Consider the following 141,117-nt stretch of genomic DNA (forward strand, 5'->3'; position numbering starts at 1 on the left):
TGATGGATCTGCATCCGAATTGTTAAATCAGGAACTACCACTGCAGCATGGGCTTTAAAAAAATTACATCAATCTTTGATTTTACAGAAAAAATGCATTTATTTTGCCAAATTTTTAATCTAAAGCCACTTTACATCAGGGAGATAGGAACTGTGCTATAAATCACTCAGCATTGGCGTGGAGAAACAAAGAGATACTGGACATGCTTTTCTGTTTTTCATATTGCTCTGTGCAAGATAAGGTCTTACTTTATTTGGAATATCTCTACCTTGATCTCCCCAATGAAATAAAAAGGCTTGGTGTAGTCAGGAGGAAAAATGTATTTGTAGGGTGAGTGCAGATGGAAATTGAAACAAGAACACAAAGAATTGGGAGTGTCAGCACGAAACCTGGGCTGGTGTTTGCTGCCTTCTGGTTCCCAGCAGAAATAGGGAAGGGAAGGAAAGAAAAATGTTGAAGGACTTGGATTCGTTTCAGATTTGCAAATATCTGTGATTTTGCAGGACCCCACAAGTCAGGATTTTTTTTAATAACGTCACAGGATCCCAGACTGCGTTGGGCTGGAAGGACCTCAAAGCCCCTCAGTGCCACCCTGGCATGGCAGGGACACCTCCCACTGTCCCAGGCTGCTCCAGCCCTGCCCAGCCTGGCCTGGGGCACTGCCAGGGACCCAGGGACAAGGGGGGATCTCACCCACAGTGGGGTCACACAGGAAAAACCCACACAAACCTGGGAATCCTGTCCTGAGGTGAGGATTCTCTCCCATTTTGCCTACAAGAGGGCTCTCTATGGAGCTTTGAATTTTGTGGCCCAAACTAAACTGTGAACACATTAAAAAAGGACCTTTTATAAATTAATAATCATTAAATACAATGCTTTGAACTGTTAAACACAATTACACAACATGAACTCTAATTATTTAAGTGACAGAGGCCAAACTCTCATCTCGATACCAGCACCAGCTCAAAGCAAATCCATTATTTAGTGGGGAATTACTTTGTGTGACATGAGCACAGCTGAGATGGAAACCTGGGCCCTGCTTTCCCTGCTCTAATCAAGTTCAATTGTGCAGAGCACTTGAAAGCTTTTTTCTCCAGTCTGTAGTGTGTACCACCAGGAACACTGGTCATTTAAAAGATAAAAAAGCTAAACACCAAACCTGAACATATGTAGATGTCCAGGCCACCGGGAATAAAATTCTCCAATTAAAATACTAATAAATGCAGAATATCCCCTCCCTTAATTAATTGGTTAAATAAACAGTGAGACTAGGTGAAATACTGCCATGATTATTTAACACAGAGAAAAATCAAGAAGGTTGACTGAATAACAATTCCTCAATTAACACACAATGAAGAACATTTGAGTTTTAATTAATCCTTATTGGCACTGCAGTAACTTCCACAGAGAATCTATTCTGACTCATTTCATAGGCAGGCCCTTCAAGTTTAGGCAATTTTAACATTTGGTGTCCAATATAAATCTCCTTATTAGACCTGATACAAATACAGGGATTAAGCTCAGAGCCCAGGGGCATTGGGGAGTTATTTCCTCACACAGAGCGTCGCTGCTGTTGACAGAACACGGCTCCATTTCCTGCCCTGCTGATGAGAAATGCTTTGCAGCACCATCATCATTATTATTATTACTGTTATTATTACTGTTATTATTACTATTATTTGAAATCCTTTCTTGAGAGTGGTCAGGAATAGATAAACTGAACTTGGCAGAGCAGCTGTGGGTGCCCCTGCATCCCTGGCAGTGCCCAAGGCCAGGCTGGACAGGGCTTGGAGCAGCCTGGGACAGGGGGAGGTGTCCCTGCCACGGCTGGGGTGGCACTGGGTGGGCTTTGAGGTCCCTTCCAGCCCAAACCAGTCTGGGATTCTGTGCAGTGAATAATTTTAATTGACATGGATAATCTAATGGGAAAAAAATCTTTAATCACAATAATAACACCTACAGCTCGGGCTGGGTAACAAATGCTGTGAAAGCCCTTTCAGATAAGATCCAAGAGCTCTGTAGCTCTGCTGCCCTGGGCCGTGCAGGGCCCTGGGCTGTGCCAGCCCTGCCGTGTCCCTGTGCCCCTGCAGAGCCCGGCTGGGTGTGTGACTGCAGCGGTGCCACCGCGCTGGTTTCAGTTCACTTGTTCCATGCAAAGCCTCCTGTTTGCACAGCTGCAGCTCTCTGCTAAATACCAGCACTTTCTGAGGGGCTCAGCATTTTCACCTCACCCTTTTTCTTTTTTTTTTTTTCAGGAAACCTAATGCCTAAATGGGCGAGATGAAATTGTATCCGTGGTGGGGAGTGGAAATGCATTAATGGAATGGCTCCTTCCAAAAAAGGGGCTTTTGTACAAGAAATGCCACGGCAGAGTTATGTTATTCGGGCATGTTTACATTAGAGATGAAAAAGCCTGTCTCATAATCAAATAGGAACCAGAGCAGGGCTCTCTCCAAGGCTTGTCTAGACAGCCCAGCAGCGGCCAAACCACAGCGGGGCCGCGGAGCTGCGGGGCTGTCCCGGCACTCCCGGCTGTGCCCCTGCCCAGCCCTGGGGCTCGGGGCTCACGGGGGCTGCAGGGACCCCCAGGATCCCCCAGGGCAGCCCCTGCCCTGCACAGACCCCCAACAACCCCACCCTGGGCACCCCTGGCAGCCTCGGGGCCGTGCCCATTCCCTGGGGAGCCTGGGCAGTGCCAGCACCTCTGGGGGAGGAACCTTTCCCAAAATCCACCCTAAATCTGCCCTGGCCCAGCTCCAGCCCTGCAGCAGGGGCTGAGGGGAGCAGAGCTGTGGGGTGGCTGCTCTGAGATGTGACCCCAGCCTGGCTGAGCTCACACGCTGCCAACGCTGCGCTGGCAGCAGCACCTCAAAACCTTCTCCAGGAGCTTGAACTTCGCTGTTACACTTCACTAAGGGCCCTGCAGAGCTAAAAGGAGAGGTGTGTGGAAGGGTTTGCAGGCAGCAGAGCACTTGAGGTCCATCCCTGACTGAATCTGGTGAGGATCAGGCAGGAGGAAGCCGCTGGCTGCTCTGGGAGCAGAGATGTTCTAGGAGGGAGGGCTGGAGAAGCTGCCCCGTGCCCAGAGCACGCAGCAAAGCCCCTGCTGGGGTCTCTGTTCCCGCCCTGCCTGCGAGGGGGGCTGGATCAGCCCCAGGCAGGAGCTGGCCCTGGCACTGGGAGGAGCAGGGGGATGGATAAGCAGGTGCTGCTTCCCCAGGCCCTCCCAGCCCTGCTGCTCTCAGTCCTGCCTTTTTTTTTTTTTTTTTTGGTTATCCATATGCAGCACACAGAGTGATTCATTCCACACCTTTCCCTGCATCCTCATCCTACCAAGCTCTGGGCAGGATTTTTACCAAGCACCAGCAGCAGCCTGTGTTGAATTACTGAGTCTGAAAGAGCCTGTTCAACCCAATTTAGTCAAATCAGCCCCCAAAGTGCACATGCTGTTGGAGTGGGAGCCTTTTTCACTCTGCTTTTGCCTTAATTCTGCCTGGATACCTTAATTTGAAAGTTTGTTTTACTTATCTTTAACTTCCAGCTCTAACAGCAGAACGTTCCCCTTCCTCAGTCTCCCCCTGGAGCTCAATGATTTCTTCATTATCTGGTGTCAGGAGCAGAACTGAGGGCTGAGCCCGTGCAGAGCTGCTTCCACAGTTTAACACAGTTTGGAGCACATCAGGTGACAGATTTGTGAATGTCTCCTCTCGTTCTGCCCCTGGTAAAACGCCTCTGTGCACCCTTTAAAGGCTCAGTAACTGGAATAAGAGGTTAGGCACATCCAGTTTGGGGGCCCTGAAAAGGGAAATAAAATCCAAAAACCACCTCTAAAAAAATCCTCTTAAGGTAGTTCTGAGGAAATGAGGAGCTCCCAGGGGCTGTGCTCTGTGTCCTGCCCAGGCTCAGACTGCAGAGGAAATGGTTTTGTTCCCCACAAGCCCAGCACTAAAGCCACCAGTGAGGAGTCAGGGGGGCACACTGGGGCTGCAGCACCCAAAACCCTGCCCAGGTGTTGTTCCCAGCAAACCCCATCGCCTCCCTCTGGCTGGGACTGCAGGAGCTGAGGTGATGGGGGCTTCTCGGGCTGAGGGGGCTTCTCGGGCTCACCAAGAACCCAGAGCTGCCTAAACCAGCCTGGCACAGGCCCTGTGCAGCCCATCCCTGAGCCGTGGCCCTTTCTGGGTGAGGAGCCCCTGCAGGCTGGGGGGCTGCAGTGTGCAGTGACCCTGTCCCACACCCCCAGCCCTCCCAAGCAGCAGCCCCAGCCCGGGGCACAGCTGGGAGCTGCTGCTGCAGTCACAGCTCCAGGGCTTCGCCAGCCTCAGGTCTGGGGGAAGCTTTGGGGTGACTTTGGGGACAGTTTGGGTGTGCAGAGCACCCTGCCTTTTGCAGGGAGGCTGCAGGAGCAGCCCATGGAGAGAAGATGAAGGTCGGGCCCTGGAGATGGAGCTGTGAGGAGATTAAATTCCCCCTGTACTTAGTCATGTGCAGGAGGAGGGAGGGATGCTCCCAAGTCCCAGAAATGTTAAAAGAACCAGCAGGGACCTGTCACTGCTTGCCAGCAGGGTCACGGAGGGCAGAGAGGATTTCTCTCCATCTCCCAGCCCTCATGCTAACATGAAACAGCTTGTGGGGAGGATTCTGGTTTCTTTAAGGGTGTCCTGCAGCTGCTCGGCATTCCTGCCAATCCTGCCTGTAAATGCTGCTGCTCCTTGCGTGACCAGAAACTGTAAAGAAACCCATGTAAGGGCAGGCAGGCAGCACTGAATGCACAGAAGCAGCAGCAGATTTCATACCCTGGTTTAAGGCAGGAAAGAACCTGGAAGAGTCTGTGTGCTGATGCGGAGCTCTGCCTGCAGCAGAGGACCCCGGGCTGGAGCTGGGCACAGCCCCGGGCACCTCCTGGGGGCACCTGCCCATCGTGGTGCCCCCCTGGTGCTGCTGGGAGGGTGCAGCTCTGTCCCTGCCGTGTTTGCAGTGACCAGGGCCCTGTCCCCACCGAGCCCATGGCACTGCAGGGGACACGGGGGGTCCCTGGGGTGCCACCCTGCTCACAGCCCTGCCAGCTCTGGCTGGCTCAGGCACGGCTGGCACTGCCACAGCAGCTCTGGTGTCAGATGACAAACCCCTCCCTGCCCGAGGAGGCACCTGCAGGGACCTGGTGTTCATCAAAAAGCTCCAGCTGGAGAATATCTGTGGCTTCCCCCAAAGGTCTCAGTGTGACTTCTGCACGTTTCCTCGGGCAGGAGTGTTTATGACAGCTGCATAAATCAGAAATAACTGGAGATATTTATTACAATGCTGAAGCTGGGGAATGAGGTATTTGACCTGGGTTTGAATGCCAACCATCACATTTAATATCTGCAGGGAGCCCATTTCTTCCGTGGGCTCTCCCAGCACCCATGGCAGCGTGACCCATCCTGTGTGGAAACAAGGGGATGTTTGTGTAGACTCTCAAGCTGTGAGCCTGCAGATTAAATTATCAACCTCTGGTTCTGGCAGTGCCCCAGAAACGTGAATCTTTGTTCCCTGTGCTGTCCCTGCCTCCCCGCGGGCCGGGCACGGCACGCACACAGCTGGCTGCATCTGCAGGGCAGCCTCCCTGCTGGAGCACCAGGACACCCAGCACAGGAAGATGAGCGGGGCTGCCACATCCTTGAGCTGTGTTTAAAGTTTCTGCAGAGTCAAGAAATCAGGGGGAAAGAAGTTGTGACTCAGATCTGGCAACCACCGGCCCTGTACAAGATATCAGCGCATCTCCAGCCTCCTCCTCAGCCCCGCTCCTGCTGCTCTGCACACACTTCAGTGCCAGCAGCGTGTGGGACTGCTCTCTGTGGTTTGCAAACCCGGAATCCATCGGTTTTCTCAGGCTCCCTTACCAGCATCCTGCCCCAAACAGCAAGAGCAGCATCCCCTCACCGCCGGTAACGGCTGAGACATCCCCACGGCCCAGGAGCACAGCCCAGGGCTGCATGAGTCACTCCTGTTACAGCCTTCATTTAAAAGGAAAATAAATTAAACACCTCCTCAGAAATTAGGAGGTTTGAGGCCCTAGCAACAACGAAGGGCACATGTGTGTTTTGATGTTAAACAATGTTGGGCTCCTTGTCCTTTCCTGGTTTTCCTGCTCCCAACCTCTGCAGGTTTTGTGGGCACCTCTGAGCTGGAATTTCTGTGGAAGGGTCTGGTGTAGCCCTGAGACAGAATCCCAGAATTGGGAAGGCTGGAAAAGACCTTGAAGATCATCAGGTGCAATTGTCAGCTCAGCCCCCCACATCCCCCTGGAGGTCCTGCAGTGAAGGAGTCAGCCCAAAGCCCAGCTCTGCTGAGCCCAGCTCTGCTGAGCCCAGCTCTGCTGAGCCCAGCTCTGCTGAGCCCAGCCCGTGCCTCTGCCCCTGCAGCAGCAATAAAACATCAACCCTGCAGATTTACACCTCCTCCCAATGTCATCCTGTTAATTGGACCTTACGTCACCACAGCTAAAATAGTTCTGTGGCCAGGCACGTGCACTGCTTCAAAAACAATTATAGAAATTACACAGACCCCCAATGACGTTCCTTACACCCCTGGTGATTTTAACTCCCTGACAAAACACACCTCAGAAACTCTACTGTGCTGCTTTGGCAATACCTGGAGTCAGAGGTCAATCAATCAATCAATCAATCAATCAATCAATCAATCAATCAATCTATCAATCTATCTCTTTCCTCAGGTGCCTGTTGGTTTTACTGGACCATTCATGGCCCCTCTCAGTGCCACCACCCTGCCTGTCACTGTCCCCCACCGCCAGGACCAGCCCTGTTCCCTCTGATCCTCCTGACAACACGCCATCAGTGGCAGCAAGGTTGTTTGGGGTTTTTATTATTGGATTATACAACCCCAAATTAATTTACATACATTATAGCAGCCAAAAAGGAAAAATGAAGCAGGATGTCCTCTAGCCTGTTAACAAAGGTGATTAATTAAGGAGCAATTGAAGAGTAGGGAAACATCTTTTTGCTAAATATTTTATTCCAGCTGAGATTTTAATCAGGATTCTAAAGAACATCTCTCCTCAGGCTTCACAAATTGCTGAAAAGATTTGCATAGGTAAAACCCAATGAAAACAGTTACTTTTAACTGTCACTAATATCAATATTTTCATTCTTAGCCTTTTCTTTTCTGTAAGTTTGTGATGTTTGTAAAACTGTTGTGCTGTGCTTTGAAAGCCAAGAATATAAATCCCCCTCTAAAAACAGCAGAATAAAAAAAAAGAGAAAAACCTGGGCTGATAAAAGCCCAAACACAAACCAGCACAAACAATTCTGGAATCATCCTCAAGCACCAAGAAATCCCCAGGTTAGAAGTGCTCCCATCCCACCTCTGAGCCACAGGAAAAGCAGCTCTGCCTGAGCCAGGGCACGCTCTGTCCTTCAGAGAGCTCACACAGCCTCCCTGGTTATTTTTGGGGCTGTTTTTGCAGAAAAGTTTGAATTCCCCACAGGTTTTAGCCACGAACGTGCAGAATCCTTCCCCAGGGTTGACTCATGAGCTTTTATAGATCCAGTGGCAACACTTTAAAATAATGGCCAGGCCATTATTCATGGCCATGACGTTTATTTTAATAACATTAATCATAATGAACTCATTTGGTATTAATGCGGGTGTCACAAGGTCTTTTATAGAACTCCTGAGGCATCCATTAGGCCTGGCCATTATTTTTATTATTTTTCTAAAAGTTAATTTAAGTGTGCCTGAAAGGTGCTGGGCTGCAGAGCCTGGTTGGGTTCTCTGTTTACCCAGGATAAAACCAGAAATCCCTTCCCAAAGCACAGGGGCTTTGGCCGGGTTCTGCTGGGCCATGGGGCCAAGAACCTCTCTCCTGCCAGGACCCAGGTCCTGCTGCTGCAGCCCAGCCCTGCCCTGAGCCATCCACAGCAGCCTCTCCCTGTCAGTGACCTCTTCTCCCAGGCAGGGCCACATTGCCAAGGAGCTGGAAATGGTGTCAAAGGCTGCATCTCTGCAGGAAGCTGTAAAATCACCAAACCTGGCACTGCTGAGGCTGGGAAAGCCCTCCCAGCCTGGGCTGGCCCTGATCCCCAGCCTGTCCCCAGCCCAGGGCACTCAGTGCCACCTCCAGGGATGGGCACTCCAACCCTCCCTGGGCAGCCCCTGCAGTGCCTGGTATTCCCTGCCATGAAGAAATTCCTCCTGAAAAACGAGCCTCTCTTCTGGGCTGCTCTTGAAGGAATCAAAGCTGGGATGGTGTCTGGAGCACACCCAGGGCTCCTCCGAGTCTTCCTCTGAACCAGATAAGCAAAGCAGCTGATGCAGACTCTTCATTCCCTAATCCAAACACTGCCTCGTCCATAAATATTTGTGTTTTAAAGCTCCTCACTTTGCCAGGAGCTCGCAGGGGGAAGGAAAACACTCCAGACATTAAAACTACAGCCTGGAAATCCTGAGAGAGAAACCTGCTCCTCAGGGAAGTCCTTCTTAAAGGAAAAATGTCCCATTTGGAGCTGGATCCCTGAAGAGGAGGGTGCAGGCAGCTAATGATGGAAAACTCAGGAACACAACAGGGGTAGAAGAGATAAATCAGTGTAAAAGCCACAAAAAAGAAGCCCCCAGTACTGCTGAAAGCTCTTCAGCTAAATTTTAATTCAACAGCCACATACCCCTTGGATGACAGCTCCTGTAGGGTGGAACAAGGAAATAATGTGAATTCTGGCTTCCTTTGCTGCTTTATGGCACATTTCAAGGGAGAGTTTATAACCACCCACATCCCTGAAATTCTCGGATTGTCATAATCTTGGAGGAAGTCCCCAAACTCCCAGCAGCAGCACTTTCAAGGACTGATTTTCAACTGGAAAAGAATTCACTGTGGGAGAAGGCAGCCTCCCTTCTCCCCTGCCATGGAGTCTCAGTTTTGGCAGGACCAGAGCTCTGACATGGGAGCAGGAGGGAGCTCAGCACTCGCTGCTGCCGCTGCAGTTGTGCAATTGCTGCTGCACCACGGGCGCTGCTGTTCCTGCAGGCTCTGCGCGGTCTGAGGCACTTCACAATCAGAGCGTTTTCAGTTTTATATTCCAAGCCTCTGCAGAAAGAACTTTCCAGTAATAGCACGGCGAATCAAATGCCTACATGATCGTGGAATGAGTCACCCCGAGAGCAGCCGATGGTAACACAGAGCCCCGAGAGCGCCGCGGTTCAGCCGCAGCCCGCCCGCCCCGGGAGGAGGAGGAGGAGGAAGAGGAAGAGGAGGATTGATGGTGGTGATGATGCTCGGCAGCCAGACATCGCTGGCGGCTAGCAGGGAACGGGACAGCCCCGGCTCAGGGGATTTCCTGCCCGAGGAGAGCAGTCGTGCCCTGTGGCAGTGGCACGGCAGTGGCACAGCAGTGGCACGGCAGTGGCACAGTCCCTGGGACTCCCAGCAGGAACAGCCCCCCTGCCCAGCCCACCCACCTGTGTCCAGCAGGGCTGGGACAGGCTTGGACCGCTCCAGTATTTAATGGAATTCCAGAAATTCCAACTCCCCTGTGCCCATGCACAGCCCTCAGAAAACATCCCTCGGGAGCGACCTGTGGCACTGTGGAGCTGCGCTAATTCAGATTATTCAAGCAGAGGGCACACCCAGAGGTCATGCCTGGGTCTGTGCCCCTCTGTGCTGTGGGAATAGAGGCAGCAGTGCTGGAACTGCAGCGAGCTGGCAGAGGGAGCTGAGCCCACCCATCAGGGCCTGTCATCTCCGAGGCTCGGCGGGAGAGCCAGGGGTGCATTAGGTCCATTTGTGTCTGACATTACAGGAGGCTCAGGATTCTCCAGGTACAAGGCTCCCAATACTTTTCAAAACCCTGTCCTTGAGAAGGTAATGGCTGTGTCAGACAATGAAGTTAAAATAAGAAATGTGAAAGTAATAAAACACTCTCCATGTGGCACGGCGGGTCCCAGCCCTTTCACCCGCTGGCACGCCGGGATGTCTCTTTCCCCCAGAAGATAAACTGAGAGAGATGACCATTCTGAAAATTACATTTTAGCTCCAATGAATCACATTTTCCAGTTTGAAGTCACTCACAGTGAAAGCACTATGTGCCCAAGGACTCCTGATTTCCAGAAATAATGCTTGGAGTGTCTGGGAAAAACCCCAGATTGCAGCAGCCCTAGGGATGCAGGGATGATGTTTGGATGTGCCTCAAAACGTCCAACAAAGACCACGATCACCCCTCTGTTTTTAATCCTCCAGGGTCTTTAGCAAAGGACATTTGTGCTCATTATTTTACCCCAGCACCGGGAGGGAGCGGCAGAGCCGGGCAGGGGGACACAGACACGTTGTCTTTTCGTGGTGCTCTCACTTCATTTACCTTCCCACTTTCTCTCCATACTTTGTTTTCTCCTTCTGCTGCCTTCTCCGTGTTCTGCTGGTAATTACAGTTTTAAATGCAAGATGAAAGGGATGAGCTGGTTGCAGAAAATTATAGCGCTTTATGTACTCACCAAATTGAATGTTTTCCTTTTCTTGGATGTTCACATGAGCTATTAATTTTGTTTTCTTTTAGGTATGGAAGTCGGAGCTTCAAAATAATCACTTGGCTTGTTTATTTGCAGAAGATCTTCTGATTTAATTATTTAAAAGAATTATGAATTAAGAATGCTGAATAAACATGCATGACAATTAATGGATTCTTTGTTGAATTCTCCTATGGAAACAGATGGTCTGACTGATGCATGTAAACAGATCATTTATTTCATTTGGAATTCCGAATATTGAATAAGAAATTAGATATTTGCAGCTGAAGACCTTACCAAATGTTTAAGCTAATTCAGAACAGAATCGGGGAATGGGTTGTACATGGAAATAAATCCAGGGCCTCCCCAGAATGACCACAGTTTAACATGAGCTCATCACAACTGCTCAGTGTGCACAGAAGGCAAATATTTGCCTATCTGCACATTCTACCCACCTCATTTTCCATCACAAGGATTTGTTTTGTCTCTCCAGCCATGGGCTGCTGAGCTAATACACAAACTTTGGTGGTGGTGACTCCCCTGCTCCCTGGCAGTGCCCAAGGCCGGGCTGGACCGGGCTTGGAGCAGTCTGGGGCAGGGGAAGGTGTCCCTGCCCCGGCGACAGGCTGGGCTGCGTGTGAGGCTCTGAGGGGCACGGGGAGAGCCCTGAGCTGCTCCAAGGTGCGTTTGCCCCTTGCCAGCAGCGCTGCTGCGCTTTGCAGGGCAGATCTGTGCGGGAGGAAAGCGGCCCGGCCGTGACAGCCCGAGGATGCTGCCGGGACAGCCGCAGACAGCATCGCTGCGGGACAACGGCAGCCCTGGGAGAGGGACGGGAACCCGGGGATCAGCTCCCTGCACGGCTGGGAATGAGCGGGATCAGCCCGGGGATCCGCTCCCTGCACTGCTGGGAATGAGCGGGATCAGCCCGGGGATCCGCTCCCTGCACTGCTGGGAATGAGCGGGATCAGCCCGGGGATCCGCTCCCTGCACTGCTGGGAATGAGCGGGATCAGCCCGGGGATCCGCTCCCTGCACTGCTGGGAATGAGCGGGATCATCCCGGGGATCCGCTCCCTGCATGGCTGGGAATGAGCGGGGATGAACCCGGGGATCCGCTCCCTGCACGGCTGGGAATGAGCGGGATCAGCCCGGGGATCCGCTCCCTGCAGCACCGATCAGTGATGATCAGGGATGATCTTTGCTCCCTGTACCACTGATCAATGATCAGGGATGATCAGGGATGATCAGGGATGATCAGGGATGATCAGGGATGATCTTTCCTGCTCCCTGTACCATTGATCAGTGATCAGGGATGATCAGGGATGATCTTTCCTGCTCCCTGTACCATTGATCAGTGATCAGGGATGATCAGGGATGATCTTTGCTCCCTGTACTATTGATCAGTGATCAGGGGTGATCTCTGCTGGCTGCCCTCCCTCCAGGCAGGGAGAGGTGACGGTGCCGTGACCCCCCAGCTGCGCGGGGCAGCGCCAGCCTCTCATTAACTCTCCATTAATTGATTATTCAGCACCCGTTCCCACGGAGTCCCCGGCAGGCCATGGGTCCTGCTAAAGCTGCTGCGCACCCAGGGGCAGAGGGGCTGAGCCCGGGTGGCACCAGAGCCTCCCCAGCCCGGGGGACGGACAGACGGACAGACAGACAGGCAGGCACTGCCCCTCCAGGCTGCTCCCGAGGGGAGCCAGCGCTGGGAGCAGGGACAGCCCAGCAGAGACATTCCCTTTCCCAGGGAGAAGCTGCAAGGGCACAAGAAGGGTTAAGTCCCAATCCAGGCCTGTCCCCTGCTGCCAACCGCGGATCCTGAAATGTTCCAGCCACGCTCTGCTCCTCACCACAGCGAGCTCCTCTGCTCTGCAGCCCCACCTGCGCTCCTGCGATAGGCAGGAACCTTTACCTGCCTCAGAGACGATTATCATGTTTAATTAAGGACTGCTGAGCCTTGAGATGCTCGATGGCAAAGTTTATTCTTTATTATCAGAATAATCAGCCCTTAATGAGGAAAAATGCAAATTGCTGCCAATAAATTCATACATGCAAGTCCATCAAGTTTTCTTTGACATGGTTATTTTGCAGCAGTGCTGGGTGAAGCCCCCTCCAGCCCTGGAGCTCAGCCCAGCTGTCACTGCCCGGGGTGCCCACGGTCCCCACACCTGCAGGAGCCCTCCCAGCGCTGCCAGAGGCACTGCCTGCTCCGTGTTTGACATCCCTGGCACCCCTGAGAGGCTCCAGAGTGCCTCAGGCACAGCAGCTCCAGCCCAGGCTCAGGCCTGGAGCTGACTGCAGCACCCTGGATTGGGATCAGAGGGGTTTGGGGTTTTTTCCTCCCCCAGCAGCAGCAGCAATCTGTGCAGAGGTGTGGGGGCTCTGCTCCCACCACGAGCTCAGCCAGGCGGGGCTGGCAGGGACTGGTGGGGCAGGACCCGGCCCCGGCAGGGTCTGGTGGGGCAGGACCCAGCCCTGGCAGGGACTGGTGGGGCAGGACCCAGCCCTGGCAGGGTCTGGTGGGGCAGGACCCGGCCCTGGCAGGGTCTGATGGGGCAGGACCCGGCCCTGGCAGGGTCTGGTGGGGCAGGACCCAGCCCTGGCAGGGTGCCCAGGGCAGTCATGCTGAGGAGCCCGGGCACAGACACTCTGTCCCCACTCTGCACTGCTCTGGAGCACTTTGGTATCGACTGCAGGGCGATTTTCCTCAGCAATTACTGCAATGGAGCTATTGGAAAAGCAAGGACTTCAAAAAAATCTCCCCAGCTATAACAAAGTAAAAAATCAAATAGTTACAGTATCATTAGTGATAGAAATCACAAAGATTTTCACAGCTTTTAACTACAGATGAAAAAAAGGAAGAATGAAAATTTTATCTCTCATTTTGAGGTTTGGGAGGGCCTGAGGACCAGCTGGGATGATTTGAGTCAGCAGGACCAGCGGAAACCAGCCCCTGTTCTAGCACTTAATAGAGGTTTAAAACACCAGCATTGTTGTTTATTTGACAGCTCACCAGCCTTGGTTTTGAAATTCTAGGAAAGTCGGGGCACACACCTGGAAGTGCCTGTTCCTGAGCCAAGGAAATCTGCCTTTGTAGGGCAGCCTGGGCAGGAGGAGCCCCGTGCCTGGGACACAAGTGGTGCATGCAGGGGGACGTTCTGGGCACTGAGGGATGCTCCCCTTGCAGCCTCCCCACCCAGCACCTCCCGTTCATCCCAATCTGCCACTGCAAGAGAAGGGCCCAGCCCATCTCCTGTGGATTTCCCATGGGCTGGAGGATCTTTAGCTGTGCAGTGATATCCAGCAGTGAGGCAGGGCAGGGGTTCCCTTCAGAGCTGTGCCCCGGGCACAGGGCAGGATCCCAGGGCTGCTGAGGCTGGAAACAGCTCCAGCACCACCACAGCCCACCTGTGCCCATCCCCACCTTGTCCCCAGCCCAGAGCACTGAGTGCCCATCCAGGAATCCTTGGGCACTCCCTCTCTGTCCCTGCTGGCCTGAGAAAAGAGGCAAGACCCACCTGACTGCAGCCTCCTCCTCTTCCTCCTCAAGTTCCTTAATCCAGCAAATGGAGAAGCTCAGCTGGGGGGTGGAGAGGGAATTTTATCTTTATTTTTCATTTCTGAGTTTCCTTCTTGCTTTTTGAAGGACTTCAGTTCCCTTTCAAGCACCTCCCAAGCAGCCCTGGGGCCGGTGTCTGCCACTGCAGAGCCCCACGCTGGCTCCTGGCTGCCCGGTCCCAGATCCTGCTGCCAGAGCTGAGCTGGCAGCCACAGAAACCTCAGAACTTCCCCAGGATTAGCTGAGGTGACACTGGGATTCAGCACCTTCTGTTCCCTGAGAAACCCTCCTGGGGGGAGCCCAGTGCCAGCTCTGCCCTTGGGCTTCACTGCAAGCCCCCAATGCTGGGGGTCCTGACCCGACCCCCAGGGACCTGCAAATGGGACCTGGGGCTCCACTGGGGAAGGGAGACCTCGGCCAGGCTGCTGGGCCCGGGTCAGGTGTGCTCCTGTTGCTGTTTTGGGGTTTTTGGAAGCCAAAGGGTACCCAGTGAACAATGCTGGGGGCTGGAACAAAGCAGTGCCATTGCCAGAACTTAAATGATTACTGAGCTCAGGAGATGCAGCCACCTCTAAGTGACTATGAATATTCAGGTAAATATGTTTAGCGGAAATATTGAGTCAACAGCAGACACTACATGCACAAAATGTACTCCTGCCTATTTGTCCCTAATTTCAGCCCCAGCACTGCTGGCAGCTGCAGAGCTGCACTGGCAGCAGGTTGGCTTTCCCTGGCACTCACAGCACACTGAAGGTACCAGCTCCACACAGCACCTGAACCTGCAACTCCAGAGAGATCTACAAAGTGGGGCTTGGAGCCCAAGGAGGGGAAGAAGGAGTTGGATGGCCTGGTTTTCCTCACAGGGGAGAGAGTAGTTGTTATTATTATAAATATTCCTCCCAGATCTCTCATTTCTGTTGCATGGAATCTGTGCCTTTGCTCAGCTGTTGCTGTGTGACCCTGGCTGAGCATGGCCCTGGGGCATTCCCTGCTCTGATCCCTCAGGAAATCCTCACCCTCTGAGCAGAGCCTGCCCTGCCCCGGAGAACACCTCAGCACCCAGCTCTGCCCTGGAGAACACCTCAGCACCCAGACCCAGCCCTGCCCTGCCCCAGAGAACACCTCAGCACCCAGCTCTGCCCCGGAGAACACCTCAGCACCCAGCTCTGCCCTGGTCTGGAGAACCCCTCAGCACCCAGACCCAGCTCTGCCCTGCTCTGGAGAACCCCTCAGCACCCAGACCCAGCTCTGCCCTCTCCCCCGAGGGCAGGTCACAGGGCCCTCCCTGCCTTTCCCCAGGGCCCCCTCGGAGAGGTGACACTGCTCCCTCACTGCTGTCACACCTGAGCTGGCTCAGGTGCAGCTGGTGCTCCCTGGTTTGGGGAAGGGAGGGTGATGCGTTCTGGATTAGGATTGCTGAAAAGCTCCCATTTATTTCCTTACCAGTTCCTAGCACAGAAACCAGGAGCAGGAGTACCAGCCTGGAGAAGTGTAACAATCCAGAAAAATGGTTAAAAAACAAACTTGCAACAGAAAACTGCAAACCCAACACCTGAGCACATGCAAACTTGCATTAATGTAAAAGCCAGGATTTCATCCAACAGTTAGGAGGGATTCAGCCAACAAAACAGCCAAGGAAAACACGGAGTGGGTAGGAAGGGCTGCACTTTCCAGGCACTGGTCTCAGTGTGGTGCATGGATAATGTTGGGCTGCCTGGAATCTGCTCCCCCTTGGCAGGAGAACCGATCCCTTTTCCTCCCACAGCTGTCAATAGACACGTCCTGTCCTTTCTCACATGTCTAACATCTAATTTAATGCCTATAAAGTGTTCTCAATCAGGCATCATCTCTCACTGCACAGGGGCAGAGCCATTCCAAACACAGCACCAAGCCCCAGAGAGGATCACAGAGCTCCTGTGGGGCTCTGCCTCTGGTAAGGGGGCACTCAAAATGCTCCACAGGCAACATTTGACATGTAAAACTCCACTTTCATGCTTTTCCTTCTAATTTAGCACCACGAGCCAGGATAATCCCCTGGTGCTCACCCTGGTGAACGGGACTGGCACCGACAGAGCAGGACAGGGCTCCCTCGGGACAGGACATGCCCGGGGACCCTCAGAGATGGGGCACAGCCCAGCCCAGGGGCACAGCCCAGCCCAGGAGCACTGCCCACCCCAGGAGCACAGCCCACCCCAGGGGCACTGCCCACCCCAGGGGCACAGCCCAGCTCAGGGGCACCCCAGGGCACTGCCCACCCCAGGGGCACAGCCCAGCTCAGGGGCACCCCAGGGCACTGCCCACCCCAGGGGCACTGCCCACCCCAGGAGCACTGCCCACCCCAGGGGCACAGCCCAGCTCAGGGGCACTCCATGGGCACTGCCCACCCCAGGCCATCCCTTCCCGTTCCCCAGGGCCCTGCCGGGAGCAGCCTCTCTGCCCCGGATTTGCCATCCTTGGTGCTGCTGCGCTCGGAGCAGCCCCGGCTCTGGGTCAGTGTCACTCTCTGACAGCCCCTGCACACAGAGGTTGCATGCAGTTTGCTCTGCCTGTTTTGGTTAGAAGGTCACAGGAGTGCGCAAATATTTGGAAGAGGCACAAAATTTATAACACCTAAGGAATTACAGTGCACGGTAAATACACATACACCTATTTATGTGTCTCTACATACAGGAGGAAGGGCTCAGGCTGGGCAGGGAGTTTGTTCCTGCTGGCATCAGGAGCCAGGCAGGGAACTCCTGCTCCTTGGCAGCTCCATCCATCCGCGGCGCACAGCGAGGCGATGCAGATTTCTGTTTACATTATCTTTATTTAATTAAATGCTGCCTTTCACACACACAGCCCGTGCAGCTGACGCTCACAGCTCTGCCTCTGTACGAGGAAAGTTTCCTCTCCGCGGCCCCTTCTCCAGATGTTTGTCTTTCGGGGGATGCCAGCCTGCCCCAGCTGTGGAGGGGTGAGAGGGGTGCCCGGGACGGTGCCAGCTTGCCCAGCCCTGCCGGGAGCGCGTTCCTGCCCCGGGGCTGGGCAGGCAGGGGCACTGAGCCCCTGGTGAGGATGGCAGCCCGTCCTGGCAGTGCCAGAGCCGGCCAGGAGCCCACCCAGCCCCGGGCAGCTCCAGGGGAGCTGGGTCATGATTCCGGAAAGGATTGAAGCCACAGCCCCTTGGGTCCTGGCAGGAACCCCTCCTCTCCCCGGGGCTCCCCAGAGCGGCTGAAGGTGACTGTACCTGCAGCCCCAGTGTCACACACAGCCCCAGTGTCACTCACAGCCCCAGTGTCACTCACAGCCCCAGTGTCACTCACAGGTCCAGTGTCACTCACAGCCCCACTCACAGCCCCACATACAGCCCCAGTGTCACTCACAGCCCCAGTGTCACTCACAGCCCCTGGGGAAGGACGTGCTCAGACCAGCACAGGGCTGGGGGAAGCACGTTCCGTGTTTGAGCAGCTGAAGGGCTTTAATGAAAACCAGGGGAAAGAGTTTTAAGTATAGAAAACACTATTTTTTTCCAAAATTATTTGCTCTGCTTGAAAGCTAATGCTCTGTTTAAAGTCTGGTTTTATATGTCTCTTGGACTTGAGAGACAGCACATTAATTATGGCCAGAGGCAATGAAGAAGTGTTATTTCTTTACAAAGGAGATGGAGAAATTCAGTTAAAAATAGATTATAAGGCAGTGCTGTCAGGCACAGGCATTTCCCCGCTCCGCTGGATTTCTGCTTTCCATCGACCAAGGAGGAATTTGCTTGCAGAATATAGGGAATTTTTCATATTACTCAGCATAATTAAGTGTAGCTGGTTAAAAGACTGTGGAGGTCACTAGAACTGCCAGTAACTTTTCCCTGCTAAGGGAAGTGGCAGCTGGCCAGAACCCATTATCCTCTCCACCCCTTTCTGGATTTTTTACATGGTTGCACAGGATTTGGAGCTGCTGTTGGGAGGACGGGAGGAGCCGGGTGCACGCACGGCTCGTGCCCAGGGCTGCCCCGGGGTGGCACAGAGCCGGCTGCAGGCTCGGGAGAGGGGGCGAGTGACCTGCGGGCTCCCGGAGCCACCGCCGGGCTGGCACAGAGCCCGGGAACAGAACTGCCCACCGCTCCTCCATCTTCCCTAAAAGTGCCATCCCTGCATCGGGGGAAGCTTTGGATAATTCACGGATCAAAGGCAGGGATCTGTCCTTGCGCTCTGACATCCTGAATGTCTCAAACGCGTCCCAGCGAGTATCCAAAAGTGTTTGCTGGGCTGTGCCCCAGCCCTGCTGAGCGGGGGCTCTGCCTCGGAGCCCTGTGTCCTCCTGTCCCCTCCTGTCCCCTCCTGTCCCCTCCTGTCCCCTCCTGTCCCCTCCTGCGGCTCCCCGGTCCTGCTGCGAGTCTGACAGCACGGATCGGGTTCCCCTGGGACGAACGCAGCGAGGGCAAAGCGGAGCCGGGCTCTGCAGGAGCAGCTCCTGCCCATCCCCTGCCCACCCCCTGCCCATCCCCTGTCTATCCCCTGCCCACCCCCTGCCCACCCCCTGTCTATCCCCTGCCCACCCCCTGCCCATCCCCTGTCTATCCCCTGCCCACCCCCTGCCCATCCCCTGCCCGGCTCTGCCCGGCTCCGAGCCCCGCTGCGGCGCTGGCACCGCGGGCAGTGCCCGGGACGAGGCAGCGGATGCCACCTGCAGCATCCCCAGCGCTCCCGGAGCGCCCCGGCTGGGATCCACCCATCGCAAGGCGCCGATTGCCATCTAGTGGCACCCAGACGCTGTCCCCAGCTTTGGTGGCTCTGGCTGGGTCTGTGCCCCTGCAGGGCTGCTCTGAGCTGGTCCCCCGGAGCGGTGACCCCGCCGCCAAAGGGGATGGGCAGGGATGGACAGGGATGGGCAGGGATGGACAGGGATGGACAGGGATGGGCAGGGATGGACAGGGATGGGCAGGGATGGACAGGGATGGACAGGGGATGGGCAGGGATGGGCAGGGATGGGCAGGGATGGGCAGGGATGGGCAGGGATGGACAGGGATGGGTAGGGATGGACAGGGGATGGGCAGGGATGGGCAGGGATGGGCAGGGATGGGCAGGGATGGACAGGGATGGACAGGGATGGGCAGGGATGGGCAGGGATGGACAGGGATGGGCAGGGATGGACAGGGATGGACAGGGGATGGACAGGGATGGGCAGGGATGGACAGGGGATGGACAGGGATGGGCAGGGATGGGCAGGGATGGACAGGGATGGGCAGGGATGGGCAGGGATGGACAGGGATGGACAGGGGATGGACAGGGATGGGCAGGGATGGGCTGGGGCTGGCTCAGGATCTGTCAGCGTTCCTGCACCCCCCGCAGCCCGCCCGTGCCCGGCTCATTCCCTCGGGACAGGCTGAGCCCTCCCGGCTCCCGCGGGGCTCCATCGGACGGGTCTGGAGAGGGAACGCAGCCATGGCAACCAGGCCAACAGAGCCGGGTGGGATCCAAACACGAGCCCGGCTACGGCAGAGCAGGGAGTTGTTTGGGGGATCACACTGCAGGTTTCCATGGAAAAGCTCCCTTAGAACAGCCTTCCAGACAAATTACTGGGTAAACTGCAGAGGTTTCAGAGCCCCAGCCTGATGGTTTTAATGGGTGTTATCTCGCTGCTGCCAGCACTTTACAGGTCCAAAATTCAGCTTTGCTGTCTTTCCTCCAGGGTCCAGAATTGTGCCTGTGTTTGCTTTGAAAATAATGAAGGCCCAAGAAAGGGCCTCTGTGGTTATTCCATCACCTGCTCAGCAATCCAGGGAGCAAACAGGGAACGTGCAGAGGCAGAAGCAGGGGGAGAGCTGAAGGCAAACCCTGCTGTTTCCCAGCAGGAGGCTGGCTCTGTGTTCTGGGTGACCCCCACAGCTCCCTGATCATGCTGGGGGCTCCCCCAGACCCCTGTGCCAGCCCTGGGGCTTTATTTCCTCCTGGAACCCTCGAGACAAAACCCTGTGTCTTGCCATGGGTCTGGGGAGCAGGGGGATGCCATGCCATGCCGTGCCGTGCCGTGCCGTGCCGTGCCATGCCATGCCATGCCATGCCATGCCATGCCATGCCATGCCATGCCATGCCATCCCATCCCATCCCATCCCATCCCATCCCATCCCTTGCTCCATCCTGGCACAGCCACCCCACACCTTCCCCCTGCCTGGAATGGGGCCCCTTAGTGCAAGTACTGACTGTGGGGGGAAACTAATCCCAGCTCAGATGTAGGCAGGAGGATCATTTTCAATTTCAAGCTCTACATTCAGGTCTGAAACAACACCAAGAATAGATTCGAGGCAGAATCAGGCCTTTTAAGCTCAATTAAAGCTCAGGCAGAACATGAAGATCATCAGCACAAGAGTGAAGATCTCTTGATTGCTGCAAATTTATTCTGAATTAACAGTGGTGGGAAGGAGGGGAGAATTAATCCAATGATGTGGGCTTGCACTGATCAATCACTTGTAATTATTATCTTCTCTTTTGTCAATATGCACACTGGAAATTTAATTCTGATGGTGTATCCAGCAATGACAGGGAAATCACCAGGGATGCATAAGTGAAATGAGGAGAGGCCCATGCAACAAAACCCCCACACAGACCTTGATATTTAAAGCAGATAATTAAATAAATGAACAGAAATAAACTATCCCATGGTGTCAGAATTGTCATCTTGACTGTGCAGACACATGGATACATCAATGCATTCTGAGTGAAGATGCTGAATCCCCTCAGAACTACTCCCTGTTACCCAAGGAGTGAGGCACAGCAAAGGCTCCCCGTTCCAGGAGGGATCCCGGGCACTGCAGCACCCCCATCCTGCCTGGAATGGATCCCCTCCCCTGCCAGGGACACACACCCAGCTGGGCAGCGCTGTGACCACAGGGAATGTCACTGCTGTGGCTGTGGGACAGCAGCAGGGAGGGCAGGAGGAGGGAAAGGCCCCCAAGTCCTGCTCCAAGCCAGCGGCAGCTGTGAGAGCAGCAGTGAGATTGGGGTGCTCAGGGTGCTCCAGACCCCCGGGGTGAGCACAGGAACTGCAGCACACCAAAAACAGGGGCTGGCACAGGACCTGGAACCTGCTGGTACAGGAGGAGAATCCAACAGAACGAAAGAGAACAAAACAGAACCCAACGTAACCCAACAGAACCCAACAGAACCCAATGGAACCCAACAGAGCCGCGGGCAGCAGCTGCCTCACAGCACAAGGGACCTGGAACACAGAGCCACTGTCACCCATCAGCAGCCTGGGGTGACCACGGACAAACCAGGAAAGGCAACTCACAACTCCTGCAGGGCAGGACACGACTTCGAGATTGGGGGAATAGCAAAAGTGGGTTTGGAAAAGCAACTCCAGCATTTGTTTGAGTGCTTTAAGGTGAGCAGCACAAAAAGAGCCGAGGCAGGATGAAGTGGTGCTGGCACTCCATCTGGAACCCAGGGACAGGGGTGGGGCAGACTGGGGGCAGTTCAGACGTGGAAAGAAAAGTCCCACTAATTGTGAAAGGCAGATGTGGGAGCACAGAACTGCAGCCTCCAATCCTGACATTCTACAGCATGGGGAGATTGAATCATCTGAAATGTAACTAAAATTGAAGCCAGAACTAGGACAAAACTTCATTACAGAGAATCGATGGGATTGATTTTGGAAAGGCAATGAGGAGTCAATGCAATCACATTAATTACTGTACCTAAAGTTTGGGATATTTAAGACAACCACTCTAGACATAACACTGGTTTTTATCAAGTCCTCCATGAAGTCAAGTGTTTGACCTCCTGCTCTCATCTGCTTCTCTCTGCTCCCCAGAGACCACTTACAAATTCAATTACAAACTGCTAAATTCTGCTTTGAGGAACACAAAATGCTCCTGGAAACTCCCGGGTCAACCCTCACTGCTGGAGTAGAACGTGCAGTGTCCTCCACTGCTGACTCTGTGAGCATTTAAATCTAAATAAATCCCTTTTCCTATGGTTTCTCCAAACTCAGGAGCTCTGTTGCCAGGGCAACACTGAGTTGTTTTTCCTGTGCACTGAAGTTTGCTCATGCTGTGGTGAAAGAAAACATTATTTATAATATTTTAATCTCCAGGCAATCACCCCGGAAGGTACCTATGGAATCACTGCAGAGCTGTAAGAACTTCTCCTCTGGAATAAGTGCAGGATAATCTGAATTAGCTTTCCCAAAGTACAATATTAGAGTGTTAGAACCTGACTTGCTCAAGCAGCTGAGGGAGCTCGATGTCCTAGAACTGTGTTTAATTAGGCTCACTGGCAATCAATGCCATTGATCTGCACAGACACAGGACAGGGGCTCCCTCCTGCTCTTCACTCACCAATGCAAACACCAAATCCACCCAATGAATTCAATTTTAAACGTGATTTTGTTTCAACATGAAAGTTTCTATTTTAGTAAATGAACATCAAAAATAAAGATTAGGAAAATCTAACACCTTTTTCAAAATTTAAGGAAAATTTAATCAATATGCCTTAAATTATTTTACAATAACTACAATACTGACAAGCATAACGTTTTCCAAATGGTGTTTTCCTTGGAAGTACTGCGAGAGAGATTCCTCTTCATCCAGCAGAATGTGCACCATGAGGGAAGGAACCTCTGCCACGTCCTTCAGAACCCCAAAAACATAAAGCTACAGACACCCAGTGTGGTCATGTTTCAAGTGTGACAGAATTACAGATCCCTTTCACTTTTAAGCATCTGTTTTCTACTTCATAGTTTAAGTATCTTAAATCCTGAAATACTCTCACAGCAAATGAACAAATAACTGAGACTGGAGAGCTTAGGAGGATATTGGTTAAAATACAGGAAATACTCTAATTACTTTTGTTCATTTGTGCATTTTTGGTGAGAGGGGTCAGGAAGCAGGTTCTTCTTTCCTGCAGATTTATCCAAAGTCCCCCAAATCCACAGCAGCTCCTTTAACTGTTTTGGATAAAAATCTACCAATTTATAACTGCAACCCTTCGCCCTCCCCTACAAAACAAAACAAAACGAACAAAAATCACAACTCTCAAATAAACAACTGAAAGTTGCTTTCTCTAAAGATCTAGGAATGGGAAAGAAATCACAGGAACTTGATAAGCATGAACACGTATTAAAGCTCTGGACTCCCCAGGTCATTGAAAACAGTATCCAAAGTCCTAAAAAAGTGAACACGAGACATTTTCCATTGTTCCAGGTGATTCACACAGGTCTAGGTTTCATGATAGCAACACGAGACAGTTGTTTGCAGCTGTTTCTGGTCCAAGTCCATGTTCCAAGCTGGGCTTTTCCTTTTGGCCCCCCGGGGCCCCAGAGTCTGCTCAGAAGACGGAGATGAGGGCGAAGACTCCGTAGAGCAGCGCGCAGGGGTAGGCCACCAGCAGCTGCTGGCCCTCCATGGCTAAGGCAGAGATAAAGATCTTGGAAGCGGAAAAGCTGCACCAGCCGATAATTCCAGCCGTGAGAATAATCCCCAGCATCCCCCTGGAAAGGCAGAAAGGAGAATCCCTGTGAGCCCTGTGTGTATCCACCTGCACAAGTCACACCTGGACTCATCCAACAGCTTGTGCACGTTGGGATGAATTGCAGCATTTGGCATTAAATGAAATATTTCCACTAAAAGCACTGGCACAGGGTGCCCAGAGCAGCTGTGGCTGCCCCTGGATCCCTGGCAGTGCCCAAGGCCAGGCTGGACAGGGCTTGGAGCAGCCTGGGACAGGGGAAGGTCCCTGCCATGGCAGGGAGTGGGGCTGGGGCTTTTCCAATCCAAACCATTCTGGGATTCCACAATTTTAGAACACTATCACCCATTTATGATGGCAGAAAGACCCCTCAAAATGAACTCTGTGCACATGAAATTTCAAAGCAGTGAGTAAAAGAACTGTGGCAAGCTGTTTCTTTTCAGTCCCTAAAGTCACAGAGCCAAGAGGAATCATCCTCACTTTCTTGTATTTGTAAAATCCTAATTTGCATATTCAGTAATAATTGCTTTTAGACTTTAGTGGTGCGGAGACCTGTCAGATTCAGAGCTGGCTGAAAACAAACCTGAGACTGCTCTTGGAGTTTATGTATTCAAAAGCTGTTAATCGACTCAGAGGTAAAGCCAGGATTCACCCTCCTTTCCCCCAGCGAACACCCGAAGCCATTGATAATTAATTCTTCCCTTACTAAAGACTCCTGTCACACTCAAATGACACCCAGCTCCCAGCCTGGATGTGGGAATCCCTGCCGAGGGCTCCGTGCCCGCCTGGGGAGGTGCAGGGCAGCACTCACTGCAGCGAGCAGACGACGGCCAGGGAGGAGAGCAGGATCATGGGCAGCAGGCAGTAGCCCAGCACGCTGGCCACGCAGCCGAAGGACACGCCGGTCATGCTCATCAGGTTCAGCAGGCAGAACATGCCCAGGCAGCCGATGGCGCTGATGCCGTACACGTACCCGAACTGGATCTTGCCAGCCTGCGGGGCACAGGGGTCAGGGTGGGGGTCAGGGTGGGACTGGGAGCAGATCCACCCACCCTGCAACACAGCAGGGGTGGGCACAGGCACTGTCCCCCAGCCCCCTCACTCCCACCCCACAGGGAATGCTTCCCCCCAGAGCCCCAGGACACCTCACGCTCCAGGAGCCTGGAATTCCTCCTGACTGTGGATCTTAATGAAGAGGTTCTGATCTGATTGCTGTTCTCTGACCTCAGCCCAGGAACTGTTCAGGGTTTAATCAAGGACTTCTCATGCTAACTGATTACTTGCAATAATGATCTTTACAGAACTGGTGTGTAAAGACAACAAAACTATTATTCAGGAACTTCTTCAAACTCAGAGCTGAAGTGCTTTAATTTGTGGTAGAATGCATGAAGTTATGGCACAAGGAAAATTATAAAAAAATCCCAGGAGCAGCTGAGGCTGAGCTGGCAAGCACTGGGTGTGAATTTGGGATTAGCTGAGGGAGCCTTCAAAAGGCCAAACACAAACTTTGCCTGTTCACAGGCACAGAGAAGTACGTGTGGGTTATGTCCATGTGTTCAGGTCATCTCCTGGTTTTCCCAGGCTGAGACTGATGCTTCCCTTCCAGCACCTGCCCAAGGCATCCCTGCAGGGCTCGGGGCTGTCCGTGGTGTCCCCCTCCAACAAGGTCCAAACTGGATGTGCTCAGAGCCAGCTCTCCCCCTTTCCAAGCAGCACAGGAAACAATCCCACCTGCTGTGCCCTCTGTGCCAGGCTCAGCCCACTTCCTCTCACCACATTCCATGGAGTTTTTTAAAATGTACACAGGAGAAATAAATTTTTAGGAAAAGAAAATTCAAACGTATCCATTATAAACATGTTCATTAATTTGACTGGCCTACTTTCCAGAAATGGAAGTTATTTATTAAAGTAGGCTTGAAGTCCCCTTGGTACCAAAGTGTGTTTTAACTGTCACAGCAACGTGAAATTTCAGGCAGAAATGAAAAGCAGTGCCTGAAGCATTCAAAGCTAAAAGAGATGAAAACCCCTGAAGCTTTCACTGCCAGGGAACACTGTTTGCTGCCATCTCATCACTGACACTCACAAGTCATTAAAGCAGTCTTGTTCGAATTAAGCTCAGTTAGAAAAAGTGACCAGGCTCCAGCAGTGCCAGGCCCATTGAGCAATACAGAGTGTGAGAGCAGCCTTGCTCTGGAGTGACCTGACCCTCAAGTCCCACCCGATGTGCCAGAGCTCATCCATCCCACCAGTGGGAGAGGCCCAGTCCCTGCACACACAGGTTTTGTCCTGTGCAGGCTGAGGGACTCTGACCATCCCTGGGGGTCCCGTCCCACTTAGGACCCTGCCTGAAAAGGATGAGCTCTGCTGGCTCCCTGCCCAGAGCTCCAGTAACCCTGCAGGTCCTGCCAGCACCCCGTGCCCAGCAGCCCCCTGGCAGGGCCTCACCAGCAGCAGGGTGGCCCCAAAGGCCAGGCAGAAGACCATGGGCCCGGCCAGGTCCGTCTCGTTCATGATGTTGCCATCGGCCACCTTCAGGGGGTGCAGCACCGTTAGTGTTTTCTGCCAGATGTGGTCGAAATTGATCCCCAATTCTGCAAGTGAACACAACATGGATTTCATTTCTTCCCTTCCTGGCTGCCCCACTTGCTCCACCCTTTGTCTTCCCTACTTCTCCACTTCCCATCTCCCCCAGATCCAGATGGGCACCCGGATTTGAGCCCTCCCCTCTTTCCCCCACACATTCTGGGTCTCAGGTGCTGGGAAGTGCCCAGGTGGTTTCTGAAGGACCAGGGAAGTGCCCAAGCACAGAGTTCTGGGTTCACAGAGGGCCCTTCAGCCCAGTTCCCTGCTCCTGCTTTATTCATGTAAGTAAAGTATTATTTTTAATAAAAAAGTCCAGGAGGTGGAAGGTATCATGCGTGGTGACAGGCGTGACAGATGCCTGTCTCTCCATCCAGTAACAGTGAGGGTTTATTCACTTTGGAACTGAAAAATATCAGAAATAAGCTGGAAACTGATCCCAGCAAGGCAGACTTAGCTGAATATCCAGCCTGGCACCCTGCACAGGCTCTACTCCACACAGGCACTTCCTGTGTTTAGCATTCCTTGCTAGCTATGAAACATTTCCGTTCTAACCGAGAATCAACTCAAAGGACCTGCAAACACTTACTTTACAGAAGTGGGCATTTATTATTTGCAACAAGAGGAATATTAAGTGTTTTGTCACCAAGTCAGGTCTCCCAGTTAACTGATTTAATCTGCCACACAGCAGCTGGTGTGAAGCAAGAAAGCAAATTTCCAACTGCAGGAGTTCGCACAAGAGAAAGGATTTCACATGCCAAAACACAGGTTAAAAAAAGATCCATGAGAGTTTCAAACACACTGAGCACTCCCAGCAGCAGGGAATCCACACACTGCTCCCAGCCTAGCCCCAAACTAGGAGGAGTTCTGGATTCAGGCCACAGCCACGTTATACCTTGTAATAGCGGAGGCTCATCCTCGAAGCTGCTCCCGTAGAAGGACTGTGCCGAGGCTGGAGTGTAGCCCTGCGTGGGCTGGAAGATCTGCCCCGTGTAGGGCTGCTGCTGCATCATGTCAGGGGGCACAAAGGCTCCCTGCTGGGGGTACTCGTAGCCTCCATAGGGCCTGCAAAGCACAACCCCACGTTAGAGACAGCCAGAGCTGCTGCTGAAACACCTCCTGCAAGGCAAAGCCTGTTCCAGTCAGTGCATCACAGCAAACCCCTCCTTCTGTCCTAAAATGTCCCATGACGTGGTCCCAGGGGTCCTCCACAAAAAGCCCCAATCAAAGCCACCTCTGCCCTAAACAAACCCTTCAGGTATTCTTGCCACTAATCTATCCCAAGTCTAACCACAGAGATTTCCATAAACATTTCCAAAATCATTAACTATGGGAACAGAGAGAGGGAAAATGCAGAACTCCTCGTGTCAGCAGTGCCCCGTGATCCTGTTCGGGTCACAAATGGCACTGACCTGCTCCATCCATCTCAGGGATCACACGGAGGGACCACAGCCCTCAGCCTGAGGCTGGATGTTCACACAGGGCTGCCAGGATCCCCCCTGGCCCAGGAACACCCACCACACCTCCCTGCTGCAGCCTGGGACTCACCAGGACATTGCAGGCTCACTTAGGTGACACTAATTTCTAGTTCTCAAGTGAGTGACTGGAGATGGAGCTGCAGAGGAACAGTATTTCTTCTCCCAAGGACATGCAGATCACTCATATAATTAAAATCATTCATATAACTTGTCCTTCAATCTTCTAACACTTGCTCTGAAATCTACCAGGCATAGAATTCAACACAAGATTCCTTTGGATCTCATTTACAGACAGTGAGTTCAGCTCTCCATCAAACAGAGCAAGCGGGACTCATTTCCTGAAACCAGCAGTTGGCTGAAACACCAAACCTTTCCTGGAGACACAGGCTGTCCCAGAAGTATCCTAAGGGAGCCTAGAGGAGAGCTGCAAGGGACTTTGGAACATGGGCCTGGAGTGCCAGGACAAGGAGAATGGCTTTCCCCTGCCAGAGGGCAGGGCTGGATGGGAGATTGGGCAGGAATTGTTCCCTGGGAGGGTGGGCAGGCCCTGGCACAGGTGCCCAGAGCAGCTGGGGCTGCCCCTGCATCCCTGGCAGTGTCCCAGGCCAGGCTGGGCACTGGGGCTGGAGCAGCCTGGGACAGTGGGAGGTGTCCCTGCCATGGCAGGGGGGGACGGGCTAAGATTTGGGGTCCCCCCACCCCGAGCCCCGGGATGCCGCGACCCCGGGCAGGCCCCACGAGTTACTTGCTGTACGGCTGCCCGCTGTAGTCGTAGGGCTGCGCCTGGTCCTCGATGCTGTAACTGGTCTGGAAGAACTCGGTGTTGAAGCCGTCGAACCCGGACATCGCCCCCTCTGCAAGAGAACAGCGAGCGGGTCCCGACTGCTCCCGAGGCGGCCCGCGGCTCCCGAGGCGGGTCCCGACCGCTCCCGAGGCCGCCCGCTGCCTCTGCTGCCGCTCGGCCCCGCCGCGGCCCCGGGATCTCTCGCTGTGCCGGGGGCCCGGCCGCCGCTCCGCCCCTTCCCCGTTCCCCGGGCGGTCCCTGCCCCTGCTCCCGGCCGCTCCCTCCGCGGGGTCCCGGCCTTACCTCCGGCCCCGGCCCGGCCCCGCTCCCGCCGCCGCGGCCCCTGCGACGTGTCACGGCCGCGCCTCCACTTCCGGGCCAGCGCGCGCCGCTTCGCGCATGCGCGGGACGGCACAGACCCGTCCTGGCCCCTCCCTGGCCACACCCCGGCCCCGGCCACGCCCCTGCCACGCCCCTGCCACGCCCTGGTCCTGGCCACGCCCCGGCCCCGGCTCTCCCTCAGCCCCTCCTCATTCCTGTCCCTCCCTCAGTCCTGCCCTCCCTCAGCCCTCTCCCTCCCTCAGTCCTGCCCTCCCTCAGCCCTGCCCTTCCTCAGCCCTGTCCCTCCCTCAGTCCTGCCCTGCCTCAGCCCTGTCCCTCCCTCAGTCCGGCCCTCCACAGCCGCTCCCTCAGCCCCGCCCTCCTTCGAGGCCAGGCTTAGCCACAGGGGGTCGGTATGGCCCCGGTGAAGCCCCTTCGCTCCCTTTCATAAGTCCACAAAAAATATTTTCCTGTGGCCACAGGAAAGCTTTGCTAGAGCTGTGAATCTTCTTGTCTTTATTACCCCCCGGCTGTTTGCCCACCCCGCCCAAGTACGCTGCAGGGCCTGGGAATACGGGGGGATTGAGGAAAACATGACTGGCACTGTGAAGACTCTCATGAGAAGAAGCTGTTTTTAGTGTCACTCACTGTTTATCCCCAGGGCTGGGGAAAAGGATTTTAGCAGCCTTTAGAAGCCTGTTAATTAGAACTTGTTTATATTAACTCTCTCATGTCCCGGAGCTGAGCACAAGGAGGAGCCACCACGCTTGGCTGGCTTTGAGGTGACAGTCAGGCTGAGGAAGTGTAGCTGAGACTTCCGAACGAGCTGAGTCGGGACCGCTGCTTTGTCCTTGTCTGAACCTCGCTGAAGCACCCTTCAGTGGTGAGGAGGTTCAGAACTGCAGCAGAACCAGTTTGTATCCCCTGTGTGATGTACTCTGAGCTCTGGCAGCCTCCCAGAGCCGAGCACCAGCTGTGGGGGCACACGAGATTCCACAGGCCACATTCCTGGTTTAAGTTTGTGTATGTTTTTCCTTTTTTCAAAATTCATTTTGGCTCAGGACACAGTTACAGTCATTTTGTTACAAACTTGTATATGTAATATTCTGCTGGTGAAATGGCTGTGTTTAAATTGCAGCCCTGTTCCAAGCCTGACCTGCAAAGCAGATGTGATGGTGCAGAGTCCGTGGTACTGCCGAGAACAGGCGCCTGGGAAATGTGGCACTTTGTGGAGCTGAATGGAGCAACAGTGGAGAACTACAGCCATGGATAACAGAGATCACTAACTGTGCCGTAAGCTGCTTCACGCAAATTTACACTACAGGAAAATTAGTGTTTGAAGGCTGAGGAGATGCCAGCTTTCATGCAAGACCTGCACAGTGTGCGGGCTGCATCTGAAGGCTTAGTGCCCCTTGGCTGAGCTGTGTGACTCGCTGCAGCTCACTGGGCAGGGAAATGAGATCCAAATCCCAGGCACTGGGCTGTGTAATTGGGATCTGCTGGGGAAAGGCTCTTTGCTGAGAAATCTGTTTGGGTTTGCTTAGATTATTAGAATTTCCTGGTGGCTTAGGTCGAGCTCTCATTAATGAGCTCTCCCTGCACCAGGCATCTCAGCACTGCTGTAGGGAATCACATGTAGGATGATTCCCAGCCCTCGGGGCAGGGGGTGCTCTGCCACAGCCCTGGGCTCAAGGGGAGGGCAGGCTCTGCAGCTGCACAGCTCCTTCCTGATGGGTTGGGAAGGGCAGCCCGTGGACTGCCAGGACCTGCAGCCTGGGGAGGCACCAAACACCGTCCCTGTGCACCAGCTCCAGCTGCACTGCAGGCTATCACACAGTGCCAGAATCCCACACTGCTTTGGGGTGGAAAGGACCTTAAAACTCACCCCATTCACACCACCTGGACAGGGAATTCGGGGTTGCAAGAGACCCTGAAATGGCTCCAACCTGGGAAGAGTAAAAGTACTCATAACAGTACTCACTTAATACCTGGGTTACACAGTGCTGGTGTCATGATAATGTTACCAAAGCTTTGTTTTAGCTGGGGTATTAAAAAACACACTATCATTACATCAGTGTTGATAACAGGATAATTTAAATCAGACTGAGAATAAAAGTATTATTCAAAGAACTTTGGAGGAATGGGAGGATGGGGAAAGGGAGAGGAGAAAGATGTCTGCTGAAATAGGCCTTGCTATGGCAGAACCTGAAAGGGAGGGAGGAAGGAAGTGCCTTGCAGATTGAAAACATGATTTTTGTTTGATTTTAATCTCGGTTGCTGGTGTGCCCATGAAGTCTCTGCCTGCCCACACAAGCTCCCTTGCAGGGTCAGGGCTGCTTGTGTAGCAGATTGCTTTGTTGAACAGCGGCCATGGAATTGCAAAGGAGTTGTCAGCACACATATATCAATTATCCTCCAGAATGTTCTCTGATGTGCAGTGATTGATGTGGAGATCACTGGAACATGATTCCCTCGTACTGTCAGCTTTTGGAAGGCTCAGACCTTGTGCTGTGCGTGTGCTGTGGGTTTGGTGTTCTCCAGAAGGAGCAAAGGGTCTCCTGTGCAGGAGCTGTGACCCTCTCTGTGTGATACACAAATGTCGTGTCTCCATTTGAGCCTTGCTCCCAGCCTGTGCTCACATCCTGAGCAGCTGGGAAAGCTGCTCTTCCCCTTTGCTTGTTTGGGATGAAAATACATTATGCACTTGAGTTATGAATAAAAGATCAAGGGCAAATCTGTGTAATGCTTGACTCTGTGAATAAACCCGCCTTCATGGCACTCACACTCTTTGCTGAAAGATCCTTTCTCAGGGACACTCAGCCATTTACTGTTGCTTGATGCTTTTTCTTCAAAGTGAAAGATTTGTTAGGGCTTCCCATTCGCACGTACTGCTGGATTTGAGCAGATGAAAATTTCACTGTGTGTAATTCACACTGCAGGATCAGGGGATAATCTCTGATTTAGCTCGGCATCGCTTCTTCCTGCCTGGCTTCCCTTGCAGGGAGCTGAGTCTCTGAAGCTGAGCGATGAGAGGGATACAGCCCTGCTGGGGAGGTGGCTGGGTGAGAGGGCTGGAACTCGCAGGACTCTGGGACTGGTTCCTCCCAGGCCCTGTTCCCTGGGTTGAGGCTGGATTGGCAGTCTGGTCTGGGAGCACCAGTGCAGGACACGGTTTCTGCCTCTCAGGGAAACCACTGGCCCTCATGATGGGCATTGCCAGACATTTCCTTATTCCTCTGCCATGCCACCATTCTCAGAAACTGCCCTCCTCTTGCTGGCTTGATGGAGTTCTGCCCTGGGAAACATTGCCTGGGCTCAGCCTTGGACAGGAGCCTGCTGAGAGGCACAGAACGTTACGGGCAACAGGGCTGAAGGATCCTTAGGTGGTACCTTGTAGTTGTTCCTGAATCAAAGTGCAAGCCTGGAACTGGAAGTGCTGTTCTTCTTTCTTCCTTCTTATTTTAAGTATTGAGTGTAAAGATCACACAGGGCGATGAAAGTTCTCCTGTGGCTTTTTAGGTGGAGTCTTCTGTCCAAAATCCAACTTGGATATATTTTTTCCTCAGAATTACTACTTCAGTTTCTGCTACATTCAATTGCTCCTTCTCCAGGCACCTCAGAGCTCTTGTGTTGTTGCTGATAAACAGCTTCCATGTTTCTCACTATGTGTGGGTGGCTTGATTCGAATTTCCAGCCTGTGTTTCCTCTGGAGATGGGAGGTGATACACACACACACACACACTGCTACTCCAGCCCAGGTAACCCTGCCCTTCCTTTCTAGCACTCATTGCTGCTGCTTTTTGGACACCTGTTTCTAACACCCACCAAATTTGATGAAGTCAAATGTTCCATGATTTCCTGAAATGCCAGTTTAGCACTTTGTCATAAGGAATGACCTCAAACCTGCGAATGGTGTCACAGCATTCATGGGTTGGCTTACAGCACAGCTATGCTGGGACTTCTGGAACATTAAACACTTTAGGCTAAATTTTCCCCTGGCTATGCTGAACGTTATGAAGGCATCTGTCAGAAGTGAGAAGTGCTTCATCCTCCTCCCTTTGATGGATGCTGCTTTTCTCTTCCATCAGAACTGTAGTTGCTCCTTGGTGTGGTCCTGACACATATTTCACATTTAGGTCACCATGTATTTGGCCCAGATTTTAAAGTTTCACTCTCTCAGGCTGCATTCTGATGGATTTGGCCCAGGGCTTGTATTTAGCTGGGGAGCATTACATGATGCTTTTACTACTGAAGTCATTTCATCAAAGGAAATTGTCTTATGGTGAAATGATTGGAATGTCCCATGTAAAGAAAAAAAAGCAGGTGCTGAATTGCTTTCATTATTATTTGAAAAGTGCAGATGCATTTCTAAAGCTGTTGTGATTAAAATTCTAAGGTTTTTGTTCTTTTCAAAGGGCAATTCTGATGATAATGTTTCAAAAATACTTCGAGCTTAGAGCTGTCTGTCCCTGCTAATCACACGGAATCCGTGCCCGGTGCTCGGCAGAGCTTGTCAGGAGTCCCAGGTGTGGATAACTGCTGTCCCCCGTTCACTGAGCACTGCACATGCTGCACATGCTGCACATCCTGCACATGCTGCACATCCTGCACATGCTGCGCCTCCTGCACATGCTGCACATCCTGCACATGCTGGGCGTGCTGCACATCCTGCACATGCTGGGCATGCTGCACATCCTGCACCTCCTGCACATCCTCCACATGCTGCACATCCTGCACATGCTGGGCATGCTGCACATCCTGCACCTCCTGCACATCCTCCACATGCTGCACATCCTGCACATGCTGCACATGCTGCCCCTCCTGCACCTCCTGCACATGCTGCACCTCCTGCACATCCTGCACATGCTGCACATCCTGCACATGCTGCACATGCTGCCCCTCCTGCACCTCCTGCACATGCTGCCCCTCCTGCACCTCCTGCACATGCTGCACCTCCTGCACATCCTGCACATGCTGCACACCCCACCCGCTGTGCTGTCCTGGCCCGGGCCTCGGGCTGTTCTCACCAGGACATCACAAACACTCCCATTCTGGTTTGAACACCATTGGTTCTTACTGGGGAGAGGGAATGCTTCTTCCAGCCCTGCCAACATGGTACCCCTGCCTTTACAAAAATGGGTTTTAATTAGATCGCAGCATATGAACTGGCATGGGCAACTGGAGTATTAGCAAAGGCTGATGCAATTCTCCCTGCCTTGAGCAGGGACAGCACTGTCACTCCCAGAGGCAGCTGCCATTCCCTCTGGCTGGTCGTGCAGATGTTAAATCCTGTCTGCACAGACTGCACCAGGCTCTTAAAAAAGTAATGAAGACATTTCAGTGAACATGATCTCACATCCCACCTTTACATCCTCTGTGCAGGGGTTACGGAACACTTGACCTGCACTGCTTCAGCTGCTCTGCAGAGCCACAAGGGCAGGACACAGGACTTGGCCTTTTCTCTGAGGCACAACCAGCACGCCCTGTAGCAGCACCAGATTCTGCCAGTTTGAAAATGAGGATCCTGAAGTGAGAGACAGACTCTGTTAAGGAGTGCAGCAGTTGCTTCAGGATTATCGAATTAAGGTAAAAATCAAGGGTTTGATTAACTGTTCAGGTCTCAGATTTAATTTGAAACCCTGTAGGTACACAAATAATGATTTTATGTCTTAGCCTTGAAAATTATTCTTTTTGGCTATTTTGTATTAAATTATGGCCATGTTTTCAGAGGGATCTCACTGAAATATGTGCAGCCTCAGCTGGTCAGAGCATGGTGCTCACACACCAGGGCTGTGGATTCAGTCCTCATGTGGGCCATTTACTGAAGAACTGGACTCCGTGATCCTTGACCTTTCCAACTCAGAATATTCTGTGAATCTGTGAATTTAAGTGCAGTCAGCAAAATCTATCCCTGCGTAGTGGCTCCATCACACACAGGCTTCACTCCAAAGCTTTTGGTCAACGTTTGAGTAGAAGGCTTTCTTTTCTCATGCGTTTATCGTTCCGAGTAGAGTCTTTTTGCCCAGAAGTGGTCTGGGCGGGCACAGGGCTGTGCTGCCGCGTTCCCGCGGGTGACCGGCGGTGTGGGCTGTGGGGGAAGCCGCTCCCTCAGCTCCTCTGCTGGGCTTTGGCTGCCGGCGGGGTGCCGGCTCCGCTCTCCGTGCCCGCAGCGCCCGGGCCGAGCAGTGGGGACGGACACGAGGTGGCGGTGCCGGAGCGCCCGAGGCTCCCCCCGTTAAGAGAGCCACAAGTAAAGCGAGTCCTCCGCACAGCCGGAGCCGCCCCCGGTCCCTCCTCCTCCCTCCCGCGCCCCGCGGCGGGTCCCCTCCCTGCCGGCTCCGGGGAGATGAGGAGCGGCGGCAGCGGGAGCGAATCCCGGTCCCGCCCGGCTGCCCCGCGTCCCGGGAGCGCCGCGCTGCGCGCCCGCATCGCCGGCGGGGACCCCGCGGAGCCGGGACAGGCACGTTGCGGGCGGGCAGGGGACGGGCGCTGCCGGCCGAGGGGACGGAGCGGGAGGGACTGCAGCGCAACTCGAGCGGTGACCGGCGAGCGGCAGCGCCGCCCGGCCCCGCCGGCCGCGGACCCGGCGCGGCGGTGACCGGCGCTGTCCGCGGTGCTGCCGCTGCCCGCGGTGCTGCCGCTGTGCCCGGCTGTGGCCGTGTCCGGCTGTGCCTAGCTGTGGCCGTGTCCGGCGGTGCCCGGCTGTGCCCGCCCGCGGCGCTCTCGGTGCCGGTGCGGGCGCGGGACGCGGGCGCCCATCCCGGCCCGACTCCTTTAAGATGATGCAATCGGCATCGCCCTCCTCGCTGCCGACCCCGCGCCGCTGAGCGGGGCCCGGAGCGCGCAGCGGGGCGGAGCGGAGGCAGCGCGGGGCGGCCCCGGCGGTGCCGGCGGTCCCGGCGGGCCATGGGGGAGCCGCCGGCCGCGCTGCCGCCGCGGGAGCCGCCGGAGCCCGGCAGTGCCTAGCGCAGGCTGCGGGCTTTCTGCAAGTCATCGGGGCTGGCGGACGCGCCCCTGCTGCCCTCCCGCTCCCCTAGCCCAGCGCATCCACTCGGGATCGATTTATTTATTTATTTATTTATTTATTTATTTATTCGTTTTCCTCCGCCGTGCTGTATGTACTGGTTTCCTCGTCACCCGCCACGGTTAACTTCCCTGTGACTCGGTTTAACACTTGAGACCTCCGTGGATGCTACTAAGAGCACTTCTCTTGCCTTTGCTGTCCCTTGCTGGGATCGGATTCACACTACCCGGACCCTGTGTGCCTGTATGTGTGTTCTGAGTGTCTTGACATTTTGGTTTTCTTTACAAGAGCTATGCATTGATTGTCATCAAGGTAAGACTCCCCGTTCTTGTTCCCTCGTGTGCATGTCTAATTTAGATGTTTCTTTAAAGATGAAGTATACAGTTTCTTTTAAACAGTGGAGTCATATGTAGCCCTTTCATTGATGAATACTTGTGAAATAGAAGTGTAGAAGTTGCCAAAAAAAGAGACCTATTTAGCAGATTTAGCTTGGCTCTACAAACTGCTCTGCTTTTCTCTGTTGCAGCAGCTGTGATGCTTAGAAGAGTAATTTGTGCCTTGTTTTGTTTTCCCTTTTCACAGACCTGTGAATGACCATAGGTTTGGCTTGACCTTGATTTTGACGGCTTTGTTGGAAGATCTGATGATGTGATTGCATGTCATGAGGTGATAGCTCTCCAGCCTCCGTGGCTCAGTGTATAAACCACTTCTGCCACACTGTCACCCATGGACAATTCAGATTTTTCTTTTAAACAATCCTTTTGGCTATTTTTTTTCCTCGCTTCTCCTTTCCCCCTTATTTCTCCTTACTATTGGGGGCCTTGTTCTACCCTCTGATGTGATTGATAGTCCTGTTTCTCCGTGCTGCTGATTTCCAGTCTAAGCTGCAATGGCTCTAAGTGGCAACTGCAGGACTTACCTTCCTGCTCGGGAGCAGGGCACGGGGCTGCACTCCTTCCCCGAGGTGGTGGAGCTCAACGTGGGCGGCCAGGTTTACTTCACTCGCCACTCCACCTTGGTTGGCACCCCCCACTCCCTGCTCTGGAAAATGTTCACCCCAAAGAGAGACACAGCCAACGATCTGGCCAAGGACTCCAAGGGAAGATTCTTCATCGACAGAGATGGTTTCCTTTTCCGCTATATTCTGGACTTTCTCAGGGACAAGCAGGTGGTTCTGCCTGACCACTTCCCAGAGAAGGGAAGGCTCAAGAGGGAGGCTGAGTACTTCCAGCTCCCGGACTTGGTGAAGCTCCTGACTCCCGACGACAACAAGCAAAGCCCTGACGATTATTGCCACAGTGACTATGAAGAGGTGTCCCAGGGCAGTGACACCAGGATCTGCCCCCCCTCGTCGCTCCTGCCACCGGACCGCAAGTGGGGATTCATCACCATCGGCTACCGGGGCTCGTGCACTATTGGCAGGGAGAGCCAAGCAGATGCCAAATTCAGGAGAGTCCCAAGGATTTTGGTTTGTGGAAGGATTTCTTTGGTCAAAGAGGTTTTTGGAGAAAGTTTGAATGAAAGCAGAGACCCGGACAGGGCTCCAGAAAGGTACACCTCCAGGTTTTATCTCAAGTTCAAGCACCTGGAGAGGGCTTTTGACATGTTGTCCGAGTGTGGATTCCACATGGTGGCCTGTAACTCCTCGGTGACGGCTTCCTTCGTCAACCAGTACACAGACGACAAGGTCTGGTCCAGCTACACCGAATATGTCTTCTACCGTAAGTACCGGCGGCGCGGGGGCAGGGAGCGCCGGGCTGCGGCTGCTGCCTGCCCTGACCGAGCGGGCTGGGGCCGTGCCCAGTTCCGGGGGCACATTCCCTGTGAGCCGTGCAGGGCAAGCGGGGCTGAGCTCGGCGGGCCGGGCCTGGCTAGGTGGCAGCACAGACTGCCGAACGCGCCGCGCCTGTGCCCGCAGGACGCGGTGCCTCTGGCACTGTCAGTCGGCACCCGAGTGCCTTGCACGCTTCCCGGGACACAAACCGAGCGTGCAAACACCGCGAAATTCATCACAGAAAACCTTCGACTGGGGTTCACTTTGCAAAGGTAATAGCGGCTTGATAATCGTCAGGCGCAGGCAGCCGAGCCATCTGTCAGCAGCCCTGACACGCTTCCTCGCAGGGAGGGGAAAACTCAGTTCCAGCCCTCTGTCCGCGTTTCAGCGGGGCCCTCTCGGAGGCAGCTGCTGTGCTCTGGAATGAGGGCTCAGCGCAGAGCGGGGCAGGGGCCGGGCCTTGTTACACAACGCAGCCGTGGAAAAGCGAGTGTCCTCCCCGGGAGAAGAGCGTCCCTGCCTCCCGCAGTCACATCGGGGCCGCCGCTCCGCTGGGCTGAGCCGCGGGCGCTCCGGGGCTCATGAACGCGGAGCTGATACCCAGGTACAGGCTGGTTACCCATGGTAACACCGGGGCAATCCGGGCCCGAGGAGTCTGTACCAGAAAATCATCCACAACTGCTACGCTGAAACATTTGAGAGGCTGTTTGCCTCCATTTCCATCTGAGGAGGATAAGGGATGGAACAATTGCCCGGTCCGTCAGTGTAGCCAGGGGCCGCTTGGCCGGTGGCCTTGGGAGAGAGGGATAAAGGGACAGAGGGACAGAGGATAACTCAGAGCTGCTGCCCTGGGTGTGGTACTCACAGTGAGCAGGCTCCCGGCGTGGGGAGCTGACAAAAGTTTTCGATGGAAGATGCATCAGGAAGTGAACAGTTTGTGTGTAATTCCATGGATTCAGCACCATCCACTCTTGTGTGGGGCTCAACAGGCAGCCCTAATCTGCTTATGCAATGAAGCTTAGGTTAGCATCCTGAAAAGCCATCTGGGTTTTTGACATCTGTAGATTTACTTAAAATTAGTTTTCTAGCTGGATTTCTTAGCAAAATAAGTTCTAAGGTCATGGATCCGCTTATATTCCAACAGGGATAGATGATTTGTGTTATTAAGAAGCTTCTGCTTGAAATTACAGTGTCTTGTACAAGTTCTAGGAGGAGAATTAATGTAGGTAAAGGAATGGATTAGAACAAATTGTGCTGGCATTTATATTTAAAATAAGGAAAAAATATAAGTCCTTTATAGGCAGAGTGGTCTCTGCTAGTTGAAGAGAGGATGAACGTAGGTTTTCCCTGAATTAGCAAACACAGAGTCCTGATTTTCATATTTCTCAAACTTTTACCTTCAGGGATTGCTCACTTCTCCCACATCACTACAGCCAGGGTAGGGACCAAGAGGAGAGGTACCATAGAAATTTTGGAGAATGAAAGTCCATAGCAGGTATCACAAAATCTTCTCTCATCAGTTAAATCCAGCTGGAGTTCCTGGGAAAATTTCTATCCAGTTCAGCAGGCTTTGGATTTGGATCTGATCAGTTTTGTGGGGTTCTGACACTGATACAGTTTCAGAGGTGGATTTTTCAGAGGGTCCTTCCCCAGGTAAAACCAAAGCCATGGCTGTGGTGCCAGATGACCCTTTCTTGTCCCAGCCTGAGTGGTTCAGTTCTGCCTGGTGCTGCTGCTGCCATGGAGCTCCCGCTGCAGATCTTCCCTGGCCCTCCTCTCAGGGCTGGCTGCAGCTGATGCACCTGACAGCAGCTCCAGAATTCACCTGGAGCAAAGCAATTCCCTCTCCAAATCTCCTGAAATAATTTCATTCCAATTGTCCCAAAGCCTTTTCATCTGAAACTTTGAGGACCAATAAAATTGATATCTGGCTTTGCAGTGGAACATGGCATCTCTGCAGCTGCTTAGCCATAACTATTTATTCAGGTGCTGCCAACTGTGGCTGTGTGAGCATTAATCCATCAAGCTGCTGTGAGCAGGTTAATGGGCCTGGACCTGGGAGGTGTCTAACACAGCTGGGGAGGAGAGGCAGAGGCGGTCTGTGCAGGGCTGCTCAGGAGCGCCTGTGAAAGGCCTGTTGGAGGAAATATTCCTAGCTGGAAAAGGAGGATTAGTTGCAAAGAAGGAAGAATACAGGAAAGAGTGGTGTTTCAATACACCAAATACATTGTATGCTCCAGATACCACTGGGAAGGTAAACGCCTGTGGTTGGCATGAAGATAAAGAACATTTTTTGTGTGCAAATCCATCTGACAGTGGCTGAGATGGACTGGAGGGGGTGTGAGCTGGGCAGCTCTCACACGGGCACAGCGTGTGCTGCTGAAGCACTGCACCATCAATATTGCACGGCCTTTCCTCCCCCCGGGCCCATTTCGGTGCTGTTAGGGCTGTGTGGAGATCAGGGAGTGTTCCCCAAGGGGAGCCTTTCCCGGAACGAGCCTGCAGGATGAGCCTGGCACAGCCACAGGAGCTGTTTGCTGAAGAGAGCCCGGCCAGGCGTGGGGACAGCAGGGGCACAGCCGGGCTCCAGGCAGCCCCAGACGGGCCGGGGCATGGCAGGGCTTGGGGACAGGCTGGGATGGGCCCGGGGAGCCACTCTGAGCAGTTCTGTGACACAGCTGCTGGGGTGGGCACGGGGGTGGGCACGGGGCACTGCTCGCAGGAGGTGAGGTGGGGTGAGAGCTGAGGGGCTGCTCATGCATTTCCTTTCCTGCCAGTTTCTGCTATAGCAAAGAGATTTCCTTAAATTTTCTACTGGCTGTGGCTGTATTTCTGACCAGAACCATTTTGTGGGTTCTCCCCCACTATTGCTTCAATGATCTTAAAGTAAAACCTCATCACCAAACTCTCATTTTTGAGGAAGGTGAACAGCTTCTGCTTGGGTCTTCATTTTCACCTGTTTTCAGCCTTTATAATGTGATGAACTGAAAGCATGCACTTGAACATCTGGTGACGGTGCTGGGGGCAGGGGCGGTGACAGCAGCCGGGCTGGCTCTGCCCTCCATAGCCTGGCCCCATTCCTGGGCCGTGCTCCTCCCCACCCTAACCCACAGCAGCACCCTGCCTCCTTCCAGCCCCACAGCTCTGCCAGCACCGGGGCACACGCTGCACGTGGCTGCTGGGACTGTCAGGGGCAGAACAGCAGGGCGGGAAGGGAGAAGGGCCGAGCTGCTGCCAGCAGCACCGTGACACAGCGGGATGTGTGTGCCTGTGCCTGTGGGGCAGCTGGCACCTCAGGGGCACAGCCAGGCATGGCATGGCATAGCATGGCATGGCATGGCATGGCATGACATGGCATGGCATGGCATGGCATGGCATGGCATGGCATGGCATGGCATGGCATGGCATGGCATGGCATGGCATGGCATGGCATGGCATGGCATGGCATGGCATGGCATGGCATGGCAAGAACTGCCTGTCAGCCCATCTCACACAGCTGTTGCCCCAACACCCTGGAGCCGTGTCCCTTCTCTCAGAAGGGCTGGCAGTCAGGGTGGCTGTTCTGATTTGGTGGAGCCTTTCCTTGCACAGCTGCACACAGGGAGCAGCCCAGGCAGATGTGCAAAGGAAGCTGTGAGACGTTCCTGGTGCTGTAGCTCTGGAAGCCAAAGGTGGATGAATGATGCTGCTGCTCCTGTGCTGGCTCCGCTCACTCCGGAACCCTCTGGAGGCTGGGCCCTCGCCTTGCTCTGTGCAGGAGCTGGCCAGGTGTGCCTTGCAGCTGCAGGCAGGATGCTGATGTGCAGGGATGATTGTGAAGTAGGCTTCAGAGTGTCCTGGGATAAACAGATGACTCCTCTTGCGAGGGGAGTGCAGGAGGAAGGAAAAATGCCAGGCGATATTCCCCGATGCCTGTCCATGGGATACAATTCCCTGGGATAATCCTGGTGTCTGCTTCACAAGAGGATCCATTTGGGACTGCTGCAGCCAGCTGGGGCCTGTCACTGTGCATGTGTGACTGAGCTAAAGGATCCCATCGTGATGTGCCTACCACTGACTCATAAATTCATTGTGTGGCAGCAATTTGACTCACAAAATGGAGCAGTCTCTGCACGGTGACACCCACAGCTGTGCTGTCAAACGGGCAAGATGTGGGAGAGCAACATCACCCAGTTCTCTTTAAACCAATGTCACATGATCCAGGAGCTGCTTCTGTCTGGTTTTAAATCAGTGAAGATCAAAATGACCCCAAAGCAAGCAAAATGAAGTCTAATCCGATTAATAATGCAGCTTCTTCCCCGCTGACAGGAGATGTTTCTGTTTCCAGGTAATTATTGTCATCATCGATGCCTCTGGTCCCTCTTGCCAAAGCAAACCCTCTCACCAGGATGATCATCTGCAGGTGGTGGGGCTGCAGCCAGCCAGGTCTGTCAGTCTCCTCATGGCTGGAGGACCTTGCTCTGAGCTTTTTTGTTCTCCCAGTTTGTCAGGGGAGACTGAAAAACCTGTAGAGTTGTTGATTAGAGTTGCTCCATAGATGAGAAATGCTGTTATTTATTGGAAGCCAGTTGTGTCAAATCGGATTGTCAGATTAGGCCAAGAATCTGCTGCTCAGTGAGTAAGCAAAGCGTAACTTGACAAAAGAGTTGGTTGGATTTAGGGCTCAGAGTTCGTTCTAACAATCTACAGAAAGCTGGGGAAGCAGCAAGGATGGCTTTGGGTGCTGCCTGGCTCTGCCCAGCTCTCACTGGCAGTGGCTACCCCGGCCCCGTGGGTGTGACCTTTATGGGCTGCAGTGTTTCTGTCCAGATCTGTCCCCTGCTCCAAGCACCCCCTCTGTCCCAGCAGGGCACAGCAGCCAGGCAGAGCCTTGTCCCTCTGTCCCTCTGTCCCTCTGTCCCTCTGTCCCTCTGTCCCGCTGTCCCTGACTCTAGGGGAAGGAAGGGGCTTTGTGGGTGAGGAGATAAATCAGCACTGCCTGCAGACGTGTGGGGCGGGCTGTGGCCTGCAGTTTGTGTTTTCCCTCTCTCCCCAGGCTGCCAGGAGGACGGTGTGCCAGGGGCACTGGAACTGCTCCCGTGGGGCCGGGTGGGGCCAGGGCTGGCCGTGGGCACCGCTGTGGGCACATCCTCTCTGTCCCCAGCCACCACTGCTGCCACAGGGCCAGCACGGCCTGCCCGTGGCACTTGCAGTGCTGCTGCTGCTCTGTGATCCAGAAAAAGACCATAATGACTAAAGGATTAACCAAGGAGGGCTGGCATTTAGGGGGAAAAAATCAATGTATTTGAAAGTGCAGCCTCGAGCTGGCTGTTTGCCAGGAGCAGCACACGAGGTCCCACAGCCCCGGTTTGGGAGCTGAGCAGGGTTTGCTGAGCTGAAAGCAGATGTGTGCCAGGGAGGGGGTGTGGGCATCAGGAATGCCTGCCCTGCTGCCGGGGGTGGCACCGTCCTGGCTGGGGCTGGCCCCGTCACCCTGGGCTGGGGAACCCCAGCCCCTTTCTGCAGCTCCTTCAGCCCAGTGAGGTCTGGCCTTTTCCAGAGTTTGCTGAAATGGAGCTGTGGGTCTCAGGAAAACAGAATCAGAGTGAAGGAGTGTAAATAAGAAAGCACAACCCGAGATTTGCCGTTCAAGAAATACCAGCAACATATTGTGCACACAGACAAACATTTCTTTGCAGCAGGTTGGGTTTTTTCTGTCCAGCCATCCTGGATTTGTTTAATCTTGTAACCACAATATTTTCTCAGTTTCTCCTCTTTTTTTTTTTCGGCTTTTCAAGTTCAAGGCTAACATACAATAAATATGGACACGAAGCAAAATCTAAATTACATCTGTGCACACAGAAATAAGAATCCTTTTTTCTTTGAGCTTTCTTGCTCAAATTTGTATTTTTTGTGAAGGAAGAAGATAGACTAAAGTGCTTTAGGCTTGGTGGAATCACTTCAATAGTCACTGAGGTGTAATGCAGCCTAAGCTGGCCAGACCCAGGAATCCTGTGGCAGAGATTCCCCTGCCACTTTCAGACGTACTCTAGTTAATTCTGGAATACACTCAAACATTGCTGCCCATATCAGGCCTCCGAATGCAGCTCCCAGTTCTTAAGGGGCAGTGGAGCCCAAGCTGCAGACCTGCTGGGGTAAGGGAGGGCGGTGTTCAGATGGTTTGGGAAGTGCTGAACCCCTGGGATTCCTCCTGGGTTCATCCAGGAGGACTCAGGTGTGACACAAAAGCTCAGGGCCTGAGGTGATGTTCCTGGCTCAGAGCAGGAGCCTGGCGTTTTCCCAGGCTCAGGGACGTGAGTGGGGCCTTCCCAGCTGGTCTGGACCCACTGAGAGGGATTCTTTACCAGGGTGTGGAGTGACAGGGCTTCCAACCCAAACCATTCCCTGATTCTACAATTCTATGGCTTCTGGAACAAATGTTCCTTGGAACCAACATTCCTTGGAGTGATTGTCCCTTGGCTTTATCTCTGCTAGCACGGGCTGAGTAAATGAGATCGAGAATGCCCAGCAGAGTCCTGGGTGGGCTGTTTTCCTTAGTTTGCCCAAAGTAGCTTGCTAAGTCAGCTGTCTGATGGTGTTTGAAGGAGAGCCAATAGTCTGGAGCTGTTAGAATCGTTTTGCATTTCAGTAGCTGGTCCAAGCCTTGTTGAAATGCCTGTAAATGTAAATTAGTCAATTGGAGGGTGACCCTGGTGACCCCTCTCTATCGACTCTCACTCAGGCCCTTCCCATCCAGGAGCTGCTCATCCATCACTTGTGGTACAGATTTCCCGCACTGCCTCTGAATCTCCTAACGACATGATTAACGATTTCCAGGAGCTCATTGATTAGCTGTTAGGGCAGCTAAAAAATTCCTCCACCACAAGCAAAGTGAGGAGAACTGTGGCCATGCTGGTTTGCAATCCATCCTGGAAATTCTGCTGCTGTGATGTTGAAGAGGGAATACAACATCCCCAAACACTAAATTCCAAGGAGGAGATGATCCTGAGCTTTGGGAAGTGCTCCTAGAACCGTCTGGAGGGAGCAGCAGTCTGAGGGATGCTCCCACCCTGGATCTGAGCAGGGGCTGCAGCTGGGAACAGACCCAGCACTGCCCTCCTGGCTTCAGCCTTTGGCCGGGGCCTCTAAGTCAAGTTTAGAGGAAAAAAACCCTCTCTGCATATTTTGGAGGAGACTCATTTCAGGACTTCAGATTGAATTTCCATCAAACTGAATCAGAGTGTATTTTTACAGCAGAATTAAATCAGGCTGAAATAGAACCCAGTGGAACATGCTGATTTTGACTGAATTTTGCACTTTAAATATTTTCAAAGCCAAAAACTCCAAGCAAAGCTTGAGTGAGGAAAGACCACACCACCAGAGAGCTTGGGAAAGTGTTTGTGCTCCTGCAAAGGGAATGTCACTGGATTTCTCTCAGCTCAGAGCTTTCACGGGTGTGAGCAAGCACACACTGGTCCCGTGAAGGATCTCAGGGGCTGATCACAAGGCAGGGAGGTGAACATGGCTTATGGCAAATCTGCTTTTTGATGTTCCTATCAAAATGGGATTTTTGACCACCACTTACACTAAATCTACCACCAAGACTCTTGATGGGGCTTTCATATACAACTGGAAGGGAATTTTCTCTCACGTGGCATTGCCTCAGTGTTTTGTCATGTGGCAGGTGAGTGGAGGGGAAACACTGAGGTGCCTCATGAAGATATCAAACCCCCTTGTTCTAACGTGCCAAAATCAATAACAAGGAATTTGAGGAGTTACTGCTTGTTCTAAAAGTGTGCTGGCTTTGGTTTTCTTTGGTTTTCTCTCCTGACCATCAGTCAGTGCAGGGAACTGGGCCTCCAGAGGCTCTCTGGTGCTTTTTCCTTTGGTTTGATGTTGCAGCATAATTGTGGGGAAAATAAATGACCATTGTCCTCCTGTGGAATTGCAGAGGGAATTCTGTTTCTGAATTAATGGTCCAGTGGTGGTCAGTGGTAACATAATTTTTATGCATAAATAATGCCATTTATTATATTATTGATGCCCTTCCCTGTTGATGTTATATTTATAGGCAAAGAGCAGCTCTGAGGAGCTCGGGTTAATGGCAGAGCAGTGCTGAGGCCAGCAGAGCTGCACCAGCTCCCCCAGTGCAGAGCTGGCCCAGCCTTTGTGCTGCTCTGCCCTGGCTCTGGGTGCTCCCCTGGGGCTGGCTAATTGGGAAGGCTGCCGTGGCAGGTCTCTCATTGTGACACAGGAAATGTATTTCATCTGCTTTGGTTCAGTGCAGTGGGGCTTCCTTGAGAGGTCACTGTCGGAAAAATGCTGCTGAAAACGTCTTGGAGATTGGGCTCCTCCTGTCTCAGGAGTTTGACCGTGGCACGCTGGCACAGAGTCCCGGAATCCCGGGATCACTGAGGCTGGAAATCCCTCCCAGCCCACCCAGTCCCAGTGTGCCCATCCCCACCCTGTCCCTGCCCAGAGCACCCAGTGCCACCTCCAGCCCTTCCTGGGACACTCCAGGGATGGGCACTCCAAACCTCCCTGGGCAGTGCCAAGGCCTGAGCTCCCTTTCCATGGGGAAATTCCTGCTGCTGTCCCCCCTGAGCCTCCCCTGGCCCAGCCTGAGGCCGTTCCCTCTCCTCCTGTCCCTGTTCCTGGAGCAGATCCCAAATCCCCCCCGGCTGTCCCCTCCTGTCAGGAGTTTTGTAGAGCCACAAGGTCCCCTTGAGCCTCCTTTTCTTCAGGCTGAGCCCCTTTCCAGCTCCCCCAGGAATTCTCCAGCCCCTTCCCAGCTGCATTCCCTGCCCTGGGCACGCTGCAGCCGGGAGGGCCAGAGCTGTCCCCAGCCCTGGAGGTGCCTCAGCAGGGCCAGCACAGGGGATGGGCACTGCCCTGCCCCTGCCTTCAGAGCTCTCCCTGACCCCTCCTGCCAGCACTGCACACCATGACTTTGTGTCAGTCCTGCCAGCGCCTCTTGAGCCGCAGCCTCGTACTTAGAGAGGTTTTGTACCCTGGCCTGAGGAAGTTCCCTTGGGCACTGCTTAAGCCAGCCCCACGTGCAGCCCACGGGTGGCTTCACTCTCCCTGGCAGAGCCACAATCACCAGGATGCAAAACCTCTCCTCTCTAGCTGGGACAAGAGCAGTTTCCAGGTATTCTTGATTTCATTAATTTGTGAGCATTCAGGAGAACAAACCCTCTATTCTCTCAAGTCAATGCACTTGTATTGCGTGAGGATTAAATCATTCCCTTCCCTGAGTGCAGACTCTGCAGACAGAAACCTTCTATGCCTTCCCTTGTGTAGACAAAGAATATTTAAATAAGGATGCTGATAAAAATGCTTTCACTGGTAAAGACTTGATTAAAGAATCTGCTGCTGTAGAGTCCTGTAGGTGAAGGCAGAAGTCAAGAGGTGCCATTTCGTGCAGAGGGATTGAAAAGATCATTTAATTTTGGTCTGTGGGAAGAGTTTTCACAACTCAGTGACATCTCCAGTGCTGGGGAAAGCCCAGGTCCCAGATCTAGTGGAGGTCACTGGTGGGGAGGATCAAACCCTGCTCTATCTTACTTCCATTTCTAAATCGTCAAAATCCTTGACTGGTTCCTAGGAATCATCAGTGTTCACTTTACACAAGTTTTCAGGGTTTAAGAGGACTAAATAATCTCTGCTGTGCTGAAACTCAAGGGCCTGGAGCTGATCCATTCGAAGCTGTCAATGATTGCATCCCCTCCCTGCAGCAGCCCACGTGTCCCCGCAGGCTGGAGCGAGGCAGGTGGCACGTTGGCAGCCAGGCCCTGCTCGTGTGGGAGGATGACAGATTTGCCCACCTCTCCCTGAGCATCTCCACAGCCTCTTTGGTTCAGCAGATAAACCAGGGGATTCAGGGCTGCCTGAGACTGCTCTGTTCCTGTCATGGGACTGTTCCTGTCCCTGGGAATGCCTGTGCCATGCTGTGCCAGGTCCAGACAAATGCACGGCAGGAGCACAAGGCCTGGAGTCTGTGGATCCAGCAACAGACTTGGGATCAAACCAAGCCTGGCTGTGAGCAGGCAGGAGCCCTGGCTCCCACAGCATCCCCGGCTGGCAGCAGAGCAGCCTGGGCTTCCTCCTGCTTTTGCTCATGGCTTTGGTACAATCACCATCAGAACTCCAGCCTGGAGGAGAAAAGCTCCAGGGCCACCCAGCTGTGCCCTTCCAGCACCTGCCCATGGCAGGGGAGGCACTGGGTGGGCTTTAAGGTCCCTTCCAGCCCAAACCATCCGTGGTTCTGTGACTCATGATACTGAAGTGTCTAAAAACACTGAGAGATTTTCTTTGCAAGAGGACAATCAACCCACAGCCAGTGAGGGAAGAGCAAGCCCTCCCCCAAACCCTTTGGAAGCCGCCTGTGCTGATGGAAATGCAGCGGAAATGCAGCATTCTCCCGAGGAAAGCTAAAAGCTACATGGCAGATAGTAAATAAATAATTGCAGGGAAACATTGCACATAGATTTCTTGGAGAACAGAACTTAATTAAATTTTGTGAACATGCCTACATAGTTCCATTGATCAGGAAAAAATGGATATGGGTTATGTCTGTAAGATTTACTTGCTTGGCTGTGTTTTGCCTTTCTTCCCTCCCTCAGCTTCACTCACTTCATATTCTGCTGTGGTGAGGGAGCACATTTCTGGTTTTCCTCCATGAAGAAATTGATTCTGAGCAGCTCAGGACATGATGTATGGTTTGTAACTCTACAATATTGCTAAGCAAAAAAAAAATTACTGAAGAAGGCCATGCAGATATTATATTAATTTCCGTTTAAAAATTGATTTCTTCCCACTAGGACCAATCAAAAATATGCAAAGACTTTCAACAGCCTCTCTAGTAATGATTAATTAAAAGATGGGATAAATCTTGCTAGGCTAATTTAGCAAAGTAAGTTTTTTTAGACACTTCACAGGACAATTTTTGCCATTGGATCCAAACTTATACCTGATTTCACAATACCAGCCACTCTATCTGTGGCTGGGATCTCAATATCTCTTTGTCATCCCCAGCAGAGTTTGGGAGGTGAATGTGGCTGGTGCCTGGCAGAGGAGCAGAGGATCAGGCAGTCACAGCCACCTCTGTGGCCAGCACAGGGCACAGGGTGGTGCCAGGGGACTGGACCCTCCCCTGGTGATGACCCCATTGCAAGGGCTGAGCTCTTCCTGAAGGGCTGAGCTCCCTTTGGAAGGGCTGATCCTCCTTTGGAAGGGCTGATCCCCCTTTGGAAGGGCTGATCCCCCTCTGGAAGGGTTGATCTCTCTCCTGGGAGGGCTGCTCTTTCCTCTGGAAGGGCTAATCCCTCCTCTGGAAGGGCTGATCCCTCCTCTGGAAGGGCTGATCCCTCCTCTGGAAGGGCTGATCCCTCTTCTGGAAGGGCTACACATGCTGCTGACTCTGCAGGATGGCAAATGGATGCTGCTGTGGAGAACAAAATATATTCCATGATAACACAGAGGATTTTTTTCTGTTCATATTTTACTGTTCAGACATCCTGCCCAAATTTCCATCGGGGCTGTGAGGGCTTCTGGGGTTCTTCTGGTGGCCTGGGGCTGCTTCCCCCACCCGGGGAGGAGAAGCCCCAGGTTTGTTCTGCCCTGAGCTGGCTCCAGGTCGTTCCCTCCCAGTAAAACCAGCCCCAGTAGGAGGCTTGGTAAGTGAGGGGGCTGCTGTCCTTGCTGCAGGATTGGGAACTGGCATATTGGTGAGGCATTAAAATTCCAATGAAACAGATGGTGTCAGGATTTGAACTTATGCTTATGAGATGCAGATGGTCCAAGGAGTGAACTTGCTCACCAGTTATTTTTATTTTGAACAGGTTAAGAACAAATTACTCTCTGACTGTTGTTGTTACTGCTCTGCTTGTCATTTCTTCTTTCCCTGAGTGTGTTTGTGTCTGTGTACATGTACAAGCCTCAGAATCTCTTTCCCATGGAACGACAGACTGAAATAGCCCAATTTCTGCCTAAAACTCCTCTCTCTGTATTTTATTTACTGTTCCCATGTGCTCAGGCCAACGTCCTCTGGAAAGCCTGTCCCTGTGCCCCAGCCTGATGGGGAGGCAGCACTGGCTCCCAGCCCTTCCCTGGCTGGGCAGCCCGAGGCAGGGCTGGCACGCCTGGGGGCTGAGGATGGCAGGGCAGGTTCCTGCTCCTGGTTGCTCTGGAATAAACCTGGGTTGACCCCATGTTTATGCCAGTAAGGATGTGATTATCTAACCCTGTCATGAAACATGGGGTTTTCTTTTTGTCATAATTTATAAGCTTGTTTCATTTTTTATAGAAAGAAAATACATGTACTGCTACAAATTATTAATGTCCACCTGAATATTTTACACCCAGCACATAGCGCTGATCTTCATGTGCAGGCCCCAGTGTTTGGCACAAGGCACCTGTGTACATTTCCCAGCCTGGCCCCCTGTCCCGTATCCATGCTCAGGGGGGACCCAGGAGCTCCATTCAGCCACGTCCCCCCTGTGCCAGCCTGGGTTGTGCTTTGGCTCTGTCCCTGCTGGGGCCGCAGTCAGTGGCACCTCCTGGGAGGGCGAGGTGTGACAGGGCACACGGAGCTGCCTCTTGCAGGAGGTTTGCTGTGTGCAGCTGCTCATGGGGGCCTGCTGCCAGCTGGTGTTGGTGTTTAATTTAGAGCCCAATCCAGAGAGCAGGAGAGTCCCAGAGCTTCTTGCAGTAGAAACAAGCTGGAGGTGTTTGAGATCTGTAGATTGGGGAAAACATTTCCCAAGGGTTAAAGCACTGGGGAAGTGTCTGCCCAGCTTACTCCTAACAAGGAACATGTCGCTGAGGTCTGACTGTGATCAAGTGCCTGGGCCAGCAAAAATAAATCTTCATCTGTTCCCTGTCCTTGGTGCATTTCCCGTGTCCGTCCTGGAGCACGGCTGCAGGGAAGGGTCCCACGAAACCCCACAAACACAGGGACAAGGGCAAAGGCAGCAGTGCAGGTGTGGGGTAATCAGGCTCAGTTATTCCTCCCTCGTGCCTGCTGCCATTACTCATCCTCTCTCCCGCATGCAAATGTGCAATCACAGATCTCCCTGCTGAAGCCCACGGTGCTTTGGTGGCTCTGTTCCCACCCTTCAAACGCAGCGCTGGGAATGCAGCGCTGAGGGGAGCCGGGAACCCCGATCCCACCCCTGCTCAGGGCCCTTGCTTGCTCTGCTGCCTGGCAAACTGGTAGAGACATGAAGGGTTTGGGGTGTGCAGGGGCTGCCTGAGAGCTGCAGGGAGGCTCAGGGCTGCTGGACTGCATCTCCAAAGGCTGTGAGACACCTTGTCCCTGCAGGGCTGGCACATCCCCTCTTGCTGGGGCAGCCACACTGATGGGCTGGGCTTTTGGGATCCCCTGGAGCACAACAAATCACCCTCTCATCTATTTCTGATAATTAGCATTTTCCATAATTATCCCGGATAAGATGACATTGACCAAGAAGGCCGTGCCATAGCCAGAGGTGTTTGAGCTACTTTGGCTTCGCTCGGAGTGGCCGGGCAGGGGCTGAGGGAGCTCTGCTGTGCTCGGGGCTGCAGTCCCGATGGGGCCGTGGGGAGTGAGGAGTGTCTCACAGCAAACATTGAGAGGCTGCGAATGAGCACCGCTGCCCGCCGTGCCACCCTGCAGCTGGCACCGGGGCCTCCCCCGTGTGCCCGCAGGACCCACCACCCTCCCTCCCTCCCTCCTCTCCAGCAAAATACACAAGGTTCCTGTTGCTGCTTCCGAACCAGGGGACTGGAGAGCTCTGCAATATTAACTTCTTGCGTTTACACCGTGTTTGAAGCCTTGTCGTCAAACCCTGAGCCCCTCTGGGTTGTGGGATGGAAGGGGTCACCCTCTGCCCCAGCGCTGATCCCGTCTCTCCATCCCCGGGAGAGCCCCAGGCTGGTGGGGCCTCGGTGTGCCCGCTGCCCTGGGGTGCTGCAGGGAGCAGCCCTGCATTGCTCCTTTTCCCTCCTGGGAGCCCTGGGGTGCTGCAGGGAGCAGGGTGCAGCCCTGCACTGCCCCTTGTCCCTGCTGGGAGCCCTGGGGTGCTGCAGGGAGCAGGGTGCAGCCCTGCACTGCTCCTTTTCCCTGCTGGGAGCCCTGGGGTGCTGCAGGGAGCAGGGTGCAGCCCTGCACTGCTCCTTTTCCCTGCTGGGAGCCCCGGGGTGCTGCAGGGAGCAGGGTGCAGCCCTGCACTGCTCCTTTTCCCTCCTGGGAGCCCCGGGGTGCTGCAGGGAGCAGGGTGCAGCCCTGCACTGCTCCTTTTCCCTGCTGGGAGCCCTGGGGTGCTGCAGGGAGCAGGGTGCAGCCCTGCACTGCTCCTTTTCCCTCCTGGGAGCCCCGGGGATCCTCCCTGGACACAGCCCGTGGGCCTGGGCTGCTCCATCCTCCCGACCATTCCCACATTCCCTCTGCACACACTCCGCCCTCCTGCCCATGGGATTCTTGTCCAGCTCAGCTCTTCCCACACATCACTGCATCTTCATCTCCATGGCTTGGAATTGGGCCAGGCCTGAAATCAGTGTCCATCCATGTGCCAAAGGAAACAGAACTGAATTCCAGGTGTCCTCTGGAATTTTGTGCTGTTTGGTGACGTGGCCCAGCACCTCAGGGCCAGGGAGAACTTCCTGTACCCAAATTTCCTGCCCCTGACCCTGCCAGGTTTCTCCACTGCAAGGAATAAACATCAGTATGTTTTGGTGAGTCAAGTAAATGGAATAATAAGTGGAATATCAGAGACACTGAAAGTGTTTGCTCAGCTGGAGTGACAGCCTCAGTCCCACACTATTTTTTGTTTGCCGATGCGGCTTTTACCGACCATGGCTATAGGACAGATTAAATATTGTTTGAAAAAGTGATCAGAGATTTTGTTTGCAACCGTGCTGTAGCTCTTCTCCAAATATTGGAAGGATTTAAAATTGGTTTGTATTGATAATGGCACTGTAATGCCTTTCCTTGCTTGTACAGATCATCGGTGGTTTAATGTGCTTATTCCCAAGGGATGCAGTGACTGAAAAGAAGAGATTAAGATAAACCTTAAAGAATGTTTCCTGGGGGAAAATTGTATTTCCTTTGAACAGGCTTTGTGTAAGGCCTTGGCTTGTGTTTGTTAGTGCTGCTGTGAGCAGTGGGCACAGCCAGTGCCTGGCGATCCCTGTCTGCCAAACTCTGAGCCCCAGTGCAGAAAGGAGATCCAAGTCAGGGATATTCCCAGAGCCTCTCAGAAAAGGAGGCTCCCCGTGTCCTGTCCCTGGGGCTGGGCTGGTGAGGTGCGCCCCACGTTCCTGTGCCCGTCCCTGTGCTCCAGCAGGGCCACGAGGGAGCCGGGCTGGGGCGGCCCTGGGGCTGCAGCTCCAGCCCAAAGCATCTCCTCCCGGCTGGGAATGCAAACGGGGAGGACTGGGCTGTGTGTGCTGCACTGCTGGGTGTGCTGCACTGCTGTGTGTGCTGCACTGCTGTGCTGCACGGCTGTGTGTGCTGCACTGCTGTGCTGCACTGCTGGGTGTGCTGCATTGCTGTGCTGCACTGCTGTGCTGCAGGGCTGTGTGTGCTGCACTGCTGTGCTGCACTGCTGGGTGTGCTGCATTGCTGTGCTGCAGGGCTGTGTGTGCTGCATTGCTGTGCTGCACTGCTGTGCTGCACTGCTGGGTGTGCTGCACTGCTGGGTGTGCTGCACTGCTGTGCTGCAGGGCTGGGTGTGCTGCATTGCTGTGCTGCACTGCTGTGCAAGCTGCACTGCTCTCGGTGGCTGGGCTGGCACAGCTGGCTCTGTCCTGCTCCTTGCCAGCCGGCACTGGGACACTGCCACTCCAGACTCATCCGCATGATAAATCCACAAGGACACCGTTTGCCAAAAGCTGTTTGGATGTACAGGAGTCACATCTCTGCTGAGCTGTTCTGAACACGTCCACCTGGGTACAAGCTCCCACGGAACAGGCGCCTTCTGCAGGACAGGGACACGGCCCGTATGTCCCCAGAGAGCTGAATCCGCGTGACGGGCGCTCACTCACAGCCCTTGGAGCTGATGTGCTCCAACCACCAGGTCCTGAGGAAGAATGGATGAACCTGTCCGTGGCAGCAGGACCAGGGCTGCTGAGCCCATCCGCCAGTGGGGCTAAAATCGTTCCAGTGAGACCTTTACTGGGTGTTTATTTATTCAGAGCTGCAGTTTGGGTTGGTGTGTGCTGCACACTGACAACAACGTGCTAAACACCTGTGTCACTGTGACATCCCAACGCCACCACAAACAGTTCTGCTTTCTACAGCAAGGGAAGGTCTTGGTTTGGAACTTGGTTAAATACAGGGTGACACAAACCTGTCTTTTCACTGTATTTTCTCCTCCATGTCCTCAGCTCTGGGCAGCTGGATGGGGACAAAACTCAGCTCAAGCCAGGCTCAGGAACAGCCCAGGAGCTGGCACTGCCATGTGGATGTGACACTGGCTTTGTTTATTGCAGGAAAAATACAACAAAAACCCCACATAACCAATATTGCAGCTGATCAGAATTGGTTTATTTGTTGTTTTTTATTGATGCTCTGATCTCTGGTGAGAAAATAATTGGCTTAAACGACAGAAGCCTATTCCATCTAAACCCCGTGACAGCTTTGTTCAGTGACAGCAGTAGGTGACCCTGCTCTGAGTAAACAAACAAACACTCTCACTTATGTACCAATTATGTGTTATGGAATGGAAACTCTGAAGTACCCGCTTTGCTTTCTCTAATTATTGTGCTGCCTCCCTGCATATGTCCCTGCTTGATAATTGCAGTTTTTAAACTTTGGATTGCACTGTGGGATATGGGCTGGTCAGAGCTCTGAAGGAGGGCAGCCGTGCCTGGCAGCAGCTGGACATGTGGGTATTTATTTCAGTATATTTATATGTATTTTATACAGCTACATCTAGCCCTGGCATTGGCTCAGCTGGGCAGAGCACGGTGCTAATGATGCCAAGGCTGTGGGCTCATTCCCTGGGTGGGCCATCCCTTAAGGGTTGGATGGGATGATCCTTGTGGGTCACTTCCAACTTGGAATATTCTGTCATTCTGTGATTTATCAAAGGCTGGCCTTGATGATCTTTCCAACGTTACTCTGATTTAACTTACAGCCACCCCGGGGAGCACAGGGCAGGACTGAGCCCTGTTTTACCCAGGCTGGGGCAGGGAGGTTGCAGAGGCCAGCCCTGAGCCCTGCAGTCCCTCCCCAGCTCCTCGGCAGTGCCAGGGCAGGGTGGCAGCGGTGCCTCCCCAGTGCCAGCCCCAGCGGGGACACGGAGTCACAGCCCGAGTCACTGGGTACACTGAAGTTATGTGAACTGAACAGGGAAGGATTCATCTTCTAAAAATAAATGCCTTTGTTCCCCCAAGTCATTTATTTTTGATAGATGGCTCAGCCGTGGTTTGTTTGGCAGCAGGACAGAGCTCCTGCAGCCCCCGGGGCTGTCAGAGCTGAGTTCAGCCCTCCGGGAGCCTCCAGGTACCTCCCGGTGCTCCCTGAGCTGGGCAGGGAGTGCTCAGCATCCCGAGCTGCTCCTCGGCCACCCCAGCCCCTCCCGGCTCTCCCTCTACACCACATCTGCAGTCAGAACATTTTTTTTCCTCGCAAAGTCCAACAAGGCTGGGCTGTCTCACAGAAGCAGTTTTGTTAGACTTGTACTTGCATCTCTCATTCTCCCTCCAGTGTGAACGTTCCTCAGATAACACAGCTCACATGAAAAGACTTCTTCAAATTCTTTAAGTGCACATTAAAATGCAAATCGGCCTTCTTATTAAAGACTTCTGGAAGTTCTCTGACAACACATTTAAATGCAAATCAGTGAAACGTAGACTCAATATTAAAATCCAAACAATTACTTGATCCACATGCTGAAATTAAAGTAGGACCACATTGTGTGTCTCCAAAAGCAGCCGCCTTTTCAGCAGCACACGGGAGGCAGCTCTGGCTGTCCGAGGGCAGGGGGTCCCGGGGTCGCTGAGCTCTCCTGTCCCACCACGGGGATGTCACAGGGCCAGAGCTGTCCTTGTGACAGAGCTCCCGACTGCTGCAGTGCCACCACCCGGCTGGCATTTCTAATAAAGCCTCCCAGAGGGAACCTGGTCCTCTCTTTGTCCCTTTGGATGTCACCAAGGTGCCAATCCCCTGGGAGGAGCCAAGGCAGAGCTCTGGAGCTCTGCCCCTGCAGGTGTGGGCTCATCAATATCCAGGAGATAAAGAGGGAGTGTGTGAGGCAGCGGCACAGACCATTAAAATCCCCTTAATAAGTAAGAAGCCATATCTGGCTTTTGAATTTTTCCTCAAATTATGCAGTCTGAGGTTAAAGCTCTACCCCCAGCCAAAGTGCTGGTAATTATTTGATGGAGATTCAGCGGGCATGGGCTGAGGCCAGTTCTAAAAGCTCGGGGTGTCAGGGGAGGCAGCTGAGCACATCAGATCTGCTTTATTTTAAAGTATGATAATCCATTAGGAACAACAGGCTTTAACTGCCTTTAAATCTGAATGAGGCCCTTTCTGCTTTTGCTCTGCAGTGCTTGTGACGCTTTTCTGTCACTCTTTGTTCCCCTCTCTGAATTTATTGGCTGTTTCCCCTCAGGCTGGGCTTTCAGAGGTCCGTGGGTGAGCACTCAGCGTGTGACAGTGGCAGTCAGTGCTGGCACTGCAGTGGCACTGCAGAGCACTGCCCTGCTGGGGATCACTGCTGTGCTGGGTTTCTCCCGTTTCTCTCAGACCTCCCTTTTGGAATATGACTGTCTCAAAATGTCGTGTCTCATTCTCAGGCAGTGTGGTTTGGAGGACAGTGGGTGTGCTGAGGTACAGCAGGAGCATGGGACTGATGTGTCTGGGGAAAGCACAGCCTGCAGGGTGGGCTTAGAGGAGCAGCCCCTGCTGCCTCTCAGGCTGCTTATTCGCAGGAGTTGGAATTATTTCTGTTATCATCTTGAGCAGACTGAGGGGACAGAGGACACTGCAGGGTCACTCCTCGCACTCGGCCATGTCAGGTTTTATTGCTGGCTGGTGTGTAGTCACATCTGACTCTTCTCCAAGAGAAAAGAGGATTCTTTTCTCTCATGAATTGGAGATCCTACAAACAAGCTTTGCCAACACCAACATTTTATTTATTTGGGGTATTTGAGGGATCTGAAGCTCTGCTTTTGTTGGGATCTTTTATGTCATTTCATGTGCTAATCAGGGCTTTTAAACTTGACTCTGTCACTCAAAAGCTTCTTGATGATGATGAGCAAAATTAAGCTGTTTCACTGCTGAGTATGTATCATCAGTGAATTTTAATTTTAAAGGAAAAAGTGAGAATTTTTCCATCTTAAAAAGTATGACTATTTTTAAAAGGACTCATAGTGGTTTTAATCTTCTAAGTAAAATGGAATCCAAAGTACAAAATGGATCTGGTTGTTCCCTCTCCTCCACATACCATTTATTGCATGAAAATAAATGTCATACCCAAGTAGATGTGAGTGATGCACAGGGACAAGATGTGCTGTAGCTGGGGTCCATCAGTACTTGAAAAATGGAAAGAATGGGAAGTGTTTCAGCCAGTGATGTTCATGGGTTCCTTGTTTCTGGTCCTGGTGGGAGGTTTGGGAATGATGGGGACGGTCCATCCTGTCCTGCCCTGATGGCCCAAGGAGCCCGAGAGCACCGAGCTGCTCCCGTCTCCCTCATCCCCGCAGAGATCCCTATTGCAGGACTGGTACTGTGCAGGGCTTGGCTTTCACAGCCTCAGCAGCGAGGAGGAATCGCCTCTGCCACTGCCTGCGGGCGCTGAAATCCCTGACATGTGCTCTTCATTATGGGCTTAAGAAGCCCGGAAAATCAGTGCCTCGGCAATCCCGCAGCACAATGCACGTTCCTGCAGCCTACGGTGCAAATTAGACTGGAAAACCGCGTTATTCCTGAGCTGTTTGTCCATGGGCTTTGTTGCTAAGTTGGTGCTTTCTCATTCAGGAGACAGAAATGCAAAGTACTCATTTTCCGTGGGAGCTCGGATCCGTGTGGAGAACATCTGCTTCCCACCACGAGCTTGGCTTAGCTGCGTTCTACTCCCTGCTCAGCGCCCCAGTTCCGCACCAACACCGGGAATGGGTTCGGATCCTGGAACGTGCAGCAGTGCTAGGAAGAGCCCAGTTTGGGGGCGCTGGCACTGGCAGGGCCCGGCCATCCCCCCAGCGCCGGGAGCCGCGGGCTGTGCCCCGGGCACGGCTCAGATCCCGGTTCCCCCTCCCGGAGCACTTGTCTCCCGCGCTTCTTTGGGAGCTCCTCACGCTCCTCTCCCGGAGCTGTGCGGGCGCTCAGCCGCGCTCTGCCCGCAGCGATGCCCTGAGCACCTCCCGGTGTTGGCCCGGGGCACTCCCGTCCCGTGCGGGGCCCTAGAGCCCGGCAGCGCTCCTGGCCTCACTGCCTGACTCATTTCCCTTCCTCCCTCTCCCTGTGACCTCTGTCCCAAAGTCACCTCTCCCTGTGCCCGTTCCCCCTCCCCGCTGCCCTGCTCTCGCCTTCCCCTGTGGTGCAGTGACAGATATTTCCATTCTCCTATTGAATTTCCACTCTGTGCTTGACCCAGCTTAGGAAACAGCTGCCCTTGGGCTCTGTTGGAGGTTTCTGCGGGAGGGAAAGCCCAGCGCCGGCCGCTCAGTGCCCGCTCGGTGTGCCCCGGCTCCCCCTGCAGGGAAAGGCGTTTGTCCCGACAGAAACTGCCCAGCCCCCTCGGTGTGCCCTGGAAAACACAACCCAAACACATTTTCCTTAATGATCCCGGAGCAGCAGTCAATATTTAACAGTAGCTCTTTCAAGCTGCTTTCTGGGCTCCGAGGAGAATTCCTAAAGAAACAGTTTGTAGGAAATGTATCGGAAAATTAACTTTGTGTTCATCAACACATCGTTAACGGCTTTCTCACTCTAACAATCAAATGTCCCTGATTGTTCCCATCTTGCAGAAAGGTGAAGGCTGGCACCAGGCAATCTGTTCTGCCATCATTTGCTCGTGGCAGTGCTGGTCCCGAGGGGCTGCAGGTTCCTGATGGGGAGGCAGTGCAGGAAAAGGCATCTGCTGTGTTCCTCAGCCTGTTTACAGCACCGAGTCCAAAATCCCTATGGGTTGGAAGAGATGATTTTTTAAAAAATTGTTTCTACAAGAAACAGGCATCATTCATGATTCCCTTTTGCCGTTCTCAGTTTTCCTTGCTTCTCCTTCCCAGTCTCCTCAGCCAGCCAGTGCAGCTTTTCATCTCCTCCTGTGTTTTCTGGCATCTCTTCATTCCATGTCAGCCTCCTCTGCAGCATCAAGAACATAATTTTTTATTCTATTTGGTTTTGGATGCTGGTCTCCAACTGTATGATTTGCTAAAGGAGCCAAAGTTTAGTTTTTCTTCTACTTGCATGGCATCAATGTGAATTCGAACCACCCCCACCACCCCCACATTTTTTGAGTCATGAGTGAGTTGCCTTGGAGCCTGTGACTTCTCTCCGTTCTCCCTAGAGTGGTGACAGCCAGAACTGTGGGATAACTTGGCTGGTGGTCCCCAGAGCCACACTCCTGAGGGCTGGCAGGGCTGAGGGCCTGGCCCTCCTTCCCCACTGCTTTGGGAGTCAGCATGAGGCTCTTCCCCAGCTGTCCAGGGGAGGCCACGCTTCCCACAAGGGTCTCCAGGGAATCAACCATGGATGCTCCAGCCCTGGAAGTGCCCAAGGCCAGGTTGGAGCAGCCTGGGACAGTGGAAAATGTCCCTGCCCATGGCAGGGCTGGAGTGGGATGAGTGTTAATGTCCCTTCCAGCCCAAATCAGCCTGGGATTCTGTGATAACCCCATTGCAGGAGGGAGGAAGGAGGTGAAGCAGTTATGGTTGTGAGGAGGAGGAGGCAGAGAAAAGGTTTGCAGGGAGACACTGAGGTGACACCTGGGGCTGTGACCTGTCCCAGGCAGTGTGTGAATGGCAGGAAGGGAGAACAGCCAAAGAGAAGAATTCAGTAGTTATGGAGATGGGATGTTGTTTACCAGGAAATAGCAGAGAGGGCATCTTCAACCCTCGGGCCAAAGAACTGGCACAGTGTGGGTGCAGCCAGGCCACCCCAGCTGAGGATGATGGCAGACCATGGGACTGAGTTATTTGTGTGGTCAGGATGTTGACCCAGTGATGGAGACAAATGTGTGGGGGAGCTGGAAAAGAGAGGGGCAGAGTCCCTGGCCCTGCAGGACAGGCCTCTCCAGGGTGCCTGAATTTGGGACTTGAACTGAAGGAGAGGTGTCTGGAGCTGAAAGATGTGAGTCATCAGCACAGAACTGTTAATTAAAGATGTGTTGAGGGATGAAATTACGCAGAAACGAATGAGAAGCAAAGACAAACAAGACAGTTTGAGAACTGCACAGAAAGCTAAGGAAGCTGTGGGAGAGGATTCTCCAAATGATGGATTTCAGGAGAGATTTCGTGTTAGGATGTGGAGTTTGGAGGAGAGGTGTCTGAATCCCTGTGCTGGGGGGTTGCCAGAGATGCCTCCTCTCCCGTGGGCACAGCAGGGCCAGGAGAGGCTCCAGCAGCGTGTGGAGGCCAGGACTGGGACTGAGAGCCTGGGGTGGGAGGGCAAGAAAGGACATCTCACAACTGAGACAGCCTCTGCAGCTTGGAGAAAACGGGCAGAAGCAGAGGAGGTGTGGGGGTGACAGGGACATTGTTCCCTTGCCGGGGGCTTGCTGGTGGCAATGGAGGATTGCAGCTGTGCTGGGAAAAGAGGTGGCAGAGGAATTCAGGTGGAGGGGTTCAGACTGGCCGTGGAGTTGGAATGGGATACCTGTCCCTGGCAGGAGCAGGTGCTGCCAGCCTGGTGCTCATTTCCATTTTAACTGCATTTCCCCTCGAGGGAGAACACACCAGGTAATCTCCTGTTTTGCTTATTCTGACATTAAAAAGAGAATAACAATAGGGAAACAAAACAAAAAAAGATTAATTTTCAAACAGTAATTGCCTTTCTGTTGATAGCACTGACAACTGCCAGGCACCTTCCAATTACAGCATTCGTGTCTTCCCTGTGCCTCAGCTCCCGTGGCTGTGTGCCTGGAACAGGATCTGCAGCATCAGTCACCAGCTCTAACTTCCCACTGCTCCCCTGCTCTGGTGGGACAGGGAGTGTCCAGCTGGGGGATGTGTGGGCTGGAGGGACCTCCAGGTCGTAGCAGGGTTGCCTCTGGCTGGAACAGTGACCACCCCAAGGGGCGATGCTGAGCTGGGGCAGGAGTGCTCTGTCTGGGCTTTAGGGAGCTGTTGGACAGGTTGGACATCAGGAAGAATTTCTTCCTGGAAAGGGTGGCTGGGCATTGGAAGGGGCTGCCCAGGGAGGCTGGGAGTCCCCACCCATGGAGGTGTCCAAGGAAAGCTGGAGGTGTCCAAGGAAAGCTGGAGGTGGCCTTTTCTCTGGAAAGAAATTGAGGGAGTCCATCTGCACATGCATGAGCACCCAGCTCCTGGAGCTGAGCAGCTGAGGAGCTGAGGAGCTGGCAGTGGGGGCTGTGTGGGACTCCTGTCCCTGTTCCTGTCCCTGTCCCTGTCCCTGTCCCTGTCCCTGTCCCTGTCCCTGTCCCTGTCCCTGTCCCTGTCCCTGTCCCTGTCCCTGGCTGAGCTCCCGTGGGCCCCTGGGCTGCTCTGGGAGTGGGCATGCATCCTGCAGAATCCATCCTGCAGGGATCCATCCTGTGGGGGTTCATCCTATAGGGATCCATCCTGCAGGGATCCATCCTGCAGGGATCCATCCTGCAGGGATCCATCCTGCTGGATCCATGCCCCGGCGTTCAGAGTGATTTATGTCCTGTTGCCGAAGTTCCCCGTGTGAGGAGGCTGCAGTGAAGCTCATCCTGAGGCAGCAGCCATCCTTCCAGCCCGGCGCTGCCGCTGCCGGCGGCTCCGCTCCGCTGCTCCCTAATGAGGCGAACAGAACAGAGCGGCTGAGGCACCGGCGGCGCGGGGAGCCCTGCGGGAGGGATGGGAGCGGGGAGCCGTGCGGGACCGGGGGAGCCGTGCGGGACCGGGGGAGCCGTGCGGGAGGGATGGGACACGGGGTTCTGCGGGGGCGATGGGACCGAGGGGAGCCGTGCGGGACCGGGGGGCTGCGGGAGCGATGGGATCCGAGGGACTGCGGGAGCGGTGGGACCGGGGGGCTGCGGGAGCGGTCCCGGTGTCTCCCCCGCTGGAGGCGGCTCTCTGCGGCACCGAGCTCCGCTCTGCCTCTCCCGCCCCGCACGCGGTGCTTTCCGTGCCAATTACACTGGAAATAATTATTTGATTACACAATTCTTTGCTAACTGCTTTGTTCTCCATCTTGTCTTTGATTGCTCAGGAGCGTTTCGGGGTGAAATAATTGCATGTTCAGGGAATTTGCTTCGAAGCTGGTAATTATTAATTTCCTCATCAATTCGTGTTCCACATGCGTTTGGTGCGTGATGGGCTGGGAGAGCAGCGGGGCCTGCCGGGGAGGGGAACACGGGGATGGGGCTGCTCCTTCCCGACGGGGCCATGGCTGTGTTTGCCTGCAGTGCCATCATCCCGGGCAGCCTCCCCGCTCCCTGGCTTTCACCGCTGCCCCCGCATTCTGTGTGCCTCTGCTGCTGGGTTTTCTGTAATCCAGCTGCCTCCATTCATGGGTAAAGATGTGCCAAGGATTCTGTTCTGTGTCTCTTGATAACTGCTTCGGATTATGAGAGTTTAAACCCATTATGGTTGGAAAAGACCCCCAAGATCATCAAGCCCAGCCTTTGACCAATCCTCACCTTGTCAACCAGACCAGAGGCCAGTCTTGGAGAAAGTTCAAGAAATGACTTTAAGTAGTTTAGAGTAGTTTGAAGTTCATGAATAATATGTAGCTCATCTCAGGAGCCATCATTAACCTGTGCTGAAGCCCACTGAAGAATTCAAACTCGGTTTAAAATCTCCTGTTTCCTGAGCAGAGGTGATGTCTAGGTGTGAGGAGTGTGACAAATCCTCATCTCCGCCCCACTCTAGACTCTCCAGCAAGTGTCAAATTATTCTTCCCCACAATCAGGCCCATTCTGAATTTCCTAACTATGAAATTAAAAAATCCACTTTCTTATGTCTCTTAAAATTAGGGTGATGAACCTTTTGTGGATGCAGGAGAGATGTGGCAGGGGAGGCCCGAGGCTCCCTCCTGGCCCTGACACTTTATCCTAAAAGCAGAACTGGAGAAGCCGCTGGTCTATGTGCTTTATATTGAATTTCTGCCTGGGTCTTCTAGTTAGCAACCACTGTGAGTTTCCATAACTACTGGTGTAACATCAAATTTTAGAGAAAATGCCATTGGGATGGAAGCACTTTGGAGGAAGAGAACCAGTTTGGTTACTGATGGGGAAAGTGCAGGGGAAGTTTCTGGGGCAGAAGCTCCGATGGCACCTTGCAGGTGCTTTGGAGGCAGAGGCAAATCTTGTCTCTTCCACAGGTAACTCTGGAGTGGGCTATGGACAGGGAATGGTGACTGTGAGAGACTCTTGCAGGTGCTGAAACACAGAATTTTATCAGCTTCGTTTATACCCCTGAATCCCTTGCTTATCAAGGCTCCCAAACGCAGGGATGGTGAAATGTCCTTGCTGCCACTCCTGGCCCCAGCCATGTCCAGCCCTGCCAGCCCGTGGGAAGGGAGGTTCCCTGGAAAACTGCCTCAGTCTCCCACTGAACTCTAATTTTGTACTTCCGTGCCTTTTCCTTTTGACTTTTGCTCTTTTTCCATCACGCTGAGATCAGTGTCTCAGCTTCTGAGAGAGACATGAGGGTGATACTTCAACTCTCTCCTGTGCTTTGCAGGAGCTTGGGAAGCCTCAGCGCTGACAGGAGGCAAGGCTGTGTAACTGCAGTGGTGGGGGACAGGCTTTGTGATGCTTTCTGTGACAAACAGGAAACAAATAATGATTTGGAAAAGATTTAATTAACCTGAATGAATTTAGTTAAGCAGCATTTAAAGTTTTGCCCAGAGTATTTGCTGTCTTATTTTTTCATTTCTATGTAAAAAGGTCCCTTGCTGGGTTTGTGCACGTTACCTTGAGGTTTTGATTAACTTCAGTGTTTTCATTAGCCACCTGTAATTAAATATTTATGGTACAGTACATCCACGTTCCTGCACACCCCTGACAGCAGAGAGGAAACGGGGCTAGAGCTGAGAGGGGCTGGGCTGGTGCAGCGCTGGCTTTGTGCTGTGCTGGCGTTTGTCACCTCTGGTTCTGCTCTGTCCTCTGCTCAGCCTGGGAGCAGCTGGGGGGAAGGAGCAGCAGGAGTTTCTCTCCACTGCTGCCTCCTCTCAGGCCGTGCACAGCCCATCGGGCCAGGGAGGATTCACCACGTCCTCCTAAATCCCCTGGGCTGTGTTTGGAATTTGGGCTCATAAAACTGGCAGGAGTTTTTTGTGGGAGACCTCAGGAGCCATAAAAGTTGGGAGCTTTAGTTAGATTTCATTAGTAACAAAAAGTAGTTTTGTCAGACTCTTTCCTCGCAGAACCCTGGCTGGAAACCCCCACCATGGGCCTTGGGAAGAGGCTCCAGGAGCTCAGCTCCTGACTCAGACTCCACAGCTTGTTTAAAAAAGGAGCATCTTGACAAAGGAAGGGGAAATGTCCTCGGGTTGCCCCAGGGAGGTTTTGAGTGGATCTGGAGAGAATTCCTTCATGCAGGGGTTGTAAAGCCCTGCAGTTTGCTCAGGGCAGTGGTGGAGCCCCCAGAAGAGTGGGTCAGTGGTGAGGGAGGAGATCGATGACCACAGAGGTCTTTTCCAACCACGACCACTCTGTGAGTGCAGCTGATCTCAGATAAGGCAGAGCATTCACACCCCAGGTTTGGCTCAAAGCAGAAAAGGTGGGATCTCTTTCAGGCCAGAAGCTCAGGAGCTATCTCAGCACGGCTTTATCCCTTTAAACAAGGAATGTGTTTCTGCCGCAAGCCAGGGAAGCACAGAGCATTTTTTATTGTTCAGCAGTCAAGGTGGTGTTAGCAGCTGTGGAAATTGCTTTAACTTCATTGACTTCCCCAGAAATGAACCAATTCTTCTCCACTGTGAATCTGCTTCCATGGGACTGAACTGATTTCCAGGCTGACATTTTTACTGGGAATAACATTTAAAGTTCACATAATACTCATCAAGTATTTGCTTACTGGTGCCTCCACCATCCAGCCTAGGTAAATAAGGTTACTGTATGTATAGAAATCTGATAAATAGATAAAAATCTGGATATTATGTTTATAATTAACCAACAGTAAGGTGAGGAAGGTGAGGCTGCCTGAGGAGAGCTGTGATGGACTGAGCTGCAGCACAGCCACAGCCAGGGAGTTCTGTCATTGTCACCTGAAGGAAAAGTGGATCCAGTTCCCAGGGTTGTGGGATGCCTCTCAAGGCCCCAAAAAGTCAGGTCGATTTGGTGAACTCAAGCACCAAAGAGTCTTCAACCTTCAGCAATGCAGAACACCTGCACATCCTGTGCATACCAGTTTCTATGATTTATTAAATATGCATAAAGTGCCTTTTGCATCAGGTGGTGGCTGCCAGGGCTGCTGTCCTCATCTGCAGCCACACCTCAGTCTGTGGCTCTGAACACGGCACGAGGAGGGAGGAAAAGCCCCAGGGAGGGACCAGTGTCAGATCAGTGCTCACTGACAGTGTTCAGACAGTGGCAGATGTAAAATCCTGGCTCTGGCACCAGAAAATTGTTCTTTGAATAATTGTGTTATGTACTTCAATGCCTCTTTGATAAGGAGCAATTTCTGTGAGGAGTTGGCAAGTCGTAATCCCTGGTTTTCCGAAGGGATTTTACAGGGAGCAGGGCTGTGGGTGAGGCTGTTGGTGAAGTCTGGGGGGAGAAACGGGCTCTTTTTAAGGGGGGAAATGTTATAGCTGAAGTAAGGTGAGCCTTGCACTTAAAACCTGATCCACTCAAGTGGTTGGAAATGTCAGGGATGTGGGAGGCTTTGAATTCCGGGCTCTGATAAGATTTTTAACTTCTCCATTTGCCTTGAGCTGAGCCACAGGAGCCTGTGCTGGGCGACCCCCTGCTACAAAGTGCTGCCCGAGATGACTGTAGAGCCAAACACTGGGACCTCATGGAAATGCTTGTTACAGTTCCTCCCTGTTCATTATGGCCACAACAGGCAGCCTGAGGTGCCTCTGGGGCTGCTGTTTGCTGTCAGTGTAGGATCTTTGAGGTGTCATATGCAGAAATAACACACCCAGGCAAACACAGGTGATGTCAGGTATTGTTTTCCCTTTTATTCCTGCTGTATTAAATGCTGCTCCTCTAGAAACAAATGTGTTGTGCACTAATTTGGTTGAGCGCCAGGAACAGCATCTGCATTTGCATTCTGTGAATTAGAAAGCAATCTGTTGCTAGAGGGGAGCTGGTGTAGTCATTTCTAGCTCAGAGTGCTCCTGAGATATTTCACCAAAAATACTCAGTGTCTGCTGCTGCTGCCTCCTGTCTCGGATAAAAATGGCCACACAGGTGCTCTCGGAAAAGAATCATTCATAGCTATTTGTGTCACTTACCTCATGGTGCTCCAGAGAAACAAGCACCATGCTTCCAAGGAAGACAGATCTATTTTTTTTCTATGAAGCTTTTTTTAGTGAAATGAAATGCTTGGGCTGTTTTACCTTTCTGCTCAGGAAATGGCAAAATTCCACCTGCAGAACTGGGGGTGATGCTGATACACAGCTCCTGTGTGATTACCTGGAAATGCCGTGAGCCTTCCCATTCACCCCTGGAACATGCTCTAGATTTCATGTTGTACAACAATGTAAAATTGATGAGGTTCTTCTGAGTGGGAGGGTTTGCAGTGAAAGCAAGGAAAGCTTTACATACAGTCTTTTCAGGGCTGGGTTTGCCGGGGCTTGGAGCAGCCTGGGACAGTGGGAGGTGTCCCTGCCATGGCAGGGCTGGCACTGGATGGGCTTTAAAGTCTGTCCAACCCAAACCAGTCTGGGATTCTCTGGTTCTGTGGCCTGCAGGGGTCTGCGGGGACATCCTGCTGTGCCATCTCCCTGTGCCGCCAGGGACCAGAGCCCCGTGTCCCTACAGCTGGGCAGGTCCCAGGGGTGAACTCCCCTTTCCCTTCCCATGTGGGAGATGCCCTGGTGATGATGATGCCCTGAAACGTGCCCAGCCTTTGCTGCCAAGAGCTCAGAAACCGCTGGGTGTTTGCGTGTGCTCAGTGAAATGGGAATTGATGCTGGAGCTGGGGAGGAGCCGGGCCCGGCGCTGCCGCGGCGGGGACGGAGCTGCTCCTGCCGGGGGGACCGTCCGTGCCCAGAGGCGCAGGGGCTGGGGCGCTCCGAGCGCGGCCTGGTGCTGTTCTGTCCGGCAATAAAACCCGTGCGGATGGCTTTTCCTGCTGGCCGAGGCTGCCACTCGCAGCCTCGCTGGCCGGGCTGTCTCAGACGGCAATTTTGAGCAGCCGTGATCGAAAGAAGCAGTGGAGAGCCCGGGAGCTGCTCCGGCTGATGTGCGGTGCTGCCGGCGTGTTCCGGGAGCAGCTTTCCTCCCCCTCTTTCAAATGCAATGAGCAATCCATTGTGACGGAGCAAAGGGAGAGGGAACAAAGGCAGCGGTGCCCGGTGAAAGCCAGCCCGGGGCAATGGGCACCTTTCAGACGGTTCGCTGCTCCCCTGTCCTCCCCGCTGTATCAAGCGATGAAAGCTCTCCATCCCCGCTCAGGCTGCCTGATTAAAGCGCTCCGCTGGGCTGCGCAGCCCGGCCCAGCCCCACCTCTGCCTTCAGCCCCGGCTGCTGCTCTCGCAGATAAAGGGGCTCCAGAACGCCTTCAAAGCGCTGCATTAGCGGCCTCTGCTTCCCTGGGAGCCGGGGATTAGAGCCAGCCGGGCCTCCCTGCGCCTGAAACCTCTCCCTCGGAGCCCGCCCGAACTTCAGACAAAGGCAGGGTTAGAGCAAAGACTAAAATCCCCCGAGCGGGGAGACCGCGGGGTGGAGGCAGCGGAGCCGCGGGAGCAGCGCCGGCTTTGGTCTGGGTGTGCAGAGAGCGAAGGGAACAGCCCTCCTGAAAAAGATCAAATTAATTGTTATGCAAAAGTGCCCCGTGTTTTCCAGCTCTCCGAGATCAGTGCTCATCACTTCATAAAAAGTGCAGCTGGCCGGCATTCCTCACGCTTCCCGGAGCGAATGGAAAATGCAGGATTTCCGTGCTCTCAGGGGAGCTCTGACAGAGCCACTCCGGGCACACCTGGGGCACTCGGCTGCTCCCGGCGCCCCGGCAGCCGCCCCGGCATCCAGGGCCCCCTCCCGGGCCGTGGAGAGGGAGCGGGAACACCGTGGGACCATCAGGGCCCCGTGCTCCCCTCCCATGCCGTGGAGAGGGTGGGCTCGGGTCTCAGGGCGAACGTGGCCCTGGCAGGTTCTGCAGAGGGGCTGTGCTCCATCCCTGGACCTTCGGGGCCATCCAGAACCTGCAGAGCTGATGGAAGGAGTTCAGCAAACTTTGAATCCTGCTCCAAGTGGTGGGTTCCTTTCCCCATGGAGGAGCAGATCCTGATTTTAAGGCCTGTTTTTGTCAGCATCCCTGGAGGTTTTGTTTCCTTGAGCTGCTCTCGCTGTACAGGGCCCTCATTTGTTTGGCTGAATCCTTGTCGAGGCGCTTGAGCTAAAAATGAAATGCAAATGTACAGGAGCTATTCCTGTTTTTTTCAGCTGTAGAAAGCAGGAATTGGAAAGATAAATTACCATAGTTCCCTTTAAGCACATATTGCTGGGAAGCAAACACTAAAACATCAAAATAAAGCCTTTTTTTCTTCTTCCCTCTTTTTAAAGCAAGAATATAATTATGCTCCATGGCTCTCACCAGAGCACAGATCAAAGCCATTAAGTAACTGCTCTTGGCTGTTTTACTGTGCTTCTGGGTGGCACATCCAGTGTTTGTACGGGTGCCACCAGCTGGAGCTGGCACGGCAGGGAGCAGCCCTGGCACCCAGGGAGGGCTCTGGGGGCAATGGGCACCTCTGTCCCGGCCACCCCGGCGTGCTGAGGGCACGAGGAGCAGCAGCAGCCCCAGAGAGGTGTGGGGGTCCTGCCTCAGCCCCTGAGCGTGTTTGCCAAGGCAAAAACTGGGGCTGGGGGTAGGGAGATGCCTGCAGGCTGGTGGTAAAGTGGATGCTCATATCAAGTCACTTGGAGCTTCAGTGTCTGCTTGGCTTATTCTCATTTAGGATAAAATTCTCTCTCTGAAGCTCAGGAATGCCCAAAATGCAACTCCCCTGACTCCCACTTTGCAGCAGGACAAATTGGATCCGCAGCACTGACAGCCCTCAGTCTGGAGCCTGGCAATGGGCACCGGGTCATTTTCCTATCAGCCAGGAGATTGTGCACAGATAAGACTATCCATCATTTTTAACACGGGCAGGCTTGGAAAAAAAATTTCAAGACTGAAAACAATTTATATTTCCCCACAGAAATGTTTTCCTATTTTAAAAATACAACAGTTCCCTTCTTGCCTTCCTTCCTCCTGCATGCCCCTTCTCCAGGGCATGTTCCAGCACTGGTTTGTTTCTGATTGCAGGGAAAATCCCCAGCTCCTGCTTCCCCAAGGAAAGCAGCAGCCCCAAGAGAAAAGTCAGCTCTGGAGAGGAGATGTGAGGGGAAAGGATGAGGGGAAAAGGGAATGATCCGAGTGGGGAAAGGCTGGTGTTTTTGGAGAGTGTTTTTGGTGACTTTGGAGATTTGTCATGGTGACCTCCCCAAAAACTGCACATGGGCATTTGTGACACTGCAGAAAAGGAGCTTTTGCATGAGGGTATGGGAAATAGATCCCAACTTGGCTTGGGTTAAATCCAGAGGTTTTGTTTGGAACAGAAGTTTTCAGAAGAAAAGAACAGTTTTCCTGAGCAATGTTCTTTCTCATTTGCCCTTTCCCCAGGCTGCCAGAGGAAAACTCTCCATCTATGCCATGGCTGCTATTGAGTTCCCAAAAAAGTAGACTTAGAGCAAGAGTTCCCCTGAAATGAACCAGGATATTAATTAAAATCTGTAATTGCAGAGCTCCTGAGCCAGTAATGATAGGATGTGTGAGTGTTTCTCTGTGATTCCTGTTAATCAAGAGGAGAGCCAAAGAAACAATACATTAATCACAAAAGTGAAGATTTCTGAGCACATAATGATTGCTGAGGACCCAACTGTCCTTGATTGTCCCCGGGAGCCTCACACACGGCGGCCTTTTGTGCCTTTCAGAGCCTGCCTGAAACGGAAACCCCCCAGATCCTCCCGGCGAGGGCACGGAGGGAGGGCTGGGGATTTGTCTGTGTAATTGCAGGGAGTTTGGGTACCGGGAGGGGCTGAGCTTCCATCTGGGCACCTGCAAATCTTGAATCCGTGCCACTGCTGCTGGTCTGCTGAAACAAAGCCTGCCTGCCGGAGAGCCTGGCTGGGAGCAGCCTCACGCAGCTAAGGCAGGTGATGCTGGGTCTGGCTCCATCACAGCCCTCCCCAGTGGCGCTGGATGGGGAAATTTGGGAATGGCCCTTTGGCCATCGCTCACTGGAGTCCCCGTGCTGAAAGCGCGCTCCCTGCGCTCCTGCAGGACTCGGGGTGCAGGGCTGCCTGTGGCACGGGGGGATGGCACCTTAGCAGCCTTGGTGACGGCTGAGTGCCCCTGGAGCTGCAGCCGAGGCTGCCCAGGGCTGGGCACTGCCCTGGCTGTGCCCCTGGGACGAGGTCACATCAGCTGTCCCGGTGTGGCACCAGCAGGGCACCAGCACCAGGTGCCAGCCCCATCCCCGGGCTGAGCAGGCATTGGGCAAAGGGAGAGAACTGAGGAACTGCTCTGTAAAACTTCTCAGGAAAGCCATCGCCAGCAGAGCAGCTGGAGATGGATCTGATAGAACAAACCTCGGGTGAAACCCTGCAGTGGGGCTGGGGCAGCTCAGTGGGCACTGCCCAGCCGGGCAGGGCTGGGGACCTGGGGCTTTCCTCAGGGCAGTTCTTCCCTCCCAGGGCAGAGCAGCAGAACAAATCCTCTGACCGGACCCTGTAGGAGCTCCTGATGCCCGTGCAGGGAGGTGGGTCCTCTCCTGGGTTATCTGAGGCCCTCCTGATCCCTCTCTTAATTCTCTCATCCCTTTTGTGCTGCTGGTTTGAGATGCATTTGTTGAGCAAGCAGCAAATCCGTCACTCCAGCAAGCGCCTAATTGAGCTACTCAGTCCCAGGAAGTCTTTGTTTCCTTTCAGAAGATAAATAAACACCATCCACCACAGTATTTCTTCTTCCTTCCCTCCTCCATCCATCCCCTTTTCAAAGGAAACCTTCCCTGGCCATGCTGTGCTGCCCCGTTCCCCACTGGGTGCTGGGTGGGAGCGCAGGGGTGGCTGCAGCAGATCCCTCCCTGCTCCCTGTGCACACCACGGGGCTAAACTGGAGCAGCCCCAGGCACAGTCTGGGGATACTGGGAAGGAGCACGGAGTGGCTGTAAACCCTTGGGTCTCCTCTGGTTCCCTTCATCTCGGTCCCAGCCTGACCTGTGGCCAGGCTGTTCACAGGGGCAGTTTCTGCAGGAGGAACCTGTGGCTCCTTCAGCTCCCCCGGCCTGTCCTGCCTGGGCACATCCCGTGTGCTGTGCCCAGCCCCGGGCAGAGCTCTGCCCACAGCACCTCCTGCATGGATGGGGGGCTCTGCCCACGCACCAGTGCAGAGCTCTGGGAGCTCCAGCTGGCCCCTGGGATCTGCCAACAGCCCCTTGCACACAACCCCCCAAATCCCAGCACAACAAAGCAGCAGAATGTTCTGCTGCTGCTCCCGAGCTCAGGCAGGGTGGCAGAGGCAGCAGGGCAGGGGCAGCTGGACTCTGGCAGTGCTGGCTGGGGCTGGCAGCTCCTGGGCACCGCGGTTCTGTCCCTGCCCGCCGTGCCCAGGGCAGAGCTGCAGGTGATGCCCCACGCCTGCATTCCGCTCCTTGCTCTCGGGAGAAGGCTGTGCAGAGGTGGGAGCTGCCTGCTCTGGAGCAGGAGGGGCTGTTTCTCCTGGGCCCTGCACTGGAGGCTGTGTGTGTGACCTGAGCGTGGCTGTCCCCGTGCCCCCGCTGTCCCCGTGCCCGCCCGTGATCCCTCATGGCCTCAGTGGGACCCACGCCTCCGGCTGTTACAGTAATTCTCAGTGTCAGACATTTCACTGTTGAGCTCACAGGACTGGCTCCAATGCTGACTTGGGCCTTGAAATAAATTGCAATTTCATCACTTCCAGGGTAAATCACTTAATGGAATTTCCCAGATGCTTTAAAATTAAGTTTGTATTCTCCTAAAGAATGTCAGGCTCATTGCTGTGATGGAGGAGCTCTCACAGTTTACTAGAAAGTTAAACTTTCTTCCTAGCTGGAAGTCCAGCTCCTGCTGCCTGGGCCCCTTGGAGCAGGGTGTCCCTTGAGCTGCGTGTGGCACCCGTGGCAGCACCAGGAGGTGTCTGACAGCACAAATCCCCGCGGATTTCAATTCCAAAGCAGCACAAGCTGCGGGTAGCGGGTGGAGGTGTTAGGATGCACTTTAAGGGTATTTTTTGCTCTGCTGAGGGACCTATCTGACCCCTCTGGTTTGAGGGTGGCTGGAATCTCCTGTTCCTGCAGAACGAGGTCACTGCCCAGCACTCAGGTTCTGGTGGGAAGGGCCCTGGGGGGTCTAGAGACACCTCTGGTGGCTGTAATGTGACCCTGAGAAGGGAGAATCTTGCCCCAAGGGAAAATCCCAATGTTGCCAGCCAACTCATAATGAAGAAATGAAAATCAGTTAAATAAAGGTTACTGTGGGGTTTGGGTGCTGTGGGAGCCAGGGAAGCTCCGGGCTGGCTTTTGTTTGGTTTGGATCTGGATGAAGGGCTCATGCTGGGCAGCCCACGGCTCCAAAGGGGGACAGGGGGTGCCCAGGTTTGGGGGCAGCGGCAGCACGGAGGGGAGGGGGGATCAGACACCAAAGAACCAGGAACATCCTGCTGTGGGGACAGCAAGACAGCTGAGCCAGCAGGGCTGGGGTTCAACAACCACAGGCTCTGGTCCGTGTGAGCTCTGCCCTTGGCTCTGCATCCCGAGCTGCTCAGAGGCACTCAGGGTGTGCCAGCAGCCACAGGGGCTTTGGGCTCACCCCGTGGCTGGGAGCAGGGCTGCAGCTCAGATGTGCTGAGGTTTTCAGTGGCTGCTGGATCCAGCCTGGGTTCGGGCTGGACTGGTCTGTGCTGGTCTGAGCTGACCTGCTGAGCACGGCTGCCTCTGGGCTCCTCTGTGAGGCATCTCAGGAGTGCTGCAGGATCCTGTGGGCTGCTTCCCAGCACAGGCTCTGAGCTGACTCTGCTTTTCCCAGGATGTTAACGACTTCTGGAATCTCACCGCTTTTCCTTCATCAGGACGTTTTAAGCAGAGGTTCCCAAAGGAGGACTGGGAAGGGAGGAGTGCTCTGTGGGTGTGAGCACTGCTCCCCTGAACGCCCAGGTGCCACCAGGCCGTGTGGTGGGAACACGCTGCTGGATCTCTGCTGGCACTGGCCCCATCCAGGCTGGAGCCCCAGCCAAGGGGCCAGGGCAGGCTGTGCCTCGTGCTGCTGGGACCCGTCCTAGTGCTCAGCTGGAGGGTGCTGGGACACAAACGCCTTCTGCTGCCCCTGGGTGTGCCTGTTCTGACTGCCACGGCACCATTCCCCTCACCCTGGGGTGCAGCTGAAGGGTGCCAGGGCTCCTTTGGGGTTTGGGGCTCCTTTGGGGCACAGGGCTCACTCGGGGCTGGGCAGTGTGTGCCGGTCCCAGCTGGCCCTGCCGGGATTCCTGCGTGCTCCTCTCCACGTGTTGGGGCTTTTCCGTCATTCCCAGAGCTCTCCCAGTGCTTTCATAACCGTTCCAGCCATGCCATCAATATTTAAAGAGGCTGCAAGTGCTCATTTCCAGAGCTCCCTGATGCAGGCTGTGGCTCCAGCCCACAGCAGCCCTGCATAGCAAACTTCTGCTGGGCTCTCCGCCCTCCCTTTTCCTAGGGATGGATTTGACTTTTATTATGGATATCCTGAAAGGAGAATACCAGAAAACATACATTAGACCAATAACCATATCATAAATATGTATTTGCACTGGAGTGGGCAAATTTATCTGCGGAATGATTTAAAACAAAATAAATTCACAGGATAAATTATTCAATGATTAATATTTGACCAGGCACGGTGTATGCAGAGTTACCTTAATCTGTTTGGAGGCCTGGGTAATGCACAGCGTTGTGCAGGATTTTTACAGCTGTTAAATATTAAGGGCCTCTTGGTCATGTGCATGGGGGCCCCATAAATCATTTTGTCTCTGTAAAGGGGCCTTGAAACACAAGTAAATCACTTTGCTGCTTGGTTTATGGCCCTTGTATGCAGCAAGAGAGATATAAAGAGGCTTAACGTGTAAATGAGGATCTGACTCGGCTGGTTTGGGGTTTGTGATACTTTCCCAACGCCAAACTCCCTGCGGGAAGCGGGAGCGTGGCCAGAGGCAGCACACGCCGAGCTGGAGCCGCTCCCTGGCCTGTCCCATGGGCTGGCAGGGTCCTGGGGGCCCCTGCCCTGCCCCAGCCCCTGGCACTCCCTGCCCTGCCCTGCCCTGCCCTGCCCTGCCCTGCCCTGCCCTGCCCTGCCCCCTGGCACCCCCTGCCCCAGCCCCTGGCACCCCCTGCCCTGCCCCAGCCCCTGGCACCCCCTGCTCCAGCCCCTGGCACCCCCTGCCCTGCCCTGCCCTGCCCCAGCCCCTGGCACCCCCTGCCCCAGCCCCTGGCACCCCTGCCCCAACCACAGGGTGAGCCCAGTGCCAGTTGCTGTGCTGGAAGCTCTGCCACTGAGAGGGCGTCAGCTCAGCTCAGCTCATCTACTGCTCACCAAACTGTGATTGAACCCCAACCAAACAGGAGCCTCTGCCCCAAATACTGCTAATGCTGCTTTTAATTTTATTGTTGCTTAATATGTAAGAGAAATCTCTTAAACTCGGTGAAATCCATCAGCTGGCAGGATGGAAACTGCCGGAGCCAAGCTGTCACTGTGATATCATAACTAGAGCAAATGGCTTTTGATTTGGTGATGGCAACGAGACAGACCTTTAGCTGTAAATTATTCATGTACAGGACTAATACAGCAAACATTACAGACCATGCCAAAATACTCCTTGGATATTTGTTATGCTTGACTGCGATGCAGACGAACGATTCCTTTGTCGTCGGCAGTCGTTGGTGAATCCCTGATCTTCAGCTACTGCTTATCACAGCACAAATGCAAGTAGCCATGAAATGAAATTTCACTGTATTAATTAAATATTTCGTGTTACAGATTAATCTCCCACACTGAGTAAGAGTTTGTTCTATTTTTTGAAGGCAATAGGTTGAATTTGAGAGTGAACTACAATATCAAGCCCCAGCGAGCGGATAAATCCTGCTAAGCACAGCACCCTCCACGAGCATCCCACACCCAGGAGCACGAGGCTTCCCGGGTGGGAAAGCTGCTTTCAGCTGGCACCAAGCTGCTGAGCTGCTCCCTCCTTGCTGTAAGGGCACAGCTGCCCCCAGTGCCCCCCACGGGCAGTCCTGGCCCCCTCCCCAGGACCCCTCTGTGCCCCCCGGGCCGGGCCCTGGTGTGGCAGCGTGGGCAGGGTCCCACGGCAGGTCAGGTGTCACAGCTGCCGGCAGCAGTCACCCTGCTGGAGCTGCAGCTTCTGCTGCTGCAGGGCAGAGCTCTGGCCGCATTCAGGCTGCCTGGGAGCAGCTGGACCAGGGTGCAAAGCCACCAGGGCCAGGTCCCCGTGGGGACACAGGCCTGAGCAGCTCTCAGGAAGCTGAGCCTGGCGTGAGCAGGAGCTTTTCTCACTCACTCAGGTGTTGAGCTGAAGCTGAAACATTTACACTCCTCAAATGATAGTTTGGGCCTTTTTGCTCTATTTATCCACCCCGTCTCTGTGTTCACACATGGATTCACTGCTGCCTGGACTGGGGCTGTGGCCGAGCAGGGATGCTGGCGTGGGGCTGCTGCAGCCCTTGGGGGGCAGGCCCTGCACCCCCAGGGCTTCCCCATGGCCCAGCATGTCCCCCCCAAAGCTGCAGCCTGGTTCTGAGAGCTCCAAGCACCTTGTCCAGACCTCACAGCTGGTCAATAAATAATGACCATAAAGCACTACAATGAGCCTCTTGACCAGCAGGTCACGCATGCATTTACAGTGTAATTTATCTTTCTCAGCAAAGGAGCCGGGCTGCAGCCTTTGGTTTTCACCAGATAAAGCTGAAATAAAGCAATAGGTGAGATGTGAGCAGCTGCTCCTTGTGTCAGCATCCAGAAATTACTCCCAAAAATGAGCTTGAGACCATTTTCTCATGGCTGGGGGCTGACTTGAGGAGAGCTGAGGGAGGGCTTTTGAACCATGGGCTGCTGGGGTTTCCTTCCCTTCCCCAGCACAGAAAGCCCCTTTGCCCTGCTGGGGTCAGTCTGTCTGTCAGGACACCGGGTGGAGGGACCTGCTTGGGTTCTGGGTTCTCTTGTGCCACAGAGCTGCCTCATTCCATAACAAGCTCCTTCCCTAACCAAATTACTTTGTTTCTGTAGCTGATTTGATAGCAAAGGGGCCCAGGAGGGTGCAGGAGAGAAGAGGGAAAGGAAATGTCTCAAGCAATTAGTGTGATTAGAGAGCTGAATGCTCTGCTTCCCTAAAACTGCACAGTTCCCACAGAGCCATTCCTGGCTGAGGGCAGCTCCAGCCCTTCCTTGGGCATCTCCAGCGATGGGCTCTCCAAACCTCCCAGGGCAGCCCCTTCCCGTGCCTGACCACCCTTTCCATGGAGAAATTCCTCCTGAAATTCCTCCTGAATGACTTTGCAGGTGGCACCTCGTGTGCGCAGTGCTGGGGGCGAGGGCTCTGTCTGCCCTGCTGTGGGCAGTGCCCGGAGCTCTGCACTCGGTCACTCCAGAAATGTGCTCCCTGCCCCTCTGAGCAAACGGGAAAGGGAACAGGAATCGGGAACACTGCAAACTGGATTCTCACTTACCCTCGGCTCCACCACTCAAGCAGTTGAGGGTAAACCCGGCTGCTCCTCCAGGGCTGCTCTGGAGGATCCATCCCATGGCCTCAGTGCCGGGGGGAGAAGCAGCTGTCCCTGTGGGTGTATCCCTGGCAGTGTCCTGTGTTCCTGCCCATGCCCTGCCCTGCACCCTGCTGCTGCCCCTGCCCGCCTCAGCGCCCTCCTCATCCCCTCAAACCCTCCACAGAAGGGAAAACTCCTGATCCCAGAGCACTTAGGACTGCCCAGGCATGAGAAACTTAATTGGTCTTGAAACCGGTGCTGAAAATGTTTGGAATAAAATAGTGTCTGGAGGGTCTCCCACTGCCTGCATTTATTTGATGCAAAAGTGCTTTGCTCAAGATGCTAAATCAGATAAACCAAACCATTCATTTCTGAAAGTTCAATTCACCACTTAGAGGATAGAAAATAAACCAAGCTAAGCCACAGCACCACTGAACAGCGAGATACAGGGTTTAAGGCAAAGCCCACTGTGCCTGGGAATGTTTCTCACATAAATCAAATTTATCTCTCTAGAGCAGAAGCCCAGTTTATGAGGTTTAGACAGGGAAAAAAATAAGAAAACTTCCAGAGAGGTTGTCTTAAATACCTCATAAAACCAGAGCATCTGCCCCTATGGAAAGGGATATCTGATAGTCCCAGGAAAGCGCCAGCCCCGAGCAGAGCTCGGCTCCATCAGCGCTCCTGCAGAGGGCTCGCAGCATCCCTCCCTTCCTGTGGCAGCAGCGCTCTGCTGGTGACGCTGCTCAGAGTCCCTGAGCGCAGGGCTCCTCCGTGCCTCAGCCCCTCCCGGCTCTCGGGCAGCCGCAGGAGCCGGGCGGGGGCGGTGGGGCCGGGGCGGTGGGCACGGGCAGCCCGGGGGGATGAGCCGCTGTCCCCGCGTCCCTCCTGCTCCGGGCTGGCACCGCTGCCCCGCACCGGCACCCTCTGCTGCCCTGCCAGACACACACGGCTCGTCCGCAGGAGCTGCTCAGGAACGTGCAGGGGCTGTGGGAAACGCAGCCAAGCCCGAGCTGTTTGCCAGCGCCTCTGGCCGGGGGAAATGCCACTGCCATCCCAGGGGATAAATAAACAGCAATGCCCCGTGGCACTGCTGGGCAGCTCCTGCGGCCAATGGTGCCTGTAGAACCACAGGATGCCAGCATGGCTTGTGTCGGAAGGGTCTTTAAATATTAACTTGTTCCCCCTCCAGCCGTGGGCAGGGACACTTCCACTGTCCCAGCCCTGTCCAGCCTGGCCTGGGACACTTGCAGGGATGGGGACTCCACCACTTCCCTGGACACCCTGTTCCAGTGCTTAACCAGTCTTTCAGTAAAGAAATGAGTAAAGAAATTCTCCCTAGCAGTGCAATCTGAACCTCCCCTGGGGCACTTTGAGGCCGTTTTCCCTTGTCCCATCCCTCATTGCCTGGGGAAGAGGCTGATGCTCCCTTCCCAACAACCTCTAATTAGGAGATCAGTAATGGCTTTAAGCAGGAAAGAGGGAAGTAATTTCCAAAGTAATTGTTTTCATAAGCATCTTTTCCAGCTGGATGTCTCAGCAGAGCCATTTCTGGCAGCTCTGCTGCCCTCGCCCCTGTCCCTGTGCCCGGCCCAGGTGCAGCAGCCATGGTCCGTGTCCCTCTGTAATAGGGACATACATCATGTCACTGTGCCCAGCCAGGAGCAGCTGTTCCTGCTGGCTCTGCCGCTGCCAGCCAGGCCCGGGGCAGAGCCAGCACCGGGGCTGAACGAGGCAGGGAAGGAATAATAAACTCACTGTGGGCTGATGACTCCAGGCTGCTCCTGTCACCTGTGCAGGTGTGCTCCATGGTGCTGCACTCCAGTCCAAATGGGAGGGACTCCCTTCCAGGCCCTGCGGTACCACTGGCAGAGCTGGAAGGGCTGGTGTGCTCCATCTGCCACCCTTCACATGGCATCCAGCACGGGCACTGAGCTTTGCCAGCTGGGTGGGTGTGCCAGGAACAGCGGAGCCTGGAGACCCCTCCGTGGGGGTTGCTGGAGACAGCAGGGCCTGGCAGTGCATCCCCTCCTCCCTGGGAGGCTGCCCAGGGTGGGCAGCGGGGCTGCATTCACTCACCTTTAGCAATATTTTCTTTAAATTCAAAGAATCTCCTCCCACCACGACCCTTTTTCAACAGTCACTTGAGTTGTGTGTTGTAACAGCTCACTGCCTGCTATAAAGCTTAATTATTGATTGATAGCCCTGTTACACAGCTTAATTATTGATTGATAGCATGGTACCCTCCTGCTGTGCGTGTGGGAAGCAAAGGGAAGGGACTGGTGGAGCAGACAGGACACTGGTAACCCTGGGGAGAAGAGAACGGGGCTGCAGAGCCCAGGAGGGCTGGCCAAGGAGCCCCTGCGAGCAGCTCCAGGGAAGGGTGACTTTTGGGAACAGCACTGGAGCAGAGACAAAGGGACAAGGGGAGGATACTCCAAGAATAGCAAATCACTTGATACTGAGAGTAAAAGATGAGAGAGAAGAAACTGGAGCGACTGCAGGAACAGAACAAATGAGAGGTGAAAGGGGTCAATGTCTCCATGTGATGATGGCACACAGAGGCCACCGCCAGGATCCAAGGAGACACAATTTTATCCAGAGTGCAGATGAGGCCCAGGTGGGAAATGAAAGGGAAGAAAGTATGGGATTAAATCATCGGGAGAAAAAAGTGAACTTGGGTCTTTTAAAAGGAGAGCTGGGTTTGTTCCAGCTGTATCCAAAATAAAATGTCATTAAAAGACAGCAGAACCGTAGCTGAACTGAAAACTACCTTACTTGTTGGCTGTTAGCAGCAGCTCCTCATTTAAGAACTGGTTATCTCTCAGCCTGGGGATTTCCCTCCGTGCCGTGATGGAATAGCCTGTCAAACTGGTGCCCGTCACAGTGAGTCAGTGAGTGAGAGTGGCTGTCCCTCAGCTCCCCTGCCCCCAGAGCCCTGTCCCTGCAGGGCTGCCTGCCCCAGCAATGCAACACCCAGCCTGCTCTGAACAGCTCCTGAGGTTATTTGATCTTCATGTCAAAATAGCTCTGTCGGGGTTTGGGCCCTGGCTGTGCAGCCAAACCAAACTGCTGCCCCCACTGAACCTGTTCCAGTGGGGCCCCCCATCCCCAGGGCTGCCACGGGGTCAGGGAGCTTGGCTGGGAAGAGATCTCACAGAAAACTTGAGTCCAGCTCATTGGAATGGAGGAGATCAGGGCTGCCATCCTGGCACGTGTTGGAGGTGGAGCCCCAAGAATTGCCTGCAATCCCTTGTGTCAGCCCTCGTCTCTTCCCTTTCTGCATCTACAGCTCCTGAGTTATTGCACCTGCCAGGGGGACAGGAGGAAATCAGGAACCGGGTTCCTGTTCCTTTTTCTCTGTTTCCTGAGATTTCTTTGCATGGATGTCATTTGTGGTGGGGGTAAAGGGGAACATGCAATTTATTCTCCATTATGTTCAGAGTAATGACAAGTCTTAAAATAGCTCTCAATTAACGATTGATTGCAATTAATTGGAACAACATAGGCTGACATGATAGCTTCGGATCTCCAGAGCATTTTTGAGTTCATGAGCTCTAATTTCCAAAAATTCAAGAATTCTGGCTCCCACATTACCACAACCATCTGTCAGCAGTTTCTCACACAGGTCTTTGAGAAGCACGAGCAATAAACACTCTGGCTTTGCTAATTAAAGCAGGTGTCCAAAACTGGGCTCATTTAATGTAAACTGGAGGGGTCCATGTAGATATGGAAATATCCAGACACTGCCCAGAGAGGCTGTGGGCTCCCATCCCTGGGAGTGTCCCTGGCCAGGCTCTGCTGACACTGCCCTCACCCTGCACTGCTCCAAGCTCCTGTGGGCAGTTCCAGAGCTGGGCAGCCTGAGGGGACCTGTTTTCTGATTACTCAGAACAATGAATCTGTGTTTAGTTAATGCATGATTGGAATATCTTTCTTAATAGGAGGTTCAACCCACGATCTTGTGTCGCTCCCCTGGGTTGTGGCTGTTGCTGTGCTGGCTGAGCAGAGGCTTCGTGTCTGTCCCTGCAGCTCAGCCTGGCCAGGGGTGACTCCAGGGATCATCCAGAGAGACAAGGAACACCCTTGCTCCTTAGCCCAGACTGCTTTCCTTCCATCAAACTTCACTGCCAAGCTCCTGAGCATAAATTGAAAGTAACGGAGAGCAAAAGGAAAGGCTGTGTTAAGGTACTGGGTTAATATGGAATTGATAAATCAAAAAGTATTTTAAAAAGTCTTAAATCTGAGGAGGAAAGGGTGAACTGGAAGAAGGAAGATGCAAATAGTGGCAGCTGTGAGTTCTCTGTGCTTAAAACTTACCCGAGCTGGAGTTGTTTGGCAGAACAGAAAGAGCAAATGCTGTGGGCAGAAGAAAACTTAAATGTAAGGTTTTCATATCAAAATCATTTCCCCAGAGGAAAATACACTGAAATGCCTCAGTCCTGATGGCCAAATATTGTTTCCATTCACAGTCCTGGGAAAAGAGAGCACCAAGCAAGGGAACCTGCAGCACTGAATTATTCCTACAGGTACTCCTGTTGTATTGGAATGCTGAATGCTGAGACCTCAGCTCTTCCCCCAGCAAGCCCATCTGGTCCTGTTCTCCTGCAGGCAGAGTCCCTGCTGGACCAACAGGGAAAATACCAGGGAGAACTGTGAGGGTTCAGCTCTGCTCCTGCTCCAGCCTGGCCAAGGGTTCACTCGGGGTGGGCACTGAAGGGCAGGGGGCAGCTGGGGCTGGGGGTGCAGCCTGGGACCCCCAGGGCTCACAGCTGGGGCTGGGGGTGCAGCCTGGGACCCCCAGGGCTCACAGCTGGGGCTGGGGGTGCAGCCTGGGACCCCCAGGGCTCACAGCTGGGGCTGGGGGGCAGCCTGGGACCCCAGGGCTCACAGCTGGGGCTGGGGGTGCAGCCTGGGACCCCAGGGCTCACAGCTGGGGCTGGGGGTGCAGCCTGGGGACCCCCAGGGCTCACAGCTGGGGCTGGGGGTGCAGCCTGGGACCCCAGGGCTCCCAGGGAAGGCTTGGCTGTGCAGTTATGGCCAGCACGGGGGCACCAGCAGAGCCCAAAATGTTCCTTGCACAGCTGGGCCATGCCCAGGAGGATGAAGTGACCACGGGAGGAGTTTTCTTCTCTAAGTGCAAGGAGCTGTCTGTGAGGGCTGGGGTCCCACAGCTCTCAGACAGCCCGGCAATGCCATGGCCACGGGGAGCAGCTTCTTCCCACTCTCCCTGTGTCTCACCATCCTGCTGCTCACACTTCAGGCTGCTCCCTCCTCTCCAAATTTTAACTTCATCACATGTTACTTTGAGAAGATCCCTATATAAATATTTTGGCTCATTTAATATGCCTTCTGGTATTTTAGGTCTCTTTTTCTCCACCATTTGGGGAACTTATTTTTTATTTTCAAACAAATTTGATACTCTTACAGAAGTTCACTTGCAGAACCAAGTATTTTAGGGAAGATTGCAGGAGTGCTGGTAAAACGACAATGTGCTGGGAGACTCCTGATGGAAGTGTGTGTGCTGCTGGGGACTGGCTGAAAATCACTGTGCACAAACAAGACAGACCAGGGAACAGTTCTGGGGGTTATATTGGGTTGGCAAGTTCAGAATATTTAAATGAAAAACACTTTGAACTAGAAATTTTAAATTTTAATTTAAATTTTAATTGAATTCAACTCAGATGGCAGCACCTAGGTGTCCCCAGCTGCTCCCAGAAGGGTAAAAAATTGTGTGAGCTTCCTAAGGGGGCTGGAAGAGCCCCAGGGTCTGCCTGTTCCCTCCCTTCCTTGGTTCCTTTCTCCCCCTGATCCCTTTCTCCCCAGTTCGCTTCCTCCTCCGGGTCCCCTCCTCTCCCCAGATCCCTCTCCCCCACTCTCTGCTGCTTTTGAACATATGGGAGGGTTCAAACCAATGGTGTTACTGCCAAGTCCTTCCCAGCTTTGTCTCTCACTGAAATTTTACTGCAGATAATTGATCCTAAAAGCAAATAAATCCTGGGGTGTCCGTCCTGCTGCCAGAACAGGTCCTGGAATTTGTCATCGTTCCTCAGCTTGACCTGGGCAATTTTATTTAGACAGGGGCATTTTCTGCTGATAAATCTGGCCCCATTACCAAGTCAGAATGTATTTATTAAAACACCAATTAGAGCTTGGTCTCTCATCAATCACAACCCCCTCAATTCCCACACGGATGCAGACCCGTGTGAGGCGCTGGGCACAGCCCAGAGCCTGGTCTCAATCAAACTGTCACATCAAACTGCACCAGCGTCACCCTGACATCAGCCCTGGGAAATCCAGCTTGGAGTGACCACAGGAGCGACGGGGACATGCTGGAGAGCTCCAGCCCTTCCTTCTTGGGTGCTGAGGGGGGAACAGAGGGTGCACAGGCTGGAAGCACAGCGGTGACAGGGCTCCAGGGGGCTGGAGGTGATGGGGAGCAGAGCAGGGGACACCCCTGTCCCCCCTGCCAGCCCTGCGCCCCCGGGCACGCTGCTCCATCAGTGCTCACACAGAGAGCAGGAGGCAGCCAAACCCACAGCAGAGGAGAGGTGAAAGTCATGGGACAGGAAGGAGAAAAGGAGCGTGAAACAGAAATAAATCAAACCAACAACAAAGCCCTAAAGCAGAAGGAGCAGGGAAAGGAATAAAAGGTGAGAAGACAACATAAATGGAGCAGAGTGGATTGAGAACAGGAGGAAAATGGTTCAAGTGATGATCACAGGCTGGGAGGTTGGTACAGCCACACACGTGGAGGTAAATGAGCGTCTGGATATAGAAAATATCCTTGTCTGCCTCAAAAACAGGCACCAGATGTGTCTGAGCTGTTGCCTGGGGACATTGTCCCTTCCCAGCCGTGACACCATCCCCAGCCTGCCCACAAACATCAGGAAAAAGGGCTGTGCCAACTGCAGAAACGGAATAAAAGGAACATTATTCTGAGAAGGAGCCTGGGAGGGCAGAGCTGTGGGAGAGCTCAGTCCCCATCCCAGTGAATGTCCTCCCCTAGCTGGGACTTCTAGCCCAAATTCAAGAGGAGTAAACATGAAAATTTTGGGATTGCTCGGAGAATGGAAATTTGTAGCATTTGTTCTGAAATATGACAACATTGTATTTCTGGGCACTGGGCCCTGGGGCACTCTTAGACCCCTCAGAGTGTTTGTGCAGTCCCCCTGCCACTGGGGTGGCACTGCCAGCTGGGGGGCAGGGGATGGGGATGGGATGGGGATGGGGATGGGGATGGGGATGGGGATGGGATGGGGATGGGGATGGGATGGGATGGGATGGGATGGGATGGGATGGGATGGGATGGGATGGGATGGGATGGGATGGGGATGGGGATGGGGATGGGGATGGGGATGGGGATGGGGATGGGGATGGGGATGGGGATGGGGATGGGGATGGGGATGGGGATGGGGATGGGGATGGGGATGGGGATGGGGATGGGGATGGGGATGGGGATGGGGATGGGGATGGGGATGGGGATGGGATGGGGATGGGATGGGGATGGGATGGGCACAGGGCCCTGCCCTGTGCCCCAGGACTGTCTGTGCTGGGCTGCTCATCCCAGGCCCGGCATTTCCCCGTTCAAGCACTGATCAGTGGTGTCTGAGCTGGGAGAGTGTCCCTGTGCCATCTCTCACCATGAAAACTCCTCACTGGCTTTTGTCATTCTTGATTTCTATCCCAGCTCCTCGCTCCTCCCCAGTTTTCTCACAGCATCTGTCCTCCTGCACGGGGATTTCCCATTCCCTCCTTGCAGCCTGGTTGTTGGGAAAGAGGGACAGGAGAAGAGGAAAACTGGGTGGCTGCTGGTTTGTATGTCAATTATACATCAGAGGCTTTGCTGCTGCTTCAGAAGCTTCTAATAATAATTATTATAATTAGGGCACTGGGAGAGAAATGTGCTGAGATCAGGGAGGAAAACAGGAAAGCCAGGCCAGAATTAATTAGCCACTTTTATCTAAGAATCTCAAAGCATTTAGACATTAATTAATGAGCGCTGTGGTTAAGTCGGTGCGATGCTCCTTTGCTGCCGTTGTGGCGCCGGGCTCGGGCTCAGCCCCTCCCTGCCCAGCCTGGGGCTGCTGCTGCTGCAGGGGCTCCCCCAGCACTGCAGGGCACAGAAATGGTTCTGTGATCCCTTCGCTCCTGTCGGTCACCCTGACAGCTCTGGCACACATCTGGGCAGATGTGTGGTGCTGCTGCAGCTGTGCAGAGCCGCAGCGGAGCTGGCGGGCCCTGGCACCGCGAGCAGCCGCGTTCGGGGGGGACAGCGGCTGCTGCTGCCCCAGCGCAGCCCCACGGAACTCCCACCCCCGGCACCCACCCCGCTGGCATCACCTGCAGCACCCACCCCGCTGGCATCACCTGCAGCACCCACCCCGCTGGTATCACCCGCGGCACCCACCCCTGCCCTGGGGCTCGCACAAACTCTTCCTTCAGGGCAAAGTCGCTTCTGTCTCCTGGTTTACCCGCCGCGTGCCCATTGTTAGTGAATATTCATTAAGCGAAATTAGCATCTAATAGGTTTTAATTGACTTCTAAAAGCCTTGTTTTGTGGTAATGAAGTCTATTCTGTAGCTGTGCCTGTGGCAGCGGGTGGGTCCCTGTGCCCCAGCTGCCGCCTCGGCTCAGGCCCTTCCTCCTCCCCATCGGCCGCGGGAGATGTGCCTGCCCCACCTGGGAGCGCCCAAAGCCGGCCTGGGGAGCCCTGGTCTCGGGAAGGTGTCCCTGACACGGCAGCGGGGTGGCAAGGAGATTAACACCCCTTCAGTCCCAGCCCCCCTGTGTGACAGCCCTGAAATCCCAGCGGGGACAAGGGTGGTGGCCTGAGCACTGAGTGCAGAGTTCCACTGACGATCCCAGCAGCGCCCTGCCCCGCAGGGAGTGTCTGGGGTCGGGTGATCGGTCTGGGTGCTCGAGGCACAGTTGGAGCTTTGTTCCTTGGCTGGGTGAGCGCAGCCCTCTGGGTTCCAGCGCTGTCCCACTGCTGTGGGACGCGGGCACCAGCTGCAGTGGGAGCTGAGTTCACACAGCTCCTGGAGGGGCTCTCAGAGCACATGGGTCAGGGTTTTACAGGGGCTCAGTTCATAATGCCTTTGTCCAAGCCTAGAAATTGATAACAAATTTCAATTTAGCCATTACTGACTGTTTTCAGACAAGACTCGGGGCAGCTTTGAAGTGAGTCTGTAAATTAGAGTATCCCTGCAGCTCCCAGACTGAGAGACTCCTTCATCATTGACAAGGGAGAGGAAGGACGGATGAGGAGGCTTCCTGACTCCTGGTTTTCTGCCTGTTCCTGTAAATTGTGTGCACTGTGTTCCTGGCTGGGCAAGGATGGAGACAGGAGCAGGGCAGTGCCAGTCAGGGGCTCTGCAGCGCCCACAGCCCCTTCCCCAGGCTCTGCTCCCCGGGCTCAGGGGCTCTCAGTTGGCACCAGCGTCTATTGCTCCTTTTCTCTCTTTTTCCCCACTTGTCAGTGAGGGTCTGGAGCAGGGGCAGAGCAGCAAGAAGTCACCTCAGTCCCTGGTGTGAGGAAATTTCCCCAGTTGGCCCCACAGGAGCTCTGGTGCAGCTGTGACCTGTCACCGTGTGTCCCTGTCACCGTGTGTCCCTGTCACCACTGCCAACCAGGGCAAAGCTGCAGCTCCAACCAGCCCATCCCCATCCTCTGCCTCCCCTGCCGCCCCTGTCCCTCTGTGAGAGCCCCTCAGGCCCGGGTGTGGCACTGGGGACAGGCGGTGCTCCCTGCCACGCTCACACAGGGCTGCAAAGGGCGGGGCTGTCCCTTGGCCCGGGGCTGTCCCTTGGCCCGGGGCTGTCCCTGGGCCCGTGGATGTCCCTTGGCCCGGGATGTCCCGAGGGCGGGTGGCCCGGGATGTCCCGGCCCTGCAGGGCTGGGAGTGGCCGTTCCCTGTCAGGACGGATGCTCTCTCTGACCTTTCTCCCGGTGCTGGCGTGGCACGGAGCCGCTGTTCCCGGTGCCAGCTGTCCCCTTGGTCACGGACTGCTGCGGCTGGGCAGGGCTCCAGCTGGAAAACAAAACCTCCAGCCCTGTGCCGCAGGATTGGGAATTGTCACTGTCCTGGGCTTCCCATGGCTCAGGCAAATGAAGGAGGCAATGTCCCCAAAGCCTCTGGTCTGGGCGTGACCTCGCGTGTGGAGAGGCTGCTCTGAGGGAGGCAGGGCTTGGGTCTGGGGAGGGAAGGGGGTGTTGGGGGTGATGCCTGCCAGGACAGAGGCTGGTGATGCTGCTGCACCAGCTGGCCCTGCTGTGCAGCCTCAGAGAGGAAACGGTGTCTGGAGACATCGGGGGGCTGCAGCCGTGGCTGCTCAGTCAGATACTCACGTGCTGGTTTCTCCCTGAGGATCTCAGGATCACGTTCAGCCCACGTTGGATATTGAGCAGCACACAGCACGGGGTGGATGGAGGAGCTCCAGGGCTGACAGAAACCAGCTGCTGCTCGGCCCGGGGAGCTTTGCTGGCAGTCTGTGGTGATGTGCAGGGCAGGTCCCTGCAGGGTTCCCGGGGGCTCAGCAGCCTGTCCTGGGGTGCGTGGGGGTCTGGAGCTGCCGTAACCCCGGGCTCTCTGTCCCCCTGCAGGTGAGCCCTCCCGCTGGTCCTCGTCCCACTGCGACTGCTGCTGCAAGAACGGCAAGGGCGACAAGGAGGGCGAGAGCGGCACGTCCTGCAACGAGCTGTCCACGTCGAGCTGCGACAGCCAGTCGGAGGCCAGCTCCCCGCAGGAGACCGTCATCTGCGGGCCCGTCACCCGCCAGCCCAACATCCAGACTCTGGACCGGCCCGCCAAGAAGGGCCCGGTGCAGCTGCTGCAGCAGTCCGAGATCCGCAGGAAGAGCGACCTGCTCCGGACTCTCACCTCCGGCTCCCGGGAGTCCAACTCCAGCAAGAAAAAAGCGGTGAAGGAGAAGCTCTCCATTGAGGAAGAGCTGGAAAAATGTATCCAGGATTTCCTCAAAATCAAAATCCCAGACAGGTTTCCCGAGAGGAAGCACCCCTGGCAATCCGAACTGCTGCGGAAGTACCACCTGTAGGCCTCGGGTGGGGAGAGCACACGACCTCGTTCCGTTAGAGCCAGATCCTACGTGATACAAAATTCCCAATAATAACTATTTGTTAGGTCACCAAAACCAAAATCCATCTCTAGTACTGCCTAATTTGCCTATTTCACCTTAACATTTCTAGTCGTAGGGGAACGATATTTTTGCAGTCCTGGAAGCACAATGACAAACGCTTTTGTTTGTAAACTTGGAGTCTTACACAAGCTGAAAACCTTAAGGGCACAGCCAGGCCCAGCCGAAGGGAGGCTGGCGTGGCCCCGGGCGGGCAGGGCGGGACGCTGAGGGCTCCGTGCCCGCTGCCTCCTGCTCGGAGCAGGCGTGGCTGGAGGGAGGAGCCCAGCACAAAGCCCCGGCCCTGCCCCGGCAGTTTAAGCATGTGTATTTATATATGTGCATATATATATGTGTGTATATATATCGCTGTGTATATATATATATGTATATATATATCAATATATATTGCTTAAAGATTTTCTGGCTCTCTCCTTATAACTGCACTTTCTCAGAAAAGAGGTTTTTTTAGGCTGTGGATGTCCTGTTTCTTCTCCAGGCCTTTGAGGGCTGAACAGTAGAAATCCCTGTCCCTGTCTCTCTCCTGCTGCCCCCACCAGGCCTTCACCCTCGCTGGGGCACTGTAAATGTCCCAGTGGAGACCAGGCTGCAGTCCGTGGGTTTGTGTCACCATCAGCAAAAATTCTGTCTGTTTGGGATGCTCTTGTCCCTCTGTGTCCTCCCCACACCTCTTGTGTTTTCCAAGGCTCTCCGTGGGTTCAAGGTGTGCTGATCCCCGCTGGAAAGCTGCAGGGATGGCTCCAGGCTGTGTGGGGATGCTGGGGAGGATGCTGGCTCCTGCAGGTGCCAGGTGTGTGTGCCAGTGCTGGCTCCTGCAGGTGCCAGGTGTGTGTGCCAGTGCTGGCTCCTGCAGGTGCCAGGTGTGTGTGCCAGGGGCGGCTGTCCCAGCTGGCAGGGACAGAGCACTCCAGTGCTCCAGCTGTGGACACCACAGCTGGCCACAAACCAGCTAGAGGATTTGGGATCAATTATTTGTTTTCTAAAGGCACAGGAAGATTTATATATATATATATATGAATATAAAACTGTGGGCAGAGACAGTGCTGGTAACACAGAATGCTGGGATCGTGACTCAGTAAGTGTCCTGCAGGTTCCAGGGCTTCCCCCTCCCAAATTCCAGGAGCTGCTGTGGAGATGCTGTCCTGGCTGCACAGGCTTTTCTGTGATCCTGCTGCAGCTGCAGCCAGGAGGATCTTGGTGCCTGCAGGGCTCCACCACGCCGGGCTGGCAGGAACGCTGCGGTCTCCACGAGCCCGCAGCTGTGTTTGGGGCCGGGTGCAGGTTTTACCTGCTGAAAAAGGAAGCAATACTCGTGCAGGGGGATCGACAAGCAGGAGCTGGCTGCAGGGAGGGGAACCCTCCCAGCAATGCACCTGCAGGCGGCCGGAGAGCAGGGCTGGGATGTGCAGCTGGGGTCACCGCTGGGATGTGGAGGAGGAGGAGCCGTCCCTGATGGAGCTGTTCCCTCTGTGGGTGCCGCAGAGCCGGGGCTGGGCAGGAGAGGCTCAGCCTGGAAAATGCTTAGAGAAAAGGCTCAGCACCTCCTGGGATTGTGCTTTAGAGCCAGTTCAGGGCTTAGGACATTCCCTCCTACTGGAACTCAGGCCCGGCTCTTGTGCCACCCTCTACTCCCAGGCTCAAAAGCCACATTTTCCCACAGAAATCCATGTTTTGTACGAGCTCCACAGATTTGGCCTTGCTTAGTTATTTCATGGTTAGTTTGTAGAATTTTTCTCTCCCTACTCAACATTTCCTGCATCTTGTCCCCCCAGGACCCCTGCCCCTTGCTCTGGCATCAAGAGAGAGCTGGGGAGCAGAGAGGGCTCTCTGGATTTCCAGCAGGGCACAGGGTTCAGGACAGGTCACCTCTGTTCCTTGGCAGGAGACTGCAGCTAAAACCTTGTGCTTTCACTCCAGCTCTTTCCCTGTCTCCCTTTAATTCTCTTTGGGCTGTAAGCTGTGTGTGCAGGGTGGAGGAGCAGGCTCTGGGTGTGTGTGTGTGTGTGTGTTCCCAGGGACACGGGATTGCTCCATGATTAATAACTGGGGAAAAATTAGACCAAATGAAATGCGCCCAAGTGGGCTTGATTTATGTGGCCTTCATGTCTCCAGTTTGAGATGAAATGGTTATTACTCTCCAGTGCTACAGAAATAAAGGTCTGAAACTTCAGTAATCACAGGCAGGCCCAACCTGCTGGGAGCCCCAGCCCGGGCTGGGGCCAGGGCAGGGCAGTGCCGGGCGTGGGGCTCGTGTCTGTGTGTGTTTGTGTGGTTCTGCTGCTTCTCTGAGGGACCTGCTTCTGCCCTGAGCCCATGGACAGCTGTGGAGGAGTGGTTTGTGCAGAGCTGGGGCTGTGCTGGCAGCTTTGTGCTGCTCAGAGGGGCTGGGGGCTGTAGGTGGAGCACGGGCAGTGCTGGGGGCTCTCACACCCCCGGATGGGTCAGCAGCTCTGCCAGTGCCCCCCACTGCAGCCCAGAGCTCCCCTCCTCTCCCTCCTCTCTTGCTGCTCTCTCTGCACCACCAGTGCCCCACAGCACCCCCTGCACCTCTGGGGCACCTCCCTGTGCCACCGCTGGGACAGGGCTGGGAACACCGGGCAGAGAAACCCCGGGAGGCTGAGACAGAGCAGGGGATTGAAAACGCTGCTCCATGAAAGGGCAGAAAGGAAACTGGAATAGAGATTGCCTGAGAGAAACCTGGGTTTGGGCTGTAAAACATATTCCACTGCAATTGGACTTGGTTTCAGTGAGAGAACCCACATGTCCCCCTAGGACAGGTTTCACAGCAAGCCAAAATTAAACTCCCCTCATGGAGTACTTTGTTCTTTCTAAAATATCTGGGCAGAAAACTGGACTTTGAGCTACTTTCCACCAGTAACAAAGATCAAGTTCTGTTGCAACTAATTTGAAAGCTTACCTTGGCTGCAGTGGGACAGAGCTCAGCTCCCACAGGCAGAATTCCCAGTTCCCAGGGGCTTTGCCACCCCGCACCCCCTGAGACACCTGAGCAGGACTCAGCACACTCGGGGGACACACACAGAACATGACATTTCCACAGACCTGTGGGACCAAGGGGTTTGGTTTTCTCCCTAAACCACCTGCACACACAGCACAGTGCTCTGGAGAGCATTTCGGGTTTAAGGTGGGAGAGTCCATTTACTAATTCTATTTGCAAGCTGTGGGCTGAAGGAGAAGACAAGGTTGGGTTTTTGGCAATGGTCACCACGTCCCCAAGCCCTTCAGCCGTGTCCTGCCCTGCTCTCCCGGCCCTGGGAAGGCTGGAGGGAACTTCCCAGCCCCCTCCCCAAGCCCCCACCACCGCCAGTACAGACTTGACTTTCAGAGTACTTTATGCATAAGGCCCCATGTGTATCATGGTACTAAATAATTGTCCAGTCTTATGGATAGTTTATGCCCCAACGGGGTTTTGTAGATTAATAGTAAAAGAACAAAAAAAAAGAAAAAAAAGAAAAAGCACTTTTAAATTATTTATATTATAAAAAGACATTCTTTATTTTTCTTGGCATTGATGTCACTTAGCTAAAAAATCCGTTTATAAATAGGATATTGCAGATTTTAAACTATAGCAATGCTCAAGCAAACACGGATTCAGAGTTCCACAGAGAAAATGACCGAGGTGAAGCAGGAGGGTGGCAGGGCCCAGCTGGCTCCGTGGGTGGCGTGGAGTGGAGGGAGGTGATGTCCCTGCGTGTCCCCTCTGCTGTCCCAGCCAGGGATGGCAGGGCTGGACCCCCCGGCCTTGGGGCTGTGCTGAGGTGCTGCCAGTGCAATATTCCCCAGCCCACAGGGGACTGGCTTTGGGGCCGTTGGGATCTCTCGGGGCCTTGCTTACGTTACATTTTCGGACCTCATTCAGCACTAAATGACTTCGCCGAGGCTGAGTCAGTCTGTTGCACATTGATGTAGATTAAGTGGCACCCACTGAATTACCTCTCGACTTTCCGACGTGGTTCACTTGTACATAAGTGTAATGTCAAACTGTTTACAGGTTCTTTTGTGCGTAATTGTGGAAAAAAAAAAAGTTTTAACTACAAATTTAAAGGAATTGATTTTACTGGAAGGTGTTTAAAAAAATGAATGTGCTAATACAGTATAGACATCCTTGCTAATGGTCTCACCTGAATGCATGTATCCGTGTTGTCAGTCCCACCAGTGAGGTTATTGGCAATATTCTGCAGTCTGTGAATAGCAAATATGCATAAACTACTGTGACTCTGACAAATATAACTCGGTAACTGTTTCTACTGTGGTATGTGAAAAAATCCTGTAGCTTTTAGCCTGCTGTATTTCCCTGGTGCAGAGAGCACCAGGAAAGAGAGATCTGGGACAAATGAAGCCACAGCTGTGCCCTGAGCGGGGTGGCTCACCCAGCAGGGTGGCTGTGCCACAAGTGCTCAAAATGCCATTTCCAGAGCCTGGCGGGTGGAGGGGAAGGTGCTGCTGCTGCCTCTGCCCCGGCATCGCTGCTGGGGCAGAGCTGGCCCCGGGCTGGGCTGGGGAAGGCAGGGCCTGGGCTGTGGGAGCCTGCACGGGGGAGCTGGGGGCTCAGTTTGTGTTGGCAGCTGCAGCAGGCAGTGGATGCTCACAGACCCCAGTAAAGGAGCTGGTCACCCTCAGCTGTCACATGCTCCTGAAGGGCACCCATGGACACATCCAGGCTTGCAGGGACTTAGTGCTGGCTCATGAAACCACCTCCCTCCCTGCTGCTGGGCCTTATCCTCCCTTGAGAGCGGTGGGATTTTCCCCAGTTTATTGCTGGGTTTGTTATTATTAATTTTAACCCTCAGTCCTTGGCTGTGGTTGAGAGGAAGCCCTTCCCAATGGCCCCTTCCTGGGGGAAGGTGAGAGATCCCTCTCTGCAGTGTTGGCCCCATGTGGTGCTGGTTTGATCTGGGTCTAGCAGTGCCTGCACGTGGGAGTTTGGGAGCTGTGCCCCTCACTGGGGAGGGGGCTGCTCCCTGAGCCCCCTGTGGCACCAGCCTGGAGCTGGCAGTGCCACCAGCCTGGGGCTGCTCCCTGAGCCCCCTGTGGCACCAGCCAGGGGGTGCCAGGATTCCTGGCACAGCCCCTGCAGGAGGCACCTGCCCTGTGCCTCGGGCAGCTCCTGCAGAGGGGCCCTGTGTCCCTGGAGGAGCTTCTCCCCACTGACCCCCCCTGCCTGGAGCCCAGGGCTGGAGCTGAGGGGACCCTTCTGCTGCTGCTCTGGGCAAGGCTGGGGTGGCAGCCCCGTTCCCTCTGGCTGGGCTGGGTCTCAGGCTCCATCTCTCCATCCAGGGGGTCCGTGAGCACACGGGGCTGCAGTGCTCCTGGCTGCTGAGCTCTCCTCCCCTGAGGGGACACCCCTCGGTCCTGAGCAGGGCTGCCCACTCACACTCTGGAGCAGGGAGCTGATTTGGGTTATTCTGAGCACTTCTGAGCACTGTCTTTTCTGCTTTTCGTGTCAGGGCAGATGTGAAGGAGCAGTGGGTGTTGGGGTAGAGCACCTGCACAATAATTACTGAGGATGTAATTACCTCCCCCACGCAGCACGGGGTGATGTGCACGGAAAGGAGGAGAGATTCCCTTTGATACCAGGTGATACCAGAAAATTATTTTAATCTGCCTTACAACTATATAATTAAGAGAGCTTATATATAGAAATATCTATCTATCTATGTTCCCACATGTGTATTTCTGGCTGGGAGCAGGGTGAGCAGCACCAGGGCTGGCCTGGCCTTGCTCTCTGCCCGCTGCTGCCCCAAGGGCGAGTCCTGGGCAGGACAGGCAAACTCAAAGCTTGTCCAAAGCCTTTTCAGAGGAGAGCCCCCACCCCAGGGACGACCCCTGCCCCCCGAAACGCTGAGCTGGCCCAGCTCCCAGCACCTGGGACGAGGTGAGCTGGGGAGGCTGAGCCAGTCCGTGCCACCGCCTCTGCTGCCTGGGCAGGTGAGGGTGACCCTGTGGGCCATGGTGGGCTGGCCAGGATGGGGCTGAATCCCTGCCATGCCCCGAACGCGGGCACAGGAGGAGCTGGCTCCGGGGTGGGAGGGCAGGGCTGGGGTGTGCAGAGCCGGCATCCCCCGGCATCCCCCGGCATCCCCCGGCATCCCCCGGCATCTCCGGCACCCTCCGGCACTCTCCGGCACCCTCCGGCATCTCCGGCACCCTCCGGCACCCTCTGGCATCCCCCGGCATCCCCCGGCATCTCCGGCATCCCCCGGCATCCCCCGTGCCCCGGGGCAGGGCTGGGCTCGGGGGAGGCACAGGGACAGCTCTGTAAATACAGCAGGTTAAAATCGGGCACAGTATCAGCGAGTCTGTATTTAATGCAGATGTTTCCCATGTTTTGTAGTATTGTTTTATTGATAAATAAAAATCAGCCAAAGACAAACCCGGCGTTTGGCGTGGTCTGTGTGAGCAGGACCGTGGGCATTCGCAGAGGCTGCCCCTGGCACAGGGGGCTGCAGGCCCTCAGCCCCTGGGGACCCTCCCAAACAGCGACCACCACCCACAGAATGGAGTGGAGGAGAAAATGTCCCCTGAGCTCCTTGGAGAGAGGAACCCTGAGCCTGTCACTGTCCCCAGAGTGCCCTGCACTGTCCCCGGAGTGCCCTGCACTGCCCCAGCTCTGGGCATGGCACTGGGTCACCCAAAAGGGCTAGGATGGCACAAATATCACTAAAGGCTCCAAAATAATACCAAAACGCTCAGGATTTTTAAAGCACAGCAAGAAAAACTTGCAGCAATTAAACTGCATCTTAATGAGCTGCCTCCCAAAGAAAAGCTTGAGAAAAATGGGTTCATCAGAGACTCGTTAAAAAAATCACTACAACCATTAATACTGTAAACATCCTCTCTGTGGCATAAATTTTGCATCTTTCCAGATGTATTTTTATTATTATGCCCAATTTATGGGAGGAGAAACAAGGCACAGCTCTTTGGGTTGTTTTGTCCCAGGGATGCCAGCAAGCAGCAGCCAGGAGGTACAAAAACCACCCCTCCTACCAAATTCCTGGGCAGGTGTGCCCGTGCCACACCAGGCTGCCACATCTAAACCCTTTAGCAAACTTTATTTGGTCTTTATCAGAGCGAAACGTTCCTGATTTTGGGACTCAGTGCTCATGGAAGAGGGAAGTGATGTCTGTGACCCTGTGAGTGCCCGCTTGCCCATGAAACAGAGCTGTGAGAGCAGAAAGAGTTGGGCAGACTCTGCTCGGGATTTATCCCAGTCCCCCCCAGCTCCTCACGTGGCCGATAGCAAAGGCAGATAAAGCTCAGCAGTGACAGGACAAGGGCTCCTCGTGCCTGGGGGACTGCGCGTGCTGATGGCACCAGCGATGCCCTTGGCTCAACCTCCAGGAGAAATCCACAGTTTCCCTCTCTTCATTCACTCCCAGACATTGCCCTGAGCTCCATCCTGCCCAGCTGGACACCTGGAAGCCAAAATGTGAATTCTGCTTTCTCTGTGGTCTAGCCTCTGCTATTGAAGTTGTTATTAAGCCACCCTAATTATTTTTAAAATCCAATAAAGACATCTAATATGTGCAATTTTAACATAATGTGTTGGGAATAGTAGTTTGGTGCTATTACCAGTGCTAAAATCAATGGCTCTACTCAGGGAGCTGTGAGCTTTTATTTCCATCATTAGGCCAAGAGAACAAGTCTGTATGTATCCATCTAGATCTAGATCTAGATCCAGCAGCTCTGAGGACCCTCCTGTCACTGTGGTACCTGCACCTCCAGAGTCCCTGAAGGTTTAAAGTCAATAAAGGACAAAGCATTATGGATGCTGAACCCAACTTCAATAAATCAAGCAGGATTTTCTCCTTTGGGTGGTCTCCTCACCCAGGATTTTATCCCTTCATCCCAGGGGAATGCTCTGTGGGCAGCAGGTTCCCTGCTCCACCCCGGAGCCACAGCCCAGGGCAGTGGAGTGGCCAAGCCCTGAGTGTGGATGTTCCCTCTGGGGCTGCCCGATGGGAGCACAAATGTTATTCAGCTTTTTATAAATGCCCTAACACGGTATTTAAGTTCTGTCTAAAAGGACAAAGCAGGTGAGCTCTCTTCCAGGAAGAGCAGATTTCCATCCTGCAGCTGGATTTTAGCACTATTATGGGTAATCATCTCCTCCGGGTTAAGCCCGCAAAGACATCCCAAATCATGGCTTTAAATGATAGCAAAAAATTCCCTGAACTCCTTAAAGTTAATGACGATCTTCATTTTCATTTGCCACATATTCCTCTCCCGTAATAGCCATGTGCTAAATCTTCATGAGATTTTTTTATAGTTTCACTGAAGGAATATTTGCATAATTATTAGCGCATAATCTGCTTTAATGGGCGCGCTGATTTTATGGTTCAGATAAATGTGTGTGGTGTCAGCTTTAAGCACAGAAGGGCCTGGGCAGTCCTGGGGTGTGTGCTGAGAGCAGAGCCCGTGGCTGTGCCCTGGGGACAGCGACCCCTGCCCTGCCCCGGGGCAGCAAAGGGGGACAGGGACTGCTGTGTCCTCGCTGTGCCCCAGAACCATCAAACCCCAGCCTGCCCGTGGGGAAGGGACCCTGAATCCCCCCAGTGCCACCCCTGCCATGGCAGGGACACCTCCCACTGTCCCAGGCTGCTCCAGCCCCAGTGTCCAACCCAGCCTTGGGCACTGCCAGGGATCCAGGGGCAGCCCCAGCTGCTCTGGGCACCTGTGCCAGGGCCTGCCCACCCTCCCACCCAGACAGAGCCCCCAAATCCCTGCTCAGGGCCTGGGGACAGAGGAGGAGCTGGCAGAAGCCGTGGCTCAGCGCCCTGGGGCTGGGGGCTGTGGCCCCTGCTCAGCCCCCTGTGGAACCTTCCCCTGCACTGACGTGGGAAGGTATAAAAAGCTTCTCCTGGAGTGAGAGGAGTGAGGTGTGAGCAGGGTGTGATGACAGCAGCTATATAAGGAGGCAGCACAGGATTCTTGAGGAAAGCATCAAACTTCTGCTATTTTCCAACCAGATCATCCCCTTGCTAGGAAATGTCATTTCTAGAATTTTTTTAGACTGTTCTAATAGATACTGATAAATGTTCTTCTCCTCAGGGCTTGTCAGGAGCAGACGTGATTGATACTATCTTCAGAAGGAGACAAAAATGTTCTGTGCAGGATCTGCCACCATGGCAGATCTCAAAAACAATGGGCTGAACTGAGCAGTACAGAACACTTCTGAAATATTTACAGTTCCTACAACAGCAATTCGGGTTTGAATCCTACCTCCTTCAGAAAGCCATAGTAAAGACCTTTTCTAAATCTGGGAAAATAATTTAAAAAAGAAAAACATCTCAAAATCTGTAGGCAACAGCACAGCCTGAGTACAATCTAGGACAGGCTGCATTTTCTGCACTTCATTTGAAAGTGCCAATATTCAATTGATGTTTTTTAATAAAATATTAACATGTTTTAATGCAGATTCTGCGGGCCTGAGCCTGGAGGCAGGGAATGGCTCTGCTCTCCAGATCCCAGCTCAAGCCCAGAATTAAGCTCTTAATGCCTTAATAAGGCAGAGAGTTGAGTGTACAATGACCTGTCCTTTAAGTGATATATTAAATTAACTTTCCTTACATATTTTCAGTAGGAAGTTAAATGTTTTCACATAGTTCTAGACCGCAAAAGACCATCAAAAGGGATTAGATGAGATTTTTTCTCTCTTAAATGAGAAATCCGTGTGGCAGCTGCAGCAGAGCCCATCCCACACCCGCTCCCTGCCCTGCCCTTCCCTCCTGTGAATCCCCACCCCCGGTGGGCTCGGCAGAGCCCCGGGGTCCGGAGCCTCCTCCTGGTGTTTGCCACATCCCCCTGCTGCCCCTGGTTTCAGCTTTCTGGGGGCTGGGCAGCCTCACAGATTTGTTCTTCCACAAAAGCTGACAAAACCCCTCAATTGCTCTCCTGTTATCCAGGCAACAGGAGACATCTGGGATGTTTCTTTCTGTAAACAGAACCTGTCGGGATACCATGACTGAGTGTTGCTGTCACAGCCCCAGACTGGGCACCCAGCAGCCCCCAGCCTCTGCAGGAGGTTTGATGGCTCCTCATCTCCAGGTTTGGTGGTTCCTCATCTCCAGGTTTGGTGGTTCCTCATCTCCAGGTTTGGTGGTTCCTCATTTCCAGGTTTGGTGGTTCCCCATCTCCAGGTTTGGTGGTTCCTCATCTCCAGGTTTGGTGGTTCCTCATTTCCAGGTTTGGTGGTTCCTCATTTCCTGAGCGTGGCTGGGCAGCCCTGGGCACAAGGCTGCAGTTCAGGGGTTGCTCTGCAGCCCTGAGCCCCTGGCAGTCCCTGTGCCCCAGGGATTTGTCACAGATTTTACATCCCCAAAATGAAGATTTAAAGATCACACAGGAATCTGAGGCTTTGTTTGGCTTCCTCTGCAGCACCAATAAAGGGTCTCAACAAATCATTTTGAGGGACCTAAAGGGAGCCTGAGCTGCAGCTGGAAAGCCCTGGCTGCTGAGGGCCTGTGAGACCAGCCCCGAGCAGAACAGGACCCTGAGGAGAGCTTTGGAGCTCCGGAGTGTCCGTGGAACTCAACTCCATCATCAGTGTAGAAAACTCAGCCCTTTTGTCTCTCTGACAGACAAATGATCAGTGTCCTCCTTTGTAAGGGATGCAGCTGGAAGGGATTAGGAAATAACTTCTGGATAAATAGATTTATTGGTGCAATTTGGTTTTACATGGCCAGAATGGAGTGTTTATAAAATATTTATGGAGTTTTCCTTTGCAGTGATGGAACAAGAACCAGTTTAACAACGTGTGGGGCTTCATTAGTGCTGCTCCACAGTCAGGTTTGCTCTGTCTCCTCTTGTCACTTCATTAAGTTGGCCCTCGTGATAGATGGGTCCAAATCACTAATTAATAATTACCTCTTCTGTATAAAATCAGATGCCTTGAGCTGGCACCACTGGCCATGAATTTAAGATTATGCACAAACCCATGCGCGTTTCCCTGCTCCGTATTTAAGTCATCCTGCTATTCATCCAAAACCTCATCAGAACAGATAATAAAGCACTTCATGAACAGATGTGCCACTTATTCATCCAGTTCTATCATGATAATGACGAAAATTTAATCTGGAGTGTCTCTGGAAGATGCTCTGACAGACAGATTGGTGTGAGTACAGCCCCACACAAGGCCGGGCTGGTGGGGAGGGCTCAGTGACTCCCCCGGCAGGGCCAGGGGGGCTCCCGGGCTGGGCCCCCCCAGGAGCGCCTCCCCTGCAGATGTGAAGGCTCTCAGTGCTTTGCCTTTAGAGAAGGATAAAAGGCAATTGCTCTTACAGCTGTGAGCAACATCTGACGCTGCAAAACGCTGAGAGCACAGGGAAGAGAGCTTGGAGAGTCCAGATACACCCAGGGCGAGGGAATGGCATGCAGGGCTGAATATTTAGCCAGAACATGAAAAAAATGCAGAGACAAGTAGAAATTTATGAGGCCAACTTACTCTGAAGAGCCGTTTACCCCTCATTATCCAGATATACATTTATTTATCTGTCTCCTCATACAGGCTCTTATTGATCCCTGCCAATGGAAAACATCAGGGATGTGGTGCAGCAGGGAGCCGTGCTGGAGGTGAATCTTTGCAATGGAGCTGCACAGCTCTGTGAATTCTGTTAACAGTCAAAAAGATCCTTCAACCCCCAAAGTGTCTTTGAAGAACAAAAGGCTGCTCACAGAACGCTGGGGAGGTGGCCTGGATTGACAAGTGCCATTCCTTCCTTCCCACAGCAGGAAAAGCACAAACCCTGCGGGGCAGCGCTCCAGGAACCGGGCAGGGAGCAGGGGGAGGGAGCAGGGGGACGGAGCAGCACAGCGCCCTGACTGCCACACAGGGACACGGACAGCCCCTGTCCCTGTCCCTGTCCCTGTCCCTGTCCCTGTCCCTGTCCCTGTCCCTGTCCCTGTCCCTGTCCCTGTCCCTGTCCTTCGGTGGCCAGAGCAGGGAACACCCCCTGAACATCCCCGGCCAACAGAGCCAAAGTTATTCCTCTCAAAAATGACCCAGAGGGGCACCAGCTTCATAACAGCAAATCTTTCCTTTAACAGCTTGTCAGCAAAGAAGTCCTGCTTTTCACACCAGAAATATTGTCAGCCTCCCTCAGCATCTGTCACAGCAGCAGCAGAGCCACAAATCTGGGCTGAAGAGGCAGGAAAGAAAAGGGGTCTGAGGGGTCAGTGGGGGCGCTGGGGCTGTTTGGGGCCAGGGCTTGGCCAGCAGGGCACGGCAGGGGAAGGGTCCAGCTCCTTCCCTGGGGCTGGGCTCTGTCCCTGCAGGCACTGGGATCTGCCAGGGAGAGCTCTTCACCCTTACTGCTCCCTTACCCAATGGTGCCCAAGTGCCAGTTGTGGCTTTGCCTCAGTTTCCCGTTGTTTTTGATGCAAGTAGGGTTTGCTTTTGATGGAGGTAGGGTTTGTTTTTGATGCAAGCAGGGTTTGCTTTTGATGGAGGTAGGGTTTGTTTCTGGTGCAAGCAGGGTTTGCTTTTGATGGAGGTAGGGTTTGTTTTTGATGCAAGCAGGGTTTGCTTTTGATGGAGGTAGGGTTTGTTTCTGGTGCAAGCAGGGTTTGCTTCCCTCCCCGAGCCCCTCTGCTGTGGCAGCCCCCAGAGGCAGCAGCCAGAGCTGGGTCCCATTTGCGGGACACCCTCAGGACCTGTGCAGGACACCTGGCCAGGAAAGGAGCTTGGAATTCCTGCCCTGCCTCCTTCAGCCCCAGGCCAGAGGTGCTGGAAGTCACATTTGACAGCAGAGACCACGAGGGGGCTCGGGGGGCTCCAAAGCCAAGAGAGACACCAGGGCCAAAGCTGGGAGCCCTGGGCTGCCCGTCCTTGCCCAAGGGAGGAGCAGGGTCCCCCGGCAGGAGCTGGGCCCTGGGGCTGTGAGCAGGCACCAGCAGGCTTCAGTTTCCTTGGTGATCACTGTCAGATCTGAAACACAAAGCCGAAATGAAAATAGGAATGCATCAGAACTAATTATATACACTCATGTTAATTATACACCTCCTCTTACAGTCCTCCATGGAGTCGATTTTAGTGCTTCCTGCTGGATCTCTGCTTCCCAAGGACTGGCACGAACTGGTCAAAGGGATGAGCATTTAATCTTCCAGTGGTAAACCAGACATTTTAATACTGAAGATTGTTTTGTTCTTAGGGTACCTTCAATACAGGATATGCATCTTCCCAAGGACAAATAATTACTGCAGCAGCCTGGAGCAATTTGTCAGGAGAATGACCCTGAGAGTAGTTAAAGTTCATAAGGTACAACATGAGTCACCATTACAAAATAACAGAACTATTTCTCTCAATGACAAGAGGTGAAAATTCAATAGCAAAGGGCTGTGAAATATTAGGACCCCAACTAAATCACGGATGAGTAGATGAGGGATTACAGTCGGTGCTCATTTGGGAAGCAAATGTGAGACGATGTGTTTTGAGTGCTTGAGAGAAAATTTGGTATCTTTGGTAACACAGCTATAAAGGAAGAACCTCCAAATAGTTTTCATTTCTTACTGTAGTCATGGAACTCAAAAAGGCAATGAATAATGAATGAGTAATCCCAGGAAGCATTTAAGGACTCCACACTCCATGTGCTGGTGGCTCAGGGGCCAGGGCTGCTCCAGCAGGACCCAGGGACAGCAGGACCCAGGGACAGCAGGACACAGGGACAGCAGGACACAGGGATAGCAGGACACAGGGATAGCAGGACCCAGGGACAGCAGGACCCAGGGACAGCAGGACACAGGGATAGCAGGACCCAGGGACAGCAGGACAGAGGGACAGCAGGACCCAGTGATAGCAGGACCCAGGGACAGCAGGACCCAGGGACAGCAGGACCCAGGGATAGCAGGACACAGGGATAGCAGGACACAGGGACAGCAGGACACAGGGATAGCAGGACACAGGGACTGGGGAGCCCAGGGCTGGGGAGGAGCTGCAGGAAGGGATGGCAGTGCCCAGGACTGCAGGGCTGTGCTCCCACCTGGAGCTGCCCAGCGGTCCCAGGGCTGCTGGGGGGCTCAGGACGTGTCCCAGGGCTGGGAGCCCCGTGCTGCTCCAGGACAGGGCAGGGCAGGGCAGCAGGGAGGTGGCCCCTCGGGTTTATGCTCCCCAGAGCTGCCCAGCAGGGCCAGCAGTGCAGGGCCAGCAGTGCAGGGCCAGCAGTGCAGGGCCACAGGCAGCCCTGCCACTGCTGCACAGGGCCCTGATGGATTGCACACAATCGCAAATATTATAGGAGAGAGTATTTCATCCAGACAGGAAACTTTAAGCAGGACACAACAGACATTTTTCTTACAATATTAACAATTTACCATCTGAACTTTATCTTCTCCTTGGATAATAACCACCAGCCACTGGGCAAAGGAACAATTGATTTAAGATCTCAATCAAAGGAAAGCATTCCTCTTATCTGGATAGCCAAGCAATGGAGCAGCAGTCAGCTGGGGTTAGTGTACATTTGTCAGTCCATTAAAAGCACAGGCTCCAGATCTATAGAAGGGCTGTAAGACATTTGTGGAAATGACTCTTGCAAAAATCTTTAGTGGTTAAGTGCCTGCCATCCAAGCCTTCCCTTGATTTCCACAACGTTTACTCAAAAAGACAAGGGGAAAAAATTACACTCCCTGTACTCAGACTTTCTTCCCTTTCCCCACATGCTTTTCCTTGATGATTGAATCACTCCATGATTTAATTGCTGCTCTGGAAAGGAGCAGTTGATGCACAGGGGATTCCTGCCAGGATCCCAGGATCACTGAGGTTGGAAAATCCCTCTCAGCCCATGGAGTCCCAGCTGTGCCCATCCCCACCTTGTCCCAGCCCAGAGCTCTGAGTGCCACCCCCAGCCCTTCCCTGGGCACCTGCAGGGATGGGCTCTGCTGCTCCTCCAGCAGCACCTCGGGATTTTCCTGCTCCAGGCCAGCAGCTCTGAGAGCAAGCACTGTCCCAGATGTTTCAGCACGGCAGCCCTGTGCCACATGAAATCCAGATGTGCCAGCAGCAGCCCGGGCCCCCAGAGCCCCACCCTGGCAGGCCCAGGAGATGTGGTGCAGGAGGTGTTTGTTGTGCCAGGACCGTGTCAGGGCGGGCTCAGGCTGCCCCTGGCAGCTCCGTGGCTGCTGGCAGAGCTGCAGAGGAGCTGCAGGAGCTGCCAGGCTGGCCGTGCCCACACAGGGCACCCACACAGGGCACCCACACAGCAAATCCCCTCCTCTGCTCACAGAGAGACCCTGCCTGCTGCCGGGGACATGGAGTGGGGAGAAAGGAGACGTGCACCCCAAAGAACATTCTGGAATGTCTGACCTGAGCTGCTGCAGCACCAGGAGGACAAGGATGGGCTGAAAGCCTGGAGGAGCAAAGAGCCTTGCCCAGAGTCCTGCTCCCTTCAGCACAGCCCTCCCGAGGACAGGCAAGCCCTTCTGCAAGACCCGAAAAGCCAGGATGGCCCTGACCCCACAGCAAACACCCCAACAGGATGGGAGACCCCCCTGCTGCCCATCCCCCCAGAATTCCCCGTAGCTCAGAGCAATAAAAAATATTGAATCAAGATGGATTGGAAATCTTTTTACTCCAGCAATCTCCAGCAGGATGATTTCCCTCTGGCTCTCAATATCCTGCATCCATGTGATGATTCCTGACATACAAAGGACTAAAAGAAAAGTCACATAAAAAAAAATACCTGAGCTCCATGGAGTCTAAATTCCCAATGAGTTGTGCATTATCAGTCAGGCCAAACAATTAACTGAGTCATTAAATCTGAAATTATTCCAGAAACCAAGGGACCTTGGTCCAATGTAGGAGAATCAAGATAGGGTTTAGTGCCAGTTTAGCTCAATTCCTGCCTTTATTCACTTGCACTCCCTTCTCTTGACTTTCCCTGAGGAATTGTCCCTTTGCCCAAAGGGTTCCTCTCCTGGGAAGTGCAACCCCTGAGACCTCCCCATCAGCTCCAGCTCCTCCTGCCTGCTGCTGTGAGTGAAGCTTTTAAGCAGGAGGTTGCTGTGGGAAGCCTCTTCAAGATCAACAGATTTTTCCTGTTTTCATAAAAAATGCTCTGCCCAGCTCTTCCGAGTATCCTTGGCATGTGGCTCCCTGCTGTAGTTCCTACACCTGATTATTTACATGTCTGAGCAATCATCTGCAAACCACTGTTCTGCAAGCTCTGTTATTGTCCCTCCACGTGCTGGCACCTGGCTGAGCAGAAGGCAGCATGGCATGGGGTAAGCTGCAGCCACATGTGTGTGACACTCAAACCCTACTGCCACAAAATCATAAACCAGAAAAGGTCTCCAAATGTGCCCAGGCTGAGCCACTGTCACACACCTGTGCTGCTGCTTGAGCCTCCCAGGGGGTGCTCCGTGACACTCGTGTCCCTCTGTCCCTGCTGTCACACTCGTGTCCCTCTGTCCCTGCTGTGACACTCGTGTCCCTCTGTCCCTGCTGTCACACTCCTGTCCATCTGTCCCTGCTGTCACACTCCTGTCCATCTGTCCCTGCTGTGACACTCGTGTCCCTCTGTCCCTGCTGTGACACTCGTGTCCCTCTGTCCCTGCTGTCACACCCCTCCCTGCCCTGTCACTGACACTGGCCACAAGCCCAGCCCATGCCCCATTTCTGTGTCCCTGGTGCTCCAGGAGGGCAGCAGCCCCCCAGACTGCTCTGCCCCTCGGGTGCTCATAAACACTGATGGCAGAGCTCAGCAGCTTAAAATACAAGGGGAAGAAATAGAGAATGGCCACAAAACATTTACTGTCTAATAAGCTCAAAGTGCTTTTATAACTGTTACTCACATCATGAGATACTGCTGAGACATGGTGATAAACACTTCCAGCCATAAAAACATTATATATTCACTTTCTAAGTCACCTCCAAGTATTTCAGTGCAGAAAACTTTTTGATAAGGTCAAGGCACTGAGCTGGGGGAGCCCCTGCACCTCCCCAGCAGCACCCAGGGCTCCTGGGGATGGTTGGACCCCACGACCTTAGGGGCCTTTTCCAGCCTCAAGGAGCTCATGATATGAGCAGGGTCTCTGAAGAGCCTTGCCAAGGTCACCAGGACAGGCTGACAGGATGGAAACCTTCCCTGACTCCAGAGGAAACCCAAACTGGCTGGACCCAGTGGCTGAGGGACAGCCTGACACTGGTTAATATTCTGTGGACTCCTGCTTGTCCTCCTTCTCCTCTCTTCATCCCTCTTTTCCAGCAGGGGCCACATGGACCAGGACAGCTTAGCGTGGTGGGTTTGGTATTTCAGGGCTTCAGTCTGTTACAGGCACGCCTTGGGACCAAACCCAGATATTCTCACTCTCATCTTTCCCTTTTTGTTCTTGCCTCCCCATCTCAGCCAGACTCACCTCAGCTCCTCATCCCTTCAGCCTGTGGGCAGTGAGCCAAAGGGGAACTTCTTTTTTTCTCCTATCAGCAATTTTCTACAGTAAATAAGAAAAGAAAATGGAAAACCTTGTAGGAAGTCCCAGGCTGCTGAGGCTGTTTAAATGGGTTCAGAGCTCAGGCATGAGGCAGATTAATCACAACCCAGGCACGGTGAGCCAGCACAGGATGACACTTGAGGGCTGGAGTAGGGAAGAAGGATTAACTGAGGGATGGGGAACCCTGAGCATGGAGCAGCAGGCACAGGAGGGCCGGGCTGTGACAGCTCTGCCACCGCCCAACAAACAGAGAAGGATCCTCTCTGCATGGGCACCGTGAGCCCGTTCTAATGTGCCTGCAAGGAAGCTCAGGTGATTGATTGGATCGTCTCCACCGCCTGCCCTCGGTGAGCTGGGGAAAGGCTGCTGGTCCTGCCTGCCCTACAAACGGGAGAGCCTGGGAGGAGCTCAGGACGGGGGAGGATGAGGAAGGATGGGGGAGGAGGAAGGATGGGGGGATTGATAAGCAGGATTGCTGATGATGAGGCAGGATGGGAGGATGGAGCAGGATGGGGGATGAGCAGGGGCGTTGGAGGAGAAGAAAAGAAAGAAAAAAAGAAAAAGAAAAGAAAGAAAAAAAGAAAAAGAAAAAGAAAAAGAAAAAGAAAAAGAAAAAGAAAAAGAAAAAGAAAAAGAAAAAGAAAAAGAAAAAGAAAAAGAAAAAGAAAAAGAAAAAGAAAAAGAAAAAGAAAAAGAAAAAGAAAAAGAAAAAGAAAAAGAAAAAGAAAAAGAAAAAAGAGAAAATGTTTGTAAAGATTGTTTTGTGCAGAATAATTGTAATTATCTTAACAGGATTATTGTCTATTACTACTGTGTATTAAATTATCTATTAATAACAGATTATTCTAAAAGGAGAACAGAAAGAAAAGGATGACATAAAATTCAGCTTTCCCCCAGCTCCTGCCCAGGGCTCTGCAGGCACCAGCCAGGTTCCCTGCACTGACAGAGGGAAGTGGAAGAGCTCTCTAACACGGGATATTTTATCACAGCCTTTCACCTGCTGGGCCCAGCTCAGGGCAGGGCTCTGACCCTCACAGCATTTGACTGAACGCTGAAGCAAGAACATTTCCAGGCAAATAATGTGCAAATCCCCACAGGAGAGTCTGTGCCAGGGAGGGCACCAGGCAGCTCCGGGCAGGGCTGGGGGAGCAGCTCCCGGGAACAGGGACTGTGTGAAGAGCTGAGAACACCCCAAACCTGCCCCAAGAGCTGCTCTGACACCAAACCTGCCCCAAGAGCTGCTCCCACACCATCCCTGCTCCTCTGCCCCCATTCCCCATCTCCCCAGGCTCTGTCCCCCCCAGGCTCTGTCCCCCCCTGGCAGCAGCTCCGTGTCAGCTGTCACCGCCCCGGCGGGCTGGAACTGGGTTGGATTCAATGTGGGGAGCAGATTTTGGTCACCCTACAAACAACAACAGCCCCCTTTCCCTCACAGCCTTCCCACACACACATCTGCCACTCCGAAACTGGGAAATTAAATCACTTCTCCTCTCGGCTGGCTCCTGCCAGCCCATAACTCATGAGAACAGCCGGGTTTAAACAGATTAACCCCTTCAGCAGGGCAGCCCAGGGCACAGCCACGGTGCTGGGGCCCGGCAGGGTCAGCAGAGGGGAGGGAGAGCTGCTGGCACAGCGAGGGAAAAGCAAAGAGAGCAGGGCAGGCACTGCCAGGAGGACAAGGGGCAGAGCCCCCTCCCAGCCAGGCCGGGGGGCTGCAGGAGGTGCAGGGTCAGGGCTGGGAGGAGACAGGCACAGCCTTCCACTCCAAGAGAAAAAAAATCCCATAAACTCCCTGGTTTTGGAGTATTCAGTGGCAAAGAGATGAAAGGTCTGCCAGGGAACTACAGACATGAATTATTCCCCACGCTCAAGCGCTGCTTTCTCTGCCCCTCAGAAATCAAAGCCCTCACTCACAGAGCCTGGCTCTGGTGATGCCATCGGGCCCGGGGACAGGGATCCAATGTCCTGTCACAAGAGGGGACCTTTCTTCTCCTGGGGGAGCTCCCTCCTGCAGCCCCTGTCCCTGCTGGGTTAAACTGGCCCTGAGGTGCTCAGAGGGAGGCAGGGCCGGGGCTGTGAGCAGCCGTCCCTGCCCCTCACACATCCACCACAGCCCGTGCATTATTCAGCAGAGCTCTGCTGCCTTTCCATTTAATCTATGTGAAAATTGGATTTATGGCGCAGGAGTAAGAGCTATCTGAACACGGCCCATAAAACTGGAAGAATCATATTTTTCTCTTCAGCAAGCAACTTTTAACAGCTCTGCTGGGTGCTTATTTGCAGTCACCAGGCAAAAATTTTCTCTCTGCTGTTTACGACCCTTTTACTCATTCCCGAGGCGGAGGGCGGTGCTGCGAGCGCGGCGCCGGCGGAGCGGCGGCTCCGGGGGCTGCCCGACCTGCCCTGGCTGCACTGCTGGGATCCATGGGATCCATGGGATCCATGGGATGGGATCCATGGGATGGGATGGGATCCATGGGATGGGATGGGATCCATGGGATGGGATCCATGGGATGGGATGGGATCCATGGGATCCATGGGATGGGATCCATGGGATCCATGGGATGGGATCCATGGGATGGGATGGGATCCATGGGATCCATGGGATGGGATCCATGGGATGGGATCCATGGGATGGGGTGGGGAGCTGGTGTGGTCCCAGGGGAGGAAGGGCTGTTCCTGCCTGAGCTCCCAGCTGTGGAGCTGTGTTTGTGCTTTGGCAGGATGCAGATAAGGAGGGCATCCAATTTGAATGTTATGCTAATAAGAACATCTGTGTACTTAAATCAGCACTGAGCAGCTGGTACATTTAAAACAGCCCCCAGCATGTCTAAACACTCTGTAAATACAGAGTTAATATCTCCTGAGATCAATTTATCATTAATAAGTAATAAAACCAGGATTTGATGCACACTGAAATAAAAATAGCCTATTCTTTCCTGCTGTTTTTCCCCACCTCAGCCCTGGGGGCTGTGGGGAACAGCCAGAGCTGCACAGAGAGAGGGCTCGGGGCTGGCCTCAGCCAGGGCAGAGGGCCCTGGTCACCAGGCTGGACAGGGCTGGAGCAGCCTGGCCTGGTGGGAGGTGTCCCTGCCATGGCAGGGGTGGAACAGGATGAGTTTAAAATCCCTTCCAGCCCAAACCGGCCTGGGACTGATTCTGTGCAGACACCTCTAACATTTTCCAACATCTGCCTTTACTCAGCCTGCCCAGTGTTACTAAATACCCTACAAGGACCTGCACGCCCCCCAAAATACTCCTGGGAGCACCTGAACTTAGTCTGGACACTTTAGAACGCCACCTACTAAGCTGCAAAAATTAAAGCTGGTGGCTCTGATGAAATGAATCCCTTTTCCTCTGCTGTGAGCAGGCATTGGACACACGTATTCTGTACTTCACTTTTTAAGCCTCCTGGATCCTCAGACAGAGCCTGCTTCATTAAATGTGTGTTTTATGCATGCTGTAAGCCCAGGGGATCTGTGTAACTCCAGGTAGCAGCCAGGGTGTGCAGGTGGCATTTTGATGGATGCTGTGTGCAGCTGTAAAACCAAGACACTCCCCTGCACACTTGGAGGGGTTGTTTCTCCCTCCTGCTCCTCTCCTCCTGGAACACTTTCATCTCACTCCAGTAATTGCCAGCAACACTCCCAGGCAGCAAATCCATGAGTGAACCTTGTCAGCCCCGTTCCCTGCACAGCTCCAGAGGGATCCCCCTCCAGAGAGGAGCGTCCTGCTCAGCCAAAGGTGTCCCCATCCAGGGGCTGGGGCACAGCAGACGTGTCTGGAAAGGGCTCCAGAGAGGGCACTGTGGTTTATTTATTGTGGTTTTCACAGTCCTCAGCCGTGATCTGCTCCAGGAGGCAAACACACACGAGGATTTGTTATTTTGCCTGGATTCACCCTGTCTGGAGCAGGGGAACTGCCACACAGGGTACACCAAATAAATAACCATGAGCATGGCACTTATTTTTTCCAAGCAGTATGAATAGCAAAATGAATGACATTTTCCTGGCCAGAAGCAACATTTCTTGATGTATTGGGATGCCATAAACTGAAATTTTGTTGGATGGTAAAGTGCATTTAACATTTACTCTCTCTCCTGCTCTATCACTGCTAAACTGTCAATAACTCCTCCTCTTCACACACAATTTCTGCTGGGAATTTGAACATTTCTGCCACTTTAGGAGAGACTTTACCTTGACAGCAGATGGGAGGGACTCCAGACCCCCAGACAGCAGCCTTGTCCTTGTCCCTTCTGTCCACGGGATGTTTCTGCACTGCCTGGCAGCAGTGTCTGGCTGAACTGGTGTCCACACTCGGGAGCAGCTCCAGGCTGGCCAAGACAAGGGATGGCAGCTCCTGTGACTGAGGCACCGTCTGTACTGGCAGGAAAAGGGTTAATCCAAAACCACACCCTGGCCCTCACAAATTCTGCCTGACCGAAAGCCTTGACCCAAATAATAATGAAAAATCAGTAAAAATATTTCTAATTCTTGTGAGGCATAAAAACAATCCTGATATATAAAAGCATAAAACTTTTGGTAAAATAAACAACAACAACAAAATGACTGATAACTTTCAGCTTCTCACTCCTGTGCCAGCCACTTACCCAACTCACTTGCAGCAGCACTGAATATGACTTAAAATACTCTATTGTTTATTTAATCTAGTATCTTCAATCCCCAGTTCCATTTTTAATCTTCACAATTACTGAAACAGGCAGTTCAGACTCACAAAAAATATTTTTTCCCTCCAATCTTAGTTGTATCTCTGAGAGGTTGTTTGCAGCTTTAATTAAAATCTATACACCAAAACTAGCATTTCCCTCCTAAAAGCAGCATCAGTGTAAATAGAATCACTGGAAGCTCCTACCTTTCAGCACCTCATTGATTGTTCTACTCAAGAAAACCTAAGAATAATTGAATTCCCCCATCAGCATGGGAATGGCCATGGAATAAACCCCTCTGAGCACAGGGTCAGTCTCTCCCAGCCTGGGCTCTTTGTCTGACTCTCAGCAGATCCCAAACCTTGCACGTTCCAGGCAAACAAACCAGGAGAGAGGCAGGATCAATAGCTAAATAAGAAACAGGTCAGCTCATTACTTTTAATATTTTACTCATTGACAAAAGCTATTGACTTCCATTGATGTTCTACAATATATGTTTAAAGAGCAGATGATGCTTTACAGAAATATTTGGAGTGCACTAAGAAAAAGAACAATTACCCCCATGACAGAAAATCTATTTTTGTTTGCCATCGTTTTTCATTAGGAGGAGCATTCACAGCAAAAAATGATGCATCAAGAGGCAGAGGTCCTTTCTGAGCTCCCAATTTGTGTACTTAGAGAGCAGCTCCAGAGAATTTAATTGCAGCTCCTGGATTTCTGCAGATTGATCGATCGCCTTTATGGGATTTAAGCTGAAGTTTTGTCTGTGCTACAGAATCCACAACCAGATAGAAACCATGATTTTGTACTGGGTGTTACAGGCTTTGGAAAAAACCTGCAAAACGCTTTTCTGCTTCTCTGGAATTTCAGAGGTTTCGCTCCCAAATGAATTCAGTGGTGCTGGTCACAGTGACCCACACAAACAGCTCTGCCCAAGCTGGCCCCGGTGCCCCAGTGAGAGCTGCACTGGAGCCCACCCGCAGCCCTTCCTGCAGGTGACCCTTGCTGAAGGCTCTGAGGCTTCCAGGGAGCCTGCAGGACTTCACCCACATCTTCAGATCAATTCAGAGATAACATTTTAAAAACTCTACAATGCTTTGAGTGCCTGAATTTTTATAGTCGCTGGTTATTAGCTCTTACATGCAGGACACAGGGGATGGCTCCCCCTGCCAGAGGGCAGGGCTGGATGGGAGATTGGGCAGGAATTGTTCCCTGGCAGGGTGGGCAGGCCCTGGCACAGGTGCCCAGAGCAGCTGTGGCTGCCCCTGGATCCCTGGCAGTGCCCAAGGCCAGGCTGGACACTGGGGCTGGCACAGCCTGGGACAGGGGGGGTGTCCCTGCCATGGCAGGGGTGGAACCAACAATTATTGAAGTTCTTCCCTCCCTGCAGCCCCTTCCCTGCAGCCCCAGGCCAGGCTGCTCCCGTCCATCCCATGAGGGGTTACCTGCAGAAAACCAGGAGAGCATTTTGCTGTCACATCACCTGCAATGACTGAAGGATTTTCTGGGAGCTCCAAGTGCACAGCCAGGGCCTGGCTCACATTTGGTCTGTGCTGAGGCTCCTCAGCCACTGAAATCAAAATTCCAGCTGAATTCCTCATTTCCCATGGGAATCTTAAATCAGTCCATTTCATTAAAAATGTTTTTTAAGTGTCATCTTCCAAACAGTTATTTCCATTTAAAAACTGGAAAGGAAAAGAAGACTTAAATTCAAATGCTAGCCCAAAATGAAATCAAACATTTTCTACAATGTGTCTTATGATTTCTTTTCATTCATAACACTGAAATTGGAGTTCCAGGGAATACCAAAACTGCTTCTAAGTGCTCCCTTGGAAGAAAACCCTCCCCTTGTAAACTGAGTCAGAGAAGACCCAATATTCAGAGTAGTGAGTCAATACAGGGGTGCCATTGGTATAATGGTCTTAATGTCTTGGTAGACGAAAGACAAAACGTAAGGAGAAACAGAATTATCAGGGCACTGGCCTTTTTAAGGCAGAAATTTTTATCCTACATTTTTCCCTCCCCAGAAAAATGAAGTGAAACCAGTCCATAGCAGTAATTAAATCCTATTTCTTCCCTTTCTTTTCCAACAGATGTGTTCTACAAATGGAGCTTGCCTTTGTTTTGTCATGTCCTAATAGATTCCAGAGAAAATTTAATAATTTTCTTCTATCCTGAGTGACTCAGTGGTGCAAAATAGATGTTAAACAAGGAAAGAACAATTTATTTATCTGCTCTTGTGCTCCCTTTGCTTTCATTTGCATGTCAGCTGTTTGGCTAAATGGTGGGATGGGGAGGACGTGAACACTGCTCTCGCCTCGTTCTGCTGATGTAATGACAATGGGAGGATTATTTCTTAATTTTCAGTGTGGTAAGTGGGTAATTATTGTCCAATTAGACTTGCTATTAACCTCTCTGCATCTCATTTTGCCATCCATAAAATAAGAATAACAGCACTTCCCACTCTCTCTGGGATTCTGTGGAGATTTATTGGTTAATGTAGGGAGAGCACCATGGCAATGAAAAGCTCAGTGCGTTGGTGAGGGCAGGTTATTAATAAAGAATCATCATTAACGTGGCTGTAGCTTTGGGAGCTGATCCTGGCAGTGGGGTGCACCCTCAGGGATCTGCTGTGGGCCCTGGAGCTCCAGCAGGTGGGTGGGGAATGTGGAGCACGGGGTCTGTGGAATGCACAGTCAGCCTGAACTGGGGCACTGCGAGTGTGCTTTGTCCTTACGCATTTCCCTGAACTGGGGAAGTAAAGACTCCTCAAAGAAAAATTATAATAATTGGGATAAAAGTCTCCTTAAACTCCTCCTCCCTGGGCCCGCTGTACCTGAGCACGTTCCAGGTGGCACATCCTGTCCGTGAGGTGCTGGTTCTGCAGAGGGGAGCGCCAAGGGGACAGAGGGGACACTGCCCAGCTGGACAGGACACACTGCCCAGCTGGACACACTGCCCAGTCAGGACACACTGCCCAGCTGGACAGGACACACTGCCCAGCTGGACACACTGCCCAGTACAGACAGGACACACTGCCCAGCTGGACAGGACACACTGCCCAGCTGGACACACTGCCCAGTCAGGACAGGACACACTGCCCAGCATGGACACACTGCCCAGCTGGACACACTGCCCAGTACAGACAGGACACACTGCCCAGCTGGACACACTGCCCAGTACAGACAGGACACACTGCCCAGCACAGACAGGACACACTGCCCAGTACAGACAGGACACACTGCCCAGCTGGACAGGACACACTGCCCAGTACAGACAGGACACACTGCCCAGCTGGACACACTGCCCAGTACAGACAGGACACACTGCCCAGCATGGACACACTGCCCAGCCAGGACACACTGCCCAGCTGGACAGGACACACTGCCCAGCTGGACACACTGCCCAGTACAGACAGGACACACTGCCCAGCACAGACAGGACACACTGCCCAGACAGGACACACTGCCCAGTACAGACAGGACACACTGCCCAGTACAGACAGGACACACTGCCCAGCACAGACAGGACACACTGCCCAGCCAGGACACACTGCCCAGCACAGTCAGGACACACTGCCCAGCACAGCCAGGACACACTGCCCAGTACAGACAGGACACACTGCCCAGCACGGACAGGACACACTGCCCAGCACAGCCAGGACACACTGCCCAGTACAGACAGGACACACTGCCCAGCACGGACAGGACACACTGCCCAGCACAGACAGGACACACTGCCCAGCCAGGTCAGTGCCAGGACCCCCCTGGTCTGTGCTGCTGCTGCTGTTTGGGGGCAGCTGCCCCTCTGCAGGGCACAGCAATGGCCCCACTGCCTGCCCAGGCTCCTGCTGGCAGCACGAGGCTCTGTCTGAAACTGTGCCTTTGTATCAGTGGGGGATAATTTAATTAAAGACTGAACCAACTGATGCATGGGAGGACACCAGTAATGAGAGCATTGTACCCACTGAGGAATAAAGGCATTTTCAGAAACGTTCTTTCTGCAGCTCAGTTCTCATGTAAGCGCTTGGAAGGGCTCCAGTTGTCCCTGCTGCTCCTGCTCCCATCTGTCCCCCCGAGCAACACCAGACACGGACAGACAGACACACACGGACAGACACACGGACAGACACACGGACAGACACACGGACAGACAGACACACACAGACGGACATCCCCGCCCCACAGAGCCCCGGGGGTGTCGCTCCCCTCCCCACGCCCCTGGCACAGCTCTGTGGGCAGGCACGGAGCCCAAAGCAGGGCTGGCTGTCGAGGCACAAGGGCAGGAGGGGCCCCTCGTCCCTGGCACCCAGGGGTGCTGCTGGAGCTGCTGGAGCTGCTGGAGCTGCTGGAGCTGCTGGAGCTGCTGGAGCTGCTGGAGCTGCTGGAGCTGCTGGGCTGTGCCCCAGAGCTGCGGCACTCACCCGAGGCTGGTGCCTCACTGTTCCCCAGGGACCCAGCAGAGCTGGAATTCGCACAGACCCTCAGGTGCTGTTGTCTCTGGGGACGAACAAAGAACGAACATGACCAGGGCGCTCCCCAGCCCTGCCTGGCCTAAGAGCAGTGGCCATAATCTCTGAATAAAGAAATGACTCCCTTCTACCCACACTGCCTCCAGCAAAGCTGCTGCTGCCAGGCTGGAGCCAGCGCTTCTCCAGCACGGGGGATGGACGTGCTGACACGTGGGGTGCAGCAATAATGCGCTAACGAGGTATCGATCCTCGAAATTAAATCACTGGTGTCGTATTTCCAATCTAATGAGTGCATCATTGGAGCAATTAATGATCAGAACTGACCCGAAGCCAGAGGCACAGCCTGGGCTGGGTCAGGGAGGCTGGGGGCACCAGAGCTGGGCTGTGCCTGAGACCTGGAGAGAGGAGAGGAATTAACAAAGAGGGGGGAGAAAATGAGGAAAAAAAGAAGAGGAGGAACAGAGCCCCAGACCCAGGTGTGCCGTGGAAGGGCCAGACCCGCAGTGAAAGCTGCAGGGCTCAGCCAGAGCCCCCAGAGCAGGGCAAACCAACCATTCCCAAGTGGCCCCAAAGGCCTCGGGCAGGGGGATTTGGGCTTTTCCCGATCTCTGCAGGCAAAGCCCCCACGGAGCAGAGCGGGGACACCGCACTGCCAACCCCCATCCTTCCTCCCCTCCCATTCAGAACAAGCAGGAGCCTGGCCAGGGCACTGAAATGGGATCTGATTGTGCTGCGCTGCTCCCTCCCGCTGGAGGAGCATCCTCCTTCCCTCCACACGCCCCGGAGCAGGGGAAATGGCACTTTCATTACAGCACTCCCAGCCTGGCCAGGAATTGCTCAGGACAGGAACACAGACCAGCCACCTCCGCTGAAAACCTGGGATTTTCAAGCACACCATAAAAACACCTAAACGAAAGTCAGTTGTTACATCTAGTGTAAGAAATAAGATAAAGATAAAATAATAAATAAGAGAAAGATGCAGAGATGGGATCCTAATTGCAGCTCAGCTCCTGAAACTGAGGAGACATTTTCTTGACTGAAATAGAATGTACAGGTAGAACTGGGTTTTTTAAAGATAGTTTTTTGGGGAGGTTGTTGGGATTTTTTAAAAGATCACGTAATTTTCTGAAGAAGAAAGTCCATTGGAGCTCTCTCCCTTGGGTTGGCAGTAGGGGTCCAGATCTGGTTATTGATCCCCTTATCAAGTTCCACCCCTTCCACAGCTTCCATAGGGTTTAATTTTATCTAAAAAACTCACCAGCTCTTTTCAGCTGAAGTGATTCTTGTGGTCATACATGTCTGGGGCAAACATCAGACTCACTTGGTCAGGACTTCCTGGGGCTTTTTGCAAGCTTCCTTCTGAACTTTTTACCCTGGAAAAACAGTAAAATAAGAAATTCTGAATTCTTCTGCTATACAGCACAGATGGAAAGGTCCCAGCTGGAATCACTGCCCCTGGAGGTGCCCAGGGAAGGGCTGGAGGTGGCACTCAGTGCTCTGAGCTGGGATCAAGGTGGGCACTGGGCACAGCGGGGACTCCAAGGTCCAGGAGGGCTTTTCCCTCTCAGTGACCCCGGGATTCTGTGGCACTGAGCACAGGAGGACAATTCCTTGCCCCACGATCTCCAGGGAGATGTTTCACCTTCCCCTGCTGTGTGACAGTGCCTGGCCAGTCACAGGTGGCTCGTGGGGACAGGCTACAGGCAAGTGAGGGCTGAGGGGTGGGCAGCAATCTAGAAATGATTCTTGGGGCTGATACAAAACTCAGCTTAAAAGCTCTTTTATTTAAACAAGTTGCCTCTGCTAAGAACATTATGTCTTTCTCAGGGAAAAACAAAACTGTTGTCTCATTTTAAAACGAGTGCTTCCTTTAGGGCTAATTAAGCTGACAAATAACACTTGCAAAGATTGAGCAGTTTAACTGATGACAAGGCAGCGCTGCCGGAACCCTGGAGAGGAGCAATCGCTGCTGTGCACAGCTGGGAAAATTACTGTGTCCCCTCTGTATCACGACAGTGAATGAGGGAGAAATAATACCTCATTAATCTTCCTAATGAACCCCTTCCAAACAAGACAATTCACAATTTTACAGCACACACGGGGTTGCTGTGGAGATGTGCTGAGCTGCCTCCCAAGCTGCAGCAGAGGGAACAAACCTGCCAGCAGGACACAGCACCAGCCCGGGTCACCCTCCTGCCAGCTCCTGTCCCTGGGGCTGCAGGGACCCTAAAGCCCCTCCAGTGCCACCCTGCCATGGCAGGGACAACTGCCACCATCCCAGGCTGCTGCCAGCCCCGTCCAGCCTGGCCTGGGGCACTGCCAGGGGTCCAGGGACAGCCACAGCAGCTCTGGAGGTGCTGCCTCAAGCCCAGGGATGGGGCTGGCAGCCTTGGGAGGGCTGGGTTTGTTTGGCTGCTGTAATTATTGGATGGAAAATGCAATCAGAGCAGGGCAAGGAGACAGATGGCAGAAATGTGGGCTTGGGGCATCAGGGCCAGAGCTGTGAGTCCCCAGCTCTCTGGGGACAGGGACACAGCAGCCCTGGGCACCCCTGGGCAGGGCAGCTGAGCGTGCCAGAAGGGTCCTGCCCACACATCACCGTCCCTGAGGGGGGCTGCTGCCTGAGCCCCCAGGGACAGGCTGTTCATCACTGCTCATCTCACCAATAATCTCACAGTCACACTAAAGACTGAGGTCCCAGCCTTTGCTATTTGTACGTTTAACCCGGACTCAGTAGGGCTCACTGCCTTTGAAGATCTGGGGTTCTGCAGCCCCTAACAGGACGGAGCCTCCACAGAAGTGCAGGGATTTCTGAAACCTCCTCCAGGCTTCCAGTGAAGTCCCAAACCTGCAGTGTTCCAGAGTCACTTTCCTGGCACCTTCCCTATCTTTTGTTACAGAGTTTGAGAAGAATTCTGATAAAAATCTCAATTCTGAGCAGTGCAGCAAACCCTCAGGCATCCATGGAGTTTCTGGATTTCTAAATAAATAATATTATTTATGTAAACATCCTAAAGAAAGGGAATGCATCAGGGAACATCCGTGAGGGTATTTCCTCCTAGAGGAATCACAGCCCTGCTGACAGAGGCTGTGAGGGGGTGATGGAGGGTCCTGGCAGGGCTGTTGGATGCCCAGGGGTGGCCAGGGGTGCCAGGGGGACACAGGGACCCTGCACCCCGGGGTGCCTGCAGGGCTGGGCCAGCCTGGCTCCTGCTGCAGCCCAGCACAGATCCCTGAGAGCCCCTGGTGAGACCCCCGTGCTCTGCTCCTGATCCCCCAAAGCACCTACAGCCACACCTGCATCCCAGCCTTTTACAGTCCAGGGAGTCCTGGGAATAAAAAAGGATAAAGCAGCCTCAGGTTACGCTTCTGTTTTCCTTTTCCAGGAGGGAAACACAGATATTCCCACATCAAACAGCCCTAAATAAATGCTGCCATTGCAAATATCCACCAATTTCTGCAGTTTCAGTGCTGTGCTGCCACAATTTCATACACTGCTCTGGATTATCTAAGGCTGTTTCCCTCGGACAAGGCTCTGAGCCCACAGCAGCACTCCCAGGGCTGGGCAGCCCCCGGCCCCTCTGGGGTGGCTCCTGGGGTGTTTGGAGTCCTCAGAATCCCCCTGCCTGGCCCTGCGTGGCTCCAGCAAGACCAGGAGAAGAGGGAATATTGAGCTCATCCCAGGAGGTCTTGAGCAATTTCCAGAGAATTCTGCCCCCAGCAGAGGTCACAGAAACTCGTGACAACCATTTCCCAGTGGCCCAGACCACGGGGACACTGTACCAGAGCTGTGGAAGCTCCTGCAGAGCAGCCAGAACATTTGTTCCACACAGAAACCTCATAACCATCAACTCCCTTCCACAATCTTATTTAAGGGCTGAGACAATGAACTCTGTGACCATTTTCCTTGCCCATCAACACAGGACTGAAAGCCCTGGCTCTGGAAAGCATTTCAGGGTGCGTTGAACAAGAAGCAGCCTTCACCTTCAAAGCCTTCCACTTGTGTAAAATTACTCTCCACATGAGAAGTGTCCCTTCAGAGAAGGTTTATCCCCTTTTCCAGCCCTAATTCCTTGTCACAGAGCCCCACAGAGCTGAGGGTGGGGGAAATTCAGCTCTGGGAATTCGGCCACACTGGCTCTGCCACTGACAAATTCAGTCTGGTCTGTTTGCTCCGACACTGCCACCCCCTCCCTGCTCTTCCCTAACACAATCTTGTTATCTTCGGGCCTTGCATGGTTTTTTAATGATCATTATTATTCATATAGCACGATGCACACAGACAAATTTAATCATGTTGTTTACATGAGCAAACCTGATCGACTAATGGAGAAATTACACATTTTGTTCCCACTGTTGGCACAAATGCAATTTCTTTTCTCACTCTCATTAACACAGTTAATGTTTATAAAAGTCTGGTGCTGCTGAAGATGAAAGTGTTTTCTCTAAAGAACAGGTAAACCATAAACAGTAACACGAGTTCCTCCCACCCTGATACTGCAATAAATGTGTTTCAGTCCCACGATGAAATGGGTGAGGAAAGGAGCCAAAGAATCAAGTCCAGATTAATCATATTTGATGGAAAGCGCAGGAAAAAATCCTACAGAAAGACAAAAAAAAAAAAAGAAATTGCTGGAAATGTCAATAATCAGCCAAAATATGGAAGCCAGTCGTTGTGCAAGAGGAGGGAGTGAACAAGAGGTGATGGCCAGAAAAAGGACACTGAGAGTGTGAGCTGGGACAGCACAGCCCGGGCAGGGCAGAGAGGAAAGGCACAGAGCGAGCAGAGAGGAACCACAGCAGGCAGGGGGAGGGAGGGAAAGAGCAAAACACAGAAACACCACCCCAGAGCCATCGGAGGGGCTCCCGCTGCTGCCACAGAGGCGGCTGGAACGGGGCCGGGGGACAGAGCCAGCACGGGCGGGGTGTCCTGGAGGGGACAGCGGGGAGAGGGACACGGGCGGCAGGGAGAGTGCCACGGGACAGTGCCACACGGGACAGTGCCACACGGGACAGTGCCACATGGGACAGTGCCACACGGGACAGTGACACAGAGGGGAAGGTCACAGAGGGGAATGTCACAGAGGGGAAGGTCACACAGGCAGTGCCACACGGGACCCGATGTGAGCGTGCCCCGAGCGGGGGCCGCAGGCTCCTCATCCCTGCTGCCCTGTCCTGGCCAACCCTGTGCAATTCCCAGCTCCTCCTGCTCCTGCACAGCTCCGACAGAGGGACACGAGTGAGCAGAACAAGACCCTTCCTGCTTGTCCCAGCCCGGCCTCGGAGGCATCTCCTGATTTTCTGTCCAAGGCTCTGTTCAGGCGCCAGCAGTGCAGGGCTGGGATTTCAGCCCTGTGGTCGCTGCCCCGTGGCTCCTCTCGGGCAGCTCTGGTGGAGGAAATCGGCTCCACCCCTGGGGATCTGCACCTCTGGGCTCTGGACCTGGACCTGAGGATGCCCTTGACAAAGAGCTGCGTTGCTGTGTATTTACATTTCCCTCGAAAGCCTTTCAGGCCAGGCGCTCAGTCAGCTCTCGGGTGGAACATCAAGAGAAGGCTCTGCCTGATGCCGTTGCCTTCTAAATCTGAGCACAGAAACACAACTTGCCCAAAATTGCCCATGCAGAAAATCTCATTAGTGCACAGATTTCCAAAAGGACAAGGTACCTGCCTGGCTTCATCCCTTTCCTATCTGTACAGAAACAGAATAATTAAGAGGATCCGCCGGCTCCCTAGAAAGAGGGGAAATGTGAGGCTGCTGTGACACAAATCAGGGTGAGGCAGGAACTGCTGCAGCTGGAGAGCAATTACCCACCTGCAGCACAAATTCCTGCCCAGGGATTCTCTAATCCGGTGCCACCAGTGCCGATGTCTCACACAAAGGTACTGAACACCTCGAAGGAGACACAGGAGCTCGATGGATGCTTTCCCCTGGAACACTGTTCCCGTTCCAGCCCTGAGGGCAGGGCTTGTGCCAACACTCCTCTGGTTTTAGAAGGAACGAGTCCATCCTCAGGGTGAAGCCTTTTGCTCCCATGCCAAGCCAGGCTCGTTTTTGCAGCCTCTCTCCTGCCAGGCCCGTGTTTCCCACCTATCCCTGCAGGCACATCCCAGGAGTGTTCACACACACAACCTCAGGGACATCTCCCCACAGAAACCCCTCCGTGCTCTGCCCCAGCGTGGACAGGAACAGGCACACTTTGCTCTGAGGCATCAGGGAAGGAGTTTGCAAATGCAGTTTATGGAAATCCCTCCAGCAAGATCCCATTAAAAGAACATATATGGAATTAGGATGCTGGTGACATCTCAGATAAGCTTAATTTGGCAGAATTTGTACGTGGTGCCATAGTCTGGGAAAACAAAGCCAAATTCACAGTGGCCCTTTCAGAGCAAGGCTGGCAGGCAGGATGGATGGATTAAAGATTGCTTTCCCTGCAGAGGCTCCAGCTCTTCCTGATAAGAATGCAATGGAAGTAGCAGCAGGATTCTAAGCCAACAGAAATATTTCTTTGGTGACTGACAGGCCTAACTCTAAGTATTCCTTTTTATAAAAAGCAGAAAAAATTGCAGGTTTTGGGTTGTTTTGTAAAAACAACCCCTCTAGCACACAGCCAGTGATGCATGAGGAGTCAGATCCCGGGATGGAGGAACACAGTGAGGAACAAACACCGATCTGAAGGATCAGATATGACCCAGAACTGGCAAGGGATGGGGCAGCTCCTCCTGCCAAGGCTGTCTGAGCTGGGCTGGGTTAGAGGCAGCAGGGGATGGACGTGAGCTTCCCCCTCTGTGGGATTATCACGCTCGGATTCCTGGGTCACACAGACGTTTCCCTGAGGGTTTGATTAGGTACCCATTGCTGACCATATGTCCCAGTTTGGCAAGGACACGTGTGCTCAGGGTTTGCTCCCTGGGCACAGATTGTCCCCACTGCTCCCCGGGAGGCCGTGCCCAGGGGACCCCAGCCCCAGCTCTCCAGGCAGGAGGAGAGCCACCCCTCAGGGAGGTGACAGTGGAGAGGAGCCCTCCTGTGACACTGCCAGGGGCTGTCCCGGGGTGTGCTCACTCTGCCAGTGTGTGCCAGCACACAGTCACTAACACAGCCTTTAACAACTGCAGTGTCACTTCAGCTACAACGAAATGTCATGAGGGGAAAGAACATTGGCTTGAAAGGTCTAAAACCACTGCAACACGGTTTTCAGAGCAGCTCCTCTGCTTTGTGGAAATTTGGGTTATGATTTCCAATCACAGCCTCTGATAATCCTGATGAAGTTGATTGGATGTTGTTACATTTCTCCAATCTGCTGGTGTTTAAAATCCAGAGACACACGAGGAGACCGGTTTGCCTACCTGGAACCACAGGGAGCAGACGACTTCTGCCTAATGGCTCCTAAGCCCAGCCTATGTGAGTCGGGCTGGATGATCTGTGGCACAGCGAGCTCTGTCAGGCACAAGGAGCGTGACCTGGCATTGTCCAGCAATGGATGTGGCTGCTGGAGCAGGGAGGGACGGGTGGCAGAGAGGCCCCGCGCAGGAGGAGCAGGGCTCACACCTCACTGCACTGTGAGGGAGAAGCATTTGGCACCTCAGTGAAAGCAGCAGCTCCCCCAGCCAGGTGAGAGGGGTGCAGGGGGACCTCAGCTGCTGGGCCACCACCAGGACTGCCCTGGTGAGGGCTCTGGAGGGCTGGGGGCAGCTGGACGGCTGGGGGCTGCTGCCTGGGGGAGGACTGCTGCCTGCACTTCGGTGCCTCACCCCTGGTGTCATCCATTAATTCATCCCTCATCCATCCATCCATCCATCCATCCATCCATCCATCCATCCATCCATCCAGCCCTCCATCCATCCCTCCATCATCCATCCATCCATCCATCCATCATCCATCCATCCGTCCCTTCATCCATCCATCCGTCCCTTCATCCATCCATCCGTCCCTTCATCCATCCATCCGTCCCTTCATCCATCCCTCCATCCATCCATTCCTCCATCCTTTCATCCATCCCTCCATCCCTCCTAGAGTGGGTTCCACTGGAGATGAACCCATGTAAGAAACAGATCCATGAAATACGACTTTACAATAAATTATGCAAGAACCATAAAGTCCACAAATACTTAGCTCTCTCCAGAACTGATCTGACAAGATTAAACTCCTTATGCTATTCCCCAGTTAACAGTCTACTTAATATTTGACTAAGCATTATTAAAATCAAAGACAACCAGAAAATAGCACCTAATTCACTGCAGGAAGCACGAGAGCGTGCTCGGATCGACACACACTTATTGCAGAGCTGCTGTCCCCAGCTTCATCAAAGGGATATTTAATCTCCTGGCCATCATTTATTCATGCTGATGGCACATGCAGGAAGCTGGAGCAGAGGAAGGAGCCACTGGCACACTCAGTGCTCAAGAGGAGATGGATGACTTTCAAATCCTATTACCAAGCATGGGGCTCCAGCTACTCAGAGCACTCCGTTTTCTCTCAGGGTGTCCAAAATGCATCTTTAAACCAGTAAAAAAGTGACAGCCACCCTCAGCTTACTGTGAACATCCATAATTAGCAGATTTTTTTACACAGAGAGCGATCAGGTGAGCTCAGGCTCCCCCGTGTCCTGGGAGGAGGATGGGCAGAGCCCCTGCGCCCTGGGAAGGGGAGTGCAGAGCCCGGGCAGCCCTGCAGGGAGGGGATTTGGCTGTGCCTGCTCCTCCTGCCAGGGCACAGGGACAGGGCTGGGCTCTGCCTGTGCCTGCTCCTCCTGCCAGGCACAGGGACAGGGCTGGGATTTGGCTGTGCCTGCTCCTCCTGCCAGGCACAGGGACAGGGCTGGGCTCTGGCTGTGCCTGCTCCTCCTGCCAGGCACAGGGACAGGGCTGGGCTCTGCCTGTGCCTGCTTCTCCTGCCAGGGCACAGGGACAGGGCTGGGCTGCCCCCCCAAAAGCCCTGCAGGAGCTGCCCAGCCCAGGGCTGCGCTCCAGGGAGGAGGAGCTCACCCTCAAAGGCAACAAACTCCACTTCCTGATATTTAAAACTCTCCAAAATGAGTGTTTTGTCCAGCTGCTGCTGCCAAGCAGCTCATTGCCTGAATTCTGCTCCGTTAGCCTCCAGCCTCCTTTAAAGGCTTGGACTATAAACAAACCAATAAAACATCTCTCAGCCTCTGATTTAAGCAACTTTTTAATACTTGGAGATTCATTTTTGAGCCAATTCAGTACAAAATCATTTTTATTTCCCACCAAGCAGAAATAAAAAGGTGGTGCTGGCTGCTGCAGCAGCGTTTGGAATTTCCTGGGAGGAACAAGCCCATGGAGGCTGCCCTGCAGTCAAACGTGAGCCCTCACCTGCCCCAGGTATCTCGGGCCAGGCTGGGGTCCCTGAGGTTCCCTGGGCAATGCTGGAGCCTCACGAGGCCTCCTCAGCTTGAAACATCAGAGAAAGAAACTTCTGCAGGACAGGCCTGCATTTCCTGACCCTTCCTGACCCTGTCCACCAGCACATTCCAGAGGAATTCCCTCAAAGCCCTGGAGCACAAGCTGACCTAGCCCGATGGAACACAAGAAACAAACTCTGTCACAAAATCAAAGCTGCATTTTTCTGCTCTTAGTTCATCGATTACACCAGCGAGAACTGCTGAAGCACAGCTACAAGAAAGAGCTAAACCTTGAGGAAGTTATAAATGCCTTTGTTAAAGATTGTGTTCCAGACCCCCAGCTGGCAGGCGTCACAATGTGGGGTTTTGTAAAAGTCATAAAATCAACCAAAATATTGAGTTCTCTATTTTTTATGCAGTGCAAGAACGTGCTTTCTGTTGTAGCACATTATATGTAGATATTAGATAAACATTAATGAAATTAAACTTAAAAAACACTTGAGCAATTAATAATTAAGCATTCAAAATTCTGCACATTAGACCAGTTTTGAATTAGGCCTAGTTTGCAGGGTTAGGTGATTACAGTGTTTGCACACAGAAAACACCAGATTTTCAGTGACATTCAAAGCAGTATTTCAGTGATACAATAATCACAAATATTCCTGGGATCACCCCTGCACATGTGGCTGAAGCTCTGCTGAACACCTCCTATTCCACCCTCACACCAACCAGCGAAATCAAAGCTGGTAAAAGTCACCACAGGAATCTGCAGAGCAATCCACTGAAATTCCTCAACAGCACTTCCAGGGGCTGCAGTTGCACATCCTGCATTGCATTTATTTTATATTCTCTCACCATAATCACAGCTCCATGGCTGCAATCCACCACAGAAATGAGATTCCTGGGGGGGGAATCTGGATCTGCGAGTTCCATAATTGCCTTTTCATTGCCCTCCTGGAGTTAGAATTTCTGAACAAATTAATATTAACACCATGTTCATAAGGAATGTTAGCAGGGTCCAGGGAGCAGCCCTGGAGCAGAGCAGAGCAGCTCTGGCAGTGCCAAACCCCCCAGCCAGGCACAGAGCCTGGGGAGAGGGGCTGCCCCAACAAGGGGTGAAAAGCAGCCCCAGCCCTGCCCAGCTCAGGAAATTCTGCTGCTGCTTCTTCCCAGGGCTCTCTCTCTGTGACCCCTGCACCCACAGCATCCTGCTGGGGCTCTTTTCCTGGGAGAAAGGCCAGAGTCACTGATGATTTCAGGCTGGAAAAGCCCTCCCAGTCCATCCAGTCCAGCTGTGCCCATCCCCACCCTGTCCCAGCCCAGAGCACCGAGTGCCACCTCCAGCCCTTCCCTGGGCACCTCCAAACCTCCCTGGGCAGTGCCAAGGCCTGAGCTCCCTTTCCATGGGGAAATTCCTGCTGCTGTCCACCCTGAGCCTCCCCTGGCCCCGCCTGGGGCCGTTTCCTCTCAATAAACTTGTGAGCCACTGCTCTCAGTTCAAGTGCACATTTCCCATCCCATACAAATTCACTGACAGTCCCTGGGTTCATTGGGCTCCCCTGGCTATAAACCAAGGTCAGAGATTTCCACCAGCAAAAGCCACATCAAAAGAAGACCAGAGGAAGCTTTCCTTTGTGAGAACACCGGGAAATTCTGCTTTCCTGAAAGTGGAGACATTCAAAGGGTGTAAGAGGCTGCGTGGCAAAGCCGGAGGCTCAGCAGCCTTTGTACAGCTGGAAAGGGAGAGGATGGAGAAGGATTGCCACAAGGACTGCAAACCCCTCCGTGCCTTTTCCCTCGCTGGCAGGGGGAGCACACAGGGGTTACCTGGCAGGTGAATGCCCTCTGTCACTGTCCTGTGACAGTCACAGCCTCTGCCTTCAGCCTCCCAGACCTTTCAGCACTAGCTGCAATTCTTCACTCATTTATTTCTGACCAGAACCAACCCCACCCAAATGTTTTTCCCAAGATACTCTCAATATTTGTGCCAATTAATGCAGGAGCTGCAGCAGGTGAGCTGCTCCCCTCTCCTCTGGGAATGATACATTCAATTACTGAGGGAGATGGATGAAAGCAGGGCAGCAAAACACAAGTTCTTTTTATTTCTGCTCCACGCATCACTGGATATTTCCAACTCATTTTTATGCAGAGGATTTGTGTGTTAGGAAAAAACCCTACTCACTCCCATCCTGTGCATTACGCTAAGCATTCTTTAAAATAATTTAAATTACACTGGCATTTTTGTGTCTCTAACAGCCTGGGCAATGCCAGCCTGAGCTCTGGATGTCTGTTCCTGGGGGGCTGCCCAGGGATGGAGCATTCGCATGCACAAGGGTGGTTCAAAACACAGGAGCATAATTTGCACAAATGAGGGTCCTTGGGGGTTTAGTGCCTGATCTAAGAGCAGCTGAAGGATTATCAAAACGTATCAGCCCTTCTTCAGAGTTCCAGCTCTTTGGAACTCCATGGAAACAAACCCCCAAGCTTGTCTGAGTTCAGAAGTCAGGGGAGCCCCTTCCCAATGGAAAAGTTGTGTCCGGGAGAGAGGATGTGCTCTTCTCTCCAAAGCACACAGAAACCACTCATGGTCACACTGAGCACACAGAGCCTGGAATGTGAAAACTCTTGGGCAGCCTTGGGCCTTGAGGACATCACCCTTGTGTCCAATGTCACGTGTAACCTCCCGTGCCAGCTGCTGGCCCTGCTGCCATCCCAGGGAGTGCTGAGGATTTCCAGGGACACCTTGGAGAGCAGAGCAGGCTCTGAGCTTGGACGGGGTTGATGGAGGATTCCCCTGGCTCCCATCTCCTGGGAGGGCAGGACACCACAGAGTCCCTGGGGCAGGGGGTGTGGGCAGCCTCAGCCCAAGCTCCAGCTGGAGCAGGGCCACCCCGAGTTCTGGCTGTGCCTGGGGCATGGACCAGGAGCAGAGACCCCAGGAGGCCCCAGCCAGCATCCAGGCACCCCCACAGCCAAAGCCTGCTCCTCTAGAACCTCTCCTCTTCCACTTCAGGGCTCCCACCCCTCCTTCAGTGCATCAGAGTCACTGCTTGGCTTTGTCTTGGCCTCTCCCTGGTCCCCTGGAAGCCCTCTCCTCTCAGGGCTAGAAGAGCCCCGTTCCCTCAGTGTTTGCTGCCATCCCTGGGGACCCTGCATGCACACAGCCTATCCCATTATCACATTCCTGATTTGCTTCCCCAATAACCCGAGCTCAGCCAGTCCCCCCACAGCCTCCCAGGCAGGGCTGGGGCGTGCTGGCACTGCCTTCTCTCGTCTTTTCTGAAAAATCAACCAGAGTCCACTGTGGAGGCTGCATGAATGACTGTGTCTCCATGGGGAGGTTTTGGGATTTGTTTCAAAGCCCGGGCTGTGGGCATTGCACAGAGCTGCCCCATGGGTTTGGTTATGGCCCGAGCAGGACGGGCAGCTGAGGGGAAGTGCCACAGCTCTGCTCTCCCAAGGAATCCCATTATTTCTTACTCCAGCTGAGGATTAGCCCGAGAGCTCCTTGTAGGAGGGAAGCCAGCATTTCAAATGACAGTCTTGTTATTTTGGCAGCTTATCTCTGCGTACAGAAAGCAATTATTGCTGGAATGCATTCACTTTTTGTTCAGCTTCGTTTTGAAGGTTTAGCGTCCCCTCCTCCCCACTGCTGTTCCTGGATTGCTGAGACAACACCGTGGCACAATCATCAGATGGGAACACGATGGGAAAGGAAAATGGCACCATTTTCACTTGAGCCCACAGAAATCCTGACAAATACCTGAGGACACACAAGTCACGTGCTCACGGTCACTACACAAGGAAATCCCACCTCTCTCAACACGGTCACAGAGGACCAAGGTTGGAAAAGGCCTCCCAGACTACGGAAAGTGCAGCTGTAGATCCAGCACCACCACCATGCTCATCACTGCTTACACAGAACCTCCTGAGCTGGGAGGGCCCCACGGGATCATCCAGCCCAGCTCCTGCCCTGCACAGCCCCAAAATCCCACCCTGGGCACCCCTGGAACACTGTCCAAGCTCTCCTGGAGCTCTGGCAGCCTCGGGGCTGTGCCCATTCCCTGGGGAGCCTGGGCAGTGCCAGCATCTCTGGGGGAAGAACCTTTCCCAAAATCCAACCTGACCCTCCCCTGGCACAGCTCCAGCCCTGCCCTGGGTCCTGTCCCTGTCCCAGGAGCAGAGATCAGACCTGCAGCCCCAGGTGAGCTCTCACCTCATGCTCCTCTGCTCCAGCTGAACAAACCGAATTTCCTACACCAGTTCCTCAAGTTCTCTTCTAGAAGTGCCCAGCCCAGACCTCAAGAGAGGTGGAGGTACAAGGAGGCTGCACAAAAGGAAAGGATGGAGCAGCTCACAGCAGTGAGTGGCTACTCACTCCCTGAACCTCAGAGCCAGACACAGGTGGAATAACCTGGGTTCCACTCATGCTCGAGGTACTGTTGAGTTTATCCCCTGAACTCTTAGCCAGGCAGAAATCCCGTGGCAGAGAAACCAAATCAAACCCGAAGGAAAGGCTGCCAGAGGGTACAGGCTTTGTCCTTTCTCATGATTCATTTTCACTTTGGGGAAAAGGAAGGCAAGGGCTAAACAGCATTTGCAAAAGTTTCATCCCTCTGATAATGTTATCAGCTGCTCTGCCATGTTCTTATTATAATAGAATTCCCTTTTTCCTTCGTGAAGCCTGAGCTCTCCCACCCAGAGTGACTGCACAGGGGAATTAAACACACCTGAGCCCAGAGGCTTCACTCACAGAGTCCTTTCCTTAGCAAGAAATTAATTTTTTCTGGAACTTTTCATTTTCAACTCAATCAGAGCTGAAACGAAGGCACAGAATGTTTTAACCCTTCTTGGGTAGAGAGTAGGTAAAATCCATCATACTCACAGACAGCGTTAATGTAGAACCCAGGGATGTTCAGGGGAGTCAGGCAGGAGCTGTGGAGAGGCAGGAGATGTTCCTTGCAGAGAGTTTGGGGTTGCAGAAACCTGCCCCAGTGAAGAGCAGGACGATCCTTCCTGCTCCACAAACAAGAAATGACACATTTGATTCTCAACTCTTCTTCCCTCTTTTCTTTTATATGTGTGTGTATGTCTAGATGAGACAGAATTTCCTTGGAAAAGATTAAGCTTGCTTAGTTTGAAGTGGAGATGCTGTGGTGAACCCTGGACCGGGCTGGTTTGATGCTGAAAGCTTTGAAGTGTGCTTGGATCAGGGCAGTCCTGCAGCTGGAACAGTCCTGCCAACTTCTCTTCTCTTTTGCTTCCTTGTGTCAAATCTGCCATCCCTGGAGAGGGGTGGAAGGGCAGCCCAGCCACAGCAGAGCCCTGCAAGAGGGACAAACCTCTGGTGCCTGTGCCCATCCCATGCAGGACTGCAGGTGCTGGGACAGGAGGCCAGGCTGGGTGGGCCTGGGGAAGGGTCCCTGGCCCCTGCAGGGTGGGATGGGATGACGGGATAATGGGATGATGGGATGATGGGATGATGGAATAATGAGATAATGAGATAATGAGATGGGCATTAAGGTCCCTCCAAGCCAGCCCTGTAAATGTTTCATATGATCCACAGTTCAATTCCTTAGCAAATGATTGACATCTTACTGCTGTGATTTGCAATTAAAAACCATACACTCTCTGCTAAATACTCAGTTTACAGATAAAATATCAGTTTAAGCACAAATGATTGATAAGAAAAAGAAGATGATAGAGCACAGAAGATGAATAACCTCACAGTTCAATCAAAAATCCGTTCAAAATGTATTTCATGGGTCAGGCTGAGCCAATGCACAGCCCTGCCCCAGCTCTCCCTGTGCTGCCACACAAACCCGGACCAAGCCAGGGCAGAGGGGGCAGAGCCCAGCCCCACCCTCGCTGCTGCTGCTGCTGGGGGAGAGCTTTCATTCCATTCCCATCAGGCTCTCCAGGCTGCCCGAGCTGCAGCTAATTATACAGGATTTATCTCTACCAAAACACGGGGATTAGGCAAGGCAGGAAAGCAGCTGAAATTTATTTGCAGGTTTTGTTTAATAAAAGGTATAAAACCCAGGGTTTGTACAGAAGCAAATAATTTCTGAAACATGTATCTGAAGGCAAGAGGGAGGAGATCAGCATTCAGGTTGCTGCTGTTTTCTCACCCTTTCCTGCAGCTGCCATGGGGAAAGAAAAGGGACGTGAGCTGGTGGTGCTGATGCTCCCGGTCCAGGGCTGCTCCTGCCACTGCTCCCGAGAGCCACAGCCCCCTCAGAGCTGCAGGGAATTCCCTCCCCTGCCTGTGTTTCATCCCAGATCTTTGGTCCATGGGGAGCTCAGGCCCCCCCGAGGTGACCCAAACTCAGGTGTTTGCCTGCAGGCAGGATCAGAGCCCAGGCAGCAGGAGGGAGGCACGGGGACCCCACAGGGACAGGGACAGGGACAGGCCAGCACAGCTCCTCCTGGGACAGGGGATGATCCAAACCCACACCTGGGCAGGGACAGGGCGTTTGCAGGCAGCAGCCCTGGGAGCTGCTCTGGGCTCTGCTCTCCTCCCAGGCTGGAAGGACCTCGGCTCCCCCAGCCTCTGCAGGAGCTGAGAACACCACAGGCATTGCTTTGTTGGAGTCTTTTTACCCCTGGGTGAGAAAATCCTGCTATAAACATTTCCAAAACACAGCTTTTAATCCTGACCTTTTCATTTACTCCCCTTAAATTTGGCAAAGACTGCTGTTAGTCTTATTTCTTTAAAAAGCCTCCTCAAAGCCTGTTCCCCTCTCGTGCAGTCTCCCTGGCGTTAATTGGTTGTTGGACATGGATCCTGGTCTGGCACACCCCAGGAGAACCCAGCAGCCCCTCATCCCTGCTGTTTGTGACTCCTCCACGCGGGGAGAGCTCTGTAATAAATCAGCCTCGTGACAGGAACGTTCTGCAGGTTGCACACGCACACAGAACTCAGTTCCTCACCAACTCCCTCATCATATTTACATCCCATCACTGGATTAAACAACTCCCCGTGTCCCTGTCCAGCCCCAAGCTCAGCACCCCTCGGGGAAGGGCCAGGGTGAGTCCCCAGCCCCCCGGGAGCCCTGCCCAAGGCAGGGGAGCTGCCCCAGGCAGCTCTGCCTGTGAGGAGCAGAGGGATGGAGAATGGAAGGAGGAACATCAGATGTGCACAGCCCCCCTCAACATTCACTGCCCTCAGCAGTCCAAGGACCTGAACTCAGAAACATGCAAGTAGCTGCCCTGGCAAGAAAACAGGTTAATACCAACTTTAAAGGCAACTGTTTTCCAAAATGTGTCTCTATGATGTCATAATTATCTCACAAACCCATTTGTGGGAGGAAGGACTAATATTTCCTCTCCATTAAGGCTGCAAGGAGTGCCTGAGGTCCTTTCCAACCCAAAGCACTCTGTTATTCTGTGCCTTTGCAGTGGGACCCTCAGCTGCAATTTGCCCTCAGCTTTCACCTCCAGCAGCCCAGCCCAGCCCCTTCTCCCCATCCCCACTGCAGGGTCACACAAGGCTCCTGCTGTCACATTTTCAGCTCGTGCCAGAGGCTGTTGAAGAGATTTTACAGGAGAAAGTAGCTTTCTATCTGGTCTCTCTATTTTTTGCTGCCAAGATGGAAATATTGGGACTAAAGAAGGCGAGAGGAAGGTGGAAGGAGCAGGAGCAGTCCCCAGGGAGTGCTGATCACAGCACTGCACACCAGCAGCATGAGCAATGGGAAAACAAGGAGAGAGCAGACAATTCTGGAACAGATGGTGGGAGAAGGGGCAGGGACAGCCACAGCAGGCTCTGCACAGAGCTGTGAGGCACCGAAGCAGGCCAGGCCAGGGCCCCAGGCTGTGTCTCAGGCGCCCCAGAGGCACAGAGGGCTGTGCAGGTGGCACCAGAGGTGCTCCTGAGCTGTGGGACAGGAATGTGACCCCGGGCAGCCCTCACTGCAGGCTCCAGCACGGGGAGGGGACAGCGAGGGGACACATCTCCAGTGTGAGTGCCACCTGCCCCCTCCAGGGGGCTCAGAGCAGTTTGGTGATTTGCGAGAACTGAGAGGCTGATTTTGGGTCAGAAAACGTGTGTTGTAAATAATGAAATACAGAGCCAGCAAAGAAGGGCCCGGGCTGAAGCTCAGTGACGCAATAAAGATCTGAGAAGATACAGCTGCACAGTTGGCATGATAAAATTTTCAGTGCTGTGCTGGCATTTCTCAGCTCCCAGTAAAAATAGCACCACTGGGGTGGTACCAGGGACCGCAGAGCCTGGGAGAAAGTTCCAGCCTTGTACAGGCATTAAAAATAAAACAGCCCACTGGGAGTGGGGATTGAAAACCACAGGGTGACGAATGAGGTTTGTGTGTGTGAGAACAGCAAGCAAATGCTGTGAAAAGCTCTGGGGGAGCAGGGCTGGAGCTGCTCACGCTGGCACAGCCAGGGCCGGGTCCCCATGGGGCTGTGGTGTCTGCAAGGGGACAGCCACAGCTCCCAGCACAGCCAGGACGGCAGCACATCAAACAACACCAGCTCCTGCCTCTGGTTAAAGCAGCACAGATCCAACACCAGCTCCTGCCTCTGGTTAAAGCAGCACAGATCCAACACCAGCTCCTGCCTCTGGTTAAACCAGCACAGATCCAGCACCAGCTCCTGCCTCTGGTTAAACCAGCACAGATCCAACACCAGCTCCTGCCTCTGGTTAAACCAGCACAGATCCAACACCAGCTCCTGCCTCTGGTTAAACCAGCACAGATCCAACACCAGCTCCTGCCTCTGGTTAAAGCAGCACAGATCCAACACCAGCTCCTGCCAGGGGAGCACAGATACACTGAACCAAAACCTTCCCCAGAGTCACGGAGGGACTTCAGATTTTTGGAAGCTTGTGAGGCTGCTGCCATCACCTGGAACCTCCCCAGATGCTGTGTAAATGTGTCATTGCCAGTGTAAGGCACGGCAAAGGCCACAGGAGAATCAGTCAGCAGCAGAACCCCCCCACCTCCTGCTCCAGCAGCCACTTGTGGCCGATGTTCCCGGAGGCAGCTTTGAGCTGAGGGCTGGAAGGTGGATCTGAGCTCGTGTCCTCAGCCTCACGAGCCTTCCCTGCCCCGAGTTCAGGCCAAGTCCCCGTGTCCAGCCCTGTCCCCAGAGTTTGGCACGACAGGACTTTCTGGGGGCAGGAGTCCCTGCTGGCCTCAGCCTCGCTGTTCTCTGGACCTGCCGTGAGCTATTCCAGAGCTGCTGTCTCTGGATTCAATTATCCCTCTCCTCCCCACATCCTCGTTCCCTCCTTCACTAATTCTGCAGCCGGCAGCAGCAGATGCCTTCCTATCAAAACTTGCAGTGCCGAGTGCTGACATTTGGAGATAAACAGAAAAGCACTAGACAGGCAGCTAATTCTCATCTCGCCCTGCTCAGAATCCCGATTACAATTGGCTTTTAAGATGCCTATCTGCTCACTGCTGAGCACAGCCGGGCACCCACTGAGGAAAGGCAGCGCTGCAGGTGGTGTGACACACCCAGGACCCTGTGCCACACCCGGGGCACTGAGCCCACCCTGAGCCCACCCTGTGTCACACCCGGGGCACTGAGCCCACCCTGAGCCCACCCTGCATGTCACACCCGGGGCACTGAGCCCACCCTGTGCCACACCCGAGGCACTGAGCCCACCCTGAGCCCACCCTGCATGTCACACCCGGGGCACTGAGCCCACCCTGAGCCACACCCTGTGTCACACCCGGGGCACTGAGCCCACCCTGAGCCACACCCTGAGCCCACCCTGCATGTCACACCCGGGGCACTGAGCCCACCCTGTGCCACACCCGAGGCACTGAGCCCACCCTGAGCCCACCCTGCATGTCACACCCGGGGCACTGAGCCCACCCTGAGCCACACCCTGTGTCACACCCGGGGCACTGAGCCCACCCTGAGCCCACCCTGCATGTCACACCCGGCTGGGCTCGGGACCCTGGCACAGGACAGCCCTGAGCCCCACACTCCAGGGAAGCCCCACACTGGAGCTGAGCACAGCCTCCTTCCCCAGACTGAGATATGGGATGTGCTGATCTCTCTCTGGGAAAACAATCAGCAAAAAGAACCTTCCTGAAGAGCAGCCAGCCCAGGATTTCTGTGCAGGAGAGGGCTCGGGGCACTGCACGCAGGATAAAACACTGGTGCACCCCACTGCTTCCCCCACCTTCATGCAGTGCTCCCAGCTGGCCCTGTTCTCTAACAGCTCAAAATACTAAAAGAAAAACGTCTCATCCACATCTCTGAGTTTATCCCACTTGTAGCTAAATCCTTTTAAAATTATGCTCTTGGCACTTGCACTCCTCACACACCAGCAGCTGATTATCACAGCCACTGTTGCTGTTTATCCAATTTAAACATTTTGTTCTTTTAATCTTTCCCTCTAAGTTCCTCAAGCTCCTTAATCACTTCTGTTGTACGTCCCTGGCTCGTTGACACCCACAGCTTGCTGGCATTTTGGTGCTCTTGATAATAACACTTGTAAGTTAATAGAGTCATGCCAAGAATGAATCTGCTCAAATCTACAGAAGCATTTTTAAGAGGCCAAAAACCTGTAATCCATTTTCAAACAATATGGGAAAGGCTGCACCCAGGTTTCTGCATTCCATTCTGCATATCCAAATACTTTAAGGAAATTAAGGACTTAATTATCTCAAAATTAAGGGGAAGGGATTGGAAGACACCTTTAAATCCATCTCGTTCCACCCCCTGCCATGGACAGGGACCTTCCACAGCCCAGCTTGCTCCAAGCCCTGTCCGCCTGGCCCTGGGCACTTCCAGGGGTGGGGAGTCCACACCTCAGCTGCAGAGCTGTTCACTCCTCACCTGCCCCATGGAATTCCAGCAGATCTTTTTTTGCAGGTCTCACATCCTGCCTGGTGCCCCCAGCCCCAGAGGGACTCCAGGCTTGGGCAGCCCCTGCCAGTGGGGAAAGCTCCTTCCCCCAGGAGGGGCCAGGCAGCCACACAAGGTGGAAGCCCTGCAGAAAGAGCCCAACACCAACTGTTTAACCTTTCTGGTGAGCCCTTTCCAAAACCATTTCACCTTCCCATGATTCCCAAAGCCTTTCACCACCTCTGCAGTGAGAGCTACCCCTCCCCTCAGCACCTGGAGCAGCAGCTGCCCACCCAAAAACCCAGCACAAAACCCCAAAGCACAAAGTCCTGGAGAGAAAGCCTTCCCAGGGGTGCCAGTGCAAACCCCGCCGTGCCCCGGACCCCTGTGCCCCCTGAGTCCCCTGTGCCCCCTGAGCCCCCTGTGCCCCCTGAGCTCAGCACTGCGGGGCTGGGGCTGCTCCCAGGGCTCCCAGCAGGGAGGGAACCGCTCCTGCCCAGGCCAGGGGGGGCACAGCACAATTTCCCTGAAGCTGAATCTGGTCATCAAAGGTCCTGGCAGATCCCTGCCCACCATGGCCAAAACTCAGGAGTCACCCTGCAAAAATTGATTTCTCCTATTTTGTCCTTTTAAATTTTTCCTTTCTGGTGTATTTTAAACTGCTCTGGTCAAAATTATTTCCGTTGTAGAGAAACAAATCTGCATTTCTAAAATTCTGTAATTGCTGATTATTGACAGTTGAGTCCTGCTGTGGAGAAAATGTTGTTTTCCTGTCAGACAAAGAGAGACTTCACACAGCAAATCAATTGCTCAGTGGGTCAAGTTAAAGCCAGACAAAAAAATAGACTCAACATAATTGGTTTCCAGTCAACCAACTATTTTATGACTATGCGAATAAATTCTAAAATTTACCTGTTGCAAGTGAAATGTTTGGACATGCTTATAAGATCTCTAGCATTAAACTGTTAAAGCCTAACTGGAACTCAGTGAACAACTGAGCTAAAACTTTTTATCCCTTTCTGTGTAAAAAAAATCCAAAACCCCAGAACCGATAAATCAAATCAATCAAATTCAAGTTGATCAAAATATTTACTAAATTAACATTAAGAATCTTTCACAAACTCAAACCAGTTTGCTTTGGCATTTTCAGATGATAGCTTTGATTCACCAGACTTACAGTTTCATTATTTTTAAATTTCATTGCACTGAAAAAGTGAATTGGGACTCTTTGAAGCGAGACAAAAGCCAAGGTCAGGGCCTGGTGGAGCTGAGAGCGTTTGGGTTTGTGGGCAGTGCCCACTGCCCCTCCCTGGAGCTCGTCCCCAGACCTGGGGGAAGCCAGGCTGCAGAGGCCTGGCCAGCCTTTGGCTCAGCTGGAACCACACTTTTATTCCTTTTTCCTCCATCTTAACAAAAAAAAAAAAAAAAAAAAAAAAAAAAAAAAAAAAAAAAAAAAAAAAAAAAGAAAGAAAATTAACTTGCAGACATAGGCAGTGTCCTGAAAACAGAGACGGCAGCAGGACGGGCGGCTCAGGTGACAGCAGCACCAGGCCGAAGGAGAAGGGTGGAAAATGTATTTTCATGTACTACAGCTATTGTTCTGCAGAGACAAATGATCCCAGCACACACACGCTCCCAGCCAGGATATAAATATCGGGCTGCTGATCCAATGCTGCTTTTGCCGGGAGCTGGTTCAGCAGTTCCCAAACGACGCCAGAGGAGGTGCAGAATTACAGATGTTGCTCCGATGTCACCCACAGCAAAGGTGCTGAGGGCTCCATTTATTTTCCAGGAATAGCAACGTCATTACTAAAAAATTCCATGATGACATTGAGCTGCTGCAGTCGTAGCAGCTTGTTTCTTTTGCACAGAATATCAAACCTCACCCGGAAACACTGAACTACATCTTTCAAACCTAAGGAGGCTGAACTCAAGTGACCAACAGATTTTATTTCTCATTTTGGCAAAGCATTTTCTGCCTGTCCCCACCCTGGGCACAAGAGTGCCCGCTTCCAAAACACTGTGCTGGAGGACCCTTCCACAGGAAGGATATGTAAGAAATCCCAGTGGATAAAAAGTTGCATGCAGTCCAGTGTATTATTAATCAAATAAACCCGAGATGCCAAAGCGCAAAGGAACTGCTTAGAGGAGCTGCTTGGTGCCAGCCTGGAGTAAAAGGCTCGTTGGCAAAGGAGCTGCAGCCTTTACTGGAAGGCAGCCCCTGTAGTGCTAATCCAATCGCGGATGTTTAACTGCTTTGATTTTCACAGCCATCAAAGCCCTCTGCGGACAAAGGAGGTGTAAGAGGATCCATCAGGCCGAGAAATCGGCCTTGGAACGGCCGAGGGAACGGGCGGGGGACAGAAGGACGGCTCGGTTCACCCCGAGAAAGAGAGCGGCTCCCAGCGCCGGGCCGAGGGACCGAGCGGAGAGCTGAGCGTGCACCCAGCATCCCCCTCCAGCATCCCCCTCCAGCATCCCCCCAGCATCCCCCTCCAGCATCCCCCCAGCATCCCCCCCAGCATCCCCTCAGCATCCCCCCAGCATCCCCCCAGCATCCCTCCAGCATCCCCCCAGCATCCCCCTCCAGCATCCCCCTCCAGCATCCCCCCAGCATCCCCCCAGCATCCCCCCAGTATCCCCCTCCAGCATCCCCTCAGCATCCCCCCAGCATCCCCCTCCAGCATCCCCCCAGCATCCCCCTCCAGCATCCCCCCAGCATCCCCCTCCAGCATCCCCCCAGCATCCCCCCAGCATCCCCCCCAGCATCCCCCCAGCATCCCCCCAGCATCCCCCCCCCAGCATCCCCCCAGTATCCCCTCAGCATCCCCCCAGCATCCCCTCAGCATCCCCCCCAGCATCCCCCCAGCATCCCCCCCCCAGCATCCCCCCCAGCATCCCCCCAGCATCCCCCCAGCATCCCCCCAGTGTCCCCCCAGCATCCCCCCAGTGTCCCCCCAGCATCCCCCCAGTGTCCCGAACAGCAGCCTCGGGAAGGAGTCTCTGATCCATAAACCACAGCCCGGCATCTGGAAAGCAAACAGCCTGTGCTGAAGGGAAACGCTTCAAACCTCATGAATAAATTTGTGCTGGAGCTTTTCCGCTGCTCTGGGCACGCTGTGCCAGGGCCTGCCCACCCTCCCAGGGAAGAATCCCTGCCCAGTGTCCCACCCAGCCCTGCCCTCTGGCACTGGGAGCCATTCCCTGTGTCCTGTCCCTCCAGCCCTTGTCCCCAGCCCCTCTCCAGCTCTCCTGGAGCCCCCTCAGGCCCTGGCAGGGTTCTGGGGGTCCCCAGAGCGTTCCCCTGTGCAGCTGCAGCTCCCAGCTCTGTCCCCGGCCCAGAGGGGCTCCGGCAGCCCGGGGCTCTCCCCGGAGCTGCTCTGGCACCAGAGGCTTCTGCACCCCTCACCCCTCCCGCCCTGGCCCCGCTCCCCCGTAACTGAGATGATTCTCATCTGTTCTGGGCTGTATTACAAATTATAATTTGCTCTGTTTATTTAAGGAAACTCATTGAGACTTATCCTCGTTTTCTAGCAAGTGTTAAAAAGTTCCATTGAATTAAAATTAATGACCTTCACACCTACAGAAGATTTTCTGGCTCAGAGGATGGGATTTAACATTGTGCAAGATACAAGTACAAAAGCAACACTCAATTAGATGAGGAAAAAATTCTGAAAAAGACCATCATTTCTATAGATAGATTCAACTTCTGCTTGAAGGGGAAAATACAGTCAGCAGAGGGAAAAAATTATGTTTCCTAATACTGGCTACACTCTGCAGTCATAAAAAACGTGTTTGTAGTTTAATTGCTTCCACTAAATTTACTGAAATAACATTCATTGCTTCTTTTTAATTTTCATTCTCAAGAATTAATATCACAACGGGAGAAAAGATTGGATATATCATCATTAAACAGGCCTTCTAAATATGTGGGATTTCAGACACGACAGGTTTTAGAAACTAATGGCAAAATTAAATTATATTAAAAGCCTGACACAGAGCAGGAAGACTGAGCAAACCGTGAAGCGCATTTGTGCCTCTCCCAGCGCTCCCTCCGCCCTGCTCTGCGCCCTGGGATCTGCGTCTCATGTCAGACACAGCTGCCACGGAAGATTCCTTCACACTGAGCTGCTGGAATTACCCAAAGTTAATGGATACAGATTTAGAAACCAGAAAACCTCTGACACTGAGGTGGCACAGCCCCGGCCTGGGGGACCCCGCTCCCCTCTGCTCATCCCGCCCACAGACTGCCAGGTACAAAGATTAACCCTTCCCAGGAAAATCCCCACCTCGTTACAGCTGTAGGAAGCTGTTTCCATTTGTAAACAAGCTCTTGTGCACTATTTGGTCGTGTTTCACATTTCCAGTTTTGTCCTGTAATGAAATAACACGTTTCTGCTTTAGGTGTGTCTGTGTTAAACTGATTCTGCATCGCAGGGAGATTACAAAATCCCTTATTGGAATTACTGTGGCAAAGCAGAACATGACAAATTGATGTGTGGGAGGTGAGTGTTCCTAATTCTCTAATTAGCACTTTAAAAAATTGCTGAAAAGCCAAAGGAAAAAAAAAAAAAACCAACATAAGAGGCTTGCAACAAAAAGCCCAGCAAATGCACGAGCCAGCTGAATGTCACAGTCCAGCCAAGCAGGAGCTGAGCTCCGTCCTGCCACACCTCCGTGACCCCTCCTCATCCCGGGAACATCCAGCCCCTGCCAATCCCCCCGGGCTCCAGGACTTAGCATTCAGCACAGGCATCCACAGACTCGCAGCTTTCCGTGCTGATGCTTCTCGGGCAGGAAAAGGCAAACCGAGCCCAAACCCCATGAATTTCCACATTCATCATTCCCAAATCCCCGACTCTTTGGGTGTTCACATTTCACTTTTTAATTATTGTTGGAGAAAGTCGGATTTCCTCCTGTCTGTCTGATAATCTTCACAGCTTGTTGTGTTTTGCCAAGTTAGTTTATATATTTTCACATTTGTTTTGAAAAATGCATCTGCCAAAAATTCCTCCTGAAGCAGCTGTGTTCGCTCACGTTTTCAGGTCTCCCGAGTCTGCCCCTGCCCTCTGCAGGGTGTGAAATGCCTTTACCTGCCCAGCTGGAGGGGACATTCCCAGCCAGGCCCATCCTCTCTCTGCAGGAGGTTTTGTGATTAAAAAGTATGCAACTAATGTTTTGAATTCATCTAAAATTGAATTTACTTCCCTGAGGAAAAATAACCGAACTCTAGCTCGATTTGGCTTGAACATTTGAAAATATTCTGCTTATTGTGACTTCATTCAAAAGTCTTGTTTTGTTTTTTTTTTTAAAGCAAGGATTATGTTGGGACATATGTCACATTCAAAATATTATCTCCATATGCCTCAAACCGATTTTTACTCGGGCAGTCCCTGGTAAGCAGCCAAGCAGAGTCCAAACCCCCAGGTGCAGTGAGCCCGCAGGGCAAAGGTGGGGAGGCTCTGCCTGGAGGGCAGCCCGGTGCCACCAAACCGGCCCGGTGCCACCAAACCAGCCCGGTGCCACCAAACCAGCATGGTGTCACCAACCAGCCCGGTGCCACCAAACCAGCCCGGTGTCACCAAACCAGCCCGGTGCCACCAAATCAGCACGGTGCCACCAAACCAGCCCGGTGCCACCAAATCAGCACGGTGTCACCAACCAGCCCGGTGCCACCAAACCAGCCCGGTGCCACCAAACCAGCCCGGTGCCACCAAATCAGCACGGTGTCACCAACCAGCCCGGTGCCACCAAACCAGCCCGGTGTCACCAACCCAGCCCGGTGACACCAAACTGGCGCGGTGACACCAAACCGGCACAGTGACACCAAACCGGCACGGTGACACCAAACCGGCACAGTGACACCAAACCAGCACGGTGACACCAAACCAGCACGGTGCCACCAACCCAGCCCGGCCCCCAGCCCCGAGCCTCCGTCCCGGCCGCCCCCGCTCCCTCGCAGCTCTGGCACTGCCGCCTCCCGCAGCATCCTCAGGGAGCGCCGGGACACGGCGGCTTCCCCGGAAAGCTCCTTAATGGAGCTGGGAAACAGGAGCCGCACTAAAACACGCTCTAAATGGGGCTAAAAATAACCGTCTGCTGGTATCCAAACAACTCTCGAAAATAGAAATGCTGAAAAGAAACAAACCTCAGACAACAAAGCTTTCCTCGGGCCAGGGCTTAGGAGAGTGCATCCTCCCAGCCCTTCCATCCCCTTCCCGGCAGGGCCCGGCTCACTCCCAATGCCAGGTGCCTTCAGTGGACTGACTCATTCGGCAATTAGGACAATTAGGGGCCTTTTTACACTGAATAATTCAGAGGCGTTTATAAAGCCCTGTTAGAGTTGCAGCCCTGCACAAATGTCTGATTCCATGGTTGATAAGAGAGATTATTTAAGATCACCGTTCCAGCTGCCTTTGGGACAGGAATTGAGCACAGATTCCCTCTCATAAAGGCACAAAGGAAAAGGCAAGAAAGGGAGGATCCATAGCAGGGGCCTCAGGTGCCTTCGGGTGTAATTCCCACTGCTGATTCCCACTCCAGGGAGCTCCAGTATTGCCCAGTGCTCGCAGGCCCTGGAAGGACAGCACCGTGGAGCAGAGCAGCTGAGCACTTTGCACTCCTGTGCTTGGACCCCAGAACCCAACAGCACAGCCAAGCACTGAAACAACTGCAGAAATGACTTCAGTGCAGATGAGGGAGCATTAGCAGTGAGACTT

The 141,117-nt window shown here is 53.5% G+C and overlaps 2 protein-coding genes and 1 long non-coding RNA gene across 5 annotated transcripts in view; 1 reads left to right on the forward strand and 2 right to left on the reverse strand.

Moving 5' to 3' along the window:
- Positions 1-22,402: 22,402 nt before the first annotated feature.
- Positions 22,403-28,782, reverse strand: YIPF5 (Yip1 domain family member 5). The gene is made up of 6 exons (XM_063413533.1): positions 28,631-28,782; positions 28,289-28,397; positions 26,961-27,130; positions 25,931-26,076; positions 24,297-24,478; positions 22,403-23,507 (listed from the first exon to the last, which is right to left on the reverse strand). The coding sequence occupies exons 2-6, from the start codon at positions 28,387-28,389 to the stop codon at positions 23,345-23,347; spliced, it is 762 nt and encodes a 253-aa protein (XP_063269603.1). The 5' UTR covers positions 28,390-28,397; positions 28,631-28,782; the 3' UTR covers positions 22,403-23,344.
- A 7,484-nt stretch (positions 28,783-36,266) lies between these two features.
- KCTD16 (potassium channel tetramerization domain containing 16) lies at positions 36,267-87,779 on the forward strand. Its single transcript, XM_063413532.1, has 2 exons — positions 36,267-37,393; positions 87,084-87,779. The coding sequence occupies exons 1-2, from the start codon at positions 36,562-36,564 to the stop codon at positions 87,533-87,535; spliced, it is 1,284 nt and encodes a 427-aa protein (XP_063269602.1). The 5' UTR covers positions 36,267-36,561; the 3' UTR covers positions 87,536-87,779.
- A 49,583-nt stretch (positions 87,780-137,362) lies between these two features.
- LOC134559181 (uncharacterized) overlaps positions 137,363-141,117 on the reverse strand; it is a 14,622-nt gene continuing 10,867 nt past the window's right edge. For all 3 annotated transcript variants that reach the window (XR_010082477.1, XR_010082476.1, XR_010082475.1), the window contains exons 4-5: positions 138,688-138,772; positions 137,363-137,427 (exon numbers count right to left, since the gene is read on the reverse strand). This is a non-coding gene — a long non-coding RNA (uncharacterized LOC134559181). The remainder of the gene's footprint in view (positions 137,428-138,687; positions 138,773-141,117) is intronic.

Source organism: Prinia subflava, chromosome 16 (genome assembly GCF_021018805.1).
Source record: "Prinia subflava isolate CZ2003 ecotype Zambia chromosome 16, Cam_Psub_1.2, whole genome shotgun sequence".
In the NCBI taxonomy this organism is placed as follows: Eukaryota; Metazoa; Chordata; class Aves; order Passeriformes; family Cisticolidae; genus Prinia; species Prinia subflava.

Bases quoted from the DNA above. Each gene is read 5' to 3' on its own strand.
- YIPF5 (XM_063413533.1), bottom strand. From the start codon at position 28,389: ATGTCCGGGTTCGACGGCTTCAACACCGAGTTCTTCCAGACCAGTTAC. The intron at 27,131-28,288 runs GTAACTCGTGGG...TGTGCTTTGCAG, and splicing joins AGCGGGCAGCCGTACAGCAA to GCCCTATGGAGGCTACGAGT. The intron at 26,077-26,960 runs GTATAACGTGGC...GTTCACTTGCAG, and splicing joins TGAGCCTCCGCTATTACAAG to AATTGGGGATCAATTTCGAC.
- KCTD16 (XM_063413532.1), top strand. From the start codon at position 36,562: ATGGCTCTAAGTGGCAACTGCAGGACTTACCTTCCTGCTCGGGAGCAG. The intron at 37,394-87,083 runs GTAAGTACCGGC...GTCCCCCTGCAG, and splicing joins CACCGAATATGTCTTCTACC to GTGAGCCCTCCCGCTGGTCC.